The sequence below is a fragment of the Theropithecus gelada genome, chromosome 3 (assembly GCF_003255815.1).
Source record: "Theropithecus gelada isolate Dixy chromosome 3, Tgel_1.0, whole genome shotgun sequence".
NCBI lineage: Eukaryota > Metazoa > Chordata > Mammalia > Primates > Cercopithecidae > Theropithecus > Theropithecus gelada.
In genome coordinates this window covers 86,330,004-86,445,862 of record NC_037670.1, presented here as the reverse complement: position 1 = coordinate 86,445,862, position 115,859 = coordinate 86,330,004, and the positions used below count along the sequence as shown (strand labels likewise).

Sequence of the window (115,859 nt, the reverse complement as noted above, 5' to 3'; positions counted from 1 at the left end):
ATACTGACACCTTGTGAGGGCTGCAGTGCAAGTCTTGAAAATCTTATGCACTCACATTTTCAGCAAATGCAGCATTTGCCAAATCGAATAGCAAGATGAAGTGGCTTAGAAAGGCACTACCGCTCTTGCTCTTTTTCTCACCTATGTAAACTTAGCTGAGTTAATGATTTTAGAGGAGAGAAAGTCAATATATATTTAAATTATGAAGATGGTTTATGTGCTTCTGCTGTTGGAAACCTGTCTTTTAAGGTGTTATAAGGTGTATGTGTATTTTAGACTTTATGTATTTTCCTGTAATAAGAAGAGAACAAGACACCACAGAACTTAAAATATGCAAAAGAAGAAATAGTTTACATTAGTGTAATGAATCAATTCATACTAAAAACATTTATTGAGCATGTATTATATTCCGAAGATTGAGCTGGGTACTCCAGCAGATAGATGATAACAAACCTTCAACCCCTGTTCTTGGAAGCTCTCAATCTGAGGGCAGACACACATGAAAACATCTAACTACAATGTAAGACAGAATGAATCAGGTGCTGTAACTGGGGGTAGTCTCACCTGCCCAATATCCATTGTCTTCCTGCAAGACTCTTGATATTTCTCAGGGACCACCCCTCTCCACTCTCAGTTCCTGTGGTTTGAGTGGAGCTGAGTCAACCTTCATCCCCACAGGGAGTTGTAACCCAAGTCTAGTCAATCAGAGCAATTGTATTTTCCTGGCCCAACTGATGAGTGGTTCATAAGTGGTCACATGCCCAGTCAAAACCAATGACATTTGTGCTACTGTTGAGAAAAGGAACTCTTTCCTCCTCTGGGATGGCTGGATAGGATGAAAGCCTGGAACTCTGGGAAGCTCATATTACCACTGCCTGAAAATGAAGCCCACATCAAAGGTAATAGAGCTGAGAGATGAATTGAGTGGGTCCTGATGACATCCTTTAAAACTGTTGGATATTTCCCATGTCAAGCACTGCAGTAAGCATATCATTCACTGATTTATTCATTCATTCGCTCACTTGCTGACTTTACCTGTGCAGTTGCATTTAATCCCTATATAGTAGTTCCCCAAATTGCTTTCTGAGGTCTCAGTTACTGGCCATCCACTGCAGTCTAAAGATCGGTGAGTACAGTACAATAAGATATTTTGAGAAAGAGACCATATTCACATAACTTTTATTACAGTATATCGTTATAACCCCTCAATTTTATTATTGTTGTTGTTAATTTCTTAGTGTGCCTAATTTATAAATTAAATGTTATTATAAGTATGCACATATAGGAAAAAACATAGTGTATACATGCTTCAGCCTATCTGAGGTTTCAGGCATCCACTGAGGGTCTTGAATATACCCCACTGGATGGGGGGGACTACTTCAACATTAATAGAAAGTGGGTACCATTATTCTCATTGTATAGATGAACCTGCTGCTAATTAATGGAAAAGGTGGGATTGAACACAGAATCAGGTCTGTTTCTAATACCCTATATGGTTTCTCAAGGAGAAAATAGCTGTTATAAAACCAATGTATTCTCTTAGCACCTAGAATACAATAGTGCATTCACTTAGGAGGGGCCACTTACGTATTTCTTGACTGGGTGCATATTCATGGCGTAAAGAATGGTGGTGCTGTTACTTAGAGTGGGAAGCACAGGAAGAGGTGCAGGAGGAAGAGAAGGGGAGGATGAATTCAGGTGCAGCCAGGATGTGGGTACAGGAAGAGATGATATGCCCAGAGGTGAAAATGTGAGGTTGGAATAGGGCGAGAGGTAGAGAGGAACATGTAGAAATTTTCTGAGAGGAGAACTGATGAAGGACATCTTTCCACAAATGTTATCTCAGTGAGGCCTTCCCAAATTGCAATCTCCTTCTTAATTCCCTTTTCCTTACCTTCCCCATCTCTCCTCGCTGCTTTGTATTCTCATAGCATCAATCACCTGTATCTAAGTAGATATCTATTTGTTTTTATTTATGTCCTCTGCATCCCCATGACAATATAAGCTTTATCTGAGGACGGAGACAGGCTGTTGTTCACGGTGGTGTCCCACATGCCTAGACTAGTGCCTGGCACATAGGAGGTGCTCAAAGTCTATTTGTTGAATTAATAAATGAAGGAGTGGAAGTGTGTGAGATTGCTCACTGACGGCAGAGATAGATGAGGGTAGACAGAAGACCTGGGAAGAGGAGACCCTGGAAGTGACTGAGACAATCTAAGAGGCAGAAGACAAATCAAAGAGCAATTCCCAAGAATAAGGAAAGCAGAGGGTTTCCAGAGCAGCACAGCCAGCAGGGGCAAATGTTGCTGAGGGGCAAAATATGGCCGAGGCCACTACATCTTTGGTAATGTTGCACAGCATCATTGGAGGCTCTTGGGATTCAGAGTCAAGCATGAGGGTTTGAATTCCAGTCCTGCCATTTACTAATTTACTAGTTATGTAAATTTGAGTAACTCTCTAAACTTCGGAGCCTTGGTCTGTTTACCTGTAAAATGGGTATAATGCTGATCCTACCTCAAAGCATGATTTTAAGGATGCACTGAATGATTATATGTGAATGACATGTATATATGTGAATTATTACCATTATCACTGATTTGCAGTGGGTAGAATAAATATCTACAAATAAAGGAAGTCATGAAAAATTTTGATAAACCATTACTGTTTGGGAATAATTGATTTCAAGACAAAACAAAATACATGATCATTCTTGCTGTCATTTTCAAACACTACGCATATATATTTGAAAATGAGCACTTGCATTTATGGGTTTGAATTTGGGGCATTTTCTTTATCAGGACTGTTCCCGGTTTTCTTATACCCCTTCTTACTTAGGCTATTTATGCAAATGCACAACCCCAGACAGACAAGAGGCAACATTTCAGTTCTCTGTCAGTTGGGTTGGAGAGCTGCATGCAACCATTCCCTTCCTTCCCCCATCCCCCTCGCAAGCCAATCTTATTTTTTACCCTTTGTAGTCAGAATGTTGCATATCCCAAGTCTTTCTAGAAAATCACTAATTTTATTTATGCATTCGCCGTTTATATTGTAGGTTTTGAGTTAGATTTAGTCCTGGTGACTGAAAGTTCAACATTTTCTGAATATTTTCCTCAAAACCACAACCACATTTGGCAGCAAAGAAGCTGGAGGGATGAATAGACTTCCATGTTGCTTGGTTGTAGATAGGGAGATGCTGGCAGAAATTTGCAAGCATTTGCATATATACAATTGTCTGTGATGTTTGCTTCCACTCGTGCTCTCTTTCTCTGCCCTCTGTTCTCTTTGTGCAGTGAATTACTAATACAAATACAGATAATGAAATTTCTGATCCCAGACTGCAAAGCAAACGCACATTTTGGAAGGTATCTGGGGAAAATGGATAGGTTCTTTTGATCTTGTTGCTTTAGCCAGACAAGGAAATAAGGAGAAAGTAATTACAGGGACTTGTCTTTGAAGGTAGAATGAGTGGCACTGACAGGGTTTCTTTTCACGGAATCTTGTAGAAATGCTATTTTCTTGTTAATATCAATAGGTATTATTCCTGGAAATAGAGTTTATGTATTAAAATGTGTGTTCAGCAGATGGGACACCGTCCACAGGAAGCAGAACAAGCTCTGTCCTTGTGGCTACAGGACAGAGTGGATCTAGGGGTGGGTGAAATTTGTCCCCAGGCTTGAGGCATTCCCCAGGGCAGCCTTGACAGTGCAAGTTCTAGAGGTGGAGTGAAAGTGCATTTGCCCCTGAAAGCATCCTGTGGTAAATCACTGCTCCTGCATATTCAGAAGTCATCAGTTTCATAAGCAGAAGCGTGACTCTGTTGGGCAACTGGAGGTGGTAGCTCAGTGGCTCTGATTAGGTGGCAGTGCTATCAGGAATGCTCAGCTTGCCTGACTTCAGAATATATTCCTATTAGCTATCAGAAAGCTCCCTGGAGAAAAGAGCTGAAATGCAACTTTAATTGGCAACTTTTTAAGGTAACAAAGAACATTTTCTTATACCTATCCCTGTGGTGGACCTAAGGTTAATACATTGGTAAGTGAGCAATTTGAATTAAGTCCATGCTTTCTTAAACAAACAAGTAAACAAAGAAGTTTTAATTGTCAGTGTACTATGTACTTTATGGCACAACAGGATCACCTTTGGTTTAAGAAATGCATATCGGCTGAGTGCACTGGTGCATGCCTATAGTCTCAGCTACCTGGGAGGCTGAGGTAGGAGGATCGCTTGAGCCCAGGAATTCAAAGTCAGCCTGGACAATATAACAAGACCTTGTCTTAAAAAAAGCATGCCAATTCTTTTCTTCTTTTAAAACAATTTTGATTTTACCTATTGTTGACCTTTCATCATATATCATGTGGAAAACACCAATTCTGTTTGTCAGAATAGGTTTCTAAACAACTTAAGCTTGTGCTGACAGCTTGTATAAAAAGAACAAATATTTGTTTTTTATTTCATGCAAATATCGCATGCTGTCAAACAAGATGGGCTTAAAGAGGCTAGGATTTTTGCATCGCTCACTAAGGGACAACTAATCTATAGCGGAAATAATTTTAAATGTAGAAGTGCAGTGTGGAAAATGTAGACCTCCCACTAGTTGAAATGACATTAGTAGAAAAAAAATTTAGCTGAAAAAGGTTATGAAATGCTTATTTTGTTAGATGCTTAAAATATGTTGGAAATAGAATAAAAAAGAGAGAAATGGTTTATAAGAACAAAGACTGTTCTAACAGCTATTACTTTATTGGAAATTAGTTTAGTGGCATTAAAACTCTTTAAATAAACATATATGAAATGATATAACTTTGCGTTGAAACAAGGTTAAGTAAAAAACTGAAATAGCATTTTTGTGGATAAAGTAGAGATCAAACCCTTGATGTTACGGATATTAAGGAACTCATCAGGCAATCACTGGGTTCTTTGCTTTCTTTCCATTCTTTCTTGGCATATCCTTTATGGCCCATAATGAGGTAGCTAGAGATACACTGTTATGGCCGCAGTTTAGTGGCAGAAAGTGAATGAAAGAAAATTTCTCTTAAAAATGAAAACAATATTCATCCTAATGATGCTATAGGACTGACCACTATGGAGATTTAAACTAGTATATGAAATTCATTTACAGATATAATGGATACCAATCTAAATATGAAATATTTATATATATGATATTGCTTCTGTTTGGATTCCTGCTGTCTGCCATTCTAGGTAGGATTGTGGATGGATTTTCCCCTCTCACTCATTTCCTGTTCCACAATGCCTACTGTGCAGTATTACTGGGCTATGTCGGCCACCTAGCTACCTTCCTGGTGTGACTGTTGTCCCTACTTTCCTTTATACAATGAATAATTAACTGTTCAGGTACTGTCATCTGCCTTATCCAACACACTTTATAACACAGGGGGAGAATTTTAATAAGACTTCCAAGGGGCCTGTTGCCATTTTTAGAGAGAAGGTTTCCTATAAGGGAAGTGCATGGAAACTCCCAAGAGAAAGCTGTTTAAAACCCCCTGCTGAGAGGAACCCGTGTCATCCCATTTTATTGTCTACCTGTCACCACAGCCCTTGCATGATTCTGACAGGCTGCTCTTTTCTCTTGTAGCCAGTGCTGCTTAATGTCATTTTCTTGGTTGAACATCTTTATTTCTGACTTGTTACGAACCATTAACTAGTTTCCAGGTTTCAGTGTCCTGGCTACTTTTGACTAGTAAGTCATTTGGCATAACAAGGTTTCCCTTTATCTTCTTGCTAAAGAAAATCTCTACAAGAAATGATCAGTGTTCCAATTTTTATGAATGCTAGCAGATAGGAAGTGCCTGTCATTGGATGCGAGGTATCTTTTCTGAAAGCATATTTTAGTTCATATAATAGAACTTGACAGACACACTGGGTAACCATTATACTTTTTGTAGAAGGCTTGAAACAATTTAGGTGAAAAGAAGAGAATTTTACAAATATACTTGCCTGGGATGGTTTGAAATAAACATAACGGCATTGTTTATAAATAGATTTCTTACATGAAATGTTTTCACACATAAAATTTTTTGAATATATTTTGAAAAGCATTCAGTAGTTTAACAGTTGTCAATCTCTATAAACACACTTTTCAAGTGCTAGTTATTTGTAGTATTGCTATAATGAAGACTGGCTGCTTTGGACAATGATTTGAAAATAATATATATAGATGTGTGGCTTGATGACATATTGCTAAAGCATTAAAAAAACTTAGACTTTAGTTTGCTTTGTATAAAGCTACTCACACATGAAATTAATATAACTAATTTTTAAAATTACTCAATTTTATTAAAGTTTAAAAATGTACTTTTTTTTTTTTTTTTTAAAACAGATGGAGTATAATGGTGCTATCTTAGCTCACTGCAGCCTCAGACTCCTGGGCTTAAGCAGTCCTCCCACCTCAGCCTCCCAAGTAGCTGGAACCACAGGCGAATGTCACCGTGCCTGGCTAATTTTTGTATTTTTAAGATAGAGGCAGGTCTTGCTGTGTTGCCCAGGTTGGTCTTGAGCTCCTTGGCTCAAGTGATCCTTTCACCTCAACCTCCCAAAATGCTGGGATTATAGGCGTGAGCTGCCGAGCCCAGCCAACTTTTTTAAAGAAATGAACTTAAATATTATGAGCATATATGTTAGTGTAATGTTACATTATTTAAATCCTAAGTAAGAATATTTATCTATCCTTCCCTAATTAGTGGATTCAGGATATTTAACAATCAGTTACTGGCCTAGCAACTCCACTTCTAGGACTCTTATCTTAGAGAAATAGTTGAGCAAGGGCGTAAGTATGTATGTTCAGTATATGTGGCATTGTAAATCATGAAACATCTGAGACAGCTTACCAATATATTAATAAGGGAATGGATAAATGAATCAAAGGACATCTTTAAAATGGAACACTACATTGTTGTTTAAAAGTTGAGCTACAAATGTATGTGCTGATGTGGGCGGTGTCTTTGACATGTTGTTGAGTGGAAAAAGCCGCCTGCAGCACTGTGTGTAGAGTGTGAGAACATTTCTGAGAATAGTGGGAACTCTCTCTCCCCACCTCCTCTGTCTTTGTAGGAACACAGAAAACAGTCTGGAAGGATACACACTGGACAAACTTTGAGTGTGAAGGCATGGGGGAAATAACACGGAAGACCTGATCTTTTGCTTTATATGCCTCCATATTATTTGAATTTAGCTTCTCCAGTGTTTATGGACACTATGAGTTAACTTGACAACCTGATTAAATAATTTAAAAAGGAAATTTCATGTCGCAGAAAGGATTGGATGAAAAGAGATAAATGTAGCTACTTGAAATTTCTAACAAAGAAGCGTGGCTTCCTTCCATTCGGTTAACTCTGGCACTCAAAGAATTTGTGTCTCTCTATGAATTTTAACAAATAGAACCTCAATATCTGGGCATACATGCTGTCAACCCAGAGTCTATGTCATCCTGGGAGCGGCTGTGGTCCTCAGTTGATTTCTTGGTGCCGTATTTCAAATCAGCTCATAAATTATTAATAGTACATGTGTAGGTCAGAGACACACTAACCCTGACAATCATTTCATAATATTCTCTCTTTAGCATTAGAAGAGAAGAGAAGGGAGTAATCAATATGCAACATCAGAGGTACATTTCACACAGATATGGTATATGCACTTAGAAAAAAAAGAGTCAGATCTTTACAAAAACCTGTCAGCCTGGCATTAATCTTGCATTATGAATAATGTGGCTATCTATGAATCTTTAATATTTTTTAAATGATGAAATTGTATTGTATCCTCTACCAAAGCAAATTTGATAAAATGTGAGAATAGTTTGATCAATGAAGATGTTGATATACGTGAATAAAAAAATTTAAAGCTAGCTCATTAAAGTGCGAAAAGCAACAGCTATACTTTGTCCTCAGTGTAAATTTTCAGCCCAAATTGAGTTTTACCATTGTCCATAATGTCATGGAATTATTCTTTAAACAAGTTATAAAATAATTGTTTGGTTAAAACCATTATCCCACAAGACATCTCTGGTAATATACCACTAGCAACCAATTTGATACTGGTTTCTGGTTTATAATAAGACCATCTTCGAGAATTCCTAACAAACACTTAGATTAATGTTTCAAGTATAAGATACAGCAGTGCTCATGGAAGATTACAAATCCAATGGCTTGCTAGAAATACTGTTACATTTATTTTTTTCCATGAAGTAATCCCGGAATAATTTGTTCCAGGTTTAATTTTCAGTGAAAGTAAGAAAAGTAGAACTTTGCTTATGAAATTTGCCTAATGAAGAAATTTTAATCAGTGCTTGTTGAACTGAAGATAAAAATATAGTTTGTTTCTACAGATTTAAGGAGAATTAACATGTATCTGATTGTTAATATTTGATTCTTGTTTAATTATTTATTATATCAAGGAATGAATCTGTCAAGTAAATAATGAAATGCGTACATGCAGCATATGTAATTAGGTTAGGTGCATAAATCCAAAGTGTTCACTTTATAGTTGTCAGCGCAGAATTTATTAATAATGAGAAATGTTAAGTGAAGAAAATTCTTAACACAGTCTACCTCATTAGTGCGGATTATAGCAATTGTTGGTTGAAGAAAAAGAAGGGTACAAATAGTCGTGGTTAGGTTTCATTTTCTTAGTTGTCTTTTAATTGTTTAAAAGTATTAGTGAATTGGAGCACATTGGTTTCTCTTTTTAGAAATGTATGATTTGAAACATGAGTTGTGGATTCGAATGCATGCTGCCAATGGAATAATTCCACACTGAAAAAATACAGGCCTCAGGGTGTCTAAATTCAAACAATTGTTTAAGGGGGAAAATTCAATTAACATTTGAGAAGCAAAAACCACCTTTTATGATTAAGCTGTCAGATGTGAATCTGAAGATTCAGACTTAAATTCACTGTGAAGGTGCATAGACAGGAGGCGATGCATCACCAGCTGTCCCCTCTGTTTCCCCTGACTGCCCCAGCTCAATGGGGACAGGAAGAAGCACCTTGTCAAGTACCTTGCTTGAACCCCAGGTTTGCGTGGGCTGCTGGCACAGGTAATGAAACAGGGATTTGAGGAGACCTCAGGTACCTGGGAATGAGACTTGATGGGATCTCTGGGTATGCTGGGGTGGAGATTACAGGGACCTGGTTGAATGAGTGCCACCAACTCCATATTAAAGAATCTGACTCATAACCTGGTTAGAGTTAGGTCTGTACTTCATGTTAATCATTAATACCAACGTATGGTCTAAGAGGCAACCAACCAGAAAACAAGATAATGAGATCTCACTGTGTCACTAACAAGTCTGGTAACTTCCAGAAAATTCTCTAAATTCTAGGGCCTTAGTTTCTTTGCCTGTCAAATTAGAGGACTGTCATTCTGGCTTTAAAGGTCTATGATTCACAGAGATGGTATTGGAATACATCAGATTTTGTGCAAGCAGTTCCATGAGTGTCTTGAAAAGAAAGGGAGAGTATGATGGTATGAACATCCATCATCCGACCAGGTATTGTCCTAGAGACACTTATACATTTATTAGAAGATGGAAGATATGATGACAAAAGGAAGTCCATGTGGTATTTTAGTAAATGACAGGACTAAAAATGTCTTGCTAAGGGAGTGTGAGCTGCCTTACCTCAGCAGTGGGGACCAGAGACATTCTGATTAGTTACCGTATATTGACTCCAGACAAATGACGTGACTTAGCCACTACTTAAGAATTTTCTTACCTTATATATAGATATAAATTAAAAGAGAACTAGAAGGCCTATTTAGGATAACGAAGTGACATTACAAAACAAAGACTACATGTTACAATTTTCCTATCTGCCTTTGAGAGGGGACTGACTAATAGTTTTATCTTCAAACATTTCTGTGATTTACATGTTTTCAAAGAGAAATATTCTGATGGTGAATAATCCAGTTATCAAATTATTTGCTAAATCAAAATAATTATTTGCTATTCTCCTGACTTAATTCTCAGATGTCTACAAACTAAAGAACTTAGGGCAAAAATGGCTTAATTCAGTCAAGCATTTATATTGTTAAAGGCAAAATCCTATGTGGGATCCATAACATGGCTATTCAGTGAGGAGAAAGCAAAGCAAAAGAGCAAATATTTTACCGCACCTTAAGAAAATTAACAATTGGATTCAGCCAATCAGTTTGCTATCGACTAATTCAATATACACCATTTTTTCAAACACTTTTTTTTTGGTAGAAAGAACCAATATAAGAATAATCAAAGGGTGATTGGTTTTGATCTTCAAATAAAAAGCCATCATAAGTCGCTGATACTGGCCAGGCTCAGTGGCTCAGGCCTGTAATCCCAGCACTTTGGGAGGCCAATATGGGAGAATCACCTGAGGTTGGGTGTTTGAGACAGCCTGGCCAACATGGTGAAACCCTGTCTCTACTAAAAATACAAAAATTAGCCAGGCGTGGTGGTGTGTGCCTTTAATCCCAGCTACTGGGGAGGCTGAGGTAGGAGAATTCCTTGAACCAGGCAAGCGGAGGTTGCAGTGAGCTGAGATCGCGCCACTGCACTCCAGCTTGGCCTGGGCAACAGAATAAGACTCCATCTCAAAAAAAAAAAAAAAAGTTCCTGATACTTTTAGTGCCTACTCAATAGCCAGCCTCCCTTATTCCTTATCCTTAGGAGCCCTGTCCAGATTTTAGAGAAAAAATAAAAAATTTTCTAAGCCACTAAGCTTTGGGATGGTTTGGTTGCAGAAATTGATGACTGGGAAACTGGCTAAAATTCAGCTTTTGTTTTGGCACTGCCTGTCCTGTCAATTCCCTGCTCTCCTGCACGGCTCCCCTTACCCTCAATGTAATTCAAGGCTAAATCCTGATTAGTCATCAATTCTGATAATCTTGCCTCCCTTGCCAGTGGTAGTTTAGAGATAGTCGTGTGCCCTCGTTCTGGCCAATGAGAAAAGATCTGAGGGATCTTTGGTATAATTTCTCCACTCTTAAAAAATTTAAGAGAACAGTCAACTTTTTTGTCTGGCTTTTCCATGTCTTAAAGTGATGCCTGGAACTATGGCAGCCATTTTGAGACCTTGAGGAGAACTAGCTAAGGACAAGGTCGGCAAGCTGAGGATGGCAGTTTCGGAAAGACGAGAAAAACTTGGCAACATTAAACATTTTTGACCCACTAAATTAACCAAACTTAGCATCTGCTACCTTGGGACTTCCTAAATGAGATACCACATTTTTTTCATTTTTAAAGCTACTACAGACAGGTTTTCTATTACTGAAATCAAAGTTATCCTAAGAAAAACAAGCAGCATATGAAGCTTTATTTTATCACATCTGAGAGAACAGCTCAGCCTTAAGTTGGGAGTTTAATTCTGCTGATAATATTTACTACTCATTTTAATTGTTTGCATGGTTATATGTAAGCCCCCCAACTGTTAGGAAATGTGCATTATTTTAACAATACTGGGTATCAGTAAATAAAATATGCTAAATATTGCTGAAAAAAACACTAAGTAACTCAATTTGTGTCATTATATGTGAGGAACGGGAAAAGCTTCTTGGAAGAGGTGATATTTAATCTGGACTTGGAAGGATCGGTGGTATTTGAACAGTTGGACATGAAGTTCAAGGGCATTCTAGAGAATGTCATGGGAGAGGAAATGCAATAGCATGATTTGGGGGTGTACTGTAGTAGACAAATAAAGCTGGAGCTGGGTTAGGTGCAGATTGTGGAGCGTCTTAAATGTCTTGCTAAGGGAGTGTGGGGTGCCTTTCCTCAGCAGTGGGGAACAGATATTTGAGTTAGTTACTGTGTATTGATTCCAGATAAATTAATAAAGCATATAGTACATATATATTTTTTATAGTTTTTTCGGTATATTTTCATGAAAAGTGTGTATGATTTTAGTGAAACCATAAAAAGCCATTTTCATTCCAATTCAGGTCTGTTTTAAAGCAGTTGCCAAGGAAACTAGTAAGTGACTGGTTATGCCTGATTTTCCCTAAGTTCAAAATTAGATGCAAATTCTTCAGAGACTACTTGAAGGCCAGTAAACATTTCAAAGGCAGTCAAGCTCAGACGCCTGGGTGTGTGGGTGCAGGATGGTTAGAAGGGGGGTTCTGATGTTCCTGGAGGGAACAGATGCCTTGGCTGTGTAGGCAAAGAGCTATTTTGAGGGAAAAGGGAGTTGGGAGAAAAAGCTGAATGAGTTAAGAGGTGAGAGCCCAGGAAGAGAAGCTGGAAGTGACAGGTTCCACTGAAGTGCCTAGAAACACACTCTAATGGAGACAAGACGAAATTTCTGGAGTTTTCCTTTGTTTACATCTTCATATCTTGTCATGTTTCAAAAAGGAGATAAGTTTAAATATGTCCCTGAATAAACACGATGACTACATCGCAGGTAGAGATAGGACTAAAACATGATTCTCCTAAACTTTAACACTGGAGTTAGCTCACTTAACGCTGTAAATCTCTGCAAAGACTAACTTTGTTCTCTGGCTCCTCGGTGGTTGCCAGGTGGTGGAGATACACATTATACAACAGAAGAAACTGGAACTGCTTCTACGGGTGTCTTTTCTTAGAACAAGGAAGCATTTCCCAGAAAATCCCAGCAGATGTCCCCTGGCTTGGCCTTGGCCAGGACTGGTCACATACCCTTTTCTAAGCCAATGCCTGGGCAAGGGTAGGGGTTGGTCATAACCGATTTAGGCTACTTAGGATTTACTTCTGGGCCAAGGAGAGGGAGGGGGTGAGGGGGTGGGGGGATGGGGGCGGTGGGGGCTGGCCTGGCCTAAAATGGCTGGGGGTGATGCGGTCGCGGGAGGAAGGAGTGCTGGACAGTTGTGTGAGCTGTAAGAAGGGCGGGGAAAATACTGCAGAGTGATGGAGAGTGCAGAGGAGCCTGGGTTCTCATCTGTGCTCCCTCCACCCTAGCTGGCTTGTGCTGGGCACCTTGCAAGCCTTTGCTAAGCCTGGTTTCCAGGAGAGCAGTAAGATCGCTGTGATAAACATAATGTAGGTAAAGCAGTTGGCATAGTGCCTTGCATAGAATAATCCTCAGTAGATGTTTACTACTGTCGTTGTTGCTATTATTAATAAAAGTGACCTAGCTCCTCCCCTCGAGAAGTTCACAAGGGGCCCAAATGTGACAGGGAGAGCTATCAGAAGGCAGGAGATGACTTCTTGCCAGGGAGCAAGCCAGGACAAGAAGAGAGGCGCCGTGAAGCCTGCGTTCCCTCCCGCACGCGGCTGGCCTCGGTGGCCACCCGGGGAGCCCAGCAAGGAAGGCCCAGGGTTCGGGAGGCGGGTCCTGCACTGCGACGCAGCCTCGTTCAGGTGGCCGCGGGGGCCGCAGGCCTGGGGAGCAGGGTGCAGCACACCTGCCGCTGGCTTGCAGTAGAGGCGAGAGCGGAGCTCTGGCGTCCAATTTAACCACGAGGGCGCACGGGACGGAGGCCGGGGGTCCCGCTTTTCCGTCAGAGTTCGCGGTCACTAGTGGAACCCACCGAGCACTCTTATTTTCCTGGCATTTTCACGGCATTAATTGGATGACAGAGTCAAGAGGCAGGGCATTTGCCGACACTGACTAGCAACGCGCGGCCTCTGAGCCGCGCCCGGCCGCCCACCCCTTCCTCCTCCCGCACCCGGCCGGCTCCCCATCCCAGCCGGGCTTGGCGGCGCGGGCCCGGGCGGGGGCGTGGGCGGAGCCGCGGCCGGGCAGTTCATTATGTTGGACAGGGCGCGTCTGCGCCTCGGGCCGCCGTGGCTCCCGGGGCCTCCGCCTGCAGCAGGCGGCGGAACGGGGGCAGGCGGCTGAGACGCGCTAGCTATTTGCATTCCCCGGCAGTCATTTTTATATGCGGAGGTAATGAAGTTGTCAGCGGCGCCCCAAGTGTGGCAGAGCCTGATATTCAAATCGCCCTGCCCGCTCCGCCTGCTCCCGCCCGCCAGTCCCGGGAGCCCGGGGCTGCGCGTGCCCGCCCCGCATCCCCGCTTCGCCCCGCGACCGCGCGCGCCTCCTCGTCCTCCCCCGCGCCTTTGTCTCCGTTTCCTCCTTTCCCTCCTCTTTTGTGTCCGGCCAGACTCAGCCCCAGAAACCAGCCACCCTGCCGCGTCCGACTGCCAGGGACCCCGCACGCCGCGAGGTGAGCTGGCGGCAGGTTTGGGGAAGTTAGCGGGTGCAGTCAGGCCGCCGCCCCCGCACTCGACGCCCCCCACCTTTCCTTCCCCAGGGGCCCCTTGCCCTCCCTTCACCTCCGGCTCCAAGAAAGATGACCTAGTACTGCCATTACAGTTTGGGCCTAGAGAAGTTTTCGTCCCTCTTTCCGAATGCGTATTTGTGGTCATTTTTATGATTACAGAAACCCAACACACAGCTATTCTGTCAGGCTGCCGAGAAAAGGCTGCTGTTCCGCAGTTGCAGCCCTGCTAAGGAAATGAGGCGGAAAGGTGGACGCACCTGCCTGGAGTGGTTGAAGGAAGGCAGTGAACATCCACGCTCCTGGGGTTGGTTTTCCTGGGCCTCTGCCCCTGTGCTGCTCACTGGGGCAGCCACTGACCACAAGAGGCTGCTGAGTGCTTGCAGTGTGGCCAGGCCAGACCAGGATGCTCTCCAAGTGGGAAATACACACTCCATTGTAAAGAAGACTGTATGAAAAAAAGAATGTGAACTGGCTCATTCATCCTTTAAAAACATTGGTTGCATATTGAAATGATAATATTTTGGGTATATGGGGTGAAATAAAGTATCATGAATTAATTTTTTTTTAAATGTGGCTACAAAGAACATTTAAATTTACGCACGTGGTTCACACTGTATTTCTGTGGGACCGCATTTAAGACCCAACCCCACCTATCCTCTAACTCTGCCCTCTCATCTTGCTCTCCGGGTACTTTGGAACAAGGCAGGGATGGAGGGAAGGTCCTTGTATCTTGGGGATCAAATGCCCAGGAAAAAATTAGGAGGTGTTTGGGATTATGCTGAAAACCCTGACAACACTGCGTAGGAGATGTCTCTTCCTTTTCCCTTTTTTACTGTAAAGAAGAACTTACACTCCCCCACAGCCATGCCACAATTCCATGGACCAACCGTTCCTGTGTGAAGGTGGGCCTCTAGGAGTGTTTTGTGCCTTTTAGGAGTTATTTGTGGCACACTGAACTTGCTGACATGCCATTTAGAAAAGTGAATACTGTGTACGCACTGTAACCACTATTTCATAAGTATTTTTGGTGTACACTGTTCCTCAGCACTCACAGGCTTCAGAGTAAGAGCTCCCGGAGTATGCATTGACACGATGCGCTGCAAATGATCCGGGCATGGGGGAGTCCCCGAGTGTGCATTGATTCCACACACGGTCACGGCTCCTACAGGGTTTTTATGGCACAGCTTGCCAATGATCCGTGTGTTAAAGACTCCCCAAATACCCATTGACACGATAGACTGGAGTTGTTTGGGTCTATCGTGGCAATGATCCGGGGATAATGGCAGTGTCTTATACAATTTCATTGAGATTGGAGTGCTCATGGTCCTAATGGCAGAACCGGAACTGCCCCAGTTAAGTCCCACCATGGCGCCCAGTGAAGGGTGTGTAAGTCTTTGACCTTCCGCTTCATGACACTGTGTCATCGCTAATGTTTATTGATATTTTAACTAACACAATTGAGTTAGCATTTTTCCCCCTGAAAATTCATTTTTGTAATTCAACACCTGAATTAGGGGGTCTATCTATTGATGGTTTCATTTGTTTAATCATAAGCTAAAGACCTAGGAAAGGTCATTCTTAAACCTAAAGTGGTTTGGGAAGAAGAATCTTGGGAGATGCATATGAGTTTGAGACAGAGTTAATATGGAATAAATAACCTCAGTCCTGAGAAAACCTAGTTGGCTAGGCTGAAATAGACAAGACAAGAAGGTGGGAAGAAGACGTTTTTAAAAATAATGAAAGTAATATATTCAATAAAAATAATTCAAACACTGCAGAAATGTATGAAATAAAAAATAGAATCCTCCTTCCTTCCTCCTATACCATTCACTGTTACAAACACTATTAATATTTTTGTATATTCTTCCAGTAACTTAAAAACACATACAAATATATACAGTCATGCATCTCTTAATGATGGGAATATGTTCTGAGAAATGCATTGTTAGGCGATTTCATCATTGCACGAATATCATAAAATGTAATTATACAAACCTAGATGGTGTAGCCTACTACACACCTAGGCTATATGGTATAGCCTATTGCTCTTAGGCTACAAATCTGTACACCGTGGTACTGTAACAGAACACTGAAGGCAATTGGCCAGGCATGGTGGCTCATGCCTGTAAATCCCCGCACTTTGGGAGGCTGAGACCCGCCTTCAAGACCAGCCTGGCCAACACGGTGAAAACCCGTTTTTACTAAAAACCCCGAAATTAGCTGGGCTTGATGGCACACACCTGTAGTTCCAGCTACTCGGGGGGCTGAGGTAGGAGAATCACTTGAATCTGGGAGGTGAAGTTTGCAATGAGCAGAGATTGTGCCACTGCACTCCAGCCTGGGCGACACAGCAAAACTCCATCCCCCCCCCCCAAAAAAAAAAAAGAACACTGTAGGCAATTGTAACACAGTGGTGAGTATTTGTGTATCTAAACATAGAAAAGGTACAGTAAAAATACAGTATAAATGATTAAAAAAAAAAAAAAAAACCCTGTATAGGGTACTTACCATGAATGGAGTTTGCAGGTCTAGAAGTTGCTCGGGTGAGTGGAGTGAATGGTGAGTAAATGTGAGGGTCTAGGACATTCTGTATACTACTGTAGGCTTTATAAACACCGTACACTTAGGCTACAGTAAATTTATTTTTAAAAAGGTAATTGCTCTACAACATTATGATGGCTATGTTGCCACTAGGCTCCAGGTTAATCTTATGGGTCCACTGTTGTATATTCCGTCCATTGTTGACCGAAATGTCACGATGTGGTGCATGACTGTATATCTACTCTTTGTTTACACGAATGGGTTAATGCTGAATGTTACTCTTCAACGTCTTATATTTTCAATTAATAATACAGTCATGTGCCCCATAATGATGTTTTGATCAGCAATGGACCGCATATACGATAGTGGCCCTGTAAGATTACCATGGAGCTGAAAAATTGTAACATCTTAATGCAACACATTAGTTGTGTGCTTGTGGTGATGTCAGTGTAAAGAAACCTACTGAATTGCCAGTCATTTAAAAGTGTACCACATAACACAGTATGCCGCATTATCAAGTACATAATACTTGATAATAACAATAAACAACTGTTACTAGTTTGTGCATTTACTATACTATTTATTATTATTTTAGACTGTACTTTCTACACATGCATACACACATATTTATACACACACACACATATATATACACACACACACATATGTATGTATAAAAGTTAACTATAAAACAGCCACAGGCAGGTTCTTCAGAAGGATTCTAGAAGAAAGAATTTTAATAGAGGAGACGAGGCTGGGCGCAGTGGCTCATGCCTGTAATCCCAGCACTTTGGGATGCCGAGGCAGGTGGATCACCTAAGGTCAGGAGTTCGAGACCAGCCTGGCCAACATAGTGAAACTCTATCTCTACTAAAAATGCAAAAATTAGCTGGGTGTGGTGACAGGCACCTGTAATCCCAGCTACTTAGGAGGCTGAGGCAGGAAAATCACTTGAACCCAGAAGGCAGAGGTTGCAGTGAGAGGAGATCATGCCATCGCACTCCAGCCTGGGTGACAAGAGCGAAACTCCGCCTCAAAAAAAAAAACATATATATATATGAATGAGATGGCAGTTCCATGCACTGACGACCTTACAATGGGACAAAATGTGAAGGTGGAAGACAGTGATATTGATGATCCTGATCCTGTGTAGGCCTAGGCTAATGTACCTGTTTGTATCTTAGTTTTTAACAAAAAACTTAAAAAGTAAAAACAATAAAAATAAAAATTTTAAACATAGAAAACAGCTGCTATAAATAAGGATATAAATAAATTAAATAATTTTGTACAGCTATACAATCTGTGTTTTAAGGTAAGTATTATTACAAAATAAAAGGTTAAAAAAATTAAAAAGTTTTTAAAGTAAAAAGTTATAGAAAGCTAAGTTTAATTCATTATTGAAGAAGGAAAAAAAATAAATAATTTAGTGTGGCCTAAGTATACAGAGTTTATTTATTATTTTCACTTTTTATTTTTTGAGATGGGATCTTGCTATGTTACACAGGCTGGATTAGAACTCCTGGGCTCAAGTGATCCTCCTGCCTCAGCCTCTTGAGTAGCTGGGATTATAGATGTGCATCACCATGCCTGGCTAGAGTATAGGGCTTATAAAGTCTGTAGTAATGTACAGTAATGTCCTAGGTCTTCACATTCACTCTTTACTCATCCACTGACTCACTCAGAGCAACTTTCAGTCATGCAAGTTCCATTCATGCTAAGTGCCCTATACAGGTATATCTTTTCTTTTTTTTTTTTTGAGACAGAGTCTCACTCTGTCACCCAGGCTGGAGTGCAGTGGCGCGATCTCAGCTCAGTGCAACCTCTGCCTCCCAGGTTCAAACAATTCTCCTGCCTCAGACTCCTGAGTAGCTGGGACTACAGGCACGTGCAACCACGCCCAGCTAATTTTTTGGATTTTTAGTAGAAACGGGGTTTTACCATGTTAGCCAGGATGGTCTCTATCTCCTGACCTCGTGATCTGCCGGCCTCGGCCTCCCAAAGTACATTTTTTATCTTTTACACTGTATTTTTACTGTACGTTTCCTATGCTTAGATATACAAATACTCACCATTGTATTACAATTGCTACAGTATTCAGTACAGTACCATGCTGTACAGGTCTGTAGCCTAGCAGCAATAGGCTACACCATCTAGCCTAGGTGTGTAGTAAGCTCTGTGATCTAGGTTTGTGTAAGTACACTGTATGATGTTTGCACAATGATGAAATCACCTAACAACACCTCTCTCAGAAAGTATCTCCATCATTAAGTGATGCGTGACTATTGAACTTCACTCCTTCTTAGCACATTTATATCTGTGGCATCCTTTTAAATAACTGCATGGAATTCCAGGGTATGGATATAACAATGTTTAGATATATGCTATTTCAACTATTACTTCAATGAATACCCTTATAATTCACATTTGGAAATTTGTGCAAGTATGTTCATAAAATAAATTTTTAGTAGTGGAAATGCAGCTAAAAAGACGTACATTAAAAATGTTGATATAAGGCCGAGACGGGCGGATCACGAGGCCAGGAGATCGAGACCATCCTGGCTAACACAGTGAAACCCCGTCTCTACTAAAAAAAATACAAAAAACTAGCCGGGCGAGGTGGCGGGCGCCTGTAGTCCCAGCTACTCGGGAGGCTGAGGCAGGAGAATGACGTAAACCCGGGAGGCGGAGCTTGCAGTGAGCTGAGATCAGGCCACTGTACTCCAGCCCGGGCGACAGAGTGAGACTCCGTCTCAAAAAAAAAAAAAAAAAAAAAAATGTTGATATATATTGCCAAGTTGATCATCTTACACACCGACTAACAGTATGTGTGCTTAGTTTCCCACTCCAGGCTAACATGACGTTTTATCATGTCCACTATCATGGACAGTGAATTTCCCGCCAATTTCTCTGCATAGCTTTATGGTGAGAGTCCAGTACTGGGGGTGGTGATAAATGCAGTGTAGTGCAGAAGCCAGACTACAGAGTAGTAAGTCCTGTTAGCCAAGATAAAAAAAATAGTTGAGCCACAAATCACACTGAGAGCAGATGGATTTTGGTAATAACCTATCAACCTGGGAGAATCAGAATTAGAGCACATTAATTCACGATTCAGCAAATATTTATTGTGAGGTTATAAGCAACTCCTCCACTGAATAAGCCCCTTGAAAGCAGGAGCTTTGGCCTCCACAGAATTGTAGATTGAGAGTTGTTTTTATTGTTGGTGTTGTTTGTTTGCTTAATTGGTCACTTCCTGTGTACCATGTGCCTGGCTCTGTGCAAAGCCAGGGAATCAAGATGGCTGACATGTTATTCTTGGTCTCAGGAGCTCCGGGTAGGAGAGACAGTGGGATGTAAACCAGTCTGAAAAGTCACATAGTACAGGCAAAGTAAACATTGAGCAAGTGACTTGCATGGAGTACATAAATTTCCCCAAAGTTCAATATTTGAGCTGGGTCTTGGAAGATGAGTAGGGAATGATTTCCAGATTAAGGAAGGACTTTTAGACAGAGGAAACCACGATGAAAGGGGTGGAGCTTTGTGGGAATGCCCATATGAATGGCACAGGGTTTGTGTGTCAGGGAGAAAGGAGAGCAGAAGGGCATGTGCTTCCTACTTACAAGGTGCCAGGAGTGTAAGGGAGAGATATAGGGAAGGAGTGGGTGTTCCCATTCAGGCTCTATATCTGAATTGTAGTGGGGCACTGGTAAGCCATGAACATCCCATAACTTTAATGTGCCTCATTTGTAAAATGGCTAGATCATTTCCAATATTTTTATCAGCTCAAAAATCTTATGGCTTTTGAGCCACAGGACTTGACTTGCCTGAAAGGATTTTATCTTCCAGTCTGCATACTGGGGAGCATTGTGTGATACCTAAGAGTGTTCCTTTACTATGGTAGTAAAGGGCTGCTTATAATTTGCTGGAACTAACAACCAGGGGCACTTACTGTGACCTCAAATACTTTATACACCTTTTGGCAAAACAGAAAAAGAAAGAAATGCAAGAAAATAAAGGAAAAGAAGAGGAGACTAGTAAAAATGAAGAAAAGTGAAAAGCAGGACATAGGAATCTTCTGGCAATTACTCTTTATATGCAGCTGAATCCTATCTCCACTCTGGAAGTTGAACGGATGTTGCTTAAATGGTTTCTCTGAAGTACATTGCAGAGTTGGATGTCAAGTGTCCTCTTTCTTGGGATTCACACACTGAATGAATTTTGTTGGACTTGATAAGCTTGCCATCATGTCCTCCTCTGTGGCAAAGGGAAGCATTCTGACTGAGGCAGTGTCTAAAGAGAGAGAGAACCCTGGGACCTATTGATTACAGACCTCCCTTCAAGCTGACATCAGTACTCTTTGAGAATTATTACCAAGCCTACCTTGCCCAAAAGAATGAAGGACTTGCTGACTTTCAGATGAACTATACATGGTTCCCCCAATTTTTAGACTCAGCCTTTTCCAAGTGGTATTTGAGGCTATCTAGAAGCAAACAAAATAAACACAAGCAGATAGCCCATAAGACCAAACGTGCCATCATAACATCTTTTATGACCAGTGACTCACCTAAGATGAGGGATTTTGCTGAATTTATTGAATTATTGAAGAAGGATGCCTTGCCAACCCTGTCAGTCACTAGATTCTTGGATTTTACAAAGGAAAGCGAAAGGTCTAAGAGGCTCTGCTAAAACCTCACAGAGTCAAGCCATCTGTCCCACATTGATATTGGGGATTTCCAAAATAGCTTCCTATGAGATCACCTTACACGTGGAAGCCATGGCAGACCTCTCCAGGGGGACTCCTGGTGGAACCAAATTTGATATTTTCATTGGCATGGAGCAAGGACTGGCTGGTGAAAACAAATTTCTGATTTCCTCTGAAATTCAAGGGCAGCACAGGGTTACTGATAGCATGACAAGAGAGGTGAGCAGGTGCCAGTCCCAAATTACTGTCAGGATTTTAGGGACCTGCAGTCTTTGTTCAGAGAGCAGAATTCTTCATCCATGATTCACTCCCAGATTACTCCCAGAGTAAAGATTGTTTTGGAAGAATGGTCATTGTGAAAGAGCATGTCCCTCTACCAGTATCAAGAGAGCTACTGGCAGAGTATGTCATACATGTCATTGGGTGTCAGGAAACTTAAGTATTTCTACGTCAGTACAGACCAGGAGACCCAAAAGTACCCATGTGGAGCCATGAGCACCAGATTGAAGTAATGATGGTTGATAGTCCCCAGTTGGTGAGACATTTTCCTGGCCATTTACGAAGATTATTGAAACTAATATCACAGTAATTGTTTAGTTGATATTTCTGGAGCTATGCTGCAGTTGTGGAGTTTGGTTCCTTCTTGCAAAAACTTAGGAAAATATTGAATCAATCAGAATTAGAGTTCCAAAAGTGTTTCTAGGCTTATGATCTTGCAAAGTAACTGGACCATATCCAGATGCTCAATGAGGACTGATCAAATGAACGAGTGAAGAAGGAAGAAAGGAATGACCTAATATTATATAAACAATAAAATGGCTCCAGAATTATTTTTATCTAGTTTGATGGTACCTGTAAACAAGGAGAGAAATGATTATAAGCCTAAACATGTAGGTGATAGGATTTAACTACTTGTCACCAGAAGTTGTAAAAAGAGAGAAAACAAAGAAAAAAATGATCAATTTCTAATTCTTTCATGTCCTTTGAGAAACACAGTCACAGGAAGATCTCTCAAAGTAAACTGCATTTAATTCTGGAGATGCCATCAATTAACTTGAAATCGTAAGTTTTGAATCTAAAGCGATAGCTTTGAATGTGTAACATATAGACATAATGAACTGTAGTACTGTCTCAATATTTAAAGCCTGTAAAGCTCCTAACATGGAGGTGGACATAGAGGGAGAAGAAGAGCCCAGTAGACACTTGCAAAGGTCATTCCAAGTTTATGAAAAAATCAGATTGTTGAAGTGAAGTAGGAAGTTTCCAAGAAAGAATCAGATTTTCTTTCTACCTTAGAAAACACATAGAATCTTCAGCAAATGAAATTAAAACTGCACACAGAAGATTGAGTTCCTGTAAAAGTCACTTAACCGGGGAAGACACAACCACATATTTTATACCATGGAACTGCAGAGAGTTCAGGGTCATATCAAATAATTGTTTTCCCAACACAAAATGTAAGACATCTTGAGGACGAAATTTCAAGACAGTAAGTTTCATTTGGCATCAACATTTTAGCATCGGATCTTAAGGGACCCCCAAAACTATAAGACAGAGAAAGTAATTCTTCAATGGCCAATGTAGCTGCTTTAAGAAGCACAGGGCATTTCTTTCTTTCTTATTTTTAAAATTTAGATTCAGGGAGTACATGTGCAGGTCTGCTACATGGGTATATTGCAGAAGCACTGGGTATTTCTGTATCTGGTAAATTCAGAGATAGTCTCCCAGTGTACTTTTTTTTGCACGTTTAAATGTCCCATGATTGAATATACTAACTACAATAATTTTCAAAGTGAGGTTAGCAGACTTGATACATCAAGATGCTTGTTCAATTTTAAAGGCAAAGTTTTCTACTCTTGAAATCAGCAGTAAAACCTCCCTGGGCGATTTTTTTTTTTTTTGAGATGGAGTCTCGCTCTGTCGCCCAGGCTGGAGTGCAGTGGGGTTGTCTCACCTCACTGCAAGCTCTGCCTTCCCGGTTCACGCCATTCTCCTGCCTCAGTCTCAAGAGTAGCTGGGGCTACAGGCGCCCGCCACTACGCCCGGCTAATTTTTTGTATTTTTAGTAGAGACGGGGTTTCACCATGTTAGCCAGGATGGTCTCTATCTCCTGACCTCGTGATTCGCCCGCCTCGGCCTCCCAAAGTGCTGGGATTACAGGCGTGAGCCACCCCTCCTGGCACCCTGGGCGATTCTTAAGCACATCCAACTTCAAGAACTTTTAGAACTTTGATTAGGGGTTGTGATAGTATGATCTAAAGTTGTTGGTTAGTTCCTTTAAATATTGGGAGTTATATGCTGGAAGAAGTAGGCATGGTTAAACAAATATTTCTTTTTAAAAATGAAAACAGCCTTATTATTTTTCTCTATAGAAAAATGGTATATGCTCATTGTAAAAAAATAAAAAATGTTAGCATATAGAGAAGAGGCCGGGTGCAGTGGCTCACGCCTGTAATCCCAGCACTTTGGGAGGCTGAGGTGGTAGATCACGAGGTCAGGAGTTTGAGACCAGCCTGGCCAACATAGTGAAACCCCATCTCTACTAGAAATACAGAAATTAACTGGGCATGGTGACGCATGCCTGTAAGTGCAGCTGCTTGGGAGGCTGAGACAGAAGAATTGCTTGAACCTGGGAGGCGAAGGTTGCAGTGGGCTGAGATCATGCCATTGCACTCCAGCCTGGGTGACAGAGCAAGACTCCATCTTGAAAAAAAAGAAAAAAAAAATATATATATATACACACATATGAGAATGTATTTTATATACTGTCTTTTTAAGATTAGTGATATTAACCTTTAAAATCATATTTATTGCTAATATTTTTCTCAGATTGTCATTTGCTTTTTTTTTAACTATAGGAGGTTTTTATGAAATAAATTTTTTATGAAATAAAATTTTATGAAATTAAATTTATCAATTTACATTTTTATGAAATAAAATTTCTTTTTCTCTTTTCATTTCTGGCCTTTGACTTAAGATAAGAAAGACTGTCACTTCCCTGGATAATACAAATCTTCATGTGTTTTTCTCCTATACTTTTCCACTTTTCCCATTTTTACATTTAAAGTGTTGATCCCACTGGAATTTAACGCAGTATAAAGAATAAAGCTGGGATCCAGCTCTATTTATTTTGTCCAAATGGTTAGCTAGTTTTTTCCAGATCATTTCTTTTTGTTATGTATGAAGACCATTTCCCATTTCTTGAATAATTTATCTTAGTCCCACTGATGTAAAATGCTACTTTGATTATGTACTAAATGTCTACACATACTTTCTGGCCCCACCATGGTGATGTGGTCAGTCTGTGTATTTCTGTGCCAGCACCACACATTTTAATATCTCATTACTCTTATGTTTAGAATTTTCTTGGCTATTCTTGAATGTTTATCCTTCCAGATAAGCTTTAGAATTATTTTTCAAAGTTTCAAGAAAGATCCTGTTGGTACTTTCATTAGAATTATGTAACTTACACAATATATGTTTACATAAATTTATACATTAACTTGGGGAAGAATTGGCTTCTTTACAATTCTGAGTCTCCTTATGTGATAATATAAGAAGAGATTATAATATAAGATTATATATAATATAATATAATATAAGATTTCTCAAATTGCTCAAAACTTTGTTGAAACCTTCTTCTGTGTGTGTGTGTGTGTGCGCGTGTGTGTGTTCACAAATAGATTTTGCCTGTTTCTTGTAAAGTTTATTTCTGGGAATTTTTCAGGGTTTTGTTGGCTTATGATTAACCGTATGGTTCTAAGGTATGTGCGTAGACCTGTGTGTGACCTAACATGTAAGCTAGATTGCTGTGGTTTTAGGTAAATGGTATGTGATAGAAGCCTGTGTTTCAGAGATAAACCCAAATGGATCTTTAACATAGTTTACAAGTTGCCATGAGACTTTGGATAGATTCTTCTTTCTAAGCTTCTTTTCCCACATGTGTACAGTAGGAAATCTTGAAGGGATTTGTAAGCATTGAATTGTCTAACATAGCGCTTAGCACATAGTGGGTCATCAGATATGGGAGCAGTTCGAAGGCCAAGTCAGTCTCAAAATTCCTTGCAACGTTGAGATTCCTTGAAGCTTTTGAAAAAGTATTTATACTTGGCAGAGTTTAAGAAAAATGCTTGTAATAAAAGCACTGTTCTAATAGTCCCCTCTCCCCTCCTTTGATGGCATATTTGATGTGATGAAGAGAGCTCATCCAATGACTGCCTGATTCTGAGCACCATCACTGCTGAAACGTTTCATCTCAGCCACATCACAATGGGGGGCCTGATTCTTTCTTCTTACACTGTTAATTAATGGTCGATTGGGGAATTAGGGGAGGAACTTCAATGTGTTAATGGCTTAGTAAAGTACATCTGAGGCACACAGACCATTTGGAGTACCCAGTTAAGAATGATTTGCCACGTACAGGATAGCTGAAAGAAGACTTTCACGAACATGGGCATTCAGCTAAACCAATAGTTAGCCCCACACTCTTAACGGCATAATCACCAACATAACCATTTCAGCATAATGGCCTTTTAATCCAGAAACAATTACTTCGGATAATAAAATAATACTTTAATTCGCTTGACACAAAATTTGACCTATGTGGATCATATAATTGTGAGGTGAGTGAAGGGGAGTCTGTTGAGTTCTAAATACATTATAAAGCGACAACACATAATATACTTCAGGCCTGGGGTGCTGTAAATGGCTTAGCAGAAAAATAAAATGATCAGGATCAGCTATTGCTTTGGAATTTACAAAATACTTCATTATTTGGGTATTGGTTTGCTTAGGAAGAGACAGCTAAACCTTGAAGTTGATGCATGTTGATTAAATTTGTTCATTTTGAACACCTACCATGGGAAGTGCTATGGGAGATATGATCAGTCAGCCCACTTTACTGAGTAAAAGATAATGCTGTCCCTCAGAGGGAGATATAAATTACATGTATTGCTTCACTATAGCAATATATATATGTATATTTTGAGGCAGGGTCTTACTCTGTCACCCAGGCTAGAGTATAGTAGTGCAATCTTGGCTCACTGCAACCTCTGATTCCCAGGCTTAAACGATCCTCCCACCTCAGCCTTCTGAGTAGTTGGGACCACAGGTGCACGCCACCATGCCTGGTTAATTTTTGTGTTTTTTGTAGAGACAGGGTTTCACCATGTTGTCCAGGGTGGCCTCGAACTCCTGATCTCAAGTGATCCTCCTGCCCTGGCCTCCCAAAGTGCTGGGATTATAGGTATGAGCCACTGTGCCTGGCTGCATATCTTTGTATCTAGCTTTTGGCCATTGTTAGCTGCTTCTGTTCTGTTTTTAATTGAATTGTTTTAATTTTCTTAAACGTTTTCAAATTATTTTGGGAAGTAGGTGAGTTTTAAATCCTAAATAATTAAAATCTTCCACATATACACTTACTAAGTAGGGGAGTAAAATAGCTAATCTATATTCTTGGTGTAGGCAAGGACTCTAGTTTTTTCATTTGGAAGAAGAGCTGGGACAAGGCTTAAGAGACTCGTGCTATGTAATATCAGGGATTCCAAAAAGTCTCATCTTATGCCTGATTCAATGTACTGTTCCTACTGTATAGCGGATAGTTAATTCCTGTCAGCTAACTACATCTCCCATTACATTGCAACTGTTTCCTGGGAAGTAGTAAAGGTTACTGGCCATGTATACCTTAGTAAGAATGAATTTATAACAGCTTTCTTAAAATAAGTAAAGGAGATATTATTAAGTGTACTAAAAAAAATGCAGAAATGATCCACCAATTTACGATTAAGGATAAGATGGTTTATAAAGTCTTTGATACTATCCCTCTGCTAGGGACTGAATTGTGTTCCCTCCAAAATCCGTATGTTGAAGCTCTAAGCCCAAATATGACTGTATTTGGAGACAGTGTCTTTATGGAAGTGATTAAGGTTAAAGGAGGTGATACAGATGGGGCCCTGATTCGTTAGGATTTGTATCTTTCTAGGAAGAGACACTAGAGAGACACTCCGCCTGGGTGAGGATACACAGTCATCTTCAAGGTAGGAAGAGATTCTTCACCAGAAACTTCTCCTGCGGGGCTCTGATCTGGGACTTCCAGAATCGTCAGAAAGTACATTTCTGTTTACAAATACCAGTCTATGGTATTTTGTTATGGTAGCCTGAGCTGAACAATATACCCTCCAATGGCTGCATGCTATTCTAATGACTGCCCTGACCGGAATTATTTTTCTGTTCTCCCACTGTTGGACAGTTATTGGTTTATAACATGGAAGATACTGTTACGTCTGTGAACTACCCTTTTATAGATGGCTCTGCTTCCTGTTTTCCTTTGGATTTTCAAATGTTGGGCTTTCCTTCTCTGAGGTATGCCTGTATATAAAAACAGTCATCATTATTAAGGGGGCTTCTTGCCTTTTCAGGATGAGGGATCTGCAGGTTTAAGTGTCCTAGATCAGGGCTGTGCAAACTGTGGTCTGTGGTCTGTGAGCCAGTGCCCGTCTGTGAATGATTTGCTACTGGTCCACAATGAGACAAATACAGAAACCATGAGGAAATATTTAGAAACCTTCATAGCAATTTGACATTGCCGTAGCATCCAAGAAGTGGTCAGGGGATGGTCTTGTAGCATATAGAACAGATCAGGTAATGAGTTTTACATAGTGGGACTCCGTGGGCATTTTAGGATTCTGACTCAGCCCATGTAAATTGTAGAAAACAAACAAACAAAACTGGTTCTACAACTGAGATATACTGAGAAGAGTGGAGGATGCACGAAACCCCTAAAACCTTCAGAGCAAAGAGTGCAGATAGTAGTTAAGGGACAGACATGGTGAAACTCCAGTGTTGCCTCTGATTTGCTTTGAGACCTTTGCCAGATTACTAAAGCTCTCTGTGTATTGGTTTCCTCAACTGTAAAAACAGGAATAACAATAGAATTAACTTCATAATATGATTCTACAGAGAAAGGACTTGGCAAATTTCCTGGTATGTATCAAGTGCTCAGTAAATAGAAGCTACCATTACTATGTCACTAAACATCACGCAAACAGCAGTTTGTGGAAAGGTTCCTTTACTTTTTATTATTGCAAAACCCAAAGCTCTTGAGTGAAGCAGTATTCCCCTCTTTTTATCAGCCTATTTGTGATCCAGGAGCTTGTGTTTGTCTTCTACAGAGGTTGGGACCACATCCCTTGCAGGGTAGCCTGGATCAGAGGTGACAGGCCAGGAAATCACAGACCCTTTAGAGCACCAACTCCACTCTTTCCTGCACTATCACCAGCTCATCAAAAGCTCTGTTTATCTCACAGTTGCCAGATGTCTATCTTTTTGAGGTTGTCCTGAATTTTATTGCCCTGTCCTGTTTACAGTCCTCATGGATACACAATGGCCTGAGCCAGGGAGAAGCTGTATATCCATGACGTGTCCTGTCCACATCCTGGCACACTGGGACCCCCATTCTGCTACTCCTGTTGACCCACTCCCTACCTTGCAGGCTTGTTGGAGGCGGAGAGCAGAAAGAGGGTCAGAGCTGGTGTTTGAACATCTGGATTCTTATCCTGGCTCTGCTGCTTATGGTCCCTGAGCCCCAGTGTCCTCATCTGTAAAATGGGGACCATAACACCAACCTTTAGTATGGTGACTAAATGAGAGCCGCTGAAAAGTGTTCTAGTGCATAACACATGCGGCTTTCTTTCCATCCTGCCAGCACTGATCTTCTCTCTGCCTCTTAGTGCTGTACTAAGTGTACAGTAGTCCCCTTATCAGAGCTTTCCATGGTTTCAGTTATCCATGGTTAACCTTGGTCCAAATTCCAGAAATAAGTAATTCACAAGTTTTAAATCATGCTTTATTCTGAGTAGCATGATGAAACCTCAAGTTGTCACACTCTGTCCCACCCATGATGGGAATCATCCCTTTGTCCAGCAGAGATGATTGGGGGACCGTAAAATAAGGGCTCCTTGAACCTCATTTTGCCTTATTTCAAGGAACTCTTATTTTACTTGCTAATGTCCCCAGAGTGCAGAGCAGTGGTGCTGGCATATTGTTGTAGTTGTTCTATTTTATTTTACCTATTGTTGTTAATTTACTACCTTAAATTTATAAATTAGTCTGCCTAATTTATAAATTAAACTTTATCATATATATATAGAGAGAGAGAGAAAAAAAAAAAACCCATAGTATATATAGGGTTGGCTACAATCCCAGGTTTCAGGCATCCACTGGACGGTCTTGGAACATTTTGCCTGAGAATAAGGGGGATTACTCTACAAGGCGTTGTACAAAGTGAATTCCACACTAAAATGTATGTTCCATAAAGGCAGGGATTTGTCCCTTTTATTTATTGCTCTAACCCAAGTTCTAGAACAATGCCTGGTGACAGTAGATACTTAATTAATATGTGTTGAGCAAATTAATTAAAATGAGTTATACACTCACATTTCTTGGTGTCTCCTTTAGGATATTTTTAGCTCTAAGCAACCGAAAACCCTGACTCCAAAGAGGACATCAATTATTTCATAAGCCAGAGAAGTCTGGAAGTAGAGAGGTTCTGTGGGTGGTTAGTTTCATGGCCCACAAGCATCATCTCTGGCCCAGGTCCTTCCCACCTTTCCATTCTGTCCTTCTCAGGCTGGCTGCCCTCAGAGTCATAAACAGCTGATGCAGTTCCAGGCATCACATATAGATAGTGACATCAAGTTGAAGCAGAGAGAGACTCTCTCTTCCTTGTGTATCTTTTCAAGAATGTAGAAATCTGTTCCCCAAATCCTCTACTTGACTTTTCTTCGCTTGCCTATGCCTGGTTTAGGCAATCACAAGCTTGGCCTAGCAAGGATTAACCCTGAGTTACGTGGGGGAAGGGTTAATACCTAAAAAGATTCTGGCCTTTGTCGAAAAGGAAGAAGAGAGGGCAACCAAGAATGTCAGATCCACTTACTCTTTGGAGTCTTAGAAAAAAACAGCCAGAAATGGTGGCTCACGCCTGTAATCCCAGCATTTTGGGAGGCCAAGGTGAAAGGATTGCTTGAGTTCAGAAGTTTTAGACCAGCCTGGGCAACATAGCAATATCTCATCTCTACAAAAAAATAAAAAAAATTAGCCATGTGTGGTGGTGTGAACCTGTGGTGCCAGCTACTTGGGAGACTGAGGTGGGAGGACTGCTTGAGCCCAGAAGGTCAAGGCTGCAATGTGCCATGGTCATGCCACTGCACTGCAGCCTGGGCAAGACAGCAAGACTTTGTTTCAAAAAAAAAAAAAAAAAAAGATTAAGCAAAAATTAAACTTGTTTAATTAAGCATGTGTGTGGATAAGTAAACATTTATGTTATATGCAAATAAAGAACTGGGAATAATAAGTGTAGACGGAATTGCATTTCGGGAGTTGGGGAAGAAAATACACCCTTCCCAGCTGCCTGATTCAAGCCCAAATGTATTTAGGGTTGACAACTGGCTATATAAAAGGGGGTGCTTAAATGCAAGATGATGTAGCATAAGTTATATTTTGCAGTGCTATAATAGCTTATGGATTAAGTTAGGGATTCAGACCCACCATTGCAGTTGCAGAATAATCTCATTAATGTATCCCCTAATTCATTGCATATACTAGTTCACTTGACCAGGCTAGTTGTTTACTCTGGTATTTTCCAGGGAGAAATGGTTTGCAAAGGAAACACATAGTCCAAGTAGGAGTACAGGGAATGAGTTAAATGATTTTTAATACTCTGGTTTATCAAACCTCATGTGCAAAGCATATCTATTTATTTAAGCTAGCCCCTGGAACCTATCCTTGGCACACTTAATGGCCTGTGGTTGAAGGCACTACATGCATTTGGAATGAACCACACCAGTATAGTCTAAAATACTTTGAAATGCAAATTTCCTTAATTTGGCCATTACCCTTCCTGCAGTTAGTTTGAATTTCTGAGGTTTTCTTGAATCCCCAGACCTCAGGATACTTAGTAATCAGACCGCAGGAAGCCTGTCCTTGTTTCTGGTGCTGCTACTATGACACTTTGAGGTTCAGCTGAGGGCCCACATTTAGTGGAACCAGCATATGACACATCAGATGCCAAGCATGAAGCCTGGGTAGCCAGACTGCCTGTGTTCACACCCCAGCTTGGCCAGTGGTTATTTGTGTGACCTTTGAGTGAGATACTATCTCTCCATGCCTCAGTTTCCCATCTGTAAGTGGGAATAATAGTAGTACCTACCTTATAGTGTTTTGTGATAAGTACTTGAATTAGTATACATTAGGTCCCTAAAACAGTGGACTGTACAGTAATATAACATGGTTGGTATTTATTATATTATAAAAATGTTTACTATTTTAATAACAAATATATACATTTGATATAAATAAATTAAATCATACATATTATGATTCAAAGGACATTGTTCAGTCAGTTATGATTAAGTGTGTGGCAAGTTGGCCAGGCACAGTGGCTCACGCCTGTAATCCCAGCACTTTGGAGGCCAAGGCAGGCGGATCACAAGGTCAGGAGATGGAGACCATCCTGGCTAACATGGTGAAACCCGTCTCTACTAAAAATACAAAAAAATTAGCCAGGTGTGGTAGCGGGCGCCTGTAGTCCCAGCTACTCGGGAGGCTGAGGCAGGAGAATGGCCTGAATCCAGGAGGCGGAGCTTGTAGTGAGCTGAGATCACTCCACTGCACTCCAAAAAAAACCCACAAAAAAGTCTGTGGCAAGTCACTTTCTTTCCAGGTCCCTAGGAATGTAACATTTTCTTCAATGCCCAGGGAAGTTTTGCCCAGCTTGCCTCTAATACAACAGCCATATTGTAGCAGAGGAATTGTTTTATGGGTTGCAACATATAAATAAAAGCTGTTATTAATTAACTACTCAATTCCTTCTGAAGCAGTTTGCAATGGTTTTATTTCAATGTATACTGAAGGACATTCTCACTTCTGCCTCCCACTGTGTTAAACATAACAGATATTAAATATACACTTACGGCATTCAACTAAGATAAAAATAATTGTTTAGGCTTGAACTTAGTTGACCTAACTTCTACCATTTGTTTAGAAATTGTCATTTCTTTGCTTTAAAGGCCATAAAAAATTGCACTAAATAGCAACCTATTTAGACATTTTAAAATAAAATTCTTCTGCATGAATTATCCCCATAGAGGTTCGGATGTGTCTGAATTTGCCAATGAATCGAGTCACACTCTATTTGTGTTGATGGATCCCGGGCTTTAACACTCTAAGGCTGGTCCTCTAATGTAAATGTGTGTCACATGTTGTGTTATTATCCACATAGTTCTGAGCAGGGTGAATCGTATGGATATTGAAGAGGTGCTTTTTATCTCCTATATTCAAGCTGGGAGTGAAGGGAAAGAAACTTACTTCCTGTAAGTTCCTGGAATTTTTTCTATCCATGCATGCAGCAGGACATTGTCTCATCTTAGGTTCTGGCTCAGTCTGCGATGGGAAATCATTCAGTTGCACACAGACACTATCGATGGAGCTCCCACACTGAACTTTCTGGGAAAAGCCAGGAGCTTACTCCTAGGAAGACATCAGGATGAAGGCTCATGACCAGCTTAACATGGCTTTCTGGCATTTCTATGAATCAATCCTTTTATTGACCCCAACCAGGGTGAATTTGAAAGCAGGATCCTCTCAAAGCCCTGACCCCAAGTTACACTGCACCCAATTTCTGACTTTATATTCCTATCTGTTGTAGACTTTCCATGGTTTCCTATGGTGCTTATCACAAACTTAGTTGTCCTTTGTGTTTCTTTTCCTGAGTATTTGCAGGAATGAGGCAGATCTTGCTGGTAATATATGGGGAGCCTGGAGGAAAATGGTGTTACTTTACGAGCCAGTCAACAATTCCTTTCAGGGAGGAGACTGCCTGCCACCTTAACGGAAGCATTTGGCTATGAAGATAAGGCCCTCAGGAGACAGCCTGGACAGTCTGGAGCTAGCCTGAGAGATAGCACACTACTCTGTGAAAGATGTTTACAGGAATTTGGGGGTGGGTGGAGAGCAGAGGAGAAATAAGAGAGGATAGGGTTGAAGTGAGTGAGAAGGCAAGATGGCGGCAGGCCAAAGGCCCTAAGGAGAGCCTTAAGCAGATGGAAAGTCTGCGCTTCACAAAAACTGCGGGGTTTTCTGGGGGTGGAGGGAGAAATCAAGTAAAAGGGGTTACATTCAAAATCTAGGTTGGCATGGGGCAGCTATGGGAGATGAGAGACAAGTGAGGTCAAGAATCCAGCCAAAAGAAGCCACTGGCGATAGGGAAGTGACCATGAGAATATAAGCTGTCAGGAATTCTCAGACATCTAGGGGAAGACATTGGCCTTTCACAGGATGTGGGAAGGAGGCTTCTGCCAGTTTTTGTTTAAACCTCAAAGCAGAGAGTGATCTCAGCTGATAGTTGTATTATACATCTGTACCAGGAAAAAAAGTGTTTTTGAGTTAACACATTTTTGGAATACTGTTATAGAGATGAATGAAACCTTAAAGTAAATTTTATGACTTATGTGTCTCATAAAAAGAAAAGCATATCAGCAGCGTTTAAAAAAGTTATTTTATAGGATTTTTTTATTCTAATGGATAGAGATTGTCTTTGGAGAATATAAATATTCTAAAGATTTAATGAGGTTATCTGAAGCCACATAGACATTAATTAGAGTTCTGTAATTAGAATTATAGTTATGGAAGCTTCTTGCTGCAAAATAGAGGGTAATATTTCAATATTTCAGGTTTACTGTGCTGTTGGAGCACAGTACCTGATGCATTTTCATATACCATGGCTTCAATAATTCTTTCTAAATAAGCATTTTGATAGATATTTAATAGTTTTAAAATTAATGTTGGGGTAAAACCCATTTTTATTTGTGCTCATCCCAGCCCTCCTTCTCTCACAAGCAGCCCGTCTGCTTTCTGTGCACAGAGCCACCCAAACCGATGATGACACCGAATCCAATCAGAAAAGCAGTATAAAGATGAAAGGTCTTACCAATGAGAAGTGAACTTGCTAAAGTACACCTTTCAATGAATTTGGACAAAACTGAAAAATGTTGTTGATATCAGATCCTTAGGCTGATTACTGAAGCGTTCGATTTTTCAGTATGTCAATTCATCACTGTCTACCTGGTTATATTTAACACTTTCTCCTGTTTCCAGCATGTCTGCTGAGACAGGCAATTGCTGTCACATGATATCTGCCTCTCAAGAAGGTCAGCAGACCATTGGGAGGCCGTGGTTGCTGTCCTCCAGCTGCCTTGATTCTTTCTCAGGTATTACTGACAGCCAATGGAGCCTCAATGTCTTGCAGGATCTAAAATATTAATAAGATTAGGGCTTTTATCCTTCAAACAGTTTAGCCTTTCCTTTTAGAGGCTCTGCACAATGTCTCATCTGTTAATTTATAATACTGGCTCTCCAGGAAGACCTGACACCACTTACGGATACCAAAATACCACTTTGCCCAGAGTCCCTCTTTTTCATGTCGCCAGTGTGCTGGTTCATGTTTTAAATCATGCTCATCTTTCAGAGACATTTGGAGGAGTTTAATTCCAGTTTGAGATGAGAGGTCTTGGGGTGCGTTTTAATAAATAGTTGATGGGAATGCTAGCCTTGGGGGGCCATTCTTATTTACAAAATTAGACTTGGCATCTCTGAGGAAAGCTTAACTTTGTGGAAGAGGCGGTGTTTATAAATGCGCACAGCACTCTCATGCACGGGGTGGCCGCCACTTTTCAGAACACAATAGTTATCCACGGTTCCATTTTTAGAAGCAGTGATTAAATTGCAGAGCACTGCTGTGTGATACCAATTACAATAACCATTGTTGATTCAATTGTCTTTTTTTTTAATGGAAAGCAAAATTCACTTTTCTGCATATATCCTACAAAAATACATATATCATATGGTATGCAATTTAGATCATTTTAAAGGGCTGTAATGGCATTAGTTTAGATATCCCATTCCAGTCGGGCAATGAGCATCAATTTTGTTAATTAAGAATTTTAGGTTCTGTAAATTTATAGTACAATTACAATTTACTTCATATTGAAAAGGGTCTTTACCCCATGCCACCATTAGAAAAATGTCCGCTTATATTATTTGCTGACAATTTCACAGGCAGATAAATTTCACAGGAACCATTACCATTTCTTTTTTTGCATTGAAATTTCTTATTGAATGCCAATTGTCAGCAGAATGCAACCATGAAGACTTTTGACTTAAATTTCTCTCTTTTCTTTCCTTTTCTTTCTTTCTTTCTTTCTTTCTTTCTTTCTTTCTTTCTTTCTTTCTTTCTTTCTTTCTTTCTTTCTTTCTTTCCTTCCTTCCTTCCTTCCTTCCTTCCTTCCTTCCTTCCTTCCTTCCTTCCTTTCTTTCTTTCTTTCTTTCTTTCTTTCTTTCTTTCTTTCTTTCTTTCTTTCTTTCTTTCTTTCTTTCTTTCTTTCTTTCTTTTTCTTTCTTTCTTTCTTTTCTCTGAAGAAAAAGCCAATTCATCAGGTAGGAAAGGACTGCCTTTCGCGGTCCCAGGTCCTGCCAGAGACAAATGACTGTAAAAATTTAAAATCAATCATTAACAGATTAGCTGTTGGTCCTAAGTAAATAGCAATCAGCTTATTAAGCATCAGGCAGAGTGAGATAAAGGGGAAGAGTTATTGAAAATGAGGATGTTGTCTGAGGCTCAGCTTGTGGGGTAGCACAGGAGGAGGCTATTGCTTTGTGACTCTAATTGCAAATGGAAAACAAGGTAGCTGGCTGAAAAAGTTGAATCCCTGGTTGTGTTAAACAGAGTCCTGTGGTTTTCTTTCTACGTCATGGCTTTATTCACCTTGATTAGCATGGAAGTTTGTTGTGCTCCCTGGCTGTTCTCCTCTTTGCCTTCTAAGCAAAATCTGTCGACTGCTGTTCACTCAACCCTGCAAAGCAGCCCAGAAACTGTGGCTGAGGCTCCTTAGTTTCAGGAACTGGACCTTTCTTACCCCTTTGCACTAGTTCACATCTCATTACTGGTTAGGTTGGGGTTGTGAAGCGAAGGGATGGTTCATTAGTTGCTTCCCTCTAGGTTCAGATGTGTGAACTACTATTAGATGCCACAGTAATAATTGTTGCAGGCAAATTCCACCAATGGATGCTAAAATCAGTGGTGAAGGTTTGAGGAGAAACAGGATATTTGCATAGCTTCAAAGTATCTTTCCCAAGATATGTATTAATTACAAAAGAAAAACACTAACATTACAATGGTGAAACCCAACAGACAGCCCCTTAACCCAGTGATCAAGGTTAACTTCACCAGTAGCAAGATGGCGTCCGCCAGACCCGCGGCCCCTTCCCCAGACATGATGCACTGAGAAGGACATCATTTTTGTGGTGTTCTTACTAAAAATGTATAATCTCACTCTAGTCATGAAAAACCAGCAGACAAACCTGTTCTACACACTAACTGGCCAGTACTCTTCCAAAGTGTCAAGGTCATAAATGTCAAGGAAGACTAAAGACCTGGTACAGACTGGAAGAGACTAAAGAGACAAAATAGTGTGGGATTCTGGATTGAATCCTACAACAGAAAAAGGAAGTTAGTAGGAAGCTGGATGAAAGAAGTTACTAGAAAAACTGGTGAAATGCAAATGAAGTCTGAAGCTTGGTCAGTAGTACTGTACCAATTAAATTCCTGGCTTTGGTAATGATACTCATATGGTCAGGATGCTTTGGCCCCTCCAAAACTCATGTTGAAATGTGATTCCCAGTGTTGGAGGTGGGGTCTGGTGGGAGGCAATTGACTCATGGGAGTGGATCCCTCATGAATGGTTTAGCACTATCCCCTGGATGAAGAGTGGGTTCTTGTTCAGTTAATTCATGAGGGATCTGGTTGTTTAAAAGACTCTGGGACCTTCCTCTTCTTTTTTTCATGCTCCCACTCTCGCCATGTGACACGCTGGCTCCCTGCCGCACTCCGCCATGGTTTTAAACTTCCTGAGGCCTCACCAGAAGCAGATGCCAGCACCATGCTTCTGGCAAAACCTACAGAACTGTGAACCAATTAAACTTCTTTTCTTTATCAATTACCCAGTCTCAAGTTTTTTTTTTTTTTTTGAGATGGAGTTTCACTTTTGTTGCCCAGGCTGGAGTGCAATGGCCCAATCTCAGCTCACTGCAACCTCTGCCTCCTGGGTTCAAGTGATTCTCCTGCCTCAGCCTCTTGAGTAATTGGGACTACAGGCGTGTACCACCACACCTGGCTAATTTTTGTATTTTTAGTAGAGATGTGGTTTCACCATGTTGACCAGGCCGGTCTCAAACTCCTGACCTCAGGTGATTCATCTGCCTCAGCCTCCCAAAGTGGTGGGATTACAGGTGTGAGCCACCACTTCCACCTTTGAGTATTTTTTAATAGCAATGCAAAAATGGCCTAATACAGAAACTATGATTATGTAAGATATGAGCTTTGGGAGAAGCTGGATGAAGGAATACAGAATTGTCTACTATTTTTGCAACTTTCCTAAAGTTATTTCAAGATAAAATGTTAAAAAAAAAAAAAAGGGAAAGATGCACTTAAAGAAAAAATATTGCCTAAGCTCCAGAAGCTTCTACTCCTGAACCAAGCCTACAGTCTGGGTTAATTTGAGCTTTTTATCTTACACAGTTATGCTTGATTTTGGCCAAAGCTTGAGTAAACCATAGCTTTTGATGGAAAACAAAACAAAACAAAACAACTTTTCTTTGTATGGGGTCCTTCTTCACAGTTTTTTATTGTGAGTAACTTCTTTATTGATAAGTGCATTCTCTAAGGCAGATGGAGACGATCCCAGTTTGTGGAATGTAGGATTCCACAGTTTGTGTGACTTGGATTCCCAGTTCGTGTGAATTATACTATGTTAGTTATTCTCACGCATCTGCAGGCTGGCCGGGGTTGGCTCTGCTTCGTCCTGCAGGGCTGGGACTGCTCTTTCTCAGACCAAGGAGCTAACTAGAACACAGTCTTCTCAAGGTGAGAACAGAAACTCAGGAGGGCAGGCACCACCACACAAGCACATTGTAGCCTAAGCTTGCGTCCTGCCTGCTAATATCCTGTTAGTCCAAGTGATTCACTGGACCAAGCCCAAAAGTCAGGGTGGTGGGGATGCAGTACATCTGTCTGATGATATATCTAATCTAGCATAATACTTCTGGCCTGTGTTGCCTCTGTCTGGCCTGCTTTCTAGGCCCTCTTTCCTTGCTTAAGTGCAGATATTGAAAGATTGGCTTGCCCTCACTGATCTGATTCATTTTCACGAGGGCTATGACTGCTTGGTGGTCTCCCAAAGTGAGAATGCTCCTTCCACAGTAAGAGTGGGGTCTCAGAACATTATTTTGTGCACTGAGGTGTTATCAAATTGTTTTGAGACCCCCCTCCCAGTTCCTACACAGGTATGTAGACACCATCAGCTTAGCTGAGGCAGGTGCTACAGGCACCAGGCCTGCCAGTTTTCCAAGATCACCACTCATGTCTGGCTCTCAGGCCCTCTGCAAAGAGTGGCTTGTCCTGCCAGACCTCATGCCACATGGCAAACTCTCTCCTGCCGTCTCTCATCTTTCTCACAACCTGGCTTCTGGCGCCTTGAGACATGTATGCAATTGTCTGACCAACAGTTATGAAAACAAAGTTCAAGTTGGTTGACTTGTTTGTTTGGTTTTCTCCAGGAGGTTCCTCCGCTTAGTTCCTATTTACATTGGTGGCTGTAAATAGTTAATTCTCAGGAGACTTAGTCCTCTGTCCCAGACAACTAGCGTCTCGAAGTAGAGACAGTATCTTACTTATGGTCTATCCATTACAGGGAGTGGCCTCAAATAGTATAAATTGTCAAAAGGCATTTATTGAACGAGATAAATTTCTGAGTCCTTCATAATTTGATCCGAACTAATTTCCCTGGACTCTCCAACATTTCTCTCCACTAGACATTGTCACTTTTCTCGTTGTCCCTCAAGTCACGTACCATTTCTAATCATTGCCACAACTTCTCAGTGCCCTGGTTGCCCTCCACTCAACCCTGGTCAGCTGTCAGGGCTCACCTGGAGCTCACCTGCTGCAGGAACATGTGCACAGCGTGTAGGTTTCTTACATATGTTTACATGTACCATGTTGGTGTGCTGCCCCCTGTAACTCATCATTTACATTAGGTATATCTTGTAATGCTATGCCTTCCCCCTCCCCCCATCCCATGACAGGCCCCGGTGTGTGATGTTCCTCTTCCTGTGTCCAGGTGTTCTCATTGTTCAGTTTCCACCTATGAGTGAGAACATGTGGTGTTTGGTTTTCTGTCCTGCGATAGTTTGCTCAGAATGATGGTTTCCAGCTTCACCCATGTCCCTACAAAGGACATGAACTCATCCTTTTTTATGACTGCATAGTATTCTATGGTGTATATGTGCCACGTTTTCTTAATCCAGTCTATCATTGATGGACTTTTGGGTTGGTTCCAAGTCTTTGCTATTGTGAATAGTGCCACAATAAACATACGTGTGCATGTGTCTTTATAGCAGCATGATTTATAATCCTTTGGAGATATACCCAGTAATGGGATGGTTGGGTCAAATGGCATTTCTAGTTCTAGATCCTTGAGGAATCGCCACACTGTCTTCCACAATGGTTGAACTAGTTTACAATCCCACCAACAGTGTAAAAGTGTTCCTATTTCTCCACATCCTCTCCAGCACCTCCTGTTTCCTGACTTTGTAATGATCGCCATTCTAACTGGTGTGAGATGGTATCTCATTGTGGTTTTGATTTGCATTTCTCTGATGGCAAGTGATGATGAGCATTTTTTCATGTGTCTGTTGGCTGCATAAATGTCTTCTTTTGAGAAGTGTCTGTTCATATCCTTTGCCCACTTTTGGATGGGGTTGTTTTATTTTTATTGTAAATTTGTTTAAGTTCTTTGTAGATTCTGGATATTAGCCCTTTGTCAGATGGGTAGATTGTAAAAATTTTCTCCCATTCTGTAGGTTGCCTGGATGAACTCTCTCTTTTCCTATACTCCCAAGCATAGGTAGTGTCAACTACTATTGGACTTACAGTTATTCTTTTGTTTTGGTTTTCTAACTCCATACATAATGCAACAACATAAATTACCTTAAGGAATTTATTAGATTATAATGTCTTTGTGGTTAGGGCCCATGTCCAACATTGCTTCTGTATACTGCCTGGCCAGGAATAAGATTTTAAACACATAATAAGTAGGTACTCAAGAAATTCATAATCAGTTTCAAAATTTAAATCACAAAATAAATCCTTTGCTACTTCCCAAATTAAATAATAAGTAAACTAGGAAGGAAAGAATCAGAAAAAAGCAGAAGATATAATCTCTATGTGCATATAAACTATTCTTAAATATATAGTAGTTTCAAAATATGTGCAACTATTATGTATTCATAATTTTTTTTAAAGCTAACCAAAGAAATAGTAGCTTTATATATGAAAGAATATTGGGACTTTGAAGAGGAAAAGTACATTATTCACAAAGAAAAAGTAATCCTGGATTTATTTTTGTCAGATGATGAATCAATGCTAACTATTCTCAACTCTTATCTAAGCATAATAATAGTTTCTATTTTCCCAGTGTTTTGTAGCTTAGTGAGGGCAGACATCATTATCTCCCTCCATTTTATAGAAAGATAAGAAGCTGCTGTTCAGAGCATGCGTATGCTTTGCCCCGCGTCCCCAGCTGCTAAATGACAGAGCCAGGCCTAAGTTGTCTTCTGGCTTCAAATCCATGATTCTTTCTACCACTCATGCTCCAAGTCTCTGCTCATTGAGGATGAATCCTTTGTTTCACTTTCCTGGGGTAATTGTGTGGCTTTTGTAAAAGATCCATCACTCTGAAGATGAATTGAACCATCAGGTAAACATTTAAGGAAAGTAGGGGAGCTAAGTTGGAATGTAAGTAGATGCCTGGCATTATAACTGATGGCATAATTACTTCCCATAACGTGGAGCACCAATCACAGAGTGGGTTTAATAGACAGAGGCTCTTAAGTATTTACAAGTATGGATAAAGTGACTGCCCTTCATCAGTACAAGCAGGCGCTGGAGTCCGCCTTCCACTGTTAACTGGGACAGTATCAGTGTATTTCTGGCCCCACCTGGCATTCAGATCCTCTGCCACCCCTATGCCCACCTTTATAGCCTTTTCCCCTACCACTTCCCTTTCCTCAGCTTGTCATCCACTAAATGGGGGTACTTAGTTTGTGTTCCCCAAACATAGCCCCCTTTTTCCTGTCTCTCTGACTTGGCACACCTCCAGTGACATTCCTTTCCAGGGTCTAGCTCAAATGCCACCCCTGCCGTGAGGCTGTCCTGTTTTCCCAGCTGGACCTGGCTCCCCTGCTTCTAAATCCAAAAGCACTTTCTCTCTCTGTGCTTCTCTTATGGCCCTCACCATGCACTGCCTTTACGATAATAATCATGCTTTTTTTCTGTTTCCTTTGAGACTGCAAAACCTTAAAAGAAAGTTTATCAGACCCTAGCCTAGTGCTGGCACATGGCAATCCTCAGTGTCAGCACTGGCTGGGAAAGTGACTGATGAACACAGGAAGGAGCATCTCACCTACCCGGCTAGCGGGGGTGATTTCAGATGGATCTTTGTGTCCACCACAGCATGACCCTTAGTGCCCTACGTATAGCTGGTGCTCAGTGTGGCTCTGCTGAAAAGAAAAAAAAGCTTGTGTGGATGAACAAAGGAATAAAGAGTGGACAAACAGAAATGATTGAACAAATATCTGGGATACTGAGGTGGAAAATCAAGGTAAACACAAGTCATGCCAGATACCAGAGTCTCTTTAAAAACGGACTCAGGCTGGCTCATGCCTGTAATCCTAGTACCTTGGGAGGCTGAGGTGGGTGGATCACCTGACGTCAGGAGTTCGAGACCAGCCTGACCAACATGGTGAAACTCCATCTCTACTAAAAATATAAAAGTTAGCTGGGCATGGTGGCACATGCCTGTAATCCCAACGACTCGGGAAGTTGAAGCAGGAGAATTGCTTTAACCCAGGAGGCGGAGATTGCATTGAGTCAAGATCAGAGTTGCAGTGGTACAATCTCAGCTCACTGCAACCTCCACCTCCTGGGTTCAAGTGATTCTCCTGCCTCAGCCTCCCCAGTAGTTGGGATTACAGGAACCCACCACCACACCTGGGTTTTTTGTGTTTTTTTTTTGTATTTTTAGTAGAGATGGGGTTTCACCATATTGGCCAGGTTGGTCTCAAGCTCCTGACCTCAGGTGATCCACCCACCTCAGCCTCCCAAAGTGCTGGGATTACAGGTGTGAGCCACCATGCCTGGCCCAGGAATTGTTTATATCTTGAAACATATCCAGTGAGTTACACATGGCATTAAGAGTTCACCTGGGCTCACACCCTCCCTGCTGAAAGCCCTTCCAGTGCATCCAGTGGTTTTCTTCCCGCTTGCGGGGTTAATTGTGAGACTGGCATTTTCTGTCTGGGTCATTTGTATCCCTAGATTCTGGCCCCTGATGGGGTCACCTTAGAATCAGAGGTGAAGGTGGGGAACAGAAAACCTCAGGCCTGGCCCTGATCCTCTTGCTGGTGGAACAATCATAGAAACCATATCTTGGCTTTTCATAAAATGTTGATATTTTGGAATTTATTCCACATACTCTATTTTGCAATATTTTAATATAATTTTAAGAATATTTTCATTGCAATTACTACTCTGTGTTTAGAATATTAAAAATTTTCACCCAGAATATGGTCTTTTTTCTCTCTCCAAAAACTTCCTTATGTTAGCAATTAAAAACAATAAATAGAGGGGGAAAATTAACCAAACTGAGAGAGATATTTACTAAACACTTGAAAATGTCCTGCTGTTATGTCTTAAGGCTTATTAAGGGGTAGAAGCAGGATTTTTTAAACCCTGAGTGTTGCACCCATTTCCCATATGTATTTACTTATTTTAGCAGTCAAATAAATTCCACTTCCAAATGTGGAGGTGACTTAGGGTTGGGTTTCTTTCCTGTCCTTCTGATATAGTTAGGTATTGTGCCTCCCCCAAATCTCATCTTGAATTGTAATTCCCATAATCCCCACATGTCAAAGAAGAGACCAAGTGGAGGTAATTGGATCATGAGGGCATCCTCCATTTTGTTCTCATGATAGTGAGTGAGTTCCCACGAGATCTGATGGTTTTATGAGGGGCTCTTCCCACTTTGCTTGGCACTTCTCCTTCCTGCTGCCTTGTGAAGAAGAGACCTTGCTTCCCCTTCACCTTCCACCTGATTGTAAACTTCCTGAGGCCTCCCCTGCCATGCTGAACTGTGAGTAAATTAAACCTCTTTCCTTTATAAATTACCCAGTCTGAAGCAGTTCTTTACAGCAGTATGAAAATGGACTAATACACCTTCTCTTCAGAAAGACTTTCCCTACGTGCTCAGCACACCTGCTAAGCTTCTCCAGTGTGTTGACATTAGAGCAGCCTTGTCCAATAGAGCTTTCTAAGGTGATGGAATGTTCTATGTCTGCACCATTCAGTACGGCAACTACTAGCCATGTGTGGCTATTGAGCACTTGAAATGTGGCCAGTGTGACTGAGGAACTGAATTTCTTTTAGCTTTAATTAAGTGTAAATAGCCATACATAGCTAGTGGCCAGCATACTGGACAGGTCAAATTTAGAACTTCTTCTTTCTGCCACTGTTGACTATGACAAAAGAACGAGTCATAGAGAGGAATGGACTTCTCCCATTCTACTGGGGCAGCCTGGAGAACACTTGGGCTTCGAAGGCCACTTCCCTCTGCTCCCCAGGGCCTTCCCCACTGGCTTCAGACGAGTGACTGAGGGCAAGAAGGAAGGGCCAGGATTCTGTCTACGTGTGTGTGAGTTCAGTCTCTTTATTTCCAGCATCTTATTTAAAGGCCACATGCCAAGTATCAATAACAAGCTGGGATCATAACAGTCCTATCCATGCTGTTTTCTAAATTATTGTTTATAGCTTCTTTAATTCTCCATGAAGATGATGAGTCTGTGGAGAATCTTTTTGAGAAGAACACGAAGCAGAGATCTCTGTGTAAATTACCAGTACTCAAATGAGATGCGTTCTACCACATGGCCCATTCTGCTCACATGTGTTGTTTTGTTGGGGGAGCCTCTTCTTCCCTGCTTTTTTGGTGAGTTGTCACCATTTTGTTCTACAGGATCGAGAATGTTGATTCTCATATTGTACATTGTGCCATCTCTTCCTGAGCTTTATTGATGTTTTCAAGCAAAACAACCATTTACCCCTCTCCTAAAGATTCCTGTTAATGAGGCACACACAGATGAGCAAGGTGTTTATATGAAGAAATAAAGCCATTAAATAAAAATTATATGAAGAGGTGAGCTGGGAGAAAAGGCATACTTGTGTGTTTGTGTGTGTGTGCCTGCGTGTGTCTTAGAGCTGCCTGTCAAAGCTTTCCTCTCATGCACAAAGATAAAAATATGGAAATCAGAATGAAAAATAAGGGGAATTGGGTGTAGAGCAGCCTCTTAAAATTTGTGCTGTTTCCAGGCCCCTTAGCAGAGCACCAGCCATTTCCAGGGAGGCACAGCGCTGGCATTTCAGTGCCCTTCTGCTCAGGAAAGACGACCAAACAGCCCTCCTGCCCTCACCTTCACACACCACACATCTCAGCTTCAACTCGCCATCACTGTGGCGGCATTTCAGCAAGCGTTTGTTTTTCGGGATGGGGTAGTGGTAATTACCAGCACATGATTATTTTATTTTGTCTGAATTATTTACAATGGAAGGAAGCAGTTTGGAGGGAAGGGGATATTAGGGAGTGAGTTCAATCCCACTTGCATTGATTCTACCCAGAGTAAGAAGAGCAAGCCTATTAAGAAGAAAAATCACTTCCTTTTTTCTTCTTCTCTTTCCTTTCCCACCCCCAAGTCTTAGAAATAAATAAATAATGCAAAGAAAAGCCCTGGGTGGCTGCATGGGAGGGGCCAGTGGCTGGGTGTCTGTGGCCTTCATTGAGGACTCACTTCCATTATTACATCGGGTCCTGGGCTGGAGCGTTCAGTGGTTCAATTCTCACTCCCCAGCGCTCATCTTGTACATTGGTGCATAATGAACACCACGTATGGATTGAAATCCCATTTACAGGATGTTCAGTTATGGAACCTGTAATCAGGAGAGGTGGATTTTAATCCCAGAGGTGTCATTCCCTTATTGTTTTTTAAATTTAAGATTTATAGCTCTCCAACTTCCAGAAGAACTTGCTGATGGTTTATAGCAGCAAAGGTGGTGAATGAGGGATCCTTGAGGAGAAAACAGAAGCGAAACCACCTGAAGGAAGCGGGACGTGTTGATGCTTCCAGGCACCAGGTTGGCCGTAACAGTTGGGTAATAGGCTCATGGTTGTGCTTCCATTTCTTCTTTGTGCTTCCATTTCTTCTTTGTCAAATAGGGAAAGCAAATCCACCTCCTGCCGTGTGAAGTAATAGGTAGAGTAATATTTGTGAGAAAAGACATCCGTATCATTTTGGCATCATATTGCATTCCTACATTTAGGAAAAAGAAATGTCAATAGAGGCAGAGCATCTGATGACCTAACCCCACTGCATATCCCTGAAGAGAAATACTCAGAATAGTGCCCTGGCACACTGAAGATGAGAAACTGGGGCTGCAAGTGCCACCTGAGAGAAATGGGGGTGCTTTTATTTATTTTTTTCTTCAATGAAGAACTTTTGAATAAAATGTTAACATACTTACCAACTCATAATATATGTGAATTTCAAGACTTTGCAATAAAATGGATGTCTAAGTATCTACCCACCTAAATTAAAAAACAAGTAATTATTGTCCAGGCGCAGTGGCTCACGCCTGTAATTCCAGCACTTTGGGAGGCTAAGGAGGGCGAGACTAGCCTGACCAACATGGTGAAACCCCATCTCTACTAACAATACAAAAAGTAACTGGGCGTGGTGGCAGGCGCCTGTAGTCCCAGCTACTCAGGAGGTTGAGGCAGGAGAATTGCTTGAACCCTGGAGGTGGAGGTTGCAGTGAGCCGATTGTGCCATTGCATGCCAACCTAGGCAACAGAGCGAGACGCTGTCTAAAAAAAAAGAAATATATGATTCCTATCATTGAGACTCCAATAATATCCCTCTTAGTCCCAAGGTAACCACTATCATGATTTTGTGCATATTGTTCTTCTACTTTTTAAAAACAAATTTTGCATGTGTTTGAACCATATGTAATTGGAATTATACAGATATATTCTATGAATTCCTTTTTTTCACCTAATATTATGTTTTTGAGATTTGTTCAAGTTAATACTTATAACCTATTTTATTCATTATCACTATGGTTTGCTATTTTGTTGTATGATTACTCGAAGACTTATTCATTCTCTTATTGATGATCATCTAGATGTCTCCATTTTTTAAATTACAAACCACATTGCCATACATATTCTAATATAAATGTCTTTTGGCACACAGATCTAGGAGTTTCTCCATTGTATTTGCCTTAGAGTAGTATTGCTAGCTCATAAGAAAGGAGTGTCTTCAACTTCGTTAGATCTTGCCAAGATCTTAGTCCAATCTGTACTCCCAACAGCAATGTTTATGAAGGAACTCAAGAATTTTTTATCTGCTATGAGCTGATTCAACTCCTTGCAACTAAGAGGAAAAGTTAATAGGAAAGAGAGACTGCATGGCTAACAGAAATCCGCAGACAATGATGATGATGATTACCGTAATCGCAATGACATAATGATGATTACCATCACACCAATGACAAGGACAAGAACAACAAACCCATAGTGCTTAATGTGTGCCAGGCACTGTTCTGAACAGTTCACACATTTGGCACAGTGCCTGACACATGGTAAAGACCCATTCAATCTTTACAATTACTCTAAGAGATTTGTACTATAGTCTCACTTAGCAAGTAAAGAAACTGAAACACAGAGAGGTTAAGAAACTTGCCTAAGTTATGGCTGATAAATGTAGAAGCAGGAATTTGAGTGGTTGCTCTGAACCACATGCTTCATTAAAAATTTTAATTTAATTTTTCTTGGCATTACCATTCATGGACTTTATTTTTTAACTTTATTTTCTTTTTAATTGACAAATGGTAATTGTATACATTTATGGTGTACAATGTGGTATTTTGATACCCCTATACACTGTCCTTGCTTCATTTTAGCCAATTGCTTATGAGTTCACTCTAAATGAACCAGTAATAAGGGCAGCTACATGATTGATGGATGACTGGTCACTCTGCCATTTGAAGGGCGGGACTTACCTTTCTAATCATACTCCTTATTACACACTCTATTTTACAGCTCTCTTCACTGAGAGTTTTGATTGTATTTAGATTTCATCAGAATTTGGTTCTTAAGAAGCAAGGGAAAAGCATTCTTTCTTGGATAGCATGGAATTTGCATGACCACTTTGGCTCATGTAAAAAAAAAAAGTGAGGTGTTCTTAAACCAAAGCTTCTCAAATCCTAACTTAACATAACCTACCTGAAATCAATGTTATGCTTATTGGCACTTGACAAGACTGGAAGAAAAATAACTGTTCGTAACAGCTCATCTTCACGTAGCTAATGACAGGTACCATTGTTTTTTAGGCAAAGTGATGGGGGAGGATATTGACTATTTCAAAGGTTGTTCAAAATCACTAAAATATAACATAATAATATTGTCATAGGCATATAGGCCTAGCTATTTTTGTCATGGAAACATGAGCAGAAATGAAGAACCATACATATATTTATACCTTAGGATCAATAAAACTATATTTTTTGGTCCAAATTTTTCAGATTAGTCATTTATGTGTATCTCCAATTCACAATTTTCCTCTTTCCTTTTTGTCTGTGTAGACGTACATTTGAACAGGGTAGAAAAGTGATGTTACTAAAACTTAATACTTGGAATCTTTCTTTATGATCCATCTTTAAAAGTAAACACATTATTATGATTAATAGCAATGTTCTCAGGATAATAATTTGTTTGTTTAAAACAGAAATATTTACATGAAAACTCAATACAAAGGCCAAATCGTTAAGCTCTTCTTAAGCCAGAGTAGGCATATTTCATGCTGAGATATGCCATTTTAATGTTGAAAGAAAAAAAAGAAAGTCTTTAAAGATTTGGCCTAAAGAATAAATTCCAAAATGTGAAACAACACGTGCCCTGTAATGAGACGTAGATCATAACTCTGACATTTGTCTTCTCCTGGTGAATTCAATTCCTCACAGAAGTACAGAGAGGGAAAGAAAATATTGGAAGTGAGAGTAATAAAGTCAATACAGCAGGCTTCACGTGTATAAATGACACTTTCTTCACAATATGAGAGTTGCAGACTTGCCTAAGACATATTCCCCTTTTCTAAGAATATTCCTGACTTTAAGGATTTCATCAATGTATTTACTATCTCACATCTCACCAGTGGGAGGATGACTGGGCTGTGGGACAGCCCCCTTTAAAAAGGCAACTGTTTTAGAGACTGTTAAGCAATGAGCCATTTGCGTGTGAGTGTAAGTTGATTTAATCAGATGGTTTTCCTTCTGGCAGCCTACATTGGGTCTACACTGAGGGATCCAGAGTTTTTAATTTAGGGGCTGAAACAATTGAGGGGAGGGAAGTGAGAGATGAGTGACACAGAGGTGAGGGGTTACAGCAATCACGAAGATGCTGAGCTCATGGAGAGAGATATGAGCATTGTTGAAAGGGGGTGAAGAAAGAGAGCTGGGAAGACAAATTTGGCTTACTTAAAAGTGTGCCAGCGTCACCTGATTCTAGGCTGTTATTGTTATTTCCCTTAACATTAAATTGGTTTTGGTGAGCTAATATGGTACTCAACTATGACTTGAAATTTGTTTTTATGGAAATATGCATTCAGAATGTAGTAGATTGAATAATTGGCTCCAATTCTTTGCTTTAGCCTCAATTGAGCAACGTATATTTTCCTAACCCTTGTCTTTGGCTCATCTATGAAACTTGTTTTGACCAACCACATATGGGCAAAAGTGTGCCAGTCCTGATCTCAGGCCTTAAGAGGCTTTGTCTTTCTCTGCTTGCCCTCTTATCCTCTTTTGTGTTTCTGCCATCTCCACGAGCTAAGCTTTCCATAGGTAGCTGTTACCCCTTTAGCTGACCTGCAACTCGAAGCAGAGCTGTGAAGTCCAGCACCAGCTTAAATAAGCTGATCTCTAGCCTATGTGCAGATATGTGAGAATAAATGATAGTTGTTTTAAGTCACTCTGTTTTTGAGATCATTTGTTACACAGCATCTTTTTGGTCATAACTGACTGATACACAGAGTTCTAAAGAACCCTCTTACAAGTGAACTCTTGGAACATAACCTGTTGGTAAGTTGGGATTTTCCTGCATTTCAACGAGATCACTACTCTCTTTTTAATGAGAATTTTTTGTCTATTTTTTATTTGGTTTTAGCTCACAGTTAAGATAAAAGCATAATTTGTTACCTGATAAGATAAAGGTTAGCAGAGAGTATGGCTTGTACCTATAGATAAGCACTCATTGCTATTGCATATAGCAATGGTTTTTAGCTGACTCTGTGAAGTTCTAGGGCCTGCAGTGAATTCTTATAAAAGCCACCTTGGGGTGGGAGTTCCCACCTGTTCTCCTTCACATAGCTCCAGCCATAGCAGAGCTATTTTTATTTGTTTTGTAACTGGGTTTCCTTATAAGATTTTGCCTAATTAAAAGGCTGAAATAAGTTGAAAACCTATAGTGAACCCCTCACTTTTCTTGGGACCCATGGTCTTCCACACATGGGCATGCTATCCTTTTTGCCTAGCTAGCTAGCTCTCTCTTTCCACTTCTCTGCAAAGCTCCTATCCATTCTTCCATACTTCTTCCTTCAATAGATGGGACCAAATTGCCATCCCTTTAAGTGTGGGCCAGACTTAGTAACTTTTAATGAGTTGAATGTACAGGAAGTGATGGTGTCTGATGTCCAAGATTTGGAGGACATTAGGCCATAAAAGGGATTGTGGCATCTCTCTCTCTCTCTGTGTCTCTCTCTTATTCATTAAGCATTATTGGTTTACTCATTCTGGGGAAAGCCAGTTAACATTTCATGAGGATACTCAAGCGGCTCCATGGAAAAGTCTACATGAGAGGAACTGAGCCCTCCCACTAACAGCCATGTCAGTGATTTTGATTGCAACCTCATGAAAAACTGTGAGCCAGCTCTTGAATTCTTGACCCACAGAAACTGTGAGGGAAAAAAAAAGTTTGTTGTTTTTAGTTGTTATGTTTTGTAGTAATTTCTTATGCAGCAATATATAACCAATATGATACCCACTAAAGAGATTCTTTTCTATGATAGTCTTCTGAAATGCCTGAGTATTAATAACTTTCTTCTTTATTATTGCCCTTAATATGTACCTTGTTTGCAGGATTTAGTCTACTGCATTACCTATTTACATATCTTTTTCCTCCATTAGACTATGAGATATTTGTATTCTCAGATATCTGGCACAGTCTTTGGCATCTTACATATTGGATAAAGAATGAAAAAAATAGCTACTGCACAAGTTGTAAAAATCACTCAGAGAAGAATAAGACAGACAAAGGATAAAAAATAGCCATCTCTATCTTTGCCAAAGTAATTCTCAGTTTTGACCAGAGATTATAAATGAGCATAAAATCCTCAAATAGAGTCAATGCTGTATTTTTCCACCACATATTGACACATAAGCCAGTTCTTTGCACTCTTGTTTCAGCAAATGACAAGCATTCCTGCTCAGATGGTGTGTCTAGAATAACAGGGTCTATAACTGAGTAGGGGGGGTGTTTTGACTAGGTTTACAGATGAACAAGTTGGAAATCTATCACTATCCAAAACAAGCTTTGTATTTATGGTTTTGACCAAGTGTAAACAGAAGATATATAATTTATCAAGCTGTAGAGAGCGTTTGGTGGTTTTCAGAAGCCAGAGCTATACAGTCAAATCAAAATGGTGGAAGTAGCTTCTGATTAATTCCATGTGAGCCCAGCAATGTGGAATGAGAGCCTTCTGGATATGCCAGGCTACACAGGTCTGAACAATTAGGTGTTTAAAATTGAGTTTTAATGATGATGATGATGATGATGATGATGATGATGAATTGTGTTTTTATTTTGATGATCATCTAAATAATTAGTAGAGGAATATTATGGGTCATCTGGAGGTCAGACAAAAAACTTAGAAGTGCCGTGTGATTTCAGGTCTCGAGTTTATGACTCGGCATGGCTCACATGGCCCCTTAAGTGACAGAGTTTAACTTGTAATGCACTATTTCTCAGATTGGGGTGCATGGGCTTGTAATTTTAAGGATCTACAAGTTCTTACATTTGGGAAACAGTGATAGAAACAAGAAATGCTTCCTCGGAGGACGGATTAGTGATATTTCATCTGGGGAGCCAAGGGAAGGCTTTCTGAGGAAGCTGGCATCCTAGATGGCCCTCAAGGACAGACCCTGTGTGCCTTCTCTTATCAAGTGTCCACTTAAAGTATCTGCTTGATAAAAAATCCCCCGCTTCCAGAGGCCATTCATGACTCCCTGGTTATTCTTTGAGAGCCTCTGTGTTAGTTCTGTTTAATTACAGTGTGGTGCAGACTGAAGAAGGAATGGAAACATTGTGTGGAGGGAGGCATGAGAAAAGAAAGTGTGGGGCTTCAAGAGGGAACAGGAAATAGTTCAGTTTAACTACAGGTCAGGGTATGCAGGGTATAGTGGGGCAGGGGATGCAAGGCTGGCAATGGCCTATTGTGAAGGTCAAGGCATTTTTTTTTTTTTGTCTCTATGTTTTATCCCCTGTAATTAGGAAGGGAGTGTTTGTGCGTTTTTGTTGTTGTTGTTGTTGTTGTTGCTGGGGTAGTCATTTCATACTGACGGAGATGATTCTGACAAGACTGCAGCTAACACAAAGTCATGATAATATTGTTGAATAACTATCTCAGCATCATTTTGTTGAAGAGCTCTTGCTTACCTGTAAAGTTTCTGGGCACATGGGAAATTTTTAATTCATGTATCATCTTTGATTTTTGTAGAAGACATATTTTTAGTGTGTGCCTTGCCTTTGCTGAAGGCTGCAGCTGGGAAGTCACGTGTAAACTGCATGACCCTGGTCAGAGCCCCTTACCCACTCTTATCCCCACCCTGGATGATTAAATCCAACTGGCACCAGGCCTTGGGAGAGTCAACCCATTTTCTGGGCTGAGCTAATCAGACTCTCTCTTGTGGGAATTTGGACACTGAGAAACTGAGAAAGATGAGGATGGCTTTGGAACTGAAAGGTCATGCCAAATTAACCCACGTTGAATGCAGAGAAAGCTAGTTGAAAGACAGAGGTGAAGAGAGAAGAAGAAAAGCATGGCAGCGGTGAAATACACGTAGAGAGAATCACCCTGGTTTCTGGTTTTCCAATTCCAATTTTAGTTCCAATTTGGTTTGCATATAATTTGTTTCCCGTCTGTTTCTAATCCTCTGCAGGATTTCCTGCTGTATTTTTACAGTAAAATCTTGCACACTTAAGTTTATTTGAGTGACTGACTTTTTCTTGCGTCCACACACGACCTTTCTAAGGTAATGCTGAGTTTGCCAATGAAGCCATTGGTTCTCAAGAAACTGTTGGGCTGAAGGGAGTAATGTCAGCTCATTAGTTTGGGTGCTAAACCAACTTCCACCCATGAAGCAAGAGGGAGGCATGGATAGCTTCAGTTTATTAATGGGAACTCTGGGAAACAAGGTAGCAAGTACAACTTGACCAATGTTGGAAGAGATTCTACCTCTCAATATGACCAATGGTGGGCTATAGACCTCAGCAGTCACTATGGTCTATTCTGACCACAGCTGAGAACGTTTTGGCAAAGAGCTGAGATGAGTAACCACAGTGACTACATATTCTTCTACTCACAAAGAAGAATAAGAAATCAAGAGTTACGGCTGGGCGCGGTGGCTCACGCCTGTAATCCCAGCACTTTGGGAGGCCGAGGCGTGTGGATCACGAGGTCAGGAGATCGAGACCATCCTGGCTGACATGGTAAAACCCCGTCTCTACTAAAAATATAAAAAAAAAATTAGCCAGGCGTGGTGGCGGGCGCCTGTAGTTCCAGCTACTCGGGATGCTGAGGCAGGAGAATGGCGTGAACCCGGGAGGCGGAGCTTGCAGTGAGCTGAGATCGCGCCACTGCACTCCAGCCTGGGCCACAGAGTGAGACTTCGTCTAAAAAAAAAATAAAAAATAAAAATAAAGAGTTACATATACATATTATTGAGTTATTAAGAGTTACATACATATAAAATGCCCATATTATACATTATAATTTTTTTTATATAAATGTAACTCTTAATTTTTAATTCCTCTTTGTGAGTAACAAAATCCCACAGTTGAAGAAAAGTCATTGCCATTCTTTCAGGCATCTGATGAAATCTAAAGCTCTCTTTGTACTAACTGCAAGGTTTAATCAGGAGTGGATAATATGAATATACCTACCATAATGAATTTCAAGTTTTACTACCTGCAGACATTGTCAGGAACTGAATTTCCAGGGTATGCAACTTATAATTGAAAATCTTTATATTTTAGTTCCACCTGTCATTTAAAAAATTCTCTTCAAAGAATGTCTGTTATAAAAATATCTTTTCTGTCAAAAGTTATGCTTTAGAGGAAATGTGTATCATTAGAAATTAGCAATTTCAACATGTTGGTGATTTGGAATTTTTTGGAATAATTTGCTGTTTTTCAGAGTTGTTGAAATTATACGAAGGACCTTCATTCTGATAAGTAATGAATTTAGTAAGGATGAGATGGCAATGAGACATATTATTTTAAAGTCAATTTCCTTTGAAATCCTAAGAATCTTCTTTAGACAGACATGCAGCTGGAAATAGCAGGGACTAAACCAACAGGGGATGGAGACCCTGGGGATTTGCTTTGCACTTTTTCTGGGAAGGAGCTCTGCTCTTCTGCTGTTCATCTACTCATCTGTGGGAATTCTGTTCTTCAAGTACAGAGGCTAATGGCTGCAAAATGAAGTTTTGCTTATCCTCTCTCTTGCTAGATTTCTTTGAGCATGAAAATTTTACAAGGCACAACCAAACTGAACCACAAAAAGGCATTGATGTTATGGGATTGCATCAATAGCATTGGCTGTTTCATTTCCATTCACTTATCAGACATATTTACTTCTCAGATATTTCCTTAACCGGAATTGACTGTACTATAATTGCCTATTTCTTTGGTCCATTGGCTGTTAACCTTGAAGTGACTGGGGTAGGGCTGGCGAGGCCTTCCCTGTCAGGCCTGACCTCTCACTATGCTGGAGAGAGCGCTGCCATGACAACGGCGACAGATGTCAGCTAAGCAATGTGCACCCTAGAAAGACTCCTGTATTGAGAAAATCGATCTTGTAATGGTGCCACGGAGCACATTCGCTGAACTGCCAAGTGTTCTAGGCTTAATCATTTATTTCATCTAGCAGAGAGAAGAAAACATAAAAGAAATGAAATGAATTTGACCTCTGTCTTTTGAGTGATTTTAGTGCTACACTGAATTCTAGCAAGTGCCTCTTATGAATTTTAAAAAATTACATTAGGAATAACATTTTGAAGTGAAATGACTCTTGTAATGCCAACCCTCCAGAAACATGTTATTTCAAATGTCAGATACCTAATAGTCATTTGCTATTTTCTGTGTATGTCTGGGGGTTAGCTCCATCTTGAGTATGTTTCAGGCAAATTATTATGAAGAAACTGGGAACGAAGCGGACCAGAGCCTGCTGGTTTGGTTTTCTCCCTTCTTAGCATAAGGTAACTTCTTTTGTGCCGATCATCATGGATTAGCGAGTAGCATAAGCAACGTTTCATATTGACAGCTTTTGAATCCCTCTCAATTTTAGAGTCTTCCAATAGAATGCTTGTTCTTTTGTCTGTCTGCAGAGTGAAGTTTGTCTCCCTGACAGTTAATCCTGAGACAGCCTTCCATCGCCTTGATAGGCTTGTCATTCATGCCTTGACACCTCTCGTTCATCTGAGGCTGGCCTGCTGGATATGCAAATGATAGGAGGACTGAAAATCATAATCCTTCAGCCGTGATGGCTAGTATGTCAACGTCACTATTCTTGGAATAAGCCATTTTGTGAGTAGCTGGGGAGTGGTGGGAGACTCTGAGCGAGGGGAGGCAGCACGCACTTCTGACCTTTTCATGGCCCAGGTCAGAATTAGATTTTTAAAAAAGCAAATGTCCAAACCGAGAGAAACCCTTAAAGCCTAAAGACTGTAGACAAATCTCTCTGATAACCTTGCCTGTATAAATAAATATCATTTAGAGTGATTATAGTGAAAAGGATCTCTTAAGATTTTCAATGTGATATGTCTGTCTCTTGTGCTGTGGGATATTTTATTGCATTTTTGCCCTCAAGTGGAGCTGACAGGAGCCAAGCTTGTAATTTAAATCAATAAGAACCCTTTACCATGGCCATAAAATACTTGGCTAAACCTTTGAAGTGGCCACAGTTGAATGCACAGTGAACACAGTATAAATGTTCCTTAAGATGTATTGTATGAGACCACTGCTAGAACAGCATTCAAAGGAACCGGCCTTAAGCATCTTTTGTGACTGATGGGAGAGGGTCCCAAATGCTTTTGATCATTTACATGCCGCTCCAAACAGCCCACTTAATTGGCATGTGACCCAGCTGCAGCCTTCTGTTTTCTCCTCAGACATTTCCACTGTCTCTTTGGTGGGGTTTCTGGAATCTGGGTCTCCTTCTAAACCAATAATCCACATCTGACATGCTGTTGTGTCAGTTGCTCCTGCTCATTTCCACTGTAGCCGGGGAAAATAGAACAAAGGCTGGTTGTTCAAACCCATCCTGGGAGCGCCGCACAGGCAGTTCAGCAGCACTGACTGGGAAGTGTTCTTTGTGTAACAGCGAAGGCTGAGGTTGCGGCTTACCTGTTAGTTTCTTTTGGAGCGGCTTGTTTTTGGAGGGGTGGCGTTCAGAGAGATGTCAGAATTGAAAAGGCAGCGTTTGCCTCCACTCTGCTTCGCTCTGCTGTCTCCCGCATCCTCACTGTGTGCCTGGCCCTTCCTCCGGCTCCTTCCTGCCGCCTTTGCCTTTTTCCTGTGAGGATGGGTGGGTGGGTGGATGGATGTTTCCCGACTCTTGTCCCCTGGTCTCTGTCTCTGTTTGTCCCTCACTCTTTGTCTCTCTCTTGCTCTCAGATTCCAAAGTCTTCCCCAATTCTACAAAAACAGTAAATGGTGATGGTCTGAATTTGGCAGTGAACTGTCTTGTGTGAGGGACCTGCTGCCCCGGGGGGAGTGTTGCAGTTGTGATACCAAACGCACAGGCTCAAGCGCAGTCACTCCTTTCCGGATTCATGGGCCAAATACCTTTCCTGGCTGCTGCTTCACAGAAGCCCTGTCTTCCTGGTGAGACGTCAAAGATAGGCATCAGAGTCACAGGCCAGTCTCTACTTTATCTGATAGATCACAACCTTCGTTGTAGTTCCCTCTTGGGATGGCACCTACAGGTATCCCAGTGGCTAAGCAGATGGACACACGTCCTGTGTGACCTCTCCTTTTGGGGAAGGCACTTTCTGAAAGGCCCATCTGGGCTCAGGTCTGACTCCCCTAGGGGGCCACATGTCATGTCTGTTTGCCACATGCAGTCTGACAATACATTTTATTACCTGGCCTCTGCAAACCCAATACGATTTTGTGACTCTTGATATTTCAGCTGATGTTTACAAGATTTCTTTTGCCCTTTTGTGAGAACAGACTAGATAGGGCCTTAAAAACACATTACTTTGTGTTTATAAAGTTAATGTGTATAAATGGCATTTAAAAACGTGTGTATGGGTAAACTATTATAGCCAAAATCAGATTTTAAGGACATATCAACAAGATTCAAAGTTCAGAACTTGTTTATGTCCTAATTTGAAAAAATGAACTGGAAAGATATGTAATGTATATTTGAATAACTGGGGACATTTGCCTACAACTGGTTATTATATAATTGACAAGATATTACGGGAAAGGAAGGCATGGAGTAAGTAAAAACCACAATGGAAAGCAATGATAGTTGTAAAAGCTGGGTCATCAGTGGAATAAGCGTTCAGTACGTTATTCTATTTTTATTTATATTTCTAAATACTCTGTTGCAAAGTTAGAAGAAGTTAGCATGCCTACTCAGGATTGCCTTACCACCACACTTATACCTGTTGTTCAATAAAATTGTATTTCGGCAGGTCTTACCTGTTTGCCTGTCATCCTGTGCTTTTACCTCCCATGTAAAATTTCCTTTGCACTGGGGGCTGGTTCTGTTTGAATGCTGTCTATCCCTGTGGCCTGAACTTTAGCATTTAGCATGGAATTTCTGCCTACCTCATCTCCCCATTCAGACTGTAAACTTCTTGAAAGCAGGACCGTTTCTTACCTTTCAGTGCTTCCTACCTATAATTGTGCAGTGTGAGGCTCAGAATACGAATGAATTGGGCTAGGCTAGACTGTGCTGTGGTAACACATAAGTCTTGAAATCTCAGCAGCGTTATGCAGTAAAAGTTCATTTCTTGTTCCTGTAAAGTCGATGTGTGTTGGGCATCTCTGTCCCATCTTGCAGCTATGCTCTCAGGAGTGGGTAGCTTTCAGAGAGACCACAGCGGGGGAAGAGAGAGAGATGAGATCCATCAACAGGTTGTATTTTGACTGCCTCTGCCTGGAAATAACCTACAGAACTTCTCCCACAGCCCATAGGCTGGAATGAGTCACCTGACCCCCAACAGCAAGGCAGGCTGGGAAATGAAGGGAGCATGTGGCTATTTGGTGAGCATGAATTGTTTCTACACTGCTTCTTACCCCATGTGCATGTTGTCTCATGAATTTCAACATGAGAGAGTCCCCGGTGAGAAGGCCTTTGGTCATTTGTGTGGAATAAGAAAATGACAACCAGACCATTTCATTTCCTTTTTTTTTTTTGGCCATGCCAGTGGGTTATTTCCTACATAGCTGGAACCCTGTCTGGTTAATGGTAAGATCCCAGAGGGTTTCATGACCACTGTTCAGGCTTTGTGCCTATGACAGTCAAAGGCACAAGGATTATCGCCTGTCTCCATCTGAAAATGTTATAGCTTGACCCTGTCAGGGTGCTGCCAAGCTTGAGGTGCTCCCAGAATAGAGGGGTACACTGTGACTGGAGCTCATGTGGTTAAAATAGTAATAACCAGAAAAACAGAGCATCTGGCCATTGCAAGAAAAGAAGGGCACAACTACATTACGGTGAGAAGTTCCTTTCTCAGGCAAAGTTGAAAATGTTTAATTTAAGGAAAGGGCACCACTAACCAAATAGAGGAAAATGTAGACTCTCAAGCCAGGTGCATATCCCATGTGTGATATGCTGATGATCACCAGCCAAATTTAGTGACTGAGCAAGTGCTAAGGGGTATTTGCCTGTAGATAAATGGTCTGTATGAACAGGTGTTCCCCAGTCTGCCTGTCTCCCTCCCCTTCCGCCTGTGGGTGGGGCAGGTTTCCTTAGAAGAGCCTGAGGCACTGCAGCCTTCCTGGGGCTGGCAGTGAAGGTACTCTTCCGTGCAGAGCCACATGAGGGATGCTGGTCTGAGAGTCTCCTAGAAATAACAGGCAGCCCTTGAAGGGCATTAAGTGGAGCGTGACCTGACCCTGATTGCTTCTTTATTTTTTTATTTTTTATTTTTTTGAGACAGACTCACTCCATCACCCAGGCTGGAGTGCAGTGGCATGATCTTGGCTCACTCTAACCTCTGCCTCCTGGGTTCAAGGGATTCTCGTGCCTCAGCCTTCCGGGTAGCTGGGATTACAGGTGTGAGCCACCATGTCCGGCCAATTTTTGTATTTTTAGTAGAGATGGGGTTTTACCATGTTGGTCAAGCTGGTCTCGAACTCCTGGTTTCAAGTGATCTACCCGCCTTGGCCTCCCAAAGTGCTGGGATTACAGGCATGAGCCACCATGCTTGGCCCATGGATTGCCCCTGGATGTGGCTGTGTCCTGAGGATGAGCTGCAGGGGCACACTGAAGTAAGCAGGAGGACCAGCTGGGAGGTCACTGAGAGACAGAAGGTTGGTTGCAGTGATGAGGAAAGCAAGGTGAGCTACTCTGTTTGGTAGTGAGTGATAACAGTCTCCTCCCCCTCTCCCCTTGGATGTCTAGGCCCAGGCACACTGGTCCCCTGTTAGTTCGTTTCTCCCTCAGGGCCTTTGTACCCACTGTGCCCTCTGCTGGAACAACCTCCCGCCCCCCAAGCCTACACCTACTTACCCTTCAATCTCAACTCTGACGTCACTTCCTCAAAAAGCCTCTGGACAACCCCCTTCCAGATAGGTCAGGCCCCTCATTCACAATTAGTTATGTAATGATGTAATGTCTGTTTCTTCCATTAAAATGGAAGCTTCTTGAATTCAGGGGTTGTATTTGTCAAAATCACATTAAAAAACTACTTTAAAAGAAAAACAGCATGCTGCCTTGTACATAGTAGGTCCTTAATGAGTATTTTTTGAATGACGTATGTTAGGCATTTTCTTACAGTGTGCTGTCAAACCCTCCTTACAAGCTTGCAACCCCATTTTGTGGATGAGTAAACTGTGGCTCCAAGAACACAAAGCAGGGGAATGGCAGACCCAGGATTTGCAGCTTGGTCTGTGTAGCATCAAAGCTCTCATTCTTTCTGTCACAGCAGAAATAAATGAGGTTACTTTATTCAAACAATGTAATTCAGATTAGGCCAAAGCCAGAGCACGATGAATTCTTTTTATTTCACTGGCTTCAACCTACTGAGATCAATTTAATTCATGTAGCATTTATGGGATACCTTGAACTCATTCACTATGTTAAATAGGAGGGCAAGAAAGGGACAGAGCTGGGCTTCAGGGAAATGCCTGTGGTGAGCTGGATACAGAGGGTCCCAGAAGGAGAAGAAGCTGTGTGCTTCCCAGAGGAGTAGGCTGGCCCAGAGCCCAGGTCACTGAGTTATTAGGAAGGACCTGTGGGGTGGCAAGGGCCTGCTGTCTCTTGACTCTTGCTGAGGTGGGTAAAACATTTAGGCTGGCTGCTTAATGGAAAGAGCTTGGCTTTGGAGTCGCACTTTGCTCCTTTCCAGCTGAGTAACACTGGGCAAGCTACTTGCACTCTCCAAATTCCAGTTTCCTCATCTGTAAAATGAAGATAATGGGTTGGGCGTGGTGGCTCACGCTGTAAACCCAGCACTTTGGGAGGCCGAGGCGGGTGGATCACCTGAGGTCAGGAGTTCAAGACCAGCCTGGCCAACATGGTGAAACCCAATCTCTACTAAAAATACAAAAATTAGCCGGGCAGCTACTCAGGAGGCTGAGGCAGGAGAATCACTTGAACCCAGGAGGTGGAGGTTGTGGTGAGCTGAGATCATGCCTGAAGTAAGCACTCCAGCCTGGGCAATAGAGCGAGACTCCATTTCAAAAAGAAAAAATGAAGATAATGATATTTCACGGGGTTGTGGTGAATTCATGGGAAAATGCATAAAAAGCCTGAGGCTCATTGCCTGGCATATGCTTTTAGCGGATGTCTATAACCATCCTAGGGGACCCTCTGTAGACAGACTGAACTGGAAGAGGATCACCAAGTGGGGTATTCAGAAAGTCAGCAACCAAGAATATTGGGAACAGTGACATGAACACACCTCTGCTTTTATTTTTTCCTTTTTTCTTCTTGGTTGAGGTGAAATTTACACAATCAAATTAACCATTTTAAACTATAGTTCAGTGGCATTTAGTACATTCACAATGTGTGCAACCACTACTTGTATCTAGTTTCAAAACATTTTCATCATCCCCAAAGGAAACTGTCTACTCATTAAGTAATCCTTCCCCATTTCCCCAACTCCTCAGCTCCTGGCAACTATCAGTCTGCATTCTGACTCTGGATTTACTTGCTCTGAATGTTTCATGTAAATGAAATTGGTTTTGGGGGTTCTTCCATTTTGTAGCATGTATCAGAATTTCATTCATTTTTATGGCTGAGTAATATTCTATTGTAGGTACATATCACATTTTGCTTATCCATTCATCCCTTGACAGATATTTGGATTGTTTCTACCTTATGGTGATTGTGAATAATGTTGCTATGAACATTTGTGTACAGGTATTTGCTGAAGTACCTGCTTTTGATTCTTCTGGGTATATACCCAGGAATGGAATTGTTGGGTCCTATGGTAATTTTATATTTAACTTTTTGAGAAACCACCTAATTGATTTTCATAGCAACTGCTCCATTGTACGTTCTCAGCAGCAATGCGAAGGATTCCAATTTCTCCGTGCTCACCAACACTTATTTTTTGTTTATTTTTGATTATAGCCATCCTTGTGGGTGTGAAGTGGTATCTCATTGCATGTTTTTTCCCCTTTTTTCACTGTGGTTTTGATTTGCATTTCCCCCCACCCCACCTTTATTTTTTAAATTCAGAAGAGTTGTTTGTTCTTCATGACTTCTTTGAATCCTTAGATTATACCTGATGGTTTATGTACAAAAGGGGTTTCTGTGGGAAAAAAAGACCCTCTTGTACAACTCTGGTAGGATTTTAAATTAGTACAAAGTCTGTGGAAGGTCATTTGGAACACTCTCCATTGAAATTACAAACGCACACACCCTTTGATCCAGCAGTTGCAAGTCTATGAATCTGGCTTATGGACATACTCCCATGTGAACAAAATGATGTATCTGTAAGGTTATTCATTGCAACATTATTTATAATAGCAACAGATGGGAAACAAAATAAATGCCTCTCAACCGGGAACTGGTTAAACAAATTTTGGCACAGCCATACGATGGGATCCAGTACAGCTGTAAAAATGATGGAGACACCTCTTTGTGTGCTGGTATGGAGGGAATCCCAAGACATATTGTTAAGCAGAAAAGGAAATCAAGATGTAGAACAGTGTATAAATAGTCTGCCCTTCATATAAAAATGAGAGAAAAAGAATATGTTTGTGTATATATATGTATGCATATATAAATGCATGTATTTCACTGAATATTCATGAAATACCTTTGTAGAAAGGAAATTGGTGGTGAGAGACAAGAGTGAGAAGGACAATTTTTACTGTATATCCTCTTGTGCCTTTGGAATTTCAAACTCTAAATATATTTCCTGTTTGAAAAATAAATTAAATTAAAATGAAGATAACTCATAAACACCTAGAAATCTCATTAATTTAGGCTCTGATAGATCTGATTTTATGGTGATTTCAGTAGGACATGGACTCTAATGTAAGCTTTGCTACACAAAGTGATGCCAGGGACAGGGTTGCAAAAGAAAGAATTCAAGATCTTATCCCTCCCGCTTCCACTGCAGTCCCGACTGCAGCATTAGCTCACTGACTTGATCACAGTTTGAACCTGAGTCAGGCTTCCTGAGGCCACCCTGAATGACTTCCCACAGTTCCCCTTTGTGCTGATTCTGAGAGTCCTGCCCTTGGGCTTGCCCCAGCAAGTGGTGCTCAAACAGAAACCAATGGGACTGGGGTATGCAGAGGAGCAGGTACAGCCCTAGGCAGTGGAAAGAAACTATGTCCAAAGTAAGTCTTTGAACTTGAGTTTGGGCACTCTGTGGCACCATGTTATCCAAGACCTCTGAGTAGATCAGATGGCAGAGGAAGAGAAGTCTTAGCTCTGTCACTTTCTTGGTCAGTGTCTTTGGGCAAATCACCACATGCCTCTGAATTCCTGTTTTCTCATCTCTAAATGGGGCCAATACATGCAGGACTGTTGCATGTAGATGATGAGATGTTAAGAGGACTTTTCTTTCCTTTTTTTTTTTTAACCCCCAGAGATGGGGTCTTGCTCTGTTGCCCAGGCTGGAGTGCAGCGAATGGTACAATCATAGATCACTACAGACTCTAATCCTTGCGGCTCAACCAATTTTCCTGCCTTAGCCTCCCGAGTAGCTGGGACTACAGGCATGTGCCACCATACCTGGCTAATTTTAAAATTTTTTGTAGAGATAAAGTCTCACTATGTTGCCCAGGCTGAAGAGGGCTTTCTTAATATAAGCCTTATAAAATGCTGTAAAAACATGAAGGTTATCTTGAAAGTCACTATGAAAAGTCCACATTGGTTAAACATCCCCGATGTGCTTACTATGTTTGAGAGCTGGAGAGATGACAAAGAAGAATAATAGATTCTCCACCCTTCAAGAGTTTTGAGGACTCATAGGCTAGTGAGAGAGGTGGTTGTAAGGACAATTAATTACAGCAGAGTGCTAAGTATAGAACAGAACGGAACACCAGGTGTAGGGGTGCAGGGAGGAGGAAGGCACAACTGCACCTGGGGACTCAGCAAAGGTTTATGAGACCAGAAGATGTTAGGGTTGAATCGTGAAAGGGAAGTAGGAGGTTGTCAGGCATGTAGGGGGCATTCTGGGTGGAGGAAACAGTCTGTGAAAAGGCAAGATGGACAAAAGGATAGAGTTTATGGGCAATTCCAAGCAACTGGTTGCTGCAGAGTTTGGGGTATGTGGGTGGGAGCTGAGGTTGAAAAGGGATGACCAGGTCACATCTTGGAGACCTCTTTTATGGAGGACACAGCTAAATAATGCAGTAAGAAATAAAACAAGAATAGGTAAATATGGCAAGCAATCCTTTTACAGATCCCTCTCTCAGACATAAGATACTAAAAGACACTGAGCTTCCAGATTTTTGACTCCCAACTCCCTGTGAGATGCACTGGGCATGAGCTTTGAGCATGACCTTGTGAGGAACTCCAGCCAGCAGTCCTGGACTTTGAGCCATCCCACGCCAGACTGCAGATGATTTCAGCTCCTAGTCATGGAGTCACTCCAGTCAAATACCAAAATCCTTTGGGTATTTCCTACTGAGGTCCTGGATGAGCCATCCTCACTGTGCCCATTAAATGATTCCCAGAATCTGTGAGTACAGGCAGTTGTTGTATCCCAGGATGAAGTCATTGATGTAGAACAGGGAAAGGCCCTCACGTTGAGGATAGCTGCCCCTGGGAAGAGGATCATCTGCCCAGGGCATGTCCTAAGGTCATACAATTCATGTTGCTGCCACTGGCCTTTCCAAAACCCAGATGCCATCATGCCATTCCTCTGATTTAAAAGCTGCTGCGGGTCCTCTCTGGCTGCAGAATGTAGCCTAACTGCTCAGTCTGTTGCTCAGGTTATTCGCAGCCCAGCCCTCACCTTCGCCTGGAGCTTCCTCTCCTGTGACCCTCCCCAGCAGCTCCATGTCCTCGCCTCTTTGCTGCTTGGGGAAAGCATACTCCTCGTTCAGGGTCGGCCAATTCCCGCCTGTCCTCACAGGCAGAAGAATAGCCTCCTCTTCCTGGCTTGCTCAGTGCTCAACACTTTCTTCTTAGAGCTCTTTTCAGACCTTCATTTTTGTGTCTGTACTTTGGAAAGACTGTGATTTCCTGGAGGGTAGGGACCATGTCTGACTCATGTCTGTAGTCTCAGGGCCCAGCTCTGTGTCCAGTTCAGTAAATGTTTTAGATGATTGAATGGATGCCTGGGTGGAAGGGAGGTGTGCTCCCCAGCAAACACCTGAGTGAATGTTTTCCAGGGGTGAGCCAGAAGTGGTCTGTAAGTGCTGTTCTCTACTGCTTTGTCTTCTGCTGTTTTTCTTTCATTCTCTCCCTCCTGCATTGCTCCTCTTACACTCATTTTTAAAATACGTCTTTCTAAAATAAAAAAAAAAATTAATAATTAAAAAATAGAGATGGGATCTTGCTAATTTGCCCAGGCTGATCTTGAAATATTGGGCTCAAGCAGTCCTCCTGGCTCGGCTTCCCAAAGTTCTGAGATTACAGGCATGAGTTACTGCACCCAGCCCATTTTTTTGTGCACCAATTTTTAGAAATACCTGCCATGTTGGGGTTTGTATATTTGGGGCATAGATACCCAGGTAATACCCCCATCCCAGAACAGTTACTTCTGTTGTTCTGTGGATGATAAATCAGAGACCTACACTGCAGATTTCTCTTTTATATGTTTTAATTGACTATATTAAGAATCATTAGTTACAATGAAAAGGAGAGGTAGAGAAAACATAATTCAGTGTTCTGACACAAGGCTGTTTCCTCTGGTCCACAGGCTAATTTTTTTTTCTGTTTAGAATTAGACACTGATGATACTTTCACTTTTTCCCTTAGGAAAATAGTTATGGATTTAGTGATCTTACTTTGAGGGTAATTCTCCAATGATGCTGCCTAAATGTTTCTCTTTTAATTTCATCCCAAGGCCAAGCTTTAATGCTTGAAATGATTAGTTCACATTGCAACTAATTTAGAATTTGAGTTAGCACAAACACAGTTTGCATGTATATTCTTATAAGAAAGGTTTGAAATAACCCTTTATCTGCAAGGTTTCAGTATTGCCAACACGCAGCATTTCATCCAAATTTGTCACCATTTTACAAACTAAGGGCTCAAGAAATCAAGGCCTTTTGCATCATCGGGGCCTACTAATTTTTTTTTAAAGACTAAATGCTTGTGATGCATGAATAGGTGATGGAGACATTTACAAATTTCAGTTTTTAGTCCATTGATCTCATTTACTTCTTAAGAGTCATTTATAGAAAATTCAATTCAACCAAGTACCTGTATAAGGTAATGTAAGCAATGACTTTGTAAACTAGTAAAAACTATGTCAGGTATTATTGACATCTGCATGTACTTGTAAATCCAAGACTGCATTTTAAAAGATGTAGACAATCTAGATGTATTTGCCTACCATTGTGTTACAAATAAATCTATATATTTTTTCTTTTTATATTTTTTAATTAATTAATTTATTTTTTATTATACTTTAAGTTCTAGGGTACATGTGCACAATGTGCAGGTTTGTTACATAGGTTTACATGTGCTGTGTTGGTTTGCTGCACCCATTAACTCGTCATTTACATTAGGTATTTCTCCTAATGCTATCCCTCCCCCAGGCCCCCACCCCATGACAGGCCCCGGTGTGTGATGTGTGATGTACATTATTTTTATTGTGATGTATATCACAATTATTTTTCATATTAAGATAAACAAAACCAGAAAATGTGTTTCTACTTTTTGTATTTCTGCTTTTTGTATCCTATATCCTGGAGAGAAACTGAGTTTTGCAACCCAGCTACCTGCATTTTCAAGTCAAGTAAACAAGCTTGCAATCCAAAAGTGTAAGCAGCACCTCTGCTGGAGACAAGAAGTGGCTTAGACATAAACCCATCACTACCCCTCCCACAACCTGCTTCTCACCTGATCTTTCTTTCAGCAAAGCTGGTTTGAAGGCTCTGGACTTTGGATCATGGCCTCAGGCCGCTGTCCTGGATGGCTGGTCTCAGAAGACCCTCTGAAAACCCAAAGAAGCCTCAGCTACCAGGGATTCATTTCTTATCTTCAAAACATTCTTTAGAGGCAAGATTTAAACCTTCACTTTCTAGGCCCTAGAGTTCCCTTCTCAGAAGAACAGGTGAATTACACAGATGGCTGCATTCTCCTTACAGCGGCCACAGGATCTTTAAAAATGTAAATCATGTCCTGTAACCTGCCTTCTCATTGCACTTCAGATATCCAGATTCCTCACCCAGGCCTTCGAGGACCTTTGGGATCCTGCCCTGCTCCCCTTGCATGCCTGGCTTGAAGCTCTTCCCCTCCTAGCCTTGCTTTTCCCCTACCAGCCTTGCTCTTCTCCTCCCAGCCTCGCTCTGCTCCAGCTCCGCTCTCTGGTCTGGCCTCAGACATGCCCAAATTTCTGCCTCCAGGGACTTTGTGCATCAAGTATTTCTGTCTAGTACATTCTTTTCTTTTCTTTTCTTTTCTTTTCTTTTCTTTTCTTTTCTGTTTGTTTGTTTGTTTGTTTTGGCATGCAGCCATGCATTCCTCCCCTTTAGGTCTCAGCTTAACCCTTACCTGACCACCTGGTCTACACTGGCTTCCCACAAACCCTTCTGTATTGTCTCACTCCATATGAGTCTTTATTACAGCACCATTTTCGTTCTCTCCTGGGCCTTTATATTTGGTCATGACTTCTTTACCTATCTCTGTGCCTCCCCACCTGACTAGAAACTCCATGGGAGCAGGTACTTCAGTCATCTGGGCCTTGCAGGAGACTCTGCTCTAAGCTGGTATTGCTGGCATTGCTAGATGCCCAGCTAGACCACACGTCCCAGCTTCCCTTGTGGCTGTGCTGCTGGGTGGCTAAGTCATCACCTGAAGAGCGGGAGAGGAAGTGATGTGTTTAGCTTCTGCCTCATTTGCTCAGAAGGCATTCCCCAGCCCTAGACATGTACCGCTTTTCCCTCCTGAGGACAGGAGCATGGCAGTGCCCATGATCAGCCTGACTGTGCAGACAAGGACACACTCTGGAGGGTGGCAGAGCAACTGTATGGACAGACATGGGCCTAAATGACCACATGTGGCAGAGCTTCCCCCAGCCTGGACCATGTGCCTTGAAATGTTCCATGAGTGCAGAATAAACCTGTGTCTTTAAGCCACTATACTTGGTCTCTTTGTCATGTGGCTTAGCTTTCGGCCAGAAAGTCGAATCAATAGTTATTGAATGAATGACTGAATCATCAGAGGCTCGCCAATTTTACCTGGTGCCTTCACTACCATAGGGGTAAGGGGGGAGGTGGTCATCACCGGGAATCATTCACTGAGCCCCTGCCGTGTACTGGAAAACACTCACCAGGAACTTTTCTGTACTGGTTGGGTGGGTATCTTCATCTTTTCCCATCTGAAAGCTCCCTGTGGCCTGAAGTGATGTCTCACTGCACTGTTGATGGATTTTTCTCTACCGTCCCAAAGAAACCAAACTTGAAAGAATGTCACGAAGCATGCAGCATGTAAGTCATGCTCTTCATGTGAAGATTCTAAGTTGTTCTATTGTGAAAGATGTTGTGTGAAACAGAAATGTGATCTTATAGACTGTGGCAGTTTGGCACCCACATTATAGCAGAGAGTTCTGCCCACTGAATAGTGCTACACTTACTTCCAAAGTTAATGTCTGCGGCATTTCATACCTCAACTTCTAATGTTAGGTAAATTTTTCTGAAACTCTTGGTCCACAATGATGGGTGGTTTTGTTTGTTTATTAAACCTTTGGGGAGTATATTAGCTGGGAGTAATGATTTTTCTAAGAATTGCCAGTTATGGCTTTAATTTTGGGGAAAAATATTTCCTCCTTTGCAATGAACTTTTGTTCATTAGGTGCTGGTGTATTTTTCAGCTCTACTATATTTGACAAAAGACATTTAGTAAAGCTGTTCGGTAAATTTCCTACCTCCTCCCAGAGGTAGCATTTTAAAAGAAGATATCAGGGATGGGCACAGTGGCTCATACCTGTAATCCATAAGCCATTAGGTGGCTGAGGTGGGAGGATTGCTTGAGGCCAGGAGTTTGAGACCAGCATGGGCAACATATTGAGTCTCCATCATTAAAAATATAAAAAATAAAAAAATACAAAAGTAGCCAGGCATGGTGGCATGCGCCTGTAGTCCCAGTTGCTCAGGAGGCTGAGGCAGGAGGATCACTTGAGCTCAGGAGCTTGAGGTTGCAGTGAGCTAAGATGGAACCACTATGCTCTAGCTGGGTGATAGAGTGGAACCTTGTTTCTAAAAACAAACAAACAAACAAAACAAGAATCCGAACAAAACTAGACTGGACTCAGGGGGCCAGTGCCTTTTCCAGCTTACTTGCTGCTATGTATCCTGCACTTAGACCCAGATTTGCCAATAAATGAAAGAGAGAATATGCAGGATTATGCAAGAAATGTACAACATCGGATACTTTCAGTGACTTTTGTCAAAATTGAGACACCTCCCTTGACTTTAAATTTCATAAGTTCCTAAGTAAAGACTAAAATCTTTACAGATGTATTGAAACAATACACATATCATAAGCCCTACCATTTCCTGAGTTTGGCCAGATTGTGGGAAAATGTTTTGAGTCTACTTGAGTCATCAGGAAAGTGGCAGATGAGCTTCCTGTGGGCAAGAATAAGTCAATGCACTCAGGGAAAAATACTCTTAAACTCAAAATCAGGACACATGACTGATGAGGTTGACAATAGAAGGAATTATTTAAGATTGAGGCCTTGTTGGAAAATCTAGGAGGCATCCTTGTTAGACTTGCAGGCTGAGGGTTCTGAGTTACTGGTTATGACTGAATTTGTAAGAGTGGGAATGAGTTGTGGAGGCTGATTCCTGACCGGCCTGCGGGCTGCTGCCTTGGCAAAGGTCATCTTTGTGCTATTTCTTGCCATCATTGTTAGCAGATGCACCAGCTTTGGAGTCCACATGCGGATGAAACTTTACAGTCTACAAAACAGATTAGCATTCACAATCTCATTTGATTCTCAGATACAGGAATGGAGAAAAGATATTTTTCTTATAGCATCGTATCAATAAGAGACACAAAAGTTATTAACAAAATATAGCAAATTGAGTCCAGCAATAGATGGGATTTATCTCAAGAATATAAGATTCTTTAAACATTGGAAAATTAATTACTATAATTTAATAAGTTACAGTATATGGGGAACATATGTAATCATCTCAATATAGATAGAAAATGCATTTGGCAAAACTCAACACTCTCAGTAAACCAGGACCAGAAGGGGATTTCTTTAACCTGATATGAGGACAGCTATGAAAAATCTACAGGTAACATACTTAGTGGTAAAATGTTAAACCCTTTTCCTGTAAGAGTGGGAATAAGTCAAGGGTGTTCACTCTCAACACTTCTATTCAACATTGTACTGGAAGACCCAGCTAGTGCAATAAGGCAAGAAAAAAAGGGCATACAGATTGGAAAGGAAGAAGTAAAGGTGTCATTATTTGTAGATTGCATGATTATCTACATATTATTGCCATTACAAAGATGAGGAAAGTGAGGCTCAGAGAGATGAAGTGATTTGTATGAGCTCAGGCAGGTGTAAAGGATGGCGCTGGCACTCAAACTTAGATCCCCTGACTCCAAACTCTGGAATAAAAGGAGTGACTATTTCATTCACTTAAACCTAAAGTAAAGTTTCAGTTATGCTTCTTAAAGAAGATCCAGTGGCATTGGACATTTTCCAGAGCAAATCAACTAAAATGAAAGTGGGAATGCAGAAGGCTTATCAGTATAGGACAGACTAACTGGCTAGGCTCTTTAGCCTGAGCACAATAAAGTGTGGACAGTATGGGACTAGGGTGACCATGGATCCATTCGCCAGCTCCTGAGATGGCAAAACTGTTGATCTCAGTAAGTCAGGACTGGTAAAAATACTTTCTCACAGTAACTTCAATATACTTACGAAACTCATTGTCAAGAGATGGTGCAGGATAGAAAAGGTTTAAAAAAAAGATGATGAGAGATTCATAACTAGGCTGACCATATCATTTATCATCATAACTGTGACTCATTTGAGAGAAAGAGGGTGCTATTAGTAATTGTCCTAGGTCAACAGGCATAAAGACTGTCCTGGGCAAATTAGGACATTTGGTCCACCAGCCTATGATAGATATAAAGGAGACTGGCATGTTTGGTGCTGGGGGGTGGAGAGGCACATCAATAACATCAGTTTTGTAGCATCTGTTCAGGGATTGGCCAGGCGACTCATGGTGAATGTCTTAGGGCCTGGAACCCCTACTAGGAAAGTCAGATCTTTGTTGCCCCTTCAGGTGTTCCTGGCCCTTGCTGCTAATTGTAATAAATAAGAACAATAGCGACCATGTGTTGAGCACTTATTACACACCAGGCACTGAGAAGTGCTTTATGTGAACAACTTCATTCAACAATCCTAGAAGGAAGGCACTATTCCTATCTCCATTTTACAAGTGAGGAAACAGTGTGTCAGAGAGGTTGAGTAACTTTCCCAAGGTCACTCATCTGGGAAGTATTGGAGCTGAGATTTGAACCCAGACTCTCAGCCATGATGTTAACTAGTCTTTACCTTTTCTCTTTTGGGTTGCAGGCCAATTCAAGGACCCAGGTGTCTGGCATAGGATGAGTGTATGGTTAGATAGCACCAGAGTGGAAATAGGGGAACCTCAGTGACATCCCAGCCTCCATATCAGCCTTGAGCCCACACCAAGAGACACACAGAAGCACAGAGTGACTGCTGGTAACTGCTTAGAGTAGACATGACCCTGGTTTTTGGCCCAGAGCAGCGCCAGCTTCCAGAGCAAATCATGGAGTGAATTATCCAACAGCTTTGCTGTGTTTATTATTGCATCGTTTTGCTGTGTGGACAGACAGGAATCTTGTCCCTCCAGATACCTGGGTAATGTTCCTATAACCACCCAGGTCATTTTTGGGCCAGGCAGCCGACATTCAATTCTTTTCATCTTTTTCCATCAGTCAATCCTTAATTATTTTTATTGCTTTTCTCTGAACTCTGTTCAATTTGCTGGCAAATCGCTTTTCGGGTAGTGAGATACCAGAAGTGTTCTTCAGAGAAATTATAATCTCCTGTGCATGATGTAATGCTTTGGCGTAGGAAGTTGAAAATCACAGCAGCAATTTCAGCTGCTATTGGTATCATAACCCGCGATCAATTTGGTCATCTCCAATTAACTTGACTTTTTTTTTTTAAGTGAAGGTAAGTACCTGGCTCAAAGTCAATATGATTTATATCTGGACTATTCCAAGGATGTGTATATATGTATGTGTGTGTGTATTAAAAGCAAAAAAAAAAAAAAAAAAAAAGAAGAAGCAGCAAGTTCAGGAAGCAAAAAAGAATGTCTGGTCTTTGCTCATTACTTTTCACCCACAAAGTGCCAGATCCCAGCTGCTAACTAAGCTCAAGAAGAATCTTATCTTGAAATGTTTAGGACATTTAAGATATTTTCTTCATTAAAAATTACTCTTGTTTTCCTTGAAACCCTTTAATGATTACATTTTTACTCTCATGCTCCTATTTGTAGATTGAGAGCTTTCTTTTCTAGTAACAGTGACCCGCTGTGACTCAGGTTACAACTATCTGTGGCTTGATTATTTCAAAGTTAATTATGCTTTGGCAGGAATAATTACATTAAGCAGGTTATATTAGAATACTCACCATGTAATATTCTTTTCTCATAAGTAAAAATGGAAGACTGAGTTAACTTGGAGTTGAAAGAAATTAATTTGAACAATTTGCCCTCCCTCAGATTTAAGCCACTTTGGTTACTTCTTTTTTCCAAGATGACTTGTTTTTTTCAAGTCTATTTGTCTTTAGAGCAGCTTTCTTTTCTTTTTCTTTTACCTTGTATTATTTGCACAAAGTTGGCTGTGTATTAGTTCCAAAATGATGGCATTGTCTCATGACAATCACAGATGCAGTTTTAAAGTTCTGTTATTTAGCACATAATAAAAAAAACACCAGGAACACAAAGCTTCTCCATGAGGGATGGTTCACTAGTGTACAGAGTTGAATCATGCAGAGCTGGATCTGGCCACCCATCGTCTCTTGTCCAGATGATGGCTTTGAAATGGCCTCTCAGAAAGTCAGAGCTGACCTCAGGCCTGTCCACAGCCCCAGCAGCTGTTTCCTGCCTCCCAGTCATCTCATGATGGAATGCAGATCTAGTTGATGTTTTCAGTCCTACGGATCACTTCCTTTTGTAATTTAGACCCATGAAGGCCTTCTCAAATGGTTTTGTTCATGGTGTAAAAAGTCATTTTCTTCCAAGAATCTACCTATGTTTCAGAGTTGGCCTCATTTTCTGCAAGGTCAGCTTTACCTGGGGTTGGCAGAGAGATGATTTGGGACATGGATTTCATTAGTGCATTTTGTTTAAAAACAAATACAAATCACGTTCTTAGGTGTGTGTCTTTAGTTGAAAACACCACCACCACCACCATCACCAAATGCTACCCTAAAAACTTCTCTGCAAAGTCATGACAATATCCTTTTCTTGCAACTCCCCTGACTTTGTGTCTTTCTGTAATATACAGTATAATTTATAAAAGTGTGAGCAACTGTGGAATTGTTCTCCTAATAGATTCTGAAGATTCCAATTTCCATTCTGCCACACAAGACTGAAAATCCACTTGTGCTCACTTATCTGTATCTGTACCTCATCCCCACGCTGCATCAAAAATCAGGTTCAGGTGCAGGTTAAGAGCACACATTTACCTCCGGAATATGGGACTTATTAAATATCTCTCCACAATTAACATCACCATATCAATAAGAATTATCATTAGGTCCTGTCAATCAGGTGCTAAATTTTGCTTCAGGGAAACAAAACAATTTAAATTATAGCAAGTGCTCCCCTTCTTTTTTACTTGCTTCTCTTTAAATTGGATAATTATGTGGCTTTTCATTAGATTCCTCTAAGCATAATAGATCACGATATTCACCCTTTGACCTTGGTGATGAATGTCTCTGGTGAAAACATGTGACAAGCAGTGTTCTAATGAGAACAAAATACTGGATAACTGGAAATCTTGTATAATGAAAGGAGGAAGCAGGAGGGAAACATAACCTTTAAGGTTGATGCACAAAATATATTTGTAATGAGGCAATAATATGGGCTGGAGAGAAAAGGGGCTAGTTTTGTTTCTAATAATGTGGATGGAAACCATGATTTTTCTCCTTTGGAATGTGAAAAACAATGGAGAAACAGACATTTCAGGAAAGCTGTGCATCAGAAAATTCTGGTCTCGACTGAATTGTAAGCACAGATGGAGTGAATCTGCTGGCCTAAGGGGGGATTCAAATGACTCACTGAGCCTTGGAACACCTGCACATGGCAGTCTGAGGGTACCTCTCATTGTATTGCTTTCTTTATGGGAGTTCCAAGTGTAAAGACAGCTTAAAAAGGAAACAGTTTGGTCTCAGGGGATCTATAATTGTATTGGGGCTGTCAAGAAAGGACAAGAGAGGAATGGAACACCCCCAAAACTTTCCAACCTCCCTCTCTTGGTCAGTCTGAACAACCTGCCCTGTTGGAGCTGGGATACCACCTACATCTTCAAAGTCCTCTTTCTCTGGTGTGAAGAGAGGTTGGGGCATCCTAAAGGTGGCCCTGGAATGTCACCAGAGGTCAGGGACAGGCCAACGACCTCTAGCTTCTTCTTCTTGGTTCCTCCCCCAAACCCCAGCACACCTGGATTTCGTGGATGGCTACTTATTGGGCTGACCCAGGGATAGCTTTGCTCCTTGTGGTGATGGATGGGGGATTTCCCATCAAATCAGCCCTTGGTACTGTGATTTGCTCTGGAGTCATGGAGACAGGTACTTTGCTTCTTTTAGATTTCCTAGATGCTTCTCTGTCCATTTAGGATATACAGCACAAGCATAGCCCATTGTAAAGCCATTCATCGAGGGTATGGATTTGCTGTATCATCTAAGGACATGGGTTTGTGGCAGGAGCTACTTGTTAAATGCACAAGCTAGGCTGTGCTTGTTTTAGAGTGGAAGAAAGAGAGCTGGAAACTACCACCTAGTAAGCACCCATTTTGTGCCAAGCACTCTCCCAGGCTCTTCATACGTGCTCTGTGATTGAATTCTCCCATCAAACCTTATCCTACTTTATGATTTGGAAAATGGCCCAACCTGACCAAGAATGACCTGAGAGCAAAGCTGGGATTTGACTGCAGCTTGGCCTGACTCCTAAGAACATGTTCTGGAGGTTAAAGGTAGCACAGAATGTAACACTTTTACCCTCTCCCAAGAACCATGCCTTTACTGTAACATTATCCCCAGCTTACCTTTCTAGGTCTTGATGGAATCAATTTGGATTATTCGGACTTAATATTATTACCATCAATCTTGCTAGTTGTACAGTTTATTTTGTTTAACAGAAGACATGTAAGAGAAGAAACAGCTGCCTCTATAAATTGATTTCTTCCGGTGAATTCCAGTTTGGGAGAAGAATTTGCAGTGAATGATGTATGTGCTTACAGTGGATTAAGAAACCGACCAGGCTCAAAACCATGGTTCCCTTTGTTTATCTGCAGATCTGTCCTGTTTAAGGCAAAATTCACCCTGGGCCTTCACCCCTGACCTCTACCAGGTGACTTTTCATGGAGACATTCTCACTGCCAGCAATCCTTCAACTCTTTCCACAGAAGGCTGCCAGGAAGAGAAATGTCCAAAGTCCATTTTGAGCTCTCAGCCTGGGATTTAGCTGCAATTTTTCATGGACACCGGGCAATTACTGGCATACGAAGCCAAGGGAGAAGCAAGAGAGGGAAGGCTCTGCTTCTCTAGTGAGATCATCATCTTTCCATCAGTCACTGTTAGAGACATATCTGGTTTCTGTGCCCAGCCTAACTGCACAGAAAAGAGATCTTCTGGCTTCTCCCTAGTTACCCATATGCGGAGAAACTGAAAACAATGGGTATTCATGGTTGTTGTAAGTACTTGAGGGCTCCAGAAGGTGTCCCTAAGAACTCTATAAAGAGGGGCTGTCATTTCTCTGAGATTTAAACCTTTAGCACAAAATGGATCAGAGTGGAGGTGCTGGAAGTCATCCGAAGGAGCCAAAATAGTTTCCAAGCCCACACCCTCAATTGCAACTTGTTTGAACATTTTATTAGCAAATCTAAAGAAATAATGCTTTGATCAGAAAGGAGAGGGTTTACTCAGCATGGAAGCAGGACAAAAAAAGGGACTCAAAGGCAAATGTTAGCAGGGCCTGCCCAAACCTTGTCCAAAAGAGAAGGAGCTGAAGTCAATTGACTTGGGTAATTTCTAGGCCTCTTGAAAGATGCATCTCCAATATGGTGACAGAAACCATAGATATCACATGTCTGTAATCAACAGATTTCAAGGATTCAGGTCCCGTTGGGAAGAACATCCCATCCTGTCATGGTGCCACTTAAACACTTAGTTTTCCTGTCTAAATTCAATGTTCACCACACCTTGTCTTCAGGTTGCCTTGTTGCCTTGTTGCTGCTGAACATTTGTCAACAGAAAGCAGACAGGATGATGACACTGTTGTAGACCATCTCTGATAGTGATTGCTTATTAAAAATGTCAGTGCTGTGTTTTGATCTTATACATACATGCCTGTGCTTTTGAGGTGTACCCATGAAAAGTTGGGCCAATTCTCGTGAGTTGTCACCCTGCTGACAAATGCAGGGTGCTGAGCCTTTGACTTAGAGCTGAACACCAGCCCTGGACAGTGGCAGCACAGCAAGCTGGTGCCTGCTAAGGAGGCTCCCCATGGAAAAGCTGCTGCTGCTTCACCTCAGCATCTACCTTGACACAGTTGCTGTCCTGGAAGTGGTTTTTTATTACCATTTAACTAGTTTTAAGTGAACAGTTTAGTGGCATTAAGCACATTCACATTATTGTGCAACAGTCACCACCAGCCATCTCCGCAACTTCCTCCATCTCCAGAACATTCTCCCAAACTCTGCACCCATTCAATAACTCCTTGTTGTCCCCTCCTCATAGTTTCTGGTTGCCACCATTCTACGTCATCTATGAACTTGACTATTCCAGGTACTTCATGTAAGTGAAACCATACAATGTTTATCGGTTCGTGTGGGGTGTATTTCATGTTGCATAATGTCTTATGGTTCATCATGTCATGACATGTGTCAGAATTTCCCTCTGTTTTAAGGTTGAGTAATACTTTGTTGTATGTATAAACCACATTTTGTTCATCTATTTACTGATGGACATTTAGATTATTTCCACCTTTTGGTTCTTGTGAATAATGCTGCTGTGATATGGGTATACAAATACCAGTTCAAGTCCCTGCTTTCCATTCTTTTGAGTATGAGAGAAAGCATTTTAAATCTCTACAGTAGTAATACTTGATTGTCTCATAGTGTGCTATGGTTTGTGGTGCCTGTAACATATTTATCTGGTTCTGTGAAGTAGATTGGTAGGTGGGTAGACAGAGCTATTGCCTACATTTTGCTGAAGGAAAATTGAGATGTAAAGAGGTCAAACGGGGAGCCTAGATCCAAAGCTGGCTTTCTAACCACCAGCCAAGGGCTCTCTTCACCACCAAGCCAACTCTCGGGGCAGCAGTGTGTACCTTATTAACCGCTGCACCCCAGGTCCTAGCACAGGGCTGGTCCATAACAGGTGCCCAATAAACACCTGTTGTGTGAACACTGCCCCCGGTGCCCCAGTAGCCAATAGCATGGGTGTTGCTTGGATCACGGTGGAACATATTTGTTAATTTGGTTGAAGACCACTGTAAAGTTTCTGAGGGAGATCAGCTAGTTTCATGACTGGCTGATGGAGATCCACTGGATAGAGGTGATGATTTCACCCACTCCTTTCATCCCAGTGAGCTCCACATTCCCTATTTTTGTGGCAAGTTCATTTGTGATTATGCTGAGGAGAGAAATACTCCTAGACCAACTGATTGACTGCAGAAGGAAACCTGAATGTACTGAGGAATGAGAGCTTTAACAGGCTGTCTCTTGTCCTGTAGTTACCCCGAAGAGAACCACAGGTTCATCCTACTTTGGTTATCTGGCTAAGTATGAATCATGGTCCCTAAGGAAAAACGAACTTTAGTATTGTCATAATCTGACTTGGAAGAAAATGCAATGAATATCTTTCATTTTCATGGTACAAAGGAAAGTACTTCATGCCTATTTAAAATATTATAGCAAAGTGTGACATGTGCATTCTGTATTCGCTCTATCCTATACCCATCATTTAAAGTTGCTCCCAAAGTAAGTCATTTGGCTTTCCAACAAGAACATTCTTTCATTTTACGGAAACTGGGAGAGATGCTTTGTCTTCTGAAGTATCTGGAGATTTCTTCCTCATTCCCAGACTCTTTCATCATCAAAACTACACAGCTTCTCATGGTCATTACTTCGTTAAGTTTGCAGTTTAAAATGAACATGAGGAAAACCAATTCTCCAACAAAGGATGCAGAATTCATGTTGTGCTCAACTCTGCCAGATCATGGGCTTATCAACCATAGGTTTGGAGGAGCCTAGGAACAACCACATCCAATATACCTTTGGGAGAATTCCATCCACTATGTATCTTTCTCACCCTTGTGATGGTTTGAGAGGCAGAGTTACCTACCCAGACCAAGTTGAGCTCTGGAGGTAAAGCCTGGTGTTTCTGAACTCTTGAAGAGGTCTGTGACCTGAATCAGCATCCTGATTTAAAAGCAGTAACCGGTAACACAAAGGATAAATGCTTGATGGGATGGAGACCCCATTTTCTATGATGTGATTATTACACACTGTGTGCCTGTGTCAACACATCTCATGTACCCCATAAATATATACACCTACTATGTACCCACAAAAATTAAAGATAATAAATGCAGTAACCAGAGAACTTGAACTATCTAGTGGAGCTCGTGACTTACCCAAGGTCACACACCTGTTAGGGCTGCCTTCAAAGTCTTTTTAGTAGTTTTTAACCTTAGAAGAAGTGGGTGATGGCAGACAGAAACCAAAAGTCATGTAAATTGTATATGTTTATAAGAATGTATTAGTGTGAGGAGATAGATATGGACTAGTACTAAGACAGTGGTAACTGGACAAAGACCCCCCCTACACTGGACACCCTACCCTCTTCCCTGACTTCCTCCCAGAAAGGTGTCATGGAATGTTCACAGGTATTTTGCTGAATTAAACATTCCAGGAAACACTGGTATAGACAATTTGTAATTCATTGCATAATTACTGGAATTCATTGGATAACAACCAACTCTCCATCGCTTTGTTTTCGGTGGAGACCTGGCCTGAGTATCCTCCAAGTCTGAACTTTTAGAGATGAATCCAAATCAATAGAGAGAAGAGTCATAGACAGTTACTGTCAGAGAGTGTCCAGTTAAAGGGTGAATGCCAGTGCCCATGCGTATCAATCAATAGAGTGCCACATGCCTATTTGAAGTATTATACCGAAGTGTGACATGTGCATTCTGCATTTGCGCTATCCTATGCCTATCATTTAAAGTTGCTCCCAAAGTAAGTCATTTGGCTTTCCAACAAGGACATTCTTTCATTTTACAACGTGCAATATATTTGTAACGACCTGTCATTTTTCTGAATTCAGTTCACCACCCTTGCAGGACGGAGAAGGACTGCCGTAAATGCAAGAGGGGTACCAAGGGCAGCCTGTCCCTCTGTGGGCTTGTGTGAAGGAGGAGGAAGGGAAGATGGGGGATGGCTTACACAGGTCCAGACAGCCTATACTGGTCTCCATTACTGCTGAGCCCTGGCCAGGCATCTCTGGGGGCCCATGGTCAAGTGTCCGGTTAAAAGTTGTGATTTCAGGCCAGGCTCGGTGGTTCATGCTTGTAATCCCAGTACTTTGGGAGGCCGAGGCGGGTGGATCACTTGAGGTCAGGAGTCTGAGACTAGCCTGGCCAATATGGTGAAATCCCATCTCTATAAAAAATATAAAAATTAGAAATTAGTCAGGTGAGGTGGTGGGCACCTGTAATCACAGCTAATGTGTAGGCTGAGGCAAGAGAATTGCTTGAGCCCGGGAGGCAGAGTTTGCAGTGAGCCAAGATCACGCCACTGCGCTCCAGCCTGGGTGACAGAGTGAGACTCCGTCTAAAAAAAAAATGTTGTGATTTCAGAGTGATTCTAGGGTTACCTTCTTGTGGGAAAAGAAAGGAAGCTCACATTTAGTGAGCAAGTAGTATGTTCCAACCACCATCCATTCTTCATTTCATTTAATCCTCACAATAACTCTAGAAGTTAATTTTACTTTTCCATTCTATTCCTAAGAAAACTGAGATTCAAGAGGTTTAAAAACTTGGCCAAGATCACACAGTAACGAAATGGAAGAGCTGAGACTTGACATCTGAGTTGCTGCTTTCTCAGGTTGATGGAAGTTAACTGTGGGCTTTGGTCAGTTACTTTTGTTTTGGAGAGAGGTAACCAGGCAGTGGCTGGCATGAGAAGATTCTTTTCCTAGGCAAGGGAATAGAGGGCAGAAATAAACTCGTCTTGGTCATTCCGAGGGTGGGGGGATGGACGAAAGGGGAATGCAGCGACACCATGTGTTCAAAGTCATTTTTTTGTTATCCATGGGCATTATCAAGGTCCTAAATGTTGAGCTGGCAATGAACGGCTAGAGCAGACATAGGTTTTGTTTTTCTTGTGCATGCAGGTGCTTTAAAAAGTGGGTTCGAATACATATTATTCACTCAGCAAGCATTTGTTGAGCTCCTACTACCTATTAGGCACTGACACAGGAACAAACAAAACAAAGTCCCTCCCCCAAAATGGGCTTATATTCTAGTGGGGAGACAGTGAACAAATCAACAAGTAAAACCTCGTTTAACACATAGCGATAAGCTGAATGGAGAAAAGTAAAGTACAACAAGCAAGCTTGAGGGCTGATGTGGATGTGTTTTGTACAGAGTTGTCAGGGAAGGCTTCACTAATGTGGCGACACCAAGCAGGATCTAAAGGAACAGAAGGAGCAAGACATGTGACTATTGGGAAATTGTATTTCAGCAGAAGGAACAGTAAGTGCAAAGATCACAAGGCAGGGTGTGTTTGAGGCACAGCAAGGGGCCAGTGTGGCTGAGCAAAAGGAAAGAGGGAGAGGACTCAGAGCGGTAGCTGGGGCTGGAGAACATAGGGCTTTAGGCCCTGTGAGAATGATGGCTTTTATGCCGAGGTTGTCAGGGAAGTCATTAGAAGCAGAGCATTTGAATGGAGAAACGACGTGATCTGACTTTTATTTTAAAAGAGTTGTTCTGCTGCTGTGTTAAGAATAGCCTGTACTGGGACAAGGGTGGAGGCAGAAAGGCCAGTTAAGAGGCTGTTGCAGCCATCCTGGTGAGGGATGGTGGTTTGGACCGGGGAGATGGCAGTGGAGGCGGTGAGGAGTGGTCAGAGTCTGGATAATGTGAAAATAGAGTCAGCTGGGTTTGCTGGTGGATTGCAATGTGGAGTGTGGTAGGGGTCAAGAACGAGTAAGCTTGCATTTCTGAGCAGAGAGTAGGAGGAGCTGACATTAGTTGAGAGGGCTGCTGGAGGCGCAGGCCTGGGTGCGTGGGTGTTTATGTTGGGATGGGAAGCGGGGCTGGAATCAGGAGGTCAGGTTTGGAACTACTAAGTTTTGGATGCCTATTGACATCCAAGTAGTCATCTCTCTGGAATCTGGGGCGGTGGTGTAGGCTGGAGATGTAAATTTGGGACTTGTTAGCAAATAGATGGTATTTATAGCCATGCGACTGGGTGAGATCAACTGGGGATATAATATGGAGGGAAAAGAGGACCAAGGACCCAGCCCTGGGCACTGTAATTTTTAGAGGCTGAAAAAATGAGAAGGAACCAGTTGAAGATAGAGAAGGAGCAGTGTCTGGGGAACCCAGTGAAGAAACGACTGAGAGTTCAATCCATATGAGGATGGAGGCTTGGCCACTGCATTTACAACGCAGCAGCCATTGTTGGCCTCAACTACAGTGGTTTTGGGGAGGGATGGGGCTAATCCTGAATGGAGCAGGTTCAAGAGAAGATGGAAGAAGGGGCAATGGGGTCTTCCAGTGTAGACACCATTGAAGAAGGGTGCTGCAAAGAGGAGAGGGAAATGGGGCAGGAGTTGAAAAATGCGATTAAGCAAGGATTTTTTGTGTGTGTTTTAAAGATGAGAGAAATTGCTGCAGGTTTGTATGCTGATGGGATTGATATGACAGAGGGGCACACAATGAAGAACGTATGCTTCACGGGTCAGAGGGAGGGGAAGAAGTTCTGAAACAGCATCCTGGGGGCCGTGAGGGGGAAGCCCTGGTGCACAGGAGGGGCTCGGCCTGGATAGCAGCGGGAGATCTGCTGGCAGAGTTGGTGGGAGGCCAGGCGGACAGGCACAGGCAGGCAGGGGCAGAAGCACCAGGAGTGTGCACTTGAGTCCAGGCCAGCAGTGCAGAGCAGGACGGAAGCAGAGGTGCTGCAAGGTTGAGAAGAAAGGAAAAGGTACAAAACAGTCACCCACAACTGAGGAAGTGAATAGGCCAGGGGAAGACAGTGGGTTTCTGGGAAGCAACAAGTGCCCATGTGAAGGAAGAGACAGTCTGTGTAAAATGAAGGAAAGTTATAAAGTTTAAAGTGAATTAAAATGTAAACTTCGTATTTTGAAATGTAAAGTGAATTCACTGTAAAATGATTTAAATTCTTTAATGGCATGATTCCTCTTTTCTGAAACTTCCACTGATTCCTTTTAAACCCATGATGAAACCCAAACACCAAAGCAGCTGGTGTTCCCATTGCTCTTCTCCCTACCCACTCCTGCTTCCTGCCCACCAGCTGCCAGCTCAGCCCTGGGTGGTCTCCTCTGGGTCCTCCAGCGCCTCTGAAGTCTGTAGTTTCCATTCACTCAGTTTCCTTTGTTTTTCCTTTACCTAAGCTCCATCTTCCCCTGACTGCCCTGCTCTCCTGTCTCTGCATTTTCATTATGCTTTAGGTGTAGCACACGCTGAACAGTGGATTGTTTTCTGATTATTTTACTGGGAGAACCTCGTTTCCTCCATAGATTGGATGAGCCTGAGGTCAAGGGCAGCTCTCCTCCTAGCACTGGGCATCTACAAATATTTGACAAATTAACTAAGGTGAGAAAAAGAAGACAAGGCTGGCTGCTGAGGCCCGGGCAGGGCTTACTTCTCATGGCCCTGGTAATGTTCAAGGCCAGAACTGCACAACTGCACCTTTGCAAATTCCATTCAACAGCTATTAAAAAAAGGCGCCCAGGTCAGAGCGACATATAATTCTCTCTAGCCTTCCCCTTTCGCAGCTCTTCAAACACTGGATGGATTTAAGTGGAATTGCAAGATCTGCAAGGGAGGCCGGTGGTGTTTGTATTTCCTCTGTGATAGTTATCGGTGAACCAGAGAATCTTCAGCTTCCTGAAGCTGGCAGAGATGTGACCCGTATTGAGGTCTCTCTACCCCCTAGGTGGCATCAAATTGAGCCCTGCACAGTTATTAGAGGGATAATGGGATTCATTTCAGCAAGGACTGCCTGGCTGGGGCCGAGCTTATTTTAATTTTCAATGTTAATAAACTTGTGGCTATTGCTTTTTTCACACCGATGTGCCTCACACCTCATTTCGCCGGCACATTAGGCAATTACCAGCAGTGCCTCTGTTCCCAGCACCTCTTAAACACGGAGCAATTATGCTTATTTGGTGAATGATGATGAAACTTGGAGGAGGCAAAGGCACTGGCATAGAACTTTCCTTCCAGCTTCATCAGGTGTGCACTGATGAAGCACCCCGCTCAGTGAAAAACTGGGCTGTGACTCCAGTCTTCATGATAGCAGAGATATGGGGACTGTTGCCTCGTGGTCCCCAGCGTAAGCCCACCAGCATGCCACCTGAGCCAGCCCCGCTGACCCAGACTCAGTCCCCCCAGTGCTGGGCTGTGAAAACAGACCATTCAGCTTGGGAAATGAGCTGATAATGCTCTTCATCTATCTTGAAATGGGAAGTTTCCAATAGGTCTTAAGTGTGTATTAATGCACGAGAATAATGATCCCTTTATTTACAAAGTTGTTTAATTCCTCACTTCTGTGGTCCTTGTGGGCCTGAGTGGATTTTTCATTTACCAAATTTCTCCATGATTTTCACAGCTGCTTAAACAACCCTTGTCTTCCCCCTTCCCAATCCTTTGACTGATAGAAGAGCAAAGCAATTGCCAGGCTGACTTCCAACTCCATTTGCAGAATCTTCCTAGTTTGAAGAATGGGTTCATGTGGGGGGCCAGTGGGCCAGTGTGTGGACTGGAGTCAAGACCCGGACATGGCTGTGCATCCAGAGAGCAGTGCCCTCGCCCTTGGCCGATGACACTGCTCCCCTCCGCTCTGTGGTGGCCTCACTCCACTCCACAGTCCTCCTCTGCCTGACCCAGTTATCGCCCAAGGCTAGCCTGCTTGCCCCCAGTGTCCCCAAATCACTGCTTCCTACTCAAAAAGTTTCAGTCATTTGCAGTGAGGGATGGGCTGTGCATATGACTCCTTTCAGAATGGCGTGTTTCTGGGTTCCTGGTTCCAGGGCCTTTCAAGCTGAAGTTTGCTACATGTTAGTGGTACTGACGCAACTTTAGTGGGTTGCAACTCAAGCCTTTTTTTTTTTTTTTTTTTTTTTTAGAAATGAAAAAGAGGCTGAGCATAGTGTCTTCCACCTGTAATCCCAGCACTTTGGCAGCCTGAGGCAGGTGGACCCATTAGCCCAGGAATTTGAGACCAGCCTGGGCAATACAGGAGATTGTGTCTCTATAAAAAAATTTAAAAATTAGCTGGGCATAGTGGCACGTACCTGTCATCCCAGCTACTCAGGAGCCTGAGGCAGGAGAATTGCTGGAGCCCGGGAGGTCGAGGCTGCAGCGCGCCATGATTGTACCACTGCACTCCAACCTGGGCAACACAGGGAGACCAGGAGAGACAGAGAGTGAGAGAGAGAAAGAGAGAGAGAGAGAGGAAGGAAGGAAGGAAGGAAGGAAGGAAGGAAGGAAGGAAGGAAAAGAAAGAAAGAAAGAAAAAGAAAGAAAGAAAGAAGGAAAGAAAAAGAAAGAAAGAAAGAAAGAAGAAAGGAGGGAGGGAGGAAAGGAAGGAAGGAGAGAGAGAAAGAAAGGAAGAAAGAGAAAAGAAGGGAAAATATCAGAGTGCATGGTGAAGGGAAGTATTGTTTTGCTAAGGTCTTGTCGTGTTTTATTCATGGGACAACTAGTTATTGAATAGCTATTCTGTAGCCGACTGAGTTCAATGAACTGGTTTCAGTTATATGTTTTTCTGTCCACTTGTAGGTACATGTCTACTGGATCACAGTAAAAAGTCTATCTCTGAAGTAGATGGATGTAAAATACCTTGGAGAATCTGAGGTGTCGTTCCCAGCACTCTCTAGGACCTGAGACTGACTCTGGCTCCAAGGCTCTCAGCTCTGGTCTTTCAGTGCTCTTGGTTGCCCCATGCTTGCTGGGCAGGATTCAGCATATGTGATTTTAAAGATATTTTTATGCGCTTCCTCCTGGCGGGCAGAGGCTGGGGCCAGGCATCAGGAAGCACATGGTTCAAAGAGAAGGCAGTCACGGACTTAGGTGGCAGGGACCCCAGGTAGCACACGAACATCAGGACCTCCAAACCAAATGATGATGGGCTTGAACCCCTTCATTCCGACGAGTCTCTGTTTAGGGAAGACATTTTTGTGCCCAGAATCAGTGAGATCCTCTGTGGGGTGGGCTGGCCAGAATTTCTAAAAGCAGTACTTACGAAGACTGTTTTTAGCCCTTGGATAGTTTCAGATGGTCTCTGTGGCATTTACTACAATCACAAATGGGAAAGCCAGCAACATGAAGAAGCTTCTGTTTTCTGACTTCAGAAATTCTGGATTGGCGATGACTGTTTCGGGAGACCTTGCAGGAGAGTTTCCCCATGTTTCTTGGCTGGATTTTTAGCAACATCTCCCAAGTTTCCTTTGGGATCCTTGCCATTCCAAGTGCTGGGCTTGTCATAGGGATGGAGTCTGGACGAGAGCTAGAGTTTGAATCTGAGATAACACTGGGGGTGCAGTAAAGTGTGAAGGGATATGGGAGCCAGCCTTCCATTCAAAGAGGGCCTCAAATTTAGACTTTCGGTGTTATCTTCAAAGTGAGGTTATAAGATAATAGAATGGAAGGAAGACGGTTTGCGCATAACTTTGTTTCCTATTATAGGACAAAGCTACTGTGAAGTCTTTATAAATTAATATCTTAAAAATTATGCAGTTATATTTTAAATAGCTCTGTTATAATGCATTTTATTTTTTGGTGTTAAAAGCTTTAGATAGTCAAATGTCTATAATTTTTTGTAACTTTAGTTTTGTAACAGACTGAGGTCAATGAGGCTTTGGTTTGATCAGTTTGAGAAGATGGATCCAGGGTATGCCTGAATGTCAATCCCATGAGAACGTTAAGTGGAGGGTATTCTAGAAAAATCATTTCATACCACTCTCTTCGTCAACTAAGGAAAAGGTAAAAGCAAAATCTAATCCTGTTTACCGAGGACTTTCGACATTTTCAGTGTAGCACTGTAACAGATGATGGGCAACATGTCCCCAGATGGCATCTTCACAAAGTATATGACACAAAATAAATGACACAAAGTATATGACATTATTTTACAAAGTATATGAAGTAATGAGGCGGGGAGGAGAAGCCTCAAACCAAATACTCCCCACCACAGCAGCACTGGAAAGTTCAGACATTCTTTCTCCTTTTGATTTACTTTATCTGTTTTTAAAAAATAATCTTTTCCTACTCTAAGTCACATATTCAGAAAACTTGGAAAATCTAAAAATAATTCAAAGCCAAAGAAAAAGAAAAAAATAATCACCCACAACCCTTCCTTTCTCTCTCAGTCCCAGTACCCAGCCAGGCAGGGCGGCCATCACTGGCGGCATGGCACACGCCCTTGCAGTCTATTTCTCTTTATCTTTACAGAGACATGTAGATTGCAAGGGGCATCATTCTTTTCTTCTCCCTGTGTTTCCAGCTGGGGCAATTAAGTGCAGAGTGCAGGACAGTTCTCCAGGTGTCCTTGGACCAACTCAGTTCTCCCTTTTTTTTTTTAGACGGAGTCTTGCTCTGTTACCCAGGCTGGAGTGCAGTGGTGTGATCTCAGTTCATTGCAATCTTTGTCTCTCGGTTCAAGTGCTTCTCCTGCCTCAGCCTCCCGAGTAGCTGGGATTACAAATGTGTGCCACCGCACTCAGCTAATTTTTGTATTTTTGGTAGAGATTGGGTTTCCCCATGTTGGCCAGGCTGGGCTCGAACTCCTGATAGCAGGTGATTTGCCTGCCTCGGCCTCCCAAAGTGCTGGGATTACAGGTGTGAGCCACTGCGCCTGTCCTCTCCTCCCTTTCTTGCTTACAGTTCGCAAGCATAAACTGCTGAATGTGCTGGGAATGGAACATCCTGAGATAGGGAGGGACTGACTTGAACAGCCCAGCTCTGTTCCAGCACCCCCTAGAAACAAGATGTTTCTTTGCCTTAGCTCCAAATTACGATTTTTCAGTCAAATCTCTTGGTAACAAAGCTGGTATGTTTCTCTCCATCTGACCAACTCCTTAGTCTGTCTCAATTGGTTTCTAACTCCGAGATGAAGAAGTATGATTAATTATCAACCTCTAACATAGACTTTAAAGAATTGCACTATTCTACCACATGTTGTTTTGTACTTTGCTTTTTTCACACAGAAATAAATCACAAACAGTTTTTTCATGACAATAACTATTTTGTCTACAGCATGACTTAATGGCTGCATTAACCCAACATATAGATGTGCTATACTTTACCTAATCAGTTCTCTTCTTCAATTTAGGCTGTTTCCAGTTTTTAAAAAAGTTACAAATAGTGTTACAATCAATGCTCTTATACTTTAGACCTTAATATACATCTCTGATTATTTGTGATAAAATCTTAGAGTTGGAATTAAGGTGTATGCGTAATATTGAGACTTTTTAAAAAAATGGCTTTATTGAGGTGTAATTGGCCTACAATAAATTGCACATATTTAAAGTGTACACTGTGATATGTTTTAACATATATTTGCATCCACGGAATCATCATCGCAATCAAGGTAGTGAACATACTCATCACCCTTGTGTCCCTTTGTAATCCCTCCTTCCTCCTGGCCCACCCACCGTGTCCTGAAGCAACTACAGATCTGCTTTCTGCCACTATAGATGAGTTTGCATTTTCTGGAATTTCATATAGATGGAATTGCACAGTATATGCTATTGTTTGTCTGGTTTCTTTCATCCAGTATACTTATTCTGAAATTCATCTATGTTGTTGAGTTTATCAACAATGTATGAATAGAGCGCAATTTATCCATTCACTTGTTGATGGCTATCTGGATTATTTCTGGATTTAGAGGATTAGAAATAAAGCTGCTATGAACGTTTGTGTCCAAGAGTTTGTGTAGACTTCAGTTTTCATTTCCCTTGGGTAAATACCTACAAGTGCAATGGTTGGGTCTTATGGCAAGGTGTATGTTTAACTTCTTAAGAAACTACCAAGCTGATAAGGCATTGTGCCATATTAAAAGTTTTGATATTGGTAGGGCGCGGTGGCTCATGCCTGTAATCCCAGCACTTTGGGAGGCCGAGGCAGGCGGATCACGAGGTCAGGAGATCAAGACCATCCTGGCTCACAAGGTGAAACCCTGATTCTACTAAAAATACAAAACAAAACAAAACAAAACAAAAAAAATTTAGCTGGGCGTAGTGGTGGCACATGCCTGTAGTCCCAGCTACTCGGGAGGCTGGGGCAGGAGAGTGGCATGAGCCCAGGAGGTGGGGCTTGCAATGAGGGGAGATCACGCCACTGCATTCCAGCCTGGGTGACAGAGCGAGACTCTGTCTCAAAAAAAATAAAAAAAAAATAGTCTTGATATTTAATTTAAAATAATGCAAGTGAATTTGCATTAGTCTAAAGTGCCCTTGTACTAAGAGCGTAGGATCATAGGACAGGGGATCTAGAATATACTTGATAGGGTTCATCCAGTTCTTTGCTTTACTAAAGAGGAAACAGTGATCCACAAAAGCAAAGTGAGTTTTCCAACATCTTTCAGCTTACAGGCTAGTCTCTTTACTCTTCTATAAGACCTTGCGATCTGGGAGCAATGCTACCATCATGTTGCAATTTCCCAACATAACCTGTATTATGGCCACAAGGGCTCAGATTTCACCTTGCATGTTACATAACTTTGGGCATGCAACATGTTTTGAAATTGGAGAATTTGTGAAGACCTGGAGTAAAGAGAATCAAAAGGGTAATAAGTATAATCTACAGGAAATCATATTTGACCACTCACAGTATCAACACCAATGCAACAGCAAGTAAAATAAAAATGTGCTATTATCGTGGATCCTTGGAGCATGGAGGAGGCCCACCTAGTTTCTGAACAAACTGATGGACCCAAAGATTCAGACCACTGAGCAGCCCATTAAAAGTGAAGACAACAGCAGCACCATTTACCCAGCTGCCTTGGCTTAACTTCCTAGCACCCACTTCTTATTATCATATTCATAAGCGTGGCCTCTAATCAGTCTTCTTAAGTAAAGTTAACAAGTATATGTGTGCACTCTCTTGAAATTGTTTTGCTTAGCCTAAGAAGCTGTCATGGGGTTGAGAAGGCTGCCGCTTTAACCAGATTTCATCTCTGTGTGTCACTGCTCATGTCAAAGTAAAAATGCGCTCAGACATAAGAGTTGTCCTGCTTTCATCAAGAGCGCCAGCCTGCCTGAGCCTCGTTCCACTTGGTTAAGCTTGTTATTTAAATTGTTAAAATTGAGACATCGGCAGTAAATTTCAGAGAAGATATAACAATTATTAGATACAAGCTGGGCTCTTGTACTTGAGAATATCCCATGCCCTCCATCCACCAGCAGAATTAGCCACAAATAATTTACAATGGTTTCTCTAAGAAGTGCACCCTGTAGTACTTGGACGGCATTAAATCACAGTCTGTCCCCAACTGGATCATATTTCTAACTTTAAGATAGATTTGGTTCCAGTCAGCAGAGTGGCGGCACACTCCAGAGGCCACCTTTTAATGCCTATAGCTCTTGAAGAGCTGAGTGAGGATCCTGAAGCTGTCTTCTGTCTACAAGCTTTGTGTTTGGGTAATTTTATACACCAGGCATTGGAGCCACAATCCGGAACAATCGTCCTGTAAGGATGAGAAGTAAAAGCCAGGAGGCTCTCTGAGTGACCTTGTGCCACTATAAGAGCACTTGACCTTGTGGTTATTGTGTGCTGTGCCCTGTCTGACTGTGCCCAGGCAAAGGTGGGAGGGAAGGGATAAGAATGGATGAAACTTGGGAGTCTACGGATAGATCATCAGAGGCCACCTGGTCTGACTTCTCCAGCCTCCTTCTCAGTGAAGGAGCCCCAATAAGGACATAATTATTTAGGAGTTGATTCGTTCTTTTGACTTTAAGATCAACAGAAATCCCCAGAGTTGGTTGTTGTTTTTGTTGTTGTGTGACAGGAATGACTCTCAAGCCAAATGTCTCCCAAAGTCAGTACTTGTGGAATGGATTGCTTGGACACAAATGTAGTACTTGACATTTAGTGATGCTAAATATCATCAGAGTGATGAAACTTCATCAAAGTGATTTTGGTCCATTATTTAGTGAAGCTAAATTTCATCAGAGTGATTTTGGTCCATTATTTCTATTAATGAAAATATTTGTAAAGTTTGAACCTGACATTTGGTGTGTCAGATTGTATATTCTTTAAATTTCTGTATATTTGTTCAAATCATAGAGAAAAATAGTAATTCCAGAGCTGGGAGAAAACTTGCACATTGCCAATCCAATCCTCTCTTTTTAAAAATCAATAAGCTAAGAACTAGCCAGGCCAAATCACTTTCCCAAAGTCATATATCTAGATAGTGGCATTAAACTACAAATGCTCTTTGAGTATATGTTGTCTTGTTATTTGAAAATTCATCCCACTATAAAATAAGCACGCATTTCTTCATTTTATTCATAAGACTATTCTATAAAATAAAAGGTATATATAAATAAACATACCTTTCTAAGGTCAGCACCTGGTCTTGGCTTTTCCTGCTGCATTATCCACTCCCAAGGCATCACCTGAGATCTTCTTACCTGTACTGCCTGGTTTATTTTCGGGAATTGGCTTATGTGATTATGGAGGCTGGCAAGTCTAAAATCTGCAATGTGGACCAGCCTGAGACCTAAGACAGCCGATGGTGCAGTTACAGTGTAAAGGCTGGTAGAGGGTAACTGATTCAAACATTAGTCTCATCCAAAAGCACCCTTTAAGTGGACACATAAAATTAACCATCACAAGGGGTTAATACCCTTTGAAACAAAATTTCCACTATTGAGGTATGGGAATCAGAGGATAAATTTTCCTTCTTGTCCTCCCCTGTTCTCCACCCCACCAGTCGCCTTTGCCCTTACAGATGGGCTGAAATGCAGTAATTCCTACGGCCGCTCTGAAGACCACCTGCACAACTGAGCAAGAGGTTGTGCTTACATGTAAGTGGAGCCCAGCTTGATATCTCACCTCCCTTTTTTCCCTTTTTCCCTGACTCACTCCTTCTTTCCCTCACTTTTGCATTCCTTGGATGCAACAAAGCTTCAGTACATGAACTTTGGCCTCAGGCTTCATTTTCCTGGGAACCTGGCCTACTATATCTGATTAACTAGCAGCCCCCTCCCTTTTTTTTTTCTCTTTTGAGACCGGGTCTTGCTCTGTCCCCTAGGCTGGAGTGGAGTGGCCTGATCATGGCTTACTGTAGCCTCAACCTCTGGGGCTCAAGTGATCCTCCCACCTCAGCCTCCCAAATAGCTAGGATTACAGGCGTACACCACCATGCCCAGATAATTTTTATTAATTTTTTTTTTTTTTTGGTAGAGATGGGGTCTTGTTTTGTTGCCCAGGCTGGTCTCAAACTCCTGGGATCAAGTGATTCTCCTGTCTCAGCTGCTCAAAGTTCTGGGATTACAGGTATAAGCCACTGCACACAGCCTGCAGAGCCCTTTTCAAACCTGATTAACTGCCAGAAGCCCATTGTACAAAATACACACCCCCAACATTGCACTCATATAATTTCAAGATCCTCTTACTGCAACCTTTCAGTTGCTTCCCTCTGAACCTTTTAAAAACCAGTTGTATATTATGTCTTGAGCTTCAGTGTCAGGTACTATTATTACCACTTGTACATTGAATCTGAACTTTAACTTTGTCAGCTTGACTCACATAGCCCAAATCAATCCTCTCTGTCTAGACAAAACAATTTAACTTTGTAACTGACCAATTACATAGCACTTATTTATTGGAAAATTCGTAAGTTCAGGGCATGGTGAGGGGTATGAAGAATAAAAGACATAATTTCTGCTCTCAAAATGCTCACAGTTTACCAAGTATTTTTGCTTTCGGTTCCCTCATCAAATTGAAAATATATTTACCAAATTAGACATTTGAAATAATTTTATAAGGTCTGTTGATCAACATCTTCCAAAATTCGAATGCTCTGGTTGGAGCCATTACAAATCTTGGTAGTGGTGAGCCAGCAGGTGCAAACCAAGCTTGGAGACTGCAGAGGAAGAAAGAGGCAGTAGCTGGAGGCAGTGAGAGACCTCAGCAGGTTTAAGGAAGCTTTTTTCTCTCAGGCTGGATGCTATTTTAAGGAGACTTGAAGGGGGCAGAGCCACACACACTACAAAAATGGCAAGCCATCCATAGACAACATTGGCTCTGAAATATACAGAATAATTGTTTTTTTAGTGGTATACTTATAATCTTAAAACTGTTTCAGCCAATGTTATGATGAAATTACAGTCAGTTTCTGAAGCACAGCAGGACTTACAAGATGGAAGAGAAATCTGATGGCTAAAATTCGGTTGTAGAGTTTTCCAGCATTTTCCTGCTCTCTGGCTACCAGAGAGGCACAGATAATCCAAGTTAGTAGTGTAATTGGTAGTTGGTGAGAAGTCTTCTGTTTTAGATACACATCTCAGCCGTTTTGTACTTTTTTTTTAACCATATTTTTGAGTCTATAAAAAGAAAATGTAGAGCTGGGTGGGTGTGGCGGCCCATGGCTGTAATCCCTGCATTCTGGGAGGCCGAGGCAGGAGGATCCTTGAGCTCAGAAGTTCAAAACCAGACTGGGCAGCATGGCAAAACCCCATCTCTACCAAAAATACAAAAAATTAGCTGCACATGGTAGCGTGTGCCTGTAGTCTCAACTACTCAGGAGGCTGAGGTGGGAGGATCGCTGGAGCCTAGGAGGTGGAGGTTGCAGTGAGCCGAGTTTGTGCCACCGAACTCCAGGCTGGGTGACAAAGAGAGACCCTATCTGAAAAAGAAAAGAAAAAAGATGCGGATAGACTCTTTTGAAATAAAGGACTAGACAGAAAACCTTTATGAACAACGTATTCCCTGAATTACAGAGGCACTATCTCAACGTATCCCTGAACTGTGAAAAATTATTATAAGATCTAATATCTTTAAAAACATCCTTTTGTTTTATTATGCCTTTTGATAATTGGTCTTGACCCTTATTCAGGCAAAACTCCTACTGACTTTCAATTGATTGAGCTGATTTGACTTGAATAAGGTCAGCTACAAATGGTCCCCTTTCTACTCTACATTCTGATCACATGATGCAATGTGTCATAACGCCACAATGATATGTATTGGCAATCTCATACTGGTGATTAATTGCTGGGAAAGTAATTTCCTTATAATTGCACTCGAATGCTTTTGGTGGCCTGACATCATAGGGAGCTCAGGTACACTGGCTTAGTAGGGCCCCAAGAAGCTGATTTAATACTCCCGTCCCACCCCACATGAACCCATCTTTGAAAATAATGGGAGCAGTTAACATGTCTTGAATGCTGACACTGCCAGGCGCTGTGTAAAACAGTTCGCATGCACCAGCCTCAGCTCCTGTAATCTTCATGACAGCCTCATGGGGTAGGTACTATGAGGCATGTGTTACTGGCCTAGTTGGAGACCACTGGAGAGGTCAGTTATATTGCCCAAGGCCACATAGGTGTTTGGGAGGCAGACACACTGGCTCCAAAGCCCAGCAGAGATCCTGCAACAGCTACCTCATTTTCCTCTCCCACCTGGCCTCCCTCCTCTTCTCCATCTCCCCCATATCCCAGCCACACAGCCTCTTGCTGATTCGCCAGCCTTACAAGGGGCTTCCCCGGCTCAGTGCCCTTGCGCTTGCTGTTTGTTCTGCCTGGCCCACTCTTCCTGCTCGCTGTCATGTGGCTGGATTCTTTTCACGTGTTAGATGTCAACTCACATGTCACCGTTCTGAGCAGGCTGTCCCTGATCACTCCCTGGAAAGTAGGCCTCCTCTCCTGGCTAGCTGGGTTAGTGCCACTTACTATGTCTACTCTCCTTCTTTTCTGGCATTTCTCGCAATCTATACCCATTTTGTTTGGAATAGCATTTTGTTTATCTCCCACTGGAACGTAAGTCCTGGAGGACAGCTTTGACTTCAGTATCACTCTAGCTCAAGCACCTAGGACAGTGACCAGTGCTTCACAGGTGCTCCACCACTACTGCTGAATGATCAAGGAGCCAAGCTAGTCGGAGCAAAACTGCTGATGGGGTGCCTGGCAGGTGTGTAGCCTGGGCGGGCTCTCCAGGTGGAAGGCAGCAAAGGTGCTGAAGAGGGTAGGTGTGGGCTTCAGAAAGCAGACACCTTTCCAGTAGAGCTTGCTGTTTTTGTGCTTGCCTACTGCCTTGTTCTCTGGTTTCTCCTCTGGGCTTACTCCAGATGCACCCCGTACCTCTCAAGCATTTTCTTGCCCACAGTGGAAATACTTGCCCCTGTGCTAGGAGAGATGTTGAAACCAACTTTCACTGTCTCAGGACTGATGGGGACTGGCGTTTGCTTTACAGGGTCACTGTAAACACCAGACAGTCCAGGAAATCCAAGAAGGCAGCTAACCAAAGGAAATTCAGCATCTGGAAGACTGGACTGAGGTGGGGGTGTACTTGACAGGGATGGACACTGACCACACACCTCCTTGAAAGGTGTCATGGCTCATTACCAGCCGGTTTTCTTGGTGAGAAGTGACTCGATCCTAATGCTTTGGTGTGAGCCCACTGCCTCAGGAGGACTTGTTGGTCCTAACTAAGTATGAAACCAGTTATTAGATAAAATGTCTTTTTACCCCAAGGTCGGCAGGGAGATGGGAAGGGCCACTTGTATTTGCAGGGTCTGCCTGCTCCCGTTCTTGGCAGCACACAGCAGGGCTCCAGCATCACCAAGCATTGCACATTCACTTTCCAAGTTCAAAGCGCATCCTTGCAGCCTTTCAAGGCGCCTGACATCCTTTCAAGTTCGCCGTTACAAAGGCAAATGCAAATAGAGCACGTTTCGGAGGCGTTGTGTCAGTCAGCCCTCAATCTGTATGTTCTTCCAGACACTGCTTCTCCTGCCTGATTTATTTCATATTAAAAGGGCTGTCAATCTGCATCAAGGGAACAGGTTGAGAAAGAGTGAGTGATGTTTGTCGAGTGGGCTCTTTGTTGTTGTTTGTTATTGTTAAAAATAACGGTCCCCCCATCTTTGTGGCCATATTCCTGACTCACCCCACACAGCTCTCCCCACCCCTGCTTACCTTGTCTGCAGGTATCTACACACCAGGGATATGAATTCCACGTACTAGAAACATTTCCATTCGGAATGTATTTTGTGAGGCTGTGGCAGACCCTTTTTTATTATCCATCAAATATATCTCTTTTTACCATCTGATGGCTTTGGCAACAGGACCATTCTTCTTTCAAATAAAATAAATGTGCCTGCAGCGTGGCAGAATATTCAGCGTTGAAGAGGCTTTGCCCTGGCTAATGCGAGCCGCATTCTGCGGGCTTCATTACGACGGGACGCTAATGATGCACTCTACAGCTCCCCACGGGATTGCTTTATTGTACCAGCTGCATTATTGTTTTATGTTAGTGTATTGATTATTGCCTTCTCTGTCATTTAGGCCAGGTTTTCTTAGTTTTATCTGCAATTTTGGCCTACAAATAGAATTGCCCCATCATTCTGTACTATTAATTTTTGAAGGTGCCTGATACCTTGTGAACCAACCAATCAAGCCTGTCTTCAGTTGCCATGTGAAAACTCTCAAATTACAAAGTCACCAGGAGTCAGACGGTCTCTGAGCATAGAGTCTTAAGCTAGTGGCTTTAACTTGAGTGTGCGTGGGAATTGCCTGCAGGAACTTGTTGAAAGGCAAACTCCTGAGCCCCAACCGAGAAATGTAGCAGGTGTAGGGTTGGGGCCCAAGAAGCTGCCTTTTAAATAATCACTTCAGTGATGCTCAGGAAAAGGCTTGGGATGGGAGTGAGGGTAGAGTCAGGTGGTTGGCGATGAGGGAACTGGCAGGAGGCCACAGACTGTATTCCTTGACCCAGGCTCCACTCTCCCCGCTCCAGGCTGTCTCCTGGCTCCTTCCTTGCCGAGTCTTCTCTCCCCTTGTAATCCCTCTTTTTAGCTCTGCTATCAAGAGGTATTTCAGATGAGAACATAACCACTTAGGAGAAAGGCCCAAAGCAGAAATGATATTAATGCTGCTCTCTTCCTTCCAAAAGAATTAGCCACACAATACAATTTTATGGGGAAGAGACAGGAGGGAGAGGGGAGGAAGAAGAAAAATATTCTAGAATAGAACTATATGCAAACCATTGCTCAGTAACAAAGCCCTCCAGGACCTGAGGAAAATGCTGTTTTCAAGGAAGCAACAGACTCACCTCTGTGAGGCTGGGATGGGGGAGAAACCTGAGGCACCCAGGGAGGGCCAGATGCAAGAAGATGCTGCCGTGGGAGGTGCTTTCCCTCCGTTCACAGTTCCACAGACTCCCTTTGCTCTCAGGTAACACCCACTGAAAGGCGGGCCCTGAAGAGAATGAGGCAGATCCATGAGGACCCAATGGGAACTGGGAAGAAAACTCATGGAACACCTACAAATAAATAAATTATATTAAAACCAAAGATAATAAATAACCCAAACTCATTGATTCCACTTATTGTACTGTATGTTACTTTTATCTGTGTCCAGAGGTTATTTACACCTATCATATTTGTACAGTGAAAATACACAATGGTGGGCTACTATGTGTCTTATTCCAATTTTGCATTCAGTGACATCACCTTGGCAACTTGAGATTGACCATGGTAGGAGTATTTACATTGTTGAAATCAGCATATGTTGCGAATCAGTGCTTGATTTATTGTTTTGTTGACTAGACTTAAAAAAGTGATGGAGAAAATGTTTAATGATGCAGATTAAGCTTAAAAGGGTGTCATGTCTGTAGCTGTCACATTACGACTAGCGCAAAAATTTGAGGGAATATTCTTCCAGTATATGGAAACTATTATCTGATTCAGCAAAGACGTCACTCATGTCGTTGATGAAACAATGTAGCTCTAACACATGTCTTCGTTTTTCACTTTTGTTCTACTCATTAATGTAAATGAAAATATCAGCCACTATTCATGTCAGAATTATACTTGTTTATCACTCGCAGCCTAGGATTAGTGTGGATATGAGTTTGTCAAAAATCCGCAAAAGTCTTTTAAGAGATTCAGTTGGCTATATGAAATAACAATAAAGAGAGTCTGCTAATTTTATTTTATTTGTAAATTATATGCTATACATCCTTCAAATAAGTAAAATTCATAATAAACTTATGTGTACATAAATTTATAGCTTCTACATACAGACAGCTTCTTTCTTCCTGCTTCTTCCCCTCCTCCCTGTGCCAATTATTAAACATTTGCTAGCCCATCACTGCCTTAATTACATTTACAAATGAATCCCAAGTAGGGAGCAAACTTATTCAGGGTCTTATCTCACCTACTGGATGAGGGGCTTCTTGAGTAAAGAGCCCATGTCTGATTCAATCCTTTGTCTGCTATTTTGCCTAGCACAGAGCCTGTGCTCAGTAAGTGCTAAAAATGCTGAACAGATAGTATATCTCAATAGGAGCATGTCAACTAATTGTTAATTCCGTAAAATACCCATGGCAAGAGTAAAACACGTAGGCTCCCTGGTCCGTTATAATTTGGGACTAGCAATTAGGATGCAATTGCTGAGATGCAATTGCTGCTTCATTTGCAAGAAGCTCTCTGCTTGTTTACATTTGGGATGGTATCTGAGCCTGGCTCTCCATCCCTCAGCCATCTTTTCTATTTATGGTGCAGTCTTTGAAAGTCACCTTGTGTTTGGTATGCAGTGCCAGTGTGTTGGAGCATGGTGAAGACTGCAGCTGGAATGAAGAAGGAGAGACAAGAAAGAGAAGGTGCAGGGGAGGTGATACTAGTTACACAACTAGCTCATTTCCTTGCCAGGTGCCAGTGACTGTGCTGCATAGTACACACATGGTATTTTGTTTAAACCTCACAATCAGCCTTGTGAAGCCGTATTATCAACCTCATTTTATATTTAAGAAAATCAAGGTTTAGAGAGGTGAAATAAGCAGATGAGCCTGTAGGAGAGCTGGGATGCACAGAGGTGGGCTGGTGCTGGCTGTGCCTGCTGGGCCACTTCTGTGACTGAATGAGCTTTGGCAACCATGTAGCCCTCTCTTTTCTCATGGCCCCTGGGATCCTGGCCATGGATAATGTTTGGGATTATATTTTGGTATACGTGTACATGAGCCTACCCCAAGGGGATATTTGGGCTTTTTTTTTTTTTTTTTTTGAGGTTGTTTGTGTTACCAGTACATTGGGGACTTTTCTGGAGTTGCTACAGGGTTCTGCTGTTCTGGAGATGGCTTAATGGTGCCTGTGCTGGGAATTTTCCTGGCTTCTTTCACGGAGGTCAGGTCCTCAGGCCTTGGAGAAAGAGGGGCTCAGAAGGAAGCCTGTCACGTGCCAAGGTTGTCCTTAAAGTACCCAAGAGAAGGAGACTCTGAAATGCTCAAGTGGCTTGTTCCGCTGTTTAAAAATTTTTATTTCCAGGAATTTCCAATTTATATCTGCTCTGATTTTCTCATTGTATTTGAGTGCATTTCCCAGATTAGAGCCTCGGCCTCAGCTCTTGGGGATTCTGTGAATCTTGGGTTATGAGACGTTCTCAAGTGTATTAGCAGAGGAATATTATGTTCCCAGAGGGCTCTGCAAGCCTCCCAGCACCCTGGCACCCAAGTGTTCACTGGCCAGGCCAGAAAGTGTTGGTGTATGAGTAGCCCACCATCTGGATGGGTGGCTGCTTCTCCCCATACAGGTCTAATTGCAGTGGTATTTCCTAATCCCTCACTAATTCCTGTGATATTTGCTGCCATAATGTGTCTCACAATGAACTCATTTGGTATTAATGTGAATGTAATATGCCATTCCATAGGAATTCTGCCCTAATTTAGCATTCATTAATGTCCACTTATTGTAAAGTGGTACAGAAAACACTTTATCACCCGTAAACTGGCAAAGCAGTTTCTCTGTGTGTGTATGTATGTTGTGTGTATCATTTAATGAGGTCCCTGTGAACTTGAGAACCCTAGTAAATATAAACTTCATATAAAGTCCCAGGTCATAAATCAAGCAACGATTGCAAATGACCTTACCATATAAAGGGCAAATGTGCTTGGTCCCATCAAAGGACTTAGATCTTTTGCAGTGTCCAAGGACATCCCAATGCTTTGTTCCAATGACCCCATATCAAAGGTTCCTTCAGCCATATGTATTTCCTGAGTTCTGCTAGGAGCTCCTAAATTCCTTCCATTGACCATTTGTTGCATTTCTAACCTGACAACCCCTCCCAGAGACAGCCACGTTTGCCTCCCTTGCTCATGGGATTTTTCCTCTGTGACACTTCTGAACACTAAGTGAACCAGTGCTTTTTGAACCCATCCCACTTAGAAGCTAAACTCCTGTCTCAATAGTTTCAGCTAGATTTAAGATCAAAGGCAGAGGTAGAAGTCAGTGTAGCAATGCAAAACATTAATCTCCTATGTCAGATGCTTTCACTGTTGCTTTTTTAAAAAAACATTTCAATAGCTTGACATATTATTCATTTATATGCAATAGGAAGAATTTACTTTGCTTCATACTGTGTATTTACCACTGCATCGTTCTGGGATTTCTTTTCTTTTCTTTTTTTTTTAAACAAAGGTCATCTGTGTACTAAAAATAATCCCAACAAAATAAACGCAACACACCACACCCCCGCTCTTCTTCATCCTTTTGATACCATTTTCTCTGTGATGTAACTGAGTGATTTTGCAGCAGAAAGCTCCAAAAATTAAACCTGAACTTTCCAAATAGCTTCCTAATAACCGTTGCCCAAATCAATGGGGCTCCATGAATATTTTGACACAGTTTAAATGGGTTTGTATCCTCACCACTGAGATCTGGTGATTTAGCCTGTCAGGCTGCAAATGTGGAAATATCACCTCTCACTGAGCAAAGTCCAATATCTCATTAGAAATGAAAATAGAAGAGAAGGGAAGCACAAATGCTGTCAGTGGCGGTGAGGAAAGAAATTAAACCTCCGGAGGCCTGTATATCTTATACAAAAGATTATGCACTGCCAGGCTATATAAATCATGCCAGGGCTCTGGGGCTGCAATGGGCTAGAAAATAAAAAACCATAAAAGTGTCATATTGAAATACAGTCACTGAGAATTCTTTTATGATGAGTCTAAATTCGCCTGACATTCTCGCAAATTCAGGGGCCTGCGTGGGTTGTTTATCCCCGGCCTTTCTCTGTCAGTCACGAAGTCCCAGTTTCCACAGCAAATTATTCTAAACAGGGCTTATTATCAAGGCATAAAAAAGTTAAAACACAGATGGCTGGAGAGTTCCTGTTTAATTTAAATGCCCTGTGGCCCACATCAATGTGAGTCTGTCTTGGCCTAGATTTACTATCAATAAATTGGCTGCACTTATTAGATGGCAGAGCCCTAAGATGTTGGTGGGGAGTATTTCAAATGGAATTAACATGAAGAGATGCAGAGCTGTATCCTATCATCTGTGAAATATGGAGAAGGACAAGCAATACATAAACAGGTATGACCACTCGCACCTGGGTCTACATGGGCCAGCATGCCTCCACCAGGATGAAGAGCCTCGTCTGTCATAGGAATTAATTACCATCTCAGGCTTAATTACCAGTGGCATTTTCTCCCTGAGTTCAAAAAAGTTTTGTTTTGTTTTAAATAAACAATTGGTATAACACAACCAAATGGAGATCCAGATTTTCAGAGCAAGTATAAGAAGTTTGGGCCCAGAGAACGAACAGGATACGTACAAGCATTTGATTTGGAATGACACACCGCCGGTTTGGGAAGATACGGGCCGGCTCTCTTCTCGGCTAATTTATGTTTCAGCACCGCTTGTGCATCAGCTAGTCAGTCAGTGACACCGTCAGGTTTCTTAGTGTGCTGAGGACACTGCAGTGGGTGACTGGGCAAGTTGAGGAGATGCAGAAAAGGCCCTTGAGGCAAACTGAGCCCAGGGGATCTGAGCTGGGCGTGGAGATGAACAGAATTCTGGGTGCACCAAAAGTTGCCATTAAATGTCCTTTTTATGTGAAAGGACAACTGCAGTGTGGCACCATGGCCCTGGGAGAACGGGAGCTTCTTTTGTTTTTTGAGACAGGGTCTCATTCGCTCACCCAGGCTCATTGCAACCTCCGCCTCCCGGGTTCCAGTGATTTTCCCACCTCAGCCTCTCCAGTAGCTGGGACTAAAGGTGCACGCCACCACACCTGACTGATTTTTGTATTTTTTGGTAGAGACGGTGTCATCATGTTGGCCAGGGTAGTCTCAAACTCCTGACCTCAGGTGATCCATCTGCCTCCTAAAGTGCTGGGAGGGGCTTCTTAACCATCAACAGAAATGGGCTGGAGCCAGGAAGACCTGGGTTTCAGTCTCAACTTTGCCTTTCAGTAGGTGGTTGCCTGTGAGTTTGTGGCAAATTACTTGATTTCTTTGATGTCCGATTCATCTAGGGAAAAAAAGAATAATCTGATTTACCTCTGCAGGTGCTGGTAAGGATTAAATGAGAAGATATGTGCAGACCCAACATGGTGCCGAGCACACTGTAATGGTAACTATGGAAGCCCCGTCACTCCCACCCCTGTCTTACTACACAATGATGGTGGTCTCCTCTCTACCTGAGTCAGACCCATTTAAGGAGATGTGGAAGGAGAAATGCTCCAGGCTCCACCATGTTTCCCAAAAAGAACAAAATGAATGGGGACAAGCCATGAACTTGGTTTTATCACTCTCCTGCATGGTCTGGCTTTAGGGGAAGAAAGCAGACCAGGGAGGAAATCTGCAGGGTTGAGCTACTCTTCTCCCCCAGGGTTACTTCTCAGGCTTTTGCACAGGCAATTCTACCTGCACATAAAATTTCCATAACCCCAGGAAACAAAGCAAGTCCAGCAAATGCTTGGCTAACTCCTGGCAACCAAGGACTTCTGAGATTTTGGCTTATAAGGTTCACCCCAGTTCATGCTTTCAAATGCCCTTGTCACTCTGCAAAGCCAGCTTCCTTCAAGATTTGTAACTTGGCTTTGGTCAAATAACTTTGAAATTGAATGCTGTATCTCAAGATTGATGGCCCAATAGGCATCAAGACCACATTTGTTTCCTGCCCAGCACTTTTTCAGAGGAAGAGGGATGAATGCAGAAAGGTAGAGCACAATATCAAGGTCCACAAGGGGTGTTCTGCTCCCTTGCCCTACCCCCACATACATGCCAACACTACCTGCCTCTCAGCTTCTCTTGCAGGCAGCAGGCCTACTGATCCATCGTTTATCACTGTGAGGTGCTGCCTAGAAATCAGGCCCTATGGTTTATCGATGTTGCCACTACTTGGAGGGTCCCGGGAGCCAGGCACTAGTGGGTTTACTCTTGCAGTGGATGCTATGGGGTTCTACCCAGATTCTCCTTCAAGACCAAGGCATCATTCTCTTGGCTACCAGGAGCACTGTCTACTGGTGGCTTGCAGTGGAATCTCTTGGCCTTTGGCCAAAGAGGGCTGCCTTGCTCAAGGCTATGATCCCTCCTTGGGGTATCTTGCATTCAATGACTGGCTACTGTGGGGGATACAAAGGCTGGACCCCCTTGCCTCAGTTGGGCCAGTTCTAGGGGCCATCCCAACCCCTGCGTGGCTGGTTGAGGCCTCTGCTGTGACTGTAGCCCAGCTCAGCCTCTCCTGCAGCCCAATGCTGCTGCCCACATTCACTCACAGGTGTGGTTCCTATTGGACAACCCTCCAATAGGCCCCCTGGACACAATCTCATCTCAGAGTCTGCTCTTGGAAAATCTGACATGCCACAATGCTCCCAAAGTCCTTTGGGAGGAGGATTGCCTAATGAACGGCCAGGGAGGAAAGACTTTCAGAATGTAAGAGAGAACAATGCATGACAACAACACCACTGATGTAAATTCAATCTCCAGTCTCCGTGACCAGCTTCCCCTCCTGCTCTCCTGGGTGGGTTGGGGGAAGAAGGTAGCTATAGATGTGGTTACAATAAGGTGTAGGCTAGTGAATGGTTGAGCCATATTTTTTTTTTCTAGAATGTCATCACAATCTGAAAATACCATTATCTGTTTAACCCTAAAGCTTTTAATCCATTCTTGGGCAAATTTCTGTGTTTTGGGGGAAATCTAAAAATGAGCCTGTGGAGAGGTATGAGGACCGGTTTATGAATAGGAGTGGTTAGTCAATCACCTGTTGTATGTGCTTTGAATTAAATAATATAATTCTCTTGCGTTATGTCCAAAATTCCAACAAAGATCTGACATTTGAGTTCTGAAAAAGTCGTCTCTTATCCATATGCAAAAATGACAAGGTGATAGTTTAATACCTTATCAATGACTAGTTGTGGGCTAGCTTAGAGCAAGGGAATGCTTGGAGGGGAGTGGGGATGTGGGTGTGCGGGAGCAGGGGTTTTGTAGGATGAGGTGGAGGGAAAAAAGACAAACGACACCTACTTTTAATTTCTTAGCTGAATACTGTGATGGTATGAGTTCAAACAATGTTTCCCAAAATGCAGTGCCCATATCCCTGGTGAAACCAAAGGGGATAGTAAATGCTACACAGAAAAATTATTGTTTCCATCATTGTGAATTTGTTACAGCCACCTTCTATTATGGCAAATGTTTTTGGTCTTCTATTTATAGGTCATGGTAAAAAGTTTTCTTTTAAAATAAATTTATTTAAATATAAAATAACTGTTTAAGTTAAATATATAGTAGTACAAGTGGCCTTTAGATATTGTAAAAAAAATCACAGTGGTGGTGTGTGAATGATGAAAGTGCCGATATAAAATCTATTGCCTCAAGAATTAGAGCAAAGAGATTGCTATCCAGCACATTGTGGAAACTTAGCAAATAGTACATAAAACGCCGAATAACACCATCTAGGATGCATGTCAAATTGTTAAAACTGCTAACATTTCTGTTGTTGTTTTTGATGTGTTCCTAATTAAGCTAGTTTTTCCCTCTGCTAAATATTGAGCAGAATTGTTTGAGGGTTTTGAGTGTCTAGCATGTTTGCATGGTTGATGAGATTTTGTTACTTATCACGTCCATGTCCATGTATTATTGCCCATTAATTACACACCCAACATGTATCAGGTATCATTAAAGCCCATTAATGAAACATAAAAAGCTAGAGAATTTAAAGGGAATTGGGGCAGCGAGGGGCAGGAAATCTTCTAGTCTGGAAGATTTCAGAGTAAATATAGGAGCACTTTAAGAACCTTGAGATGACTAGTGGTTTCAAACTTTTTCAGTCACAGAACATTTTGTTCAAATTGTAATAGATCTTACTAGGAAGCCCCTGAGTGCCATGGAGAAAATGACAAAGAACTGCTTGGTTGGAGAGGTCGGGCGAGGGCAGGGGCGGGGGGGTGCTGAGAACAGGAGAGTCCCTCAGGTGATGCACAAATGAAGTGTCCCTTCCTCTTTCTGCCAGTGCCCGCATCCCACCCAGTTCCAGCCCACCCCTGAGGCTCTTGGGGTGTGGCACACTGTTTGAAAACCTAACCTGAAACAGTTTTCCTTCTTATTCCCTCTGCAACTGTCATTTTGTGTCTGCAGTGTGGTCAATGGGCTTTTATTTTATGGTATGACACAGTGACTGCATACTGTCTCTCAGAGCATGACAGATATGTCTTGCCCAAGGGCATATGTATATGTATTTAGGGGAAAAACAAACAAATGACCTAGACTGTAAGCTCTGCCAGGGCCTCGAGTTTCTGGTTTGTTCATCGTTGAGTAGCCCCAGCACCTAGCAAGTCTCCTGGTCCACACTAAATCAACAAACGAAAGAATGAGTAGAAAAGTTAGACAACGATAAATTTTGAAAAATGGAATTAATGGGTCAAAGGGTGTGCACATTTTCAAATCTTTTAGTGAATGAGTTTCTTATGAAGACCAGCTGGGGCAGTGGGAGAGGCCATAGTAATCTAAATGTGGTGAGCCCTGCAGGGGATAGTGCCTGGGGTGAGGCAGTGGCGAATGACACAGAAAAGAAAATGCAAATTTGAGATGCTCAGAGAAGAAAGTAACAATACTAGTGATGGGTGGGTTTGGGAACCTGCGAGACTTGAGCCGAAAGCACTTTTGGTTTGGATCACAAAGATGCTGTGTGAAGGATTGGAAATACCATGGTAATCCTTCACAAAGCCAGTCAGAAGCTTAGCTCATGGCAGAAGCCAAGTGTTGGCTTAAAAGACATAACTCAGCAACCTGTGGAGCAGCTCTGGGTGCACCATGCCATGGAGGAGCAAGCGGGAATGGCTGCGTGTCCAACAGCTGCCCTGCTGAGTCTGCCGAATCTGAGCCTCAGTCACTGGGCTGGGACAAGTGTGCTCCTGTCATACATGTACAAAGTGTCCCCACCTCTCCTGGGGTTCCTCCCTTCTCCACCTCTCTGAGCCATCCTGCAAGGCATTGGGTGTTTTCCACCTCTTCCCTAAGCTTTTCCAGAAAGCCCAGCCCTTGGAGAGCCCCTCCAGCCCCTGAACACTCCTAGTCCTCATGGCCTGTGGTGTTTATTTGATGCCTATCCCTGCCTGGGTGGCTCGCTGGATATGCACAGGGTGTCTCCCTAACTGTATGACAGGACAGGGAGAGCAGGGTCTGCCGCAATTTCATACTTTCCACACTTCTCATGGGATGCTCCCTCAGGCCATCTGGCTGACTGAATGACACTGATAAACCAAGCAACTTCTGGGAATATTCCATTTCCAGTTCCCTCCTGATCCATATGCTTTTTTGGGATTATCCAGCCCATGAATGCCCACAGACTGGATCACAAGCAGGTTTCCTGAGACTGAAGAGGGGCTTGATTTCTTAGAGCCTCGCAGTGGAAAAGTACCAGGAGGTGCAGCGTCTTCTCCTTGCAGAACATTCCCACCCATAGGTGTCACCTGCTATATATGCTGAAGCAACTTGTTCCATAGAGAAATATGTTTAAAAGCTCTGCTGGCATAATTCCAGGTGGATTCAGCTAAGCTACTCTGAAGGAACATGCACACACACACATGCACACATGCAGTGAGATTATTCGTAGTGAAGGACTTAGTGACCCAGCTTTAAGGGCAGCTGTACGCACCCATCTTGGATAAACAAAGAAACCTGTAAATGAAATGATGAGATGTGATCTGTGACATTATCCTCACCTAAGAACTATAATTTGAAATTGTACTTCCATGCACCATTCCCCTGACCCCATTCTCCTGAAAGATGGGGCCAAGAGTCAGAGAGGACGGAGGGGAGCATCTTCATGGGTAGAATCTCAAGGAAATGGGCCACTTAGCTGGAGACTTGGAGGGGACTTGCCTCCTCCAGGCACCTGGCCCAGCTCCAAGAGCCCATTGCCAGAGCTAGGGGTGTGAAAATCTAGCTCACTTTCTGTCTCTCTTTCCTTTGTGTGTTCTGGTTCTTGTTTCTGGCCTCGAATAATGGGAGAGAAAGGCAGGAAAATGCTGTGTTTAGGAGCTCAGTTTTTGGAGATGGCAGTGAGGAGGGTGGGAGACAGGTTTAACTTCCTGTTACACCAGGCAGTGGGACCTTCAATAATTTGTTCAACATCTCTGAGCTTTGATTTCCTCATCTGAAAATGAGTTGATATTTACCTCACAAGATTCTTGTGAAAAATAAATGGAATAATAATTGTAAAGCTTTCAGCATAGTGTCAGGCACATAGGAAGGGTTCAATAGGTACATGTATTCAGCAACTACTTATTAAGCACCTACTATGTGCCAGGGATTGTTCTAGGCACTTGGGTCACATCAGCGAATGATGGCTAGTGTTACGGGACCCAGCCAGCTTGGATCCTGGTGGGGTGGGCTGCGTGTGAGGTTGGAGAGAAGCATGGCTGAGCTTGTGATAGGGTAACCTCTATATACTATTTCTACTGAACCCCAGAGTGAGCAGTGGGAAGGGGAGAATGAGGGGGCCACTTGATTGCCCACACCCTCAGAGAGACCTGGGTCCCTTCCCCATTGATAGCTGGAATGCAAAACTCCCACAGATGAGTCTAGTGCACGGGCCCCTGTCCTCTTACAGGGTAGGGGGTACCCAGTGATGTGGTCGAGAGCCTCCCTCACCCCTGCCCCGAGCTCAGGTTAGCCCAAGCTGCCTCTCCCTGGAACCTGCTGTGGGCCTTCTCTTCTTTTTCTTGGTTTCAGCAGCACTGACAGAAGAAGGGGTTTAGTTAGGCATGGAACTATACTCAGGCTTCACTTGAAAGCAGTTTCCAGATCTCTTCCTAAATTCATTCCTTCCCTCCATTTACCTTGTCTGGTTTACCACGATGCTGGCCACTGCTCCCAGGGGTCAAGATTGGAGCACCTAAGAGACTCAAGGACAGAGGTGACTCTGTGGAAGTTAGAGTGGCACATTCATTTCCACGAACTGTTCCTTGGGACAACAGCAACAAAAAGGCATGGAGGAAGTAATTACAGCTGGAGCCACAGATCTTGCACATGGCAGCAGGAGTTGTTTTGCCTGTTGGAGATTAAGAGGTATAGTTTCCATGTCAATTACAGGTGGGAAACCAGCCAAACTCAGTGCTGTTCTCTCATCCTTTCTGTATTTTAGGACATCTGTGCAGCCTTACCATTCCTATGGACAGAAACGCAGGAATGTCACCTCCGAACACAAGAGAGCTCGTATTAGCCAAACTCTGGGAAAAAGGCATATTTGGGGTTTCCTGGCAGCCCCTATGCCAGGGCTTGGTTTTCAAGGTTGCCTGCAGTCTGGCCTCCTGCAGGCCCTGCAGCAATGTATATTTAGAGCAATCCACATGCACAGTACTGATGGCTGGTGCCCAGAGGAGCCTGTGGGTCTCTTATGGGTAGGAAGAGAGTTTGCTTCTTGAACCAATTGATTAGGAAGCATGGGCCAAGGTCCCCAGACAAGGGTGTTTTCTTAAGCACATCTCAGCATTAGGCACAGCTCTGGGGCACTTTAGGTACAGGCCTTAGGCAATGACAGCAGGGAAAAAACTCTACTTTCAGCCAGGTTACCCCAGTATGCTACCAATGGGTATTTCAGAGTTCCTCAGCAGAGACTGCGTCCCAGGCCCTGGGACACCTTGCAAACCCGCCTGTTTCTATCGAAAGGGCCTGGGCCCACCCCACTGCTGGCCTGTGGTTCTCTTCTGCTCTTTCACCCTAGTTCGTTCTCCTAGGACACCATCACTAGGAAGAGGGGTGGCCAACCAAGACAGTCGGGTCGCCAGGGCCCCCACTCCCACTCTGGTTAATAATGATATCCCTTCCTCTCTGCTTCCCAGTACCAGAGATGTCTCCAAGAGCACCAGCAACCCCAGCGATCTGGATCTGAAGTGGATATGTGCGGAGGCGTCCTGGCCCACCCCACCCACCACCCCAGAGAAGATGCTGCTGCACTCAGAAGATGCCAGAGCTAGCCGCCACCCACACTGCAAGTCTGGAAGTTCCGCAAGGACCCAGCAAGGCAGCCTGCTCAGCGAAGGCTTTGTCTCCTGTGGCGGGTAGAGCAACATTAAGAACAGGAATGCTGGGCTGGACTACCCTTGAGATTTAATGACCAGAGCTGAGACCCCTAAGACCAGAATGACTATGGAGGGCTGTCATCACCTTGCTTGACCCTCTAATGCCTCTCCGTTCGAGGAAGCCACTGAGGTGAAACTGAAGGCTGGTTTCCTTGGAAGCCAGCGGCCCGTCCACCTGCTCCACTTCCCTGCCTCTTGCAGCCTCCGCTCAAACACTGTCGTGGCTTGGCAGCACTACAAGACAGAGTGAAAACAGATACCTCTGCCCACATTCCTATCTCCTCTTATTTACGCAGATTAAATGCTGTCTTTCCTTGTTTTATGCTGCTAGGATTTTCATCACCCTGTTTTTTCTTTTTCTACATCAGCTACAAGAAGAAAAAAAAGGAGTTACTGAGCAACTAAGATGTCACAACTGTTTTCACAGTTTTATTAATGGGTTGTTACACTTATTTTACAGATAGAGAGTTACCATTATAACATTGCTCCATTGCCCATTCATCCATTCACACATCTGTCCATCTGTCCATCCACTCATTTGTCCACTCCCAAAATGGTCATCAATTGTCTACTATGAGCCAAGCAAAGTGCTCCTTACTTTGGACTCTGAGTCCAGTGCTCTTTCTACTTCACCATAGACACATGCCCCTTGAATATGAGGGAGCTTGATTCATTCAGCCAATATTTTTGTCCACCTCCAATGTATTGGCATGTTCTAAATGCATCCAACAAAACCAAAACGGAACAAAAGAAAAACCCATTCCTTCAAGGGAATTGCATTCGGATTGGGGGAGACAGACAAAATAAAAATAATAAAGTCAAATATATATGCTAGTGACACATGCCATGGAGAAGAATAATGCCCAATAGGTAAATGGGGCAATTAACAAATCTAATGTGAATAAATTATTTCCATGAAATCATTGACTCACCAACAGAGGGAACACAATTTGGTCCACAGTAAAATATTCCTTGGTATTAATAATTTCTTCTCCTAAAGTATTTCAGGGGCTGCCAAGTTGCTCTCCTGTTTCCTCTTCCTCGGGGCTAATTGCATCCCACGGTGTGCCAAGGTTTTGAGAAGCTCCTCATGAATGAAAATAGAACTGTCTGATTCCTCCATCCGTAGCAAGGGAGGCTGGACAGAAATAACTTCTGTGCATTTCTCCAGCTACATTTAGTTAAGTGATGCCTTTTCTTCGTTTTCTTTAAGATGTCCTATAAAACCCTATTGATTTAGCTCAGTTGTTTGAAATTTATGATGCTTTAGATAGGCTTTGGCCTGAGATTGCCTTGAGGAATGGTGCAGGTAAGCAAATTAAGAATAAAAATAAGATTGCAAAAAGTTGCACCACTTAAGGGAATAAGTTGCTTTTTTCATTATCTTGAATAATTTGTTCTTAAACGCATCAGAGGGACCAAATCATAGCTGACTGATCAGCTCATTGTAAATAATTCTCACCTACTCGTAAAAGTGGGGGCCTGTTGTGCACTTGCTACCTCTGTTTAGAGAATATTGTGCTTCAAGCCCATTGGATTTGAAAGTAATAAAAATGGCCTTTTTAAAACAAACATTCTAGAATGAGCACTTCATTAAACCGAGACCCACCTTTTACCCAAATTTAGCTAGACTTTAATGTGCATCACACATCTCTAATCTGGGCTTTTCCTATAGCCTATTTCAAAAGACATATTTGTTCAGCCTTATCAGTAAGGTATTCAATCATGCTTCCCTTGTATCAGGCACCTCAAGGGCAGGAGATAACACAAATGTGCTTGGTTTTTAATAGCTGAAAATATGTCTACGTGAGGTTAACTGTATTTATCCAATGCCAGATACCGGAAAGGAGTGTGAAAAATTAAGGTAATTATTAATGTCTCCAAATAGCTGGATGATGGTGTCATATTTGCAATGCATAGATTATGCCATCATGTCGATTTGGGACACTTTGGGAGGTTGGGAATGGGATGGAGATGGGTGACAGTGAATAACATCAGACAGGGTGGATATGTAATTCCAAAGTTGGAATTAGTGTCTCTATTTTAACAGCAATTCCTTTATTTAACAGCAATTCTTTTCTGTTTATCATTTTAGGGAAAACTAGAAAATACAGAAACATATCAAGAAAAAAAAATTTAAAAATCACCGAAAATCCCCCCAACCAGAGACAGTTATTAATGATTGTGGTATATTTATTGTAAGCCTCTTTATTTCTGTGTTCATGCAAACAAATTTTTAAAGAATGGACACTGGTATTATATTGTTTATACAACTTTAAATGCTGCTTTTTCACTCATTACAGTTAGGACTTTTTTTCATGTTAATAAATACTTTTTCCTGAAAACATAAATATCTAATTGTTACATCATAATTTATTAACTTTCCCTTGCTGATGAACATTTAGGTTGCTTTCATTTTTTCTTGCTTATATAAAATAAACATTCTTGAACATAAATACACGTTAACAGCTCTGAAAATTATTCCATGCCCTTATTCTTTTTGTTGTTGTTGTTGAGATAGGGTCTCACTCTGTCTCCCAGGCTGGAGTACAATGGCATGATCTCTGTCTCCTGGGTTCAAGAGATTTTTGTGCCTCAGCCTCCCAAGTAGTGGGACCACAGGTGTGCGCCACCATGCCTGGCTAATTTTTGTATTTTTTGGTAGAGATGGGGTTTCACCGTGTTGGCCAGGCTGGTGCTGAACTCCTGGCCTCAAGAGATCCGCCTGTCTCAGCCTCCCAAAGTGCTGGGATTACAGGCGTGAGCCACTGTGCCCAGCCATGCCCTTATTCTTGATCACCTTCCCTAGTTGGAGGGGTTATGGAGATATGCAGTGTGCCTAAGATCCTGATAACAGACCAGATGGTTTATTTTTTGTGGCAACGATGTTTTGCGGCAAGGATGTTTTTGCATTGATCAGTTGAATTTAATAAATTAATTACTTAATTTTTTCAACAGGAATTTACTAAAGTCATGCTATACGCTAGGCACTGTGGAGGGACTGCAAAAAGACTTCAAGGACTGCACCATCTTGTTGGAAAGATGCCTAGACAACATTTGAGAAACCTGATCGGTTTGATGACACATAACTGCTAACAGTTACATGGAACTTTCTATATGCTGTATACAGACATACAAATACGTGTATGTATATTTACTTCAACCTTCTCAACAGCTACTACTATTATTATGAATCCTGTTTTATAGTGAGAAAACCGAAACATGGAGAGGTTAAGTAATTTGCCCAAGATCACATAGCTAATAAGTGGTGGAACCGTGATAAGAATCCAGGCATTTGGGCTCCAGAGTTCATACTCTTCACATACCACATCTAGCTTGAATATAACAATGTAGAGAAAAAGAATTATAGAAAGTATATGTCTAGGTAAGCATTTTCCAGAAGTGACTGGTTTTTTGCATTCGGTGTGTAAACTTTCAACAATAAAGCAGGTTGGACTTTATATCAGTCAAAGCAAAATATTCTGATGTCACTTTTCCCAATGTCTAGGATGTTAATGAGAATTGCTAATCCAAGAGAAGAAAATAATCTCATCTGATTTGGGTAAGTCAATTATTGGAAAGTAGAAGAACCACCCTTCCACCTGTCTTGTCCTGAGGAACTTCTGGGGGGAAGTACTGGAAAAATAATGCTTTACAATAAGCCCAATAGGGCTTTTGATTTGTAATAACTATTTTAATAAATATCAATTCAATTCCTATACTTTTTAAGAAGTTCATTGAATGAATTAAAGAACAAATGAATGAGCAATGCTTTAGGCTATAGGCTTTCAGAGGACATAATTCTATGAAACAGGCTCAGTGGTATGCTGGCACCAGCTCCTATTTGAGTCTCTTTTCAACTTTGTGTTCAGTGACTTTGCCTTGGTAGCTTGACATCAGCCATAGTGGGAATATTTAAACTGAATAACTCAGAAAATGATTCATATTAGAGATCTTTTTTTTCATTTCCTGGAACTAGGTGTTAAACATTTACCAGCGCACCACTGCCTAGACTTGTTAGGAAATTCACAAGTGAGAAGAAATTCTGTGACTTCGGGAGATGAAAGAGGGAAGTGCAATGAGAATATCAACTTGAATCTTTTTATCCGTTGCTTTCTTTAATTGGGTCATTTCAGAGAGCGGGTAGATTTTGTTAAGACAGTTAAGATATTTAGGTAGGTAGAGGGGTGAGTGCAGTTGAAGAGTAAAGGCTGTTTGGGGCAGACAAAGGAATGATAGCACTCTCTCAAGTGCTCTGCCACCAGCAGTAAAAGTTGGGAGAAGGACCTAGCACCAGGACACCTATCTGTCCGGTGTAAGCGAGTGCTGAGTCAAAGGCCTGCAACTCAGGCCAGCGCTCAGGGGCACGGTCAGTTTCAGCCAGGCCCAACTCTCTTTCCCAGGTCCATGGCATGGATGGCACCCAGAATCCAGGAGGGGAGTGCTGGTGGATACACCTGGGAGGTCCTGGTGGAGGAACATTTGCGTGTAGAGATAAAGAAATAGACATGTTTGAGCTGGAAGAAAATCTTACACGTCTGATCCAATTCTCTCATTTCACAGATAAGGAAAAGGGGCCCCAAAGAGTGAAGAGGGAATATCCTGAGGTCATGAGGCTCGTTTGCAGCAAGGATCTGGACTTGACAGCAGGGTGTGACCCTCAGCTCTCCCCGTACTTGCTGCTTGACATTGGATAGGTTATTTAGGCTCTACGTGTTTTCTCGTAAGCACATAGAGGTTAGGTAAAAATGGTGGTGTGAGAATGAACTAATGCATGTAAAGAGCTTGCATGTAGTAAGCTCTCAATAAATATTAATAATACGGGGCACAGTGGCTCACGCCTGTAATCCCAGCACTTTGGGAGGCCAAGGCGAGTGGATCCCTGAGGTCAGGAGTTTGAGAACTGACCAACATGGTGAAACGCCATCTCTCCAAAAAATACAAAAAATTAGCCAGGCATGGTGGTGGGTGCCTGTAATTCCAGCTACTGGGGAGGCTGAGGCAAGAGAATCACTTGGACCTGGGAGGTGGAGGCTGCAGTGAGCCCACATCGTGCCACTACACTCCAGCCTGGGTGACAGAACCAGACTTCACCTGAAAAAAAAAAAATTAATAATACAGGGTCCTTGTGTTGGCACTGTTCTCTTTTATAGCCAGAGAGAGAGAGATTACAGAAAAGAAAAATATATTAATATATTAAAGGCATAATACTGTCAATTAATACTGATTAATTCAATATACTATTATATAAAAAACCAGGATACTATTAATTAATAATATATGGAAAACCACTATACACATTAGTAAAATATTAACATTTTCAAATCTCCAATCCAAGCATTCCCCCTAAATCCAGATTGTGCAGGTATGTTAGTGAATGATTCACCTCACAGAATTACTTATTACATTTTTCTTTAAACTTTAATGGATTTGTAGCTGAATGAGGGGTCAGGTAACCACCAGAGATCTTGGAAGGGCACACCCTCCCTCAGGCCTTTTCTTGGAGAATGTTTAAAGAAACCTCTTCCCTCCCATTAGGGAGGCCAACCATGAGTCCCTTTATGTTGACAGTGAAGGTATCTGGGGCTACACCTCTTTCATGTGCTCTGCTGCCAGCAGTAAAAGTCAGAAGACCCTGGCACAGGGCACACCTGATCTGTTCAGCGTGAGTGCTGAGTCAAAAGCCTGCAATTAAGGCCGGTGGCTGGGAGGAGGCCTGGCTCCTTGCTTTGCCTCACCCCACCCAAACACAGTGTGTGTTCATCATCTGCTAGCCAGTAAGGAAGATGTGTGGGGTACAGGTTACAGGGACTGAGCCCAGAGCCTGACTCTTTAGGCTCTATCACTTGCTCTCTTCGTTTCCAAAGGCAAAGCACTTGACCTTTCTGAGCCCCCATTTCTCATCTATAAAATGGGGATGATGATAAAAGAAAGTGACTGCTTCATAGGATTGTTGAGAGAATCAACTCAAGTAATATGTGAAAAGTGGCGCATAATAAGTACTCTGTTTCGTGTTTCTAATTTATTTTATTTTATGGTTTTTAAAGTTTTTTTACTGTGGTAAAATATATGTAACATGAAATTTACTATTTTACTGTTTTTAAGACTAAGTGGCATTGAATACATTCACACTGTCATGCAACCATCAACACCATCCACCTCCAGACTTCTCCATCATCCCAAACTGAAACTCTACTCATTAAACAATAACTTCTCATTCTGACTTCCCCTTAGCCTCTGGGAACCATTGTTCTTTGCCCATTTTTAAATGGAGGTTGTTGCTGAGTTTTGGGAGTTCTTTATTCTGGATACTAATCCTTTACCAAATAGATAATTTGAATTTTTTTTCCTATTCTGTGGGTTGCCTTGACTATGTCCTTTGATGCACAAAATATTTTAATTTTGATGAAGTCTAGTTTGCCTATTTTTTCTTGTATTGCCTGTGTTTTGGTGTTAATTCCAAGAAATCATTGCACAATACAATGTCATGAAGTTTTGCCCTTGTTTTCTTCTAAGAGTTTTATAGTTTTAGCTCTTATGTTTAGGTCTTTGAACCACTTTGAGTTAATTTTTGTTTATGGTGTAAGGTAATGGTACAACTTCATCGTTTTGCATGTGGATACCAAGTTTTCCCAGCACTATTTATTGAAAAAAAAAGACTGTCTTTTCTCCATTGAGAGATCTTGGCATCCTTGTTGAAAATCATTTGACCCTATATATTAAGGTTTATTTCTGATTTCATTGGTCTATGTGTCTATCTTTATGCCAGGACCACTCTGTTTTGATTACTGTAGCTTTATAGCAAGTTTTGAAATCAGGAAGTGTGAGACCTTCAAATTTGTTCTTCATTTTTCTGGATTGTTTTGGCCATTCTGGGCCCCTTGAGATTCCGTGTGAATTCTAGGATGGGTTTATCTATTTCTATAAAAAATGTGTTTGGGATTTTGATAGGAGTTGCATTGAATCTGTAGATCACTTTGGGTATTATTGACATCTTAACAATATTAAGTCTTCCAGT

The 115,859-nt window shown here is 42.0% G+C and overlaps 1 protein-coding gene across 1 annotated transcript; it reads left to right on the top strand.

Annotated features, from left to right (window-relative positions):
* Positions 1-13,706: 13,706 nt before the first annotated feature.
* Positions 13,707-109,581, top strand: LOC112621421 (autism susceptibility gene 2 protein-like). Its single transcript, XM_025380850.1, has 3 exons — positions 13,707-14,126; positions 27,404-27,458; positions 108,602-109,581. The coding sequence occupies exons 1-3, from the start codon at positions 13,850-13,852 to the stop codon at positions 108,822-108,824; spliced, it is 555 nt and encodes a 184-aa protein (XP_025236635.1). The 5' UTR covers positions 13,707-13,849; the 3' UTR covers positions 108,825-109,581.
* The last annotated feature ends 6,278 nt before the right edge of the window (positions 109,582-115,859 follow it).

What these genes read in the sequence shown, in the direction of transcription:
- LOC112621421 (XM_025380850.1), top strand. Translation starts at nt 13,850, where the DNA reads ATGAAGTTGTCAGCGGCGCCCCAAGTGTGGCAGAGCCTGATATTCAAA. An exon ending in GGGACCCCGCACGCCGCGAG is followed by an intron (nt 14,127 to 27,403) that starts GTGAGCTGGCGG and finishes GTATCTTTCTAG; the next exon opens with GAAGAGACACTAGAGAGACA. An exon ending in GATACACAGTCATCTTCAAG is followed by an intron (nt 27,459 to 108,601) that starts GTAGGAAGAGAT and finishes TCTGCTTCCCAG; the next exon opens with TACCAGAGATGTCTCCAAGA.